Raw genomic sequence first — 144,179 nt, 5'->3', positions numbered from 1 at the left:
CCAGCTCCAGACAATCCAGAGGTTGACCATGAATAGAAGTTAGAATTGAAACTGCTCCCTCCACACCTCAAATATGCTTACCTCGAGGACAAGCAGAAGTTTCCAGTTATCATTGCACGGGACCTCACCTCTCAACAAGAAGAGCAGTTACTTAGTGTGCTGAGGAGGCACAAGAAAGCAATTGGGTGGAGTTTAGCAGACATAGTAGGCATCGACCCTCAAGTTTGTGAGCGCAGAATATTTTTAGAAGAAGGAGCAAGACCCGTTCGTCAACCCTAAAGAAGACTGAACCCCACTATCTTAGAGGTTGTCAAGAAGGAAGTGACCAGACTATTAGAGGTAGATATTATCTACCCAATCTCAGACAGTGAATGGGTGAGCCTAGTCCAAGTGGTACCCAAGAAGTCTGGAGTCACTACAGTGAAGAATGAGCATGGAGAGCTCATAGCAACCAGAGTACAGAATGCCTGGAGGGTCTGCATTGATTACAAGCGTCTCAACCAAGCCACTCGTAAGGATCACTATCCCCTTTCATTGATCGAATGCTGGATCGCCTGTCAGGTAAATCACATTACTGCTTTTTAGATGGTTACACAGGCTATTTCCAGATTCATATAGCTACTGAAGATCAGGAAAAGACTACCTTTACATGTGTGTTTTGGACTTATGCCTATAAGAGAGTGCCCTTTGGCTCGTGCAATGCACCAGCTACTTTCCAAAGGTGCATGACGAGTCCTTTCTCTGACCTTCTCGAGGACTGTATGGAGGTTTTTATGGTTGATTTTAGCGTTTATGGTGATTCCTTTAGCCTTTGCTTGAATAGTCTATCTAGAGTATTAGATAGATGTGTCAGTACAAATCTTGTATTAAATTTTGAAAAATGTCATTTTATGGTTAAACAAGGTATTGTACTAGGACATGTTGTGTCTAATACTGGCATTTCAGTAGATCCAGCAAACGTGGATGTTATTTCTAGTTTGCCTTATCCCTCCTCTGTGAGGGAAGTCTTCTCGTTCTTTGGACATGCAGGTTTTTACCGAAGATTCATTAAGGACTTCAGTAAGGTAGCACTTCCCTTATCCAGACTGCTGCAGAAAGATATTGAGTTCGAGTTCAGTGAGGATTGCAAACAAGCGTTTGATAACCTGAAAACCGCCCTGACTCAAGCTCCAATTGTGAGAGGACCCGACTGGAGCTAGCCATTCAAAATCATGTGCGATGCTTCTAACCATACAGTAGGAGCAGCGCTGGCTCAACGTGAAGGTAAAGATCCTTTTGTAATTGCTTATGCATCTAAGACTTTAGACACTGCTCAATCTAACTACACTACTACTGAAAAAGAGCTTCTTGCTATTATTTTTGCTCTGGATAAATTCCAAGCCTATTTACTTGGTGCTAAAGTAGTAGTGTATTCCGACCACACAGCTCTAAAGTATTCATTAGCTAAAAAGGAATCCAAACCAAGGCTTATACGTTGGATACTGCTACTACAAGAATTTGATTTAGAAATAAAGGATAGGAGTGGTAACCAGAATCTAGTGGCAGACCACTTGAGTCGCCTTGAGCACATTAAAGATGACTCCACTCCTATAGCTGATAATTTTCCACTTGATAACCTACAAGCAGTATCTAAAGTAGTCCATTGGTATGCATCTATCGCTAATTATCTAGTTAGCCGCACTTTTCCTCCAAATTTTACTAAGCACCAAAGAGACAAGCTGAAAAGCAAGTCTAAATATTATATATGGGATGACCCATATTTATGGAGATGTGGCACTGACCAGGTAATTAGAAGGTATGTGCCTCAATCAGAATTCCAGTCCATTTTAGAGGCCTGTCACTTATTTGAGAGTGGAGGACATTTTGGCCCTCAAAGAACAGCTAGAAAAATCTTAAACTGTGGATTCTGGTGGCCCACTCTTTTTAAAGACGCTGCTGAATTTTGTAAATCTTATCCCCCATGCCAAAGGTTTGGTAATATATCCCAGAGGAATGAAATGCCTCAACAAATTATGCTTTTTTGTGAAATTTTTGATGTTTGGGGCATTGACTTCATCGGTCCATTTCCAAATTCTAATGGCCACCTTTATATACTGTTAGCTGTAGATTATGTTTATAAATGGGTGGAAGCGATTCCTACCCGTACTAATGATGCTAACATTTTTGTTTCCTTTGTGAGAAACCACATTATTTGTCGCTTTGGATCACCACGAGTAATTGTGAGCGATCAAGGCACCCATTTTTGTAACAGGAGACTAACAGGATTACTGAAGAAGCATGGGATCATTCATAAAGTAGCAACTGCCTATCATCCTCAGACTAATGGGCAAGCCAAAGTGTCTAATAGAGAGATAAAGCGCATATTGCAGAAGATAGTTAAACCTCATAGAAGAGACTGGAGCACCAGGCTGCAAGATGCACTCTGGGCATATAGAACAACGTACAAGACACCTATTGGGATGAGTTCTTTTCGCTTAGTCTATTGCAAGGCCTGTCATCTTCCAGTTGAAGTGGAGCACAAAGCATTTTGGGCAGTAAAGGAATGCAACATGGGATTTGAGAAGGCCGGAGCTGAAAGGAAGTTGTAATTGCAAGAATTAGAGAGCCTTCACCTAAAAGCTTATGAGAACTCAAGGCTGTACAAGGAGAAAATGAAAGCTATACATGATCAACACATCAAGAGGAAAGAGTTCCAACTTGGGGATTTAGTCCTCCTTTACAACTCCAGACTGAGGCTCATGCCAGGCAAGCTGCGATCAAGGTAGGAAGGTCCATATAGAGTCGAGAAGGCTGAGCCCTACGGAGTTTTTCACCTAAGTCACCCTTTAAGCTCTGAACTCATCAAGGTTAATGGACATCGTTTGAAGCTCTATCATGGTGAGAAGGTGACGAAAAACAAGGAGTTAGATATCTTCCTCTTGGAGGATCCACTCGCAACTGACAACTGAGCTCCTGAAGCGTCCAACTTAAGGACGTTAAAGCAAAGTGCTAGGTGGGAGACAACCCACCACAGTATGATCATTCCCCTTCTTCTCCTTATCTTCCCTCTTCTATAACTCTTCTCTATACTACTGCCTATATCTTGCACCTCATCTGCATACTGCATTTGCATAAAAAAAAGTGAAAAAAAAAAGAGCGAAAAAAAGCACGCGATGCGCCAGCGTCACCGACGCGTCCGTGTCGCATGGGCATTGGAAATAAAAAAGGATTGAACAGAGAGTTGCGCCGGAATGTGGCTGGAGGCATGCCTTAGGCACAATATGATTCACGCGACCACATGGATGACGCAACCGCGTCATTTACAATTTGGCCTCACCACGCATCCGTGTCACCCACGCGAACGCGTGGCCCTGCAATTCGACGTAACAAGGGTGAATGGCCGAAAGTTGTGCCGGAGCTGGGCTGCACTTGTGCTAATTGCACAGGTCCTTTCACACGAACGCATGCACCACGCATCCGCGCTGTTTTCTTAAGATGGCCATCCACGCGATCGCGTCATCCACGCGATCGCGTCATCCACGCGATCGCGTCATCCACGCGATCGCGTCATCCACGCGACCGCGCCACCCAAAATTTTGGCAAAACATAAATTAAATAGAGAGTTGTGCGAGCGTGAAGCTGCCCTCGTGCCACTAGCGAAAATCATGTCACACGTCCGCGTGACCAACGCATCCGCGCCACCTCACTTAAGGGCTTTCCACGCAACCGCGTGCCCCACGCGACCGCGTGCCCCACGCGACCACGTCATTTGCGCCGCCCAGCTCGTTCAAATCTGCCAGACTGTTTATCTTTTCTTTCCCCCCTAATCTTATTTCTCTTCTCCCCTCTTCCATCTTTCCCCCCTTCTTTCTCTCCTTCACCCCCCATCTCCCACCACCGTTATCAAGGTTTTTCTTCTCTCTTCTTTCCCCCTTACTTTTTCATTCTTCTTTTTCTTATCATATTTTTTTTCTTTCTCTTCTACTTCCCCTAACTATGTTTTCTTTCTCTTTTTCCTATTCCTCCTATTGGTACTGGAATTTTATTTGGGTCATTATTTTTATGTGTTGCTTATGGATTGTTTGTGATTTGTTTAAACAATTATATATTATTTTTATTGCATGTTCTAATTAATATTTTCCATACCTTATTTAACATGCATACTATGTGTTTGTGAAAACACCCATATGGCATTTTGCACTATTCTTAGATTTCTTTTAAACCCACTACTCTAAATGCCTACTTTTCACAAAACCCCTTTTCTATTTTATTATTTGAATATAATTGTTTTTACAAACATACTTTTAACTTGAGAAACTTGGTAATCTAATTTGGACATTGAATGCTTGATCTATGCTACTCATACCCTTTGCCGGCATGCCAATAAACACCTTGCATTCAATTTTTCCTCACATGCACTTGCTATATTTCCATTGTTGATTTGCCACACGTAGTCATGACCATGTGTTCACATCATTATCCATACCTGTGCATTGATTACCACCTTTCCTATTCTCTCCTTGCTATAACCCTTGAATGCTAATGAATTTCCTCGTTCCCTTTCAGGATGGCCACCAAGAAAGGCAAAGAGAAAGCTACTCCCAAATCAACAGCAAAGAAAGGAATAAAAAGAACATTAGTGGCAGAACCTTCTTCAACTGCAGTCAAGACCTCAACAAAAAGAATTAAACGGATTATAAAGGTTGATGAAAAGGAAAGAGCCGTCCCAGCGAAGGACACTGCACGATTTCCAAATTGCTACTGTGAGCAGATGTTCCCTATTCTGGTAGCTCAGAATTACAACAATGAACACCTTCTTCTCCTTTGACCTCGTATTGCCGACTTTGTTGAGCCGAAAATTGCACAAAGACATTGGGGATTCCTACAGAGACAGCCATGACAGGTCAATCTTTCTTAGGTAGTTAAGTTCTACTCCAACTTTCACCTGCCAACCCTGCAGTCTGTTTATATACGTCAGAAGCAAGTCCCCATTACAGAAGAAGCCATTCAGTGGGCCTTAGACCTTCCCCCTGCTCCGGAAGGATTGGACGCTTTTCAGAAAGCCGCAATCAAGCGCCAGGCGTACAACTTTGACTGGGACGCTGTTCTCAGAGTTATCGCTCAACCTGGTAGCAAATGGATCTTCGGATACCATCGTTCCCGTCCTAAGGGAATCTCGGCTTCCGCACTTACCTTAGAGGCTCACGTATGGGCACAAATTATGTCCCATTACGTCTTCCCGAGCACTCATGAGCTGTTTTTAATCAAAATATTTATGTTAATTTAAAATTTAACCACTTTGAGCTGTTTTTAATCCCATTCGTTCCATATTGTACCACATTACTAGCCTTAAGTGGAAAACAATTGAAAATCCCAATTGAATCTTTGGTTAGCTTAAGATAGAATTTGTGTGTTAATTGAGTATGGGAAAATTGTGGGAATAAAGGGTAATAGAAAATATATCATAATAGAATAAAGGGAATTTGGGTACCTATTCATGTGAAACTATAAAAGGAAATTACAAATCTATGTGCATTGGTAAGCTATACAAAAAAAATAATAATAAAAAAAATAAATAAAATATATTTTCTTTATTTTAGTGAATAAGGGGACAAAATCACCCCAATGATAAGTCAGAATTTAATAATCAATGCACATATGATAAAATTAAAATAAAGGTTGATACATGAATATGGAATGTCAAAAGGAAATCCTGGGTAGCTAAGATGAATGTTGAAATTATATAAAGTATATGTATGTTAGGTAGGAGCTTAGGTTAATTAAAGATTCAATATAAAAGCTCGCTTAGCCATATGTGTATCCTCACCTTTACCTTTGCCCCATTACAACTATGAAAAGACCTCATGATGTTTGCATTGGCATTTTAAAATTGTCGATTGATTAGGTGAAAAACAAAATCTTTTGAAAGCATGATTAGAGAAGGATAGAGTGATTACCCCATATGCTAGAGATGATTAAAGTGCACATGCACCAACAGTAAGGGTTCAATGCTCAGTCCTGTATCCCCTGCTTTCACAAGCTGTCTTCTTACAAATTTATCTGCTTTAACAATATGCTCTGAATTAGTGAAATCTGCCCCATATTTTGTCTTAGAGAACTTATCTATTTTTAATCATGTAGACCAACTCATATCGTTGCATTCATATGCATATAGGTTGCATTGCAATACATGAGTCTTGCATGCTCCTGTTCATTCATATTTATCTCTTTCAACTTAGCATGAGGACATGCTATTGTTTAAGTGTGGGGAGGTTGATAAACCACTATTTTATGATTCATATTGTGTTTAATTGTGTGGTTTTATCAAGTCTTTGCCCATATATTCATATGATATGCATGTAATTACAATTCCTTCCTAAAAATACTCTATGATTGAAAATATGCTTCTTTGGCTTTTATTTTCTTTTATTTAATCATCTCTTATTACCATTAGATGCTTTGATATGTGTGTTAAGTGATTTCAGGAATTACAGGGCAGGAATGGCTTAAAGAATGGAAAGGAAGCATGCAAAAATGGAAGGAACACAAAGAATTGAGGAGATAACCAGCGAGAAGTCACGCGGTCGCATGGCTGACGCGACCGCGTGAAATGGAAGAAATAACAGTGACGCGCTCGCGTGCATGATGCAACAGCGCGGATTGGAAGCTGCATGAACGACGCGAATGCGTGGACGACGCGCACGCGTGGTACGAGAAACGCTGAGTGACGCGAACGCGTGGACGATGCGACTGCATGACGTGCACGATCTACAGAATTTTAGAAGTCGGTGGCAGAGTTTCTGAGCCAGATTTTAACCCAATTTTCAGCCCAAAAATACAGATTAGAGCCAGGGAACATGCAAAGAGAGAGGAAATTCATTCTGCATAATTTTTAGTTTTTAGATCTGAATTTACTCCTCCCCTAGATTTACTCACTTGAACATTCATAATTAGGATTTTGAAGGTTTTGGCTTTAGCTTTTGAGAAGAGTCTAACTCCGATACCAGTTACTATAGTATGTTATTTACTTTTCATTTATTCTTCCATATTCTTAATTCTCCAAGAGTTGACATTGGATTATTTTCACAAGTTACTAATATAGACTATTTTATTTTCAATTAATCCATTTCATTATTATTTATTATGTCTTCTTTTATTTTCCCCATTGATTCTATGAAGTTTATAATTATGATGAGTGAGTAGTTCCATAACTTGATTGGGAGATGATTGAAAGGAAACCTTGAGTTGAATTACTCAAGAGAGAAATTATAATTGGGTTTATTGTTGGATCACCCTCTAATCATTGACACTAGTCCTTCCCAAGGGAGAGGATTAGGACTTGTGACTAGAAACAACTTTCCAGCTTGCTTGACTTTCCTTTACCTAGTAAGGGATAACTAAGCAGAGTAACTTCCAATTATTAATTAATCTTGAGAGTACTTCAACAAGAGTAGGGCTTCCAACTAATCTACTCCCAATCAATGATTTTATTTAAAATTAATTAAATTCTCTAAATTAATTTCCTGTTTATCAACTCAACCATTTTTGAAAACACCTGATTGATAAAATAGCACATCTTTCTGCAACTCGTAGGGAGACGACCTGGGATTCATACTCCCAGTATTTTAATTTCAATATTGTGACAACCTTTCTAAATTAATAAGCGGATTTTCGGCTGGTTAAGGACTGTACTTGCAACGTATTTCTATTAATAATTTCTTAACTCGCCAATTTCTGCAACGTCATTCCTGGTGCAGAATTTACAACCACAAACTAACTGACAAGTGCACCGGGTCGTACCAAGTAGTACCTCAGGTGAATAAGGGTCGATCCCACGAGGATTGATGGACTAAGAAACAATGGTTGATTAATTTACTTAGTTAGACAAACAAAAAATGGTGTTTGAAAGTTCAAAAGAAGCACTAAATAGGAAACTCAGAATATCAGAAGACAGGCAATAAATAAGTTGGGAATAAAATATGGAGAAAGCAGTTAAGGCTTCAGAGTTATCTATTTTCCAGATTAACTCTTCTTATTAATTTATTTTAATCATGTAAGATTTAGTTCCTAGCAAACTATATATGACTAAACCCTAATTCCTTAGACCTTTTTAGTCTCCTCTAAAATTCATCAACCGCCAATTCCTTGGTCAATTAATTTCAATTAGAGGGTAAAGTTCAAGTCTAGTTATATGCCACAGAAATCCTAATTACCCAAATGTAAGAGAATTATCTGTCATGTATCCTGTTAAATCTAGATAATTAGAAATTTAGGAGAATATGTTTTCAAGATGTTGCTCAAGTAAAGAGCTTTTCCAAGTTATACAAGAACTCAATTAGAAAGAGGGTCATACTTTCATTCCACCCAATTTCATAAAATAAAGAACGAAAATAATTCTTGAAATATAAGGCAGTACATAAATTAAAATAGAAAAAACAAGGAACAAAATCAATCCATACAATAGACAGAGCTCCTAACCTTAACAGTGGAGGTTTAGTTGCTCATGGAAAAGAGTGAAAACTAGGATTCTGGTAAACTGTAAATTTCGAATTAGGTGGAATCGGGCAGAAGAGAAGTTTCTTTTCTCTTTTATATCTAATCCTAATTAATTTAAAATCTATTTTCTAAAGCTAAAATAATATTTTTTCCTATTTTAAAATAAATAAAGTTTAATTCAAAATTAATAGAAGATTTTGCGCAACTTGTTGGAGAGGCGGGGACCACTTGAATTCTTAATGACCTACACTTAACTTGAGGGTGAGTTGCGCTTTACTTGGAGTGATATGTGAAGTGCTGCGCCTAACTCAAGGAATTGTTGTGCCGAACTTGAATGGTTAGGCAAGGGCATTACGCCTAACTTGGAGTCACGGTAATTGTTGCGTTTTGTTGTTGATGTCTTGCACCTAACTTGAGAAATCTCAAGTTAGGCGCAGCCTTGGCCAAATTGGTGAGAAAGAAGTGTAGACTATTATATATCGTTGGAAAGCTCTGAAAGTTAGCTTGCCAACGCCACTAAACTCAAGTCCATTGGACGTCTATAGCTCGAGTTATTTAGGTTTGAGTGTAGAGAGGTCAGGGTTGACAGCATCATTTGCCTTCTTCTCTTTTTCTGCGAAAACTCCATCAAATCCAGCCAAATGCTACATAAACTAAACAGAATTGCACACGACTCAAAGTAACATCTATAGTGGCTAAAAGATAATTAATTCTTTATTAAACTCAACAAATTGAATGCAAATTAACTAGAAAAATATAGGAAAGATGTTCACGCATCACAACACCAAACTTGAATTGTTGCTTGTCCTCAAGCAACCAAAATTAGTACATGATTAAGATGTGAATTTGCATGAGAGGTGAGAGTTCAGTTATGCTCATGTCTCTTCTTAAAGTGGGATTTATCTATTATAATTCTGAACAGTTTTGCCATCTTACTCTTTTTTGAATCAGAGGAATGTCACTATCATTCGGAATTAGAATCCAGATCATATTATGAATTCTCTGCTCTTTGTACTCCAGTTTAATCCTTGAACACATCATACATCCTTTACTTCTTAATGAATTGGTGCTTTGTACCTTGAGTCTAGCCGTGACTTTAAATGTTTTGTCTAAAGCTTCACTTGACACAAAAACATCACAAGCACTTGATTGGGGAACTCTCTTTAAGTTCTGATTTTTCTTTCAATTACTCTCAGACAGTGGTGCTCAAAGCCTTTGGCATACTCTGCTAAATGTATTTGGCCTCGACTCTAGATATTCTGTCTTAAGGATTACTTGACACAAGAACACCACAAGGATATGACTAAGGAAACAACTCTTTGAGCTTTTAATCATGTCTGACTTCCTTAGTCATTGATGCTCAAAGCCTTGGACCTTGCTTTTATTTTTCTTTTGCTATTTCTCTTGCTTCAAGGATTAAACTTTCACTAATTTCAGAGAAGTCATAATGGTTATATAAAGTCTTATTCCTTATACATCAACATCCTTTGATTCAAATTCAAATATGCATTGTTCTTGTCATTCATTCAGAATCACAAATAATACCACCACATTTAAGTAAACAAGACTAATCTTAAATATAAACTCAATTTCTCATGCAATATATCACTTCTTTTTCTTTTGAATTCAAGCTCAGTGAGCAATACATGAGACAATTTATTTTAACTAAAATCAAATAACTGGATTAATCTAAATCTAAGTACTGAAAGTACTAAAGATCATACAGGCAATCAAAGCAAAAGAAAATAAAAGACAACAAAATAAGAACAGAAGAGGAAATAGAATGAAAAGAACTCAACCACCTCAGTTATGCTGGTGGCCATCTCATTCCTAAGGTTGTGCTCCTCCGTGAAGATGATTTGTCTCCCTTTGGTGCCATTAAAATAAACAGCAAAGCCACAAGCGAAATGGCAACACCAAACTTAAAAGTTTGCTTATCCTCAAGCAAAGAAAAATTGTTCCTATTTTATACCCTCTGCATGATCAAAGCACACTTAAAAAGAAGGAAAACTATAAGAAATTAAAACAAACTAAGTAAATTAAAAATAAACAGAAAATCTAAGGACACGGAATATTAGGTTGCCTCCCAGCAAACGCTTCTTTAATGTCACTAGCTTGACACTTGATTGTTGAATTTTATTCCTCTTCTTCCAGTTGATTAAAAGAAATGTCTCCAAGAGGGGAGAGGTGAAAATTAGTGCCCCCTGATATAAATTCCTCCTAACGAGCTTTCTTTTATTGTGATTAGCGTGATTCACCTTGCTTCTTGGCATAAAGGTTGGATTATTTTTTTCTGACCTTCTCTTTTTCATAGATATTTTCTTCTATTTCTTGGTCACAGTCTTCTCTTCAGTGCTTTCCTTGGTTGCCTTCACTTCTTTGATTTCAAAATTTGGGTGTTGTGTGATGGTTAGAGTGTACCCTTCATCCAGAACTTCTTGAATTGGTGGTTCAATAAACTCACCTTCTATGTCACTTTCTGCTTCATTAGGTCCAAGGAAAGCATATTTAAGTGTTGGGGGAGAAGACATCAATTCAAATGTGGGCATTGCATTCAGATTTTTCTTCTCAGGAGCTTGCATGCATAGAATTATAGGGACTTGTATGGCTTCCTCCGGAATTATTGGAATGTGCACGGATGGAGTGTGCATGGCTTCCTCCTTTATTTGTGTATCATCCTCCTTTGTTTGTGCATCTTCCTCTTCTTCCATGTCTGAGGGTGGAAAGTTCTCTAATTCACTGGAGTATGAACTCCTTTGAATGATTCCCTCACTTTCTTCCATAGGATCTTGCATTATATCTCTTGGGAAGGAATTTGCTTGTTTTTCTTCCTGGGGCTTGATAATCAACTGCACATATTTCTCTACATTTTTGACACTCGTCCTTATATCATGTATGAATTCTTTCATGAGAAGCTCAAGAGCTGATGGTTCCTGATATGAATAAGGAGATGGTGGCTCTTGATATGAATAAAAAGAGGAGGATGGTTCTTGGTAAAAATAGGGAGATGGTGATTCTTGATATGAATATGGAGATGGTAGTTCTTGATATGAATATGGAGATGGTGGTTCTTGATGGATAGGATATGGGACATTGAAATCTTTTTGCTCTTGACCTTGCCAACCAAAATCCGGGTAGTTCCTCCATCCCAATAATATGAATCACTCATTAGGTGTGAGTAGTAATCCATGTGATCTCTCTCCCTTATTTTTCTTAGCACAAAATACAAAAAAGAATTAAACGCACCACGTGGTAAACAGGTAAGTAAAGAAGAAAGAACACAAAAAAACAAAAGAAAATATAAAAGAAAACAAAAACAAGAAAATAAAAACAAGAAAATAAATTGAATAATTAAGAAAATAAAATCACTAATAAGCAAAAGGAGTATAAAATTTAAAATCAATATATATAATAACTAGGAAGAATAAAACAATTAAAGGGACACCAAACTTAATTTCAGAAATTAAGAAAAAAATAAATGCTAAAAAATTTAAAAATTAAAAACAAAAATCAAATAAAACTGATAAAATAGAAAAAATAATGAAAATAATAAAAATAAAATAAAAAATTAAAAAGGAGAAACAAAAATAAAATAAAAAACATATTAAATAATTAAGAAACTAATAAAGAATGAAAATAAAAAGGAAAGATAAGAAAAAAAGGAATGAAATAAAGTTTAAGAAAATCAAAATGAAGCTAGGAAAATTAAAAATAAAAAAAAAGAAAATAAAAAGAAGATACGGGGCAGGGGAATGTAAATGAAAAAGAAAAAATAAAAGAAAAAATGGAAAATAAAATTAGAAATCGTTATTACTAAAAAATCTAATTAAAGAAAAAAAATTATCTAATCTAAGCAATCAAATAACGAGTAGTTGTCAATCACAATCAATCCCCAGCAACAGCGCCAAAAACATGGTGCAGAATTTACAACCACAAACTAACTGGCAAGTGCACCGAGTCGTACCAAGTAGTACCTCAGGTGAATGAGGGTCGATCCCATCAGGATTGATGAAGTAAGCAACATGGTTGATTAATTTACTTAGTTAGATAAACAGAAAATAGTGTTTGAGAGTTCAAAAAAAGCATTAAACAGGAAACTCATAATAACAGAAGATAGGCAATAAATAAGCCGGGAATAAAATATGGAGAAAGCAGTTAATGCTTCAGAGTTATCTATTTTTCGGATTGACTCTTCTTAATAATTTATTTTAATCATGCAAGATTTAATTCCTGGCAAACTAGATATGACTAAACCCTAATTCCTTAGACCTTTTTAGTCTTCTCTAAAATTCATCAATCGCCAATTCCTTGGTCAATTAATTCCAATTAGAGGGTAAAGTTCAATTTTATTTATATGCCACAGAAATCCTAATTATCCAAATATAAGAGGATTATATGTCACGTATCCCGTTAAAATCCAGATAATTAGAAATTTAGGAGAATATATTTTCAATCTATTGTTCAAGTAAAGAGCTTTTCCAAGTTATACAAGAACTCAATTAGAAAGAGGGTCATACTTCCGTTCCACCCAATTTCATAAAATAAATAACGAAAACAATTCTTGAAATATAAATTAGTACATAAATTTAAATAAAAAAACAAAGAAAAGAATCAATCCATACAATAGACAGAGCTCCTAACCTTAACAGTGGAGGTTTAGTTACTCATGGAAAAGAGTGAAAACTAGGATTCTGGTAAACTGTAAATTTCGAATCAGGTGGAATCAGGCAGAAGAGAAGTTTCTTTTCTCTTTTATATCTAATCCTAATTAATTTAAAATCTATTTTTTAAAACTAAAATAATATCTTTTTCTATTTTAAAATAAAATAAAGTTTAATTCAGAATTAATAAAAGATTTCGCGCAGCTTGTTGGAGAGGCGGGGACCACTTGAATTCTTAATGACCTACGCTTAACTTGAGGGTGAGCTGCGCTTTACTTGGATTGATACGTGAAGTGTTGTGCCTAGCTCAAGTAATTGTTGTGCCTAACTTGAATGGTTAGGCAAGGGCATTACGCCTAACTTGGAGTCACGGCAATTTGTTGCATTTTGTTGTTGATGTCTTGCGCCTAACTTGAGATGAACTAGTGGGAAAGAAGTGTAGACTATTATATATCGTTGGAAAGATTTTAACGTTAGTTTTTGAACGCCATTAAAATCACGTCTGTAGGACCTCTATAGCTTGAGTTATTCAGGTTTGAGTTCAGAGAGGTCAGGGTTGACAGCATCATTCGCCTTCTTATCTTTTTCTGCGGAAACTCCATCAAATCCTGCCAAATGCTACCTAAAATAAACAAAATTGCACACGACTCAAAGTTACATCCATAGTGGCTGAAAGATAATTAATTCTTGATTAAACTCAACAACAAATTGAATGCAAATTCACTAGGAAAAGATAGGAAAGATGCTCACGCATCAGTTCCTCCAAGAGGAGTTGCAAGTGTCCCCATGGAAGTCATTTGGTCCAGCACCTTGGTTGTGCATATACTGAACTCGTACAGGCTGTTTCTCTTCAAAGCTCTCTTCATTTTTCCCAGACACCGCTGGTGGTTGGTTGGTTGTGCTCACTGCTGCAAGTTGCAGTCCATCCATCCTTTTTTACATCATTTCTATTTGTTGTTGAAGTTACTGATGCATGATCTTGTTTTGAGCTAGTATTATGTCAACACCCTCAAATTCAAACACGCCTCTCTTGGGAGTTGCTTGTCTTTCAGAGGAGTAGAAATACTCATTGTTGGCAACCATGTCTATGAGGTCATGTGCTTCTTGTGCAGTCTTCATCATTTGCAATGATCCTCCAGAAGAGTAGTCTAAGGCTTTCCTTGAACTCATGGATAGACCTTCATAGAAATTTTGGAGCTCAACCCACTTACTAAACATTCCCTCTGGACATCTTCTAATCAATGCTTTATACCTCTCCCGAACTTCATATAATGACTCTCCCTCTAGCTGTCTGAAGGTTTGCACATCAGTTTTCAGTTTAATGACTCTTTAAGGGGGTAGAATTTGGATAGGAATTCGCTAACCAAATCATCTCAGTTGGTGATGCATTCCTTTGGGAAGGTTTCTAGCCAATGGGTAGCTTTGTCCCGCAATGAGAATGGGAATAACAAAAGCTTATAGTTGTCAGGGTGGACTCCATTAGTTTTGACAGTGTCACAAATTCTCAAGAGCATAGAGAGATGTTGGTTTGGATCTTCAGCAGGGCTTCCTCCATATTGGAAATTGTTTTGAACTAGAGTAATTAATTGAGGTTTAAGTTCAAAATTATTAGCATGGACATTGGGGGTTAAGATGCTGCTCCCACAGTTTCTTGGGTTATGGATGGTGTAAGAGGCTAGAACGCTCCTTGGAGGCAGACCATTGTTGTTGGCCACATCCTCTGGTGGATTAGGGAGGTCCCTCCATCTCTTGATCTTCCTCTTCTGATTCTTCTTCTCCAACCACTCCCTTCCTTCTTTCCACTCTTCTCAATCTCAAGAAGGTTCTCTCTGGTTTAGAATCAAAGGAGGTGAATGCACCTCTTCTTCCTCCAAGCATACAACACAAACAAACCAAAACACAAGCAGAGCACTCTATGCTAGAGTGAAGTTACAGTTAGCAGAGACAAAGTCTCAAACATTTAGTGGGCTTAACAAAAACAAATAAAAATGCTTAATCTAAATTATCACCTACATAATCATTGTCAATCTAAATCAATCCTCGGCAACAGTGCCAAAAATTTGATGGCAGAAAATTTAATCCGTACAAACTAACCGGAAAATGTATCAGATTGTATCAAGTAGTAAAACTCACAAAAGTGAGGTCGATCCCACAGGGATTGATGGATCAAGAAATTTTAGTTGGGTGATAAATTTAGTTAAGCTGACAGTTGGTGATTTGAGTGAGAATTAATTAACAGAATGTAAATTGCAAGGAATTGAGAATACTGAATGTAAACTGCTTGAAACTTAAATGACTGGGAAAATAAATTGCTGAAACTTAAAGAACAAGAAACTAAAAGAGCTTAAACTTAAATTGCAAGAAATGTAAATAACTAAATCATAGAGTGCAAGAAAGTAAAATTGCATAATCTAAATCGCAAGGAAACTTAAATTTCATGAATTATAAAGGGAATTGGGTATTGGGAATCAAAATAGCAATGAACAATTGTAGATTAAAGTAAACTCAGCGAGATCTAAATTGAAGAAATTCAAAGGAAATGATTCATCAGGGATTGGAGATATCATAATCCATCATGAATCAAGTGGGTCTCAACTCCTTTCTCAATGACATAAGTAGATCTATGGCGGATTGAAATTGATTGGATCCCAATTCCTTGGCAATCCAATCTCTCTAATCACAATTGATCTTGCCAATTCCTTGATCTAATTGTCATGAGGAGAGTTAGAGCACATTCTCTTATCCATAAGCCACAGATTCTCAAAACCTCAATTCCTCCCGAATGGTGTTGGTTAGGAGAATTGTGAAGGATAGAGCTCCAATTCTAATGCAGGCAATTCCCCTTCCGAGGCTCTCACCCATATTCAGTTGAATTAAACCCCCTTTCGGAGTGAATAATTCACAATCAAAACAGAAGATATCCAACCGCTACACAAATGAATTGAGAAGAAGAAGAATTTCATTGATTCATTATTATTACAATAGAGCTCCTCCCCCTAATGAAGTTGGGGTTCAGTTCATCATTTCTCAAGTAGAAACAGAAAACAGAGAAAGTGCAGAGAAAATGCAGAAGAGGAAAATAAAATTGAAAACAAGTATAGAGTTTCTCAATTAGGGTCTTGATGAGCGGATATTTTATACGCTTTTTAGGGGGTGTTTTCATATAATTTTTAGTAGGATCTAGCTACCTTTTAGTATATTTTTATTAGTTTTTATGCAAAAATCACATTTCTAGACTTTACTATGAGTTTGTGTGTTTTTTTGTGATTTCAGGTATTTTCTGGCTGAAATTAAGGGGCCTGAGCAAAAATCTGATTCAGAGGCTGATAAAGGATTGCTGATGCTATTGGATTCTGACCTCACTGCACTCGAAGTGGAATTTTTGGAGCTACATAAATCTAAATGGTGCACTCTCAATTGCGTTAGAAAGTATTCATCCAGGGCTTTCCAGAAATATATAATAGTTTATACTTTGTCCAAGTTTAGACGACGCAAACTGGCGTTTAACGAACAGCTTTCTGCCCTATTCTGGCGTCAAACACCAGAAACAAGTTACAAACCATAGTTAAATGCCAAAAACAGGTTACAAACTGGCTTTTAACTCCAAGAATAGCCTATGCATGTGAAAGGTTTAATGCTCAGCCCCAGCACACACCAAGTGGGCCCCTGGAGTGGATTTCTGCACTATCTATCTTAGTTTACTCATTTTATGTAAACCTAGGTTACTAGTTGATTATAAAAACTACTTTTAGAAATTTATTTCGTATCTCATGACATTTTACATCTGAAATTGTACCTTTGACAGCATGAATCTCTAAACCCCATGGTTGGGGGTGAGAAGCTCTGCAGCGTCTCGATGAATTAATGCAAGTATTTCTGTTTTCTATTCAATCTCGCTTGTTTCTATTCTAAGATGTTCATTCTCACTTCAACATGATGAATGTGATGATCTGTGACACTCATCAGCATTCATAACCTATGAATGCATGCCTGAAAACCACTTCTGTTCTACCTTAGATTGAATATATGTCTCTTGGGTTTCTGGTTCACGAGTTTGACTGCCTCTCCTGACAACAGAGCGTTCAATCTGTGAGTCCAGAGTCTTTGTGGTATAAGCTAGAACCAATTGGCAGCATTCCTGGGATCCGGTAAGTCTAAACCTTATCTGTGGTATTCCAAGTAGGATCTGGGAGGGGATGTCTGTGATGAGCTTCAAACTCACAAACGTTGTGCATAGTGATAGACGCAAAAGGATCACTGGATCCTATTCCAACATTAGTGAGAATCAACAGATGATTAGCCATGCACATGGACCCTGTTCACTGAGAGAACAGCTGGTAGCCATTGACAACGGTGATCCACCAACATACAGCTTGCCATAGAAGGAGACCTGCGTGCGTGAAGAAGAAGACAGTAGGAAAGCAGAAATTCAAAGGACAGAGCATCTCCAAAACTCTAACCCATTCTCCATTACTGCGTAACAAATATTCCTTTCATTCTCTTTCACTTTTCACAATTAAAACTAAGAATCCTATTGATATCCTGACTAAGAATAATAAGATAACCATAGCTTGCTTTAAGCCGGCAATCTCAGTGGGATCGACCCTTACACACGTAAGGTATTACTTAGACGACCCAGTGCACTTGCTGGTTAGTTGTGCGAAATTACATAGTGTGAGTATAATTTTCGTGCACAAAGTTTTTGGCGCCGTTGCTGGGGATTGTTCGAGTTTGAACAACTGATGGTTTATCTTGTTACTTAGATTAGGAAAAATTTGTCTTTTTGGTTTAGAGTCACTAGGATTGCATCTTTTATTATTCCTTTTAAAAATCTTTCAAAAATATTATTTTTCTTCATTAGTTTTTAATTTTTCTTTGAGTCTTTTGTTTGATTTGAGTTTCATATCTTAAGTTTGGTGTCAATTGCATGTTTTTATTTTCCTTTAAATTTTCGAGTTTGTGTTCATTGTTCTTGGTTGATCTTCAAGTTGTTCTTGCTATTTTTCTTGTTTGATCTTTAGTTTGTCTTGTTTTGTGTCTTTTCTTGTTTTTCTTGTGCATTTTCAAATTTTTAGTTTTCAAAAAAATTTATATATATTAAAAATGCCTTTTTAAAACACGTTAAATTTATAGCTCAGTTGGCTACAGCGTTGTGCTTGTGTTCTTGGTAATTGGGTATCTTCCTTTTAAAGCTTTTTCAAAAATAATTTTTCTTTGATTAAATCTTGTGCCAAATTTTAAGTTTGGTATTCTCTTGTTAATTTTTCTTTAGTTTTCAAAAATTTTATTTTGGTTTTCTAAAAATTTTAAGTTTGGTGTTCTTTCTTTTGTTCTTGTTGTTCTTGTGAGTCTTCAAGGTGTTCTTGAGTCTTCTTTGGGTTTTAATCTTAAAATTTTTAAGTTTCGTGTGCCTTGGTGTTTTCCCTCCAAAATTTTCGAAAACAAGGAGCATTAGATCTAAAAATTTTAAGTCTTGTGTCTTTTGTGTATTTTTCTCTTTCATAATAAAATTCAAAAATAAAAAAATATCTTTTCCTTTAATTTCTCATAATTTTCGAATCCTTTGGGTTGACTTGGTCAAAATTTTTCAAATCATATCCTTTTAAGATTTTTAAAACCATATCTTTCTCAAAAACATCCTAACCACTTTCTCTCTCCTCACTTTTTCGAAAATCTTAATAAAATATTTTCAAATCTTTTTTTATTTTATTTATTTTAGTTTTTTTTATTTTTATCTTATTATTTCGAAGATATATATATATAATAAAATTTTTATCTACATCATCTACGTTACTCCATCATGGACCTAAGTGGAAATGAACAGTCCAGAAGGACTCTGGGGTCATATGCTAACCCCACTACTGCTTCATATGAGAGTAGTATCTGTATTCCCTCCATCGAAGTCAGTAGTTTTGAGTTGAATCCTCAGGTCATTATCATGGTGCAGCAAAATTGCCAGTATTTCGGTCTTCCAGAGGAAGAACCTACTGAATTTCTGGCACAATTCTTACAAATTGCTGACATAGTACATGATAAGGAAGTAGATCAGGATGTCTACAGATTATTACTGTTTTCGTTTGCTGTAAAAGGCCAAGCTAAGAGGTGGTTAAATAACCAACCTAAAGCTAGCATAAGAACATGGAAATAGTTGTCGGACAAATTCCTGAATCAATATTTCCCTCCTAAGAGGATGACACAGCTAAGGCTGGACATCCAAGGCTTTAAACAAGAGGATAATGAATCCTTTTACAATGCCTAGGAGAGGTACAGAGAGATGCTAAGGAAATACCCCTCTGAAATATTTTCAGAATGGGTGCAGTTAGACATCTTCTACTACGGGCTTACAGCAAAAGCTCAGATATCTCTAGACCACTCAGCTGGTGGATCTATACACATGAGAAAAAAATTAAAGGGGCTCAAGAGCTCATTGATACAGTTGCTAGAAATCAGCATCTGTACTTAAGTAGTGAGTCCTCCATAAAAGAATAGGCTAAGGCAATATCCACTGAACTTAGTCCTCTGGAACAAGTTGCTAAAATCAATCAGCATTTATGTTATCTGATAGAATAGTTGGCAGAATTTAAAGAGATGTTACAAGACACTAAGGATGCTAACAGGAACATAGGAGCACAACTTGACCAGACAAGACAGCAGTTATCAAAACAGATAACAGAAGAGTGCCAAACAGTTCAATTAAGGAGTGGAAAAACATTGAATACCTCAGCTCAAAGTAGCAGAAAACCAAGAAAAGAAAAAATAATAGAGGATGAGCAAACTGCTACCCAAAATCCCTCTAAGGACAGTAAGAGCCCAGAGAGGAATGATTCTGGCGTTCAAACACCAGAAAGGGGTGAAAACGTGGCGTTAAATGCCAGTCGATGCCCAGTTCTGGCGTTCAAATGCCAAAAAAGGGAGAAAAAGTGGCGTTAAACGCCCAGACCATGTTCAGTTTTGGTGTTCAAATGCCAGAAAAGGGAGGGAATCTGGCGTTAAACGCCAATCCAACCCTCAATCCTGGCGTTCAAACGCCTATGAGGGGTCAAACACTTGAAAGTGCTGATAATAACTCCCTCAAGAAGGCTTCTCAACCTACCTCTGTAGAAAATAAACCTGCAGCAACCAAGGTTGAAGAATACAAAGCCAAAATACCTTATCCTCAGAAATTTTGCCAAGCAGAACAAGATAAACAATTTGCCCGCTTTGCAGACTATCTCAAGACTCTTGAAATCTGGATTCCGTTTGCAGAGGCACTTGAGCAAATACCCTCTTATGCTAAGTTCATGAAAGAGATCTTAAGTCATAAGAAGGATTGGAAAGAAACTGAAAAAGTTTTTCTCACTGAAGAATGCAGTGCAATCATTTTAAAGAGCTCACTAGAGAAGCTTAAGGATCCTGGAAGCTTTATGATACTGGTGCACGAATTTCCAATCCGTACAACTAACCAGCAAGTGCACTGGGTCGTCCAAGTAATACCTTACGTGAGTAAGGGTCGATCCCACGGAGATTATTGGTTTGAAGCAAGCTATGTTTATTTTATTAATCTTAGTCAGGATGTCAACAAAGTTATTTGGATTTAATTGTAAGAAGTAAAAGTGTTTGGAATAAGTAATTGTTACTTTATTAATGGAGAATATGTTGGGGTTTTGGAGATGCTTTGTCCTCTGAACTTCAACTCTTCCTTGAAATCCTTTTCCACACGCAAGATTCCTTCCATGGCAAGCTATATGCAGGGTGTCAGCATTGTCAGTGGCTACCTCCCATCCTCTCAGTGAAAACGGTCCAGATGCTCTGTCACAGCACAGCTAATCAGCTGTTGGTTCTCGATCATGCTGGAATAGGATCCATTGATCCTTTTGCGTTTGTCATCACGCCCAGCAATCGCGAGTTTGAAGCTCGTCACAGCCATTCAATCCTTGAATCCTACTTGGAATACCACAGACAAGGTTTAGGCTTTTCGGATCCTCAAGAGTGGCCGCCATCAATTCTAGCTTATACCACGAAGATTCTGATTAAGGAATCTAAGAGAAGCTCATTCAATCTGATGTAGAACGGAGGTGGTTATCAGGCACACGTTCATAGATTTGAGGAAGGTGATGAGTGTCACGGATCATCACCTTCTTCATGTTTAAGCGCGAATGAACATCTTAGATAGGAACAAGCGTGTTTGAATGGAAAACAAAAGTAATTGCATTAATTCATCGAGACGCTGCAGAGCTCCTCACCCCCAACAATGGAGTTTAGAGACTCATGCCGTCAAAGTGTATAAAATTCAGATCTAAAAATGTCATGAGGTACAAGATAAGTCTCTAAAAGTTGTTTAAATAGTAAACTAGTAACCTAGGTTTACAGAATATGAGTAAACTATGATAATTGGTGCAGAAATCCACTTCTGGGGCCCACTTGGTGTGTGCTGGGGCTGAGACTAAAGCTTCTCACGTGCTTGGGCTGTTTCTGGAGCTGAACGCCAGGTTGTGACGTGTTTTGGGCGCTGAACTCCAACTTGTAACCTGTTTCTGGCGCTGGACGCCAGACAGCAGCATGAAACTGGCGTTGAACGCCAGTTTATGTCGTCTATCTTCGCGCAAAGTATGGACTATTATATATTTCTGGAAAGCCCTGGATGTCTACTTTCCAACCCAATTGATAGAGCGTCAATTGAACTCATTTAGCTCCAAAAAATCCATTCCGAGTGCAGGGAGGTCAGGATCCAACAGCATCAGTAGTCCTTTTTCAGCCTAACTCAGATTTTTGCTGAGCTCCCTCAATTTCAGCCAGAAAATACCTGAAATCACAGAAAAACACACAAACTCATAGTAAAGTCTAGAAATATGATTTTTGCCTAAAAACTAATAATATTCTACTAAAAACTAATTAAAACATACTAAAATCTACATGAAATTACCCCCAAAAAGCGTATAAAATATCCGCTCATCACAACACCAAACTTAAACTATTGCTTGTCCTCAAGCAACTAGATAAATAAAATAGGATGAAAAGAAATTAAGAAGTAATAATATCTTAGAATTTTAAATGGAGGTCAGATTCTTATTAGATGAGCGGGGCTTGTAGCTTTTTGTTTCTGAATAGTTTTGGCATCTCCCTCTATCCTTTGAAATTCAGAATGATTGGCATCCATAGGAACTCAGAATTCAGATAGTATTATTGATTCTCCTAGTGTAGTATGTTGATTCTTGAACACAGTTACTTTATGAATCTCGGCCGTGGCCCTAAGCACTTTGTTTTCCAGTATTACCACCAGATACATAAATGCCACAGACACATGACTGGGTGAACCTTTTCAGATTGTGACTCAGCTTTGCTAAAGTCCCCAGTTAGAGGTGTCCAGAGCTCTTAAGCACACTCTTTTTGCTTTGGATCACGACTTTAACCACTCAGTCTCAAGTTTTTCACTTGGACCTGCATGCCACAAGCACATGGTTAGGGACAGCTTGATTTAGCCGCTTAGGCCTGGAATTACTTCCTTGGACCCTCCTACCCACTGATGCTCAAAGCCTTGGATCCTTTTCACCCTTGCCTTTTGGTTTTAAGGGCTATTGGCTTTTGTTTCTCTTCTTGATCTAATGATTCCTTGTAACTTTTTTTTTGACTGCTTATTCTTGCTTCAAGAATCAAATTCATGATTTTTCAGATCATCAATAATATTTTCCGTGTTCCTCATTCTTTCAGGAGCCAACATTCTTCAAATTCAGGATAAAATATGCACTGTTCAAGCATTCATTCAGAGAACAAAAAGTATTGCCACCACATGTAATTAATTATAATTTTTATTATTAAGAACTCGAAAAATATAAATTACTTCTTTATTCTAAAAATCTACTACTTTATTCATGTTTGATGATGATGAGAAAGATAAATTATAACTTAATTGGAAATAAGACTATAATAGATATGCTAATTACTACTACTACTATATATCTTCTAAGGTAAATTTCTATAATAATACTATCACAGAGTTAAAGCTAAAGTTAGAACTCAACAACCTGTGTTTTGGAAGTAGATGTTCCTCTGATCTGTGGGGTGCTTGGTCCTTCAAGGATTAATTTTTGGCGCTTCATCTCCCTTAAATCACGCCCTTGCTCTTCTTGTTCCTTAAGCAGTTTGCAAAGCATGCTACTTTGATTGTTCTGTTCTTCCTTTATTTGGTTCATAGCTTCTTGCAATTTGGAAATAGATGCTTCAAGATGTTCCCAATATTCGAATTGAGGAAGTTCTGGGAGGACTTCTTGTGCTCTCCTCTTGATTGGATCATCCTGCAGCTGTTGTCTTTCCATTGATATTTTAGTGATTGGCCTCTCAACTGAAATATATTCTGTTATTCCCATCTTCACTCCGGCATCTCTGCAGAGCATAGAAATTAAGCTTGGATAGGCCAATCTGGCGTCCTTGGAATTCTTGTTTGCTATTTTGTATAGTTCACACGAGATCAGTTGATGGACTTCTACTTCTTTTCCCAACATGATGTAGTGAATCATCACTGCTCTTTTAACAGTAACTTCAGAACGGTTGCTGGTGGGCAATATGGAACGCCCAATGAAATCCAGCCAGCCTCTGGCAGCTAGTTTGAGATCTTCTCTTTTGAGTTGATTTGGGATGCCAGTTGTGCTGGTGGTCCACCTGGCTTCAGGGATGCATATATCCTCTAGAATCTTGTCCAGGCCTTTGTTTACCCTCATCATTCTCCTATTAAAGGAGTCTGGGTCATCCTTCAGTTGAGGAAGCTTAAAGATCTCCCTGATTTTGTCAGGATGGGTGTGAACAATCTTTCCTCTGACTAAGGTCCGATGATCATAGAGGGCAGCTCCAATTATTCTTTGCCTGTCTCTCTGCCATAGATTTGCATAGAACTCCTGAACCATATTCCTTCCCACTTTCGTTTCAGGATTAGCTAGGATTTCCCAGTTCCTGTTTCGAATTTGTTATTGGATCTCCGGATATTCATCTTCTTTCAGATCGAACTTAACTTCCGGGATCACTGATCTTAGACTCATTATTTTGTAGTAATGGTCTGAATGTTCTTTAGTTAAGAACTTCCCTTGATTCCAAAGTGGTTTTGGAATATTCTCTTTCTTACCTCTTAGGTTGGGTTGTTTTCCTTTAGGGGCCATGATCAAAGTGAGTATGTTTTTGTGATCATGGATAAGCACACCAAACTTAGAGGTTTGCTTGTCCTCAAGCAAAAGAAAAGAGAGAAGAGGGATAGAAGGAGAGCAGGTGTGGAATGGTGGATGATGAGAGGGGCGCCGAAAGTGGATTTAAAGGGAGGGGGTGGGTTTTCGAAAATAAGAAAAGATATAAGATAAAAGATATGATTTATAAAAGATAAATATGACAAGAAAAGGGTATAATTTAAAAAGATATGAATGATATTTAAAAATAAATTTGAAATTTATAATTTGAAAAAGATTTTAAAAGATAATTAAGTTTGAAAAGAAACTGGAAAAAGAGTTGGATTGGATTGGAAAAAGGTTTATTTTATGTATGAAGCTCTATTATTTTTGAAAAAGGGATTTTAGAAATTAGGGTTCTTAGAAAACTATTTTGATTTGAAGGATGACATTTTGAAACATGTTTATGCAAGAAATCATGATTTGAAACATAAAAAATTAGAAAATTTGTAAAGGAAAACGAATTTTACCTCCTCCCCACCATCCTGGCGTTAAACGCCCAACTGCTGCATGTTTTGGGCGTTTAACGCCCAATTGATGCTTCTCCTGGGCGTTCAACGCCCAGCTGTTGCTTCTTTCTGGCGTTGAACGCCAGGAAGTCCTTTGTCACTGGGCGTTTTTCTAAACGCCCAGGATGCTGTAGTTCTGGCGTTAAACGCCCAGAAGGTGCTTCTTTCTGGCATTCAACGCCCAGAAGATGCTCCTTTCTGGCGTTTAGCGCCCAGATGGCTACCCTTACTGGCGTTGAACGCCCAGTGGGTGCTTCTTTTGGGCGTTCAACGCCCAAAATGTTTCTTACTGGCTTTTTTTACGCCAGTGAGCTTCCAAATTTCCTTGTAACTCTGTGAATCCAATCAATTGCTATTTTACCTTGAAGATACTTTGACATATACCTGTAAAAATCAATTAATTGATCAAAACGAATAAAATTAAATTTTGTGATTGACTGGGTTGCCTCCCAGCAAGCGCTTCTTTAATGTCGTTAGCTGGACTATTACTTAGCTTTAATTAAGTCTCAGTTTTGAGCATTCTTGCTCAAAATTGCTTTCAAGATAATGTTTAACTCTCTGTCCATTAACAATGAACTTTTTGTTAGAGTCATTATCCTGAAACTCTACGTATCCATATGGTGATACATTGGTAATTACCTATGGACCTCTCCACCGGGATTTTAATTTCCCGGGGAATAATTTGAGCCTAGAATTAAATAGCAAAACTTTCTGCCCCGGCTCAAAGACTCTGGATGACAATTTCTTATCATGCCACCTTTTTGCTTTCTCTTTGAAAATTTTTGCATTCTCAAAAGCATTGAGTCTAAATTCCTTTAGCTCATTTAACTGAAGCAATCATTTTTCTCCAGCTAACTTGGCATCAAGGTTCAGGAATCTGGTTGCCCAGTAGGCCTTATGTTCCAGTTCCACTGGCAAGTGACATGCCTTTCCATACACAAGCTGGTATGGAGAGGTCCCTATAGGGGTCTTGAATGCGGTTCTATATGCCCACAGAGCATCATCCAAGCTTCTTGCCCATTCCCTTCTACGGTTAATTACAGTCCGTTCCAGGATTCTTTTGAGTTCTCTATTGGAGACTTCAGCTTGCCCATTTGTCTGTGGATGATATGGAGTGGCTACCCTGTGGCTAACTCCATAACGAACCAAAGCAGAGTAAAGCTGTTTATTGCAGAAATGAGTGCCCCCATCACTGATTAATACTCTAGGGGTACCAAATCTGCTGAAGATGTGTTTCTGGAGGAATTTTAACACTGTTTTAGTGTCATTAGTAGGTGTTGCAATAGCTTCCACCCATTTGGATACATAATCCACTGCCACCAGAATATAAGTGTTTGAGTATGATGGTAGGAAAGGTCCCATGAAGTCAATGCCTCATACATCAAACAACTCAATCTCCAAGATCCCTTGTTGACGCATGGCATAACTGTGAGGCAGATTGCCAGATCTTTGGCAACTATCACAATTAAGCACAAACGCTCGGGAATCTTTATAGAGAGTAGGCCAGTAGAAGCCACATTGGAGGACTCTTATGGCTGTTCGCTCACTTCCAAAATGTCCTCCATACTGTGATCCATGGCAATGCCATAGGATTCTCTGTGCTTCTTCTTTAGGCACACATCTATGGATTACTCCGTCTGCACATCTCTTGAAGAGATATGGTTCATCCCAAAGATAGTACTTTGCATCTGTGATCAACTTCTTTGATTGCTGCCTACTATACTCTTTGGGTATGAATCTTACTGCCTTGTAGTTTGCAATGTCTGCAAACCATGGCACTTCCTGGATGGCAAAGAGTTGCTCATCCGAGAAGGTCTCAGAGATCTCAGTGAGAGGGAGGGACGCCCCTTCTACTGGTTCTATTCGGGACAGGTGATCTGCTACTTGGTTTTCTGTCCCTTTTCTGTCTCTTATTTCTATATCAAACTCTTGCAGAAGCAACACCCATCTGATGAGTCTGGGTTTTGAATCCTGCTTTGTGAGTAGATATTTAAGAGCAGCATGATCAGTGTACACAATCACTTTTGATCCTACCAAATAGGATTTGAACTTGTCAATGGCATAGACCACTGCAAGCAGCTCTTTTTCTGTGGTTGTATAATTCTTCTGTGCGTCATTTAAAACACGACTGGCATAGTAAATGACGTGCAAAAGCTTGTCATGCCTCTGTCCCAATACTGCACCAATGGCATGGTCACTGGCATCACACATCAATTCAAATGGTAATGTCCAGTCTGGTGTAGAGATGACTGGTGCTGTGACCAGCTTAGCTTTCAGGGTCTCAAATGCCTGCAGACACTCCTTATTAAAGATAAATGGCGTGTTAGCAGCTAGCAGATTGCTCAAAGGTTTGGCGATTTTCGAAAAATCTTTTATAAACCTCCTATAGAATCCTACATGCCCCAGAAAGCTTCTAATTGCCTTAACATTGGCTGGTGGTGGTAATTTTTTAATTACCTCTACCTTAGCTTGATCCACCTCTATTCCCTTGTTCGAGATTTTGTGCCCAAGGACAATTCCTTCAGTCACCATAAAGTGACATTTCTCCCAGTTTAAAACTAGGTTGGTCTCTTGGCATCTCTTTAGTACAAGTGCTAGATGGTCAAGACAGGAGCTGAATGAGTCTCCAAATACTGAAAAGTCATCCATGAAGACTTCCAGAAATTTTTCCACCATATCAGAGAAAATTGAGAGCATGCACCTCTGAAAGGTTGCAGGTGCATTACATAGGCCAAATGGCATCCTTCTGTATGCAAATACTCCAGATGGACATGTGAATGCCGTTTTCTTTTGATCCTGGAGATCTACTGCAATTTGATTATAACCTAAATATCCATCTAGGAAGCAGTAGTATTCATGACCTGCTAGTCTTTCTAGCATTTGGTCTATGAATGGTAAAGGAAAATGATCCTTTCTGGTGGCTGTATTGAGCCTTCAATAATCAATACACATACGCCATCCTGTAACTGTTCTTGTAGGAACCAGTTCATTGTTTTCATTATGAACCACTGTCATGCCTCCCTTCTTAGGGACGACTTGGACAGGGCTTACCCAGGGGCTGTCAGAAATAGGATAAATAATCCCAGCCTCTAGTAATTTAGTGACCTCCTTCTGTACCACTTCCTTCATGGCTGGATTCAGCCGCCTTTGTGGTTGGACCACTGGCTTGGCGTCACCCTTCAATAGGATCTTGTGCATGCATCTGGCTGGACTAATGCCCTTAAGATCACTGATGGACCACCCAAGAGCTGTCTTGTGTGTCCTTAGCACTTGAATTAGTGCTTCCTCTTCCTGTGGCTCTAAAGTAGAGCTTATGATTACAGGAAAGGTATCACCTTCTCCCAGAAATGCATATTTCAGGGATGGTGGTAATGGTTTGAGCTCGGGTTTGGGAGGTTTCTCCTCTTCCTGAGGGATTTTCAGAGGTTCTATTATTCTCTCTGCTTCCTCCAAGTCAGGCTGAACATCTTTAAAGATGTCCTCTAGCTCTGATTTAAAACTCTCAGCCATGTTGACCTCTCTTACCAGAGAGTCAATAATATCAACACTCATGCAGTCATTTGGGGTGTCTGGATGTTGCATAGCTTTGACAACATTCAACTTGAACTCCTCCTCATTGACTCTCAGGGTTACTTCCCCTTTTTGGACGTCAATGAGGGTTCGGCCAGTTGCCAGGAAAGGTCTTCCTAGAATGAGAGTTGCGCTCTTGTGCTCCTCCATTTCCAGCACCACAAAGTCAGTAGGAAAGGCAAATGGCCCAACCTTGACAATCATGTCTTCAATCACGCCTAATGGGTATTTAATGGAGCCATCAGCAAGTTGAAGACTTATCCGGGTTGGTTTGACTTCTTCAGTCAAACCAAGCTTTGTGATAATAGATGCAGGTATTAGGTTGATACTTGCCCCAAGGTCACATAGAGCTTGCTTGGTGCAATTACCCTCTAATGTGCATGGTATCATGAAGCTCCTGGGATCTTTAAGCTTCTCAGGTAAGCTTTTCAGAATGACTACACTGCATTCTTCAGTGAGGTAAAATTTTTCAGTCTCCCTCCAATCCTTCTTATGACTTGAGATCTCCTTCATGAACTTAGCATAAGAAGGTATTTGCTCAATTGCTTCTGCAAACGGAATCTTTATTTCAAGAGTCCTGAGATAGTTTGCAAAGCGGGCAAATTGCTTATCCTGTTCCGCTTGGCAGAGTTTTTGAGGATAAGGCATTTTGGCTTTGTATTCCTCAACCGTAGTTGCTGCAGGTTTATTACCTACAGAAGTGGGTTGGGAAGCCTTTTTAGAAAGTTTGTTATCAGCACTTGTATGTGATTGATCCCCCACTAGCGTTTGCATGCTAGGGGTGGAAGCTGGAGTGGCGTTAGATGCCAACTCCTTATCTGTTACTGGCGTCTGAACGCCAGAACTGTGCTTCCCTTGGGCGTTCAACGCCGGATTCATGCTTGTTTCTGGCGTTGAACGCCAGAAATGAGCATGGTCTGGGCGTTTAGCGCCAGCCTTATTCCTCTCTGGGCTCTGATGGTCCTCAGAGGGATTTTGAGTAGCCATTTGTTCATTTCTTGGCTTCCTGCTGCTTTGAAGTGAGGTATTTAATGTTTTCCCACTTCTTAATTGAATTGCTTGGCATTCTTCTGTTATTTGTTTTGACAGTTGCTTTTCTGTTTGCTTTAACTGTACTTCCATATTCCTGTTAGCCATTCTTGTTTTCTGTAGTATTTCCCTGAATTCGGCTAGCTGCTGAGTTAGAAAGTCTAATTGCTGATTGAATTCATTAGCCGGATCTACAGGACTGAGTTCAGCAATTACTGTTTTAGCTTCTTCTTTCATGGAAGATTCACTGTTTAGGTACAGATGCTGATTTCTGGCGACTGTATCAATGAGTTCTTGGGCTTCTTCAATTGTTTTTCTCATATGTATAGATCCACCAGCTGAGTGATCTAGAGAAATCTGAACTTTTTCTGTAAGCCCATAGTAGAAGATATCTAATTGTACCCACTCTGAAAACATCTCAAAGGGGCATTTTCTTAGCATCTCTCTGTATCTCTCCCATGCATCATAAAGGGATTCATTATCTCCTTGTTTGAAGCCTTGGATGCTTAGCCTTAGCTGTGTCATCCATTTTGGAGGAAAATAGTGATTCAGAAATTTTTCTGACAGCTGTTTCCATGTCTTTATGCTGTTCTTAGGTTGGTTATTTAACCACCTCTTAGCTTGATCTTTTACAGCAAATGAAAACAGTAATAATCTGTAAACATCCTAATCTACTTCCTTATCATGCACTGTGTCAGCAATTTGTAAAAATTGTGCCAGAAACTCTGTAGGTTCTTCATGTGGAAGACCGGAATACTAGCAGCTTTGCTGCACCATGATAATGAGCTGAGGATTCAACTCAAAGCTACTAACTCCAATGGAGGGTATACAGATACTACTCCCATATGAAGCCGTAGTGGGGTTAGCATATGACCCCAGAGTCCTTCTAGACGGTTCATTTCCACTTAATTCCATGATAGAACAAGGGAGATGATATGTATATTGATATTATTTATTTTATAAAAACTTATTTTATAAAATAAAATAAAAACAAAATAAATAAAAGAAATTGAAAATATCTTGAAATTGAAATCTGAATTTTTATATAAAATTTTCGAAAATGTAGTTCAAAATTACTTAGAAAAGATTTTTTTTTTTGAATTTTGAATTTTATGATTAAAGAGAAAAACACACAAAAGACACAAGATTTAAAATTTTTAGATCCAATGCTCCTTATTTTCGAAAATTTTGGAGGGAAAACACCAAGAAACACCAAACTTAAAAATTTTAAGATCAAAACACAAGAAAGATTCAAGAACACCTTGAAGATTCACAAGATCACCAAGAACAAAAGAAAGAACACCAAACTTAAAATTTTTAGAAAACTTTAATAAAATTTTCGAAAATTATATTAAGATTAACAAGAAAACACCAAACTTAAAGTTTGGCGCAAGATTATATCAATAAAAATTATTTTTGAAAAAGATTTTAAAAAGAAGATACCCAATTGCCAAGAACATAAGCCAACGCTCTAACCAACTGAGTTAAAAATGTAATATACTTTAAAGATGTATTATTTTTATAGATAACAATAAATTTTTTTTTGAAAACTAATGTTTTGAAAAAGCACAAGAAAAACAAGAAAAGACACAGAACAAAACAAACCAAAGATCAAACAAGAACAATTTGAAGATCAAGAAAGAACAAGAACATGCAATTCGAAAAATTAAAAGATAAGGAAAAACATGCAATTGACACCAAACTTAGAACAAGACACTAAACTCACGAAAATTAGAAATTGACAAAGAAAAATAATATATTCTTAAAAAAAATTTTTAAAAAAAGGGAATAAAGGACTCAGAATTTAATGACTCTATAACAACAAAAATAAATTATTCCTAATCTAAGAAATAAAATAAACCTTTAGTTGTTCAAACTCGAATAATCCCTGGCAACGGCGCCAAAAACTTGGTGCACGAATTTGCAATCCGTACAACTAACCAGCAAGTGCACTGGGTCGTCCAAGTAATACCTTAGGTGAGTAAGGGTCGATCCCACGGAGATTATTGGTTTGAAGCAAGCTATGTTTATTTTATTAATCTTAGTCAGGATGTTAACAAGGTTATTTGGATTTAATTGTAAGAAGTAAAAGTTTTTAGAATAAGTAATTGTTACTTTATTAATGGAGAATATGTTGGGGTTTTGGAGATGCTTTGTCCTCTGAACTTCAACTCTTCCTTGAAATCCTTTTCCACACGCAAGGCTCCTTCCATGGCAAGCTGTATGTAGGGTGTCACCATTGTCAGTGGCTACCTCCCATCCTCTCAGTGAAAACGGTCCAGATGCTCTGTCACAGCACGGCTAATCAGCTGTTGGTTCTCGATCATGCTGGAATAGGGTCCATTGATCTTTTTGTGTTTGTCATAATGCTTAGCAATCGCGAGTTTGAAGCTCGTCACAGCCATTCAATCCTTGAATCCTACTCGGAATACCACAGACAAGGTTTAGACTTTCCGGATCCTCAAGAGTGGCCGCCATCAATTCTAGATTATACCACAAAGATTCTGATTAAGGAATCTAAGAGAAGCTCATTCAATCTGATGTAGAACGGAGGTGGTTATCAGGCACACGTTCATGGATTTAAGGAAGGTGATGAGTGTCACGAATCATCACCTTCTTTATGTTTAAGCGCAAATGAACATCTTAGATAGGAACAAGCGTGTTTGAATGGAAAACAAAAGTAATTGCATTAATTCATCGAGACGCTACAGAGCTCCTCACCCCCAACAATGGAGTTTAGAGACTCATGCCATCAAAGTGTATAAAATTCAGATCTGAAAATGTCATGAGGTACAAGATAAGTCTCTAAAAGTTGTTTAAATAGTAAACTAGTAACCTAGGTTTACAGAATATGAGTAAACTATGATAATTGGTGCAGAAATCCACTTCTGGGGCCCACTTGGTGTGTGCTGGGGCTGAAACTAAAGCTTCTCACGTGCTTGGGCTATTTCTGGAGTTGAACGCCAGGTTGTGACGTGTTTTGGGCGCTGAACTCTAACTTGTAACCTGTTTCTGGCGCTGGACGCCAGACAGCAGCATGAAACTGGCGTTGAATGCAAGTTTACATCGTCTATATTCGCGCAAAGTATAAATTATTATATATTGCTGGAAAGCCCTGGATGTCTACTTTCCAAGACAATTGAGAGCGCGTCAATTGGACTCTTGTAGCTCCAAAAAATCCATTCCGAGTGCAGGGAGGTCAGGATCCAACAGCATCAGCAGTCCTTTTTCAGCCTAACTCAGATTTTTGCTCAGCTCCCTCAATTTCAGCCAGAAAATACCTGAAATCACAGAAAAACACACAAACTCATAGTAAAGTCCAGAAATATGATTTTTGCCTAAAAACTAATAATATTCTACTAAATGCTAATTAAAACATACTAAAATCTACATGAAATTACCCCAAAAAGCGTATAAAATATCCGCTCATCAGATACCATGCACATTAGAGGGAACCTGTACCAAGACAGCTCTATGTGATCTTGGGGCAAGTATCAATCTAATCCCTGCATCCACTATCAGAAAGCTTGGCTCGACTGAAGAGGTCAAACCAACCAGGATATGTATTCAACTTACTGATGGCTCCATTAAATACCCATCAGGCGTGATTGAAGATATGATTGTCATAGTTGGGCCATTCACCTTTCCCACTGATTTTGTAGTGCTGGAAATAGAGGAGCACAAGAGTGCAACTCTCATTCTAGGAAGACCTTTCCTAGCAACTGGACGAACCCTCATTGACGTCCAAAAAGGGGAAGTAACCCTGAGAGTCAATGAGGATAAGTTTAGGTTGAATGCTATTGAAGCAATGAAGCACCCAGACAGATCAAAAGACTGCATGCGTTTTGATATCATTGATTCCCTGGTACAGGAGATCAATATGGCTGAGAGTCTCGAATCAGAGCTAGAGGATATCTTTAAAGATGTTCAGCCTGATCTGAAGGAACCAGAGGAAATACAAGAACCTCTGAAAATTCCTCAGGAAGAGGAGAAACCTCGTAAACCCAAGCTCAAACCACTACCACCATCCCTAAAATATGCTTTCTGGGAGAAGGTGAAACTTTTCCTGTAATCATAAACTCTACCTTAGAGCCACAGGAAGAGAAAGCACTAATTCAGGTGCTAAGGACACACAAGACAGCTCTTGAGTGGTCCATTAGTGATCTCAAGGGCATTGGCCCAGCCAGATGCATGCACAATATCCTACTAGAGGATATTGCCAAACCAGTGGTTCAACTACAAAGGCGGCTGAATCCAGCCATGAAGGAGGTGGTGCAGAAAGAGGTCACTAAATTACTAGAGGCTAGGATTATTTATCCCATTTCTGATAGCCTCTGGGTGAGCCCTGTCCAAGTTGTACCCAAAAAGAGAGGCATGACAGTGGTTCATAATGAAATAAATGAATTGGTTCCTACAAGAACAGTTACAGGGTGGTGTATGTGTATTGACTACAGAAGACTCAATACAGCCACCAGAAAGGATCTTTTTCCTTTACCCTTCATAGACTAAATGCTAGAAAGGCTAGTAGGTCATGACTATTACTGCTTTCTGGATGGCTACTCAGGCTACAATCAGATTGTAGTAGATCCCCAAGATCAAGAAAAAATAGCATTCACATCTCCATCTGGAGTATTTGCCTACAGAAGGATGCCATTTGGTCTGTGTAATGCACCAGCAACCTTTCAGAGATGCATGCTCTCTATTTTCTCTGATATGGTGGAAAATTTTCTGGAAGTCTTCATAGACAACTTCTCAATATTTGGAGATTCATTCAGCTCTTGTCTTGACCATCTAGCACTTGTTCTGAAAAGGTGCCAAGAGATCAACCTATTTTTAAACTGGGAGAAATGTCACTTTATGGTGACTGAAGGAATTGTCCTTGGGCACAAAATTTTGAACAAAGGCATAGAGGTGGATCAAGCTAAGGTGGAGGTAATCGAAAAATTACCACCACCCACCAATGTTAAGGCAATCAGAAGTTTTCTGGGACATGAAGGATTCTACAGGAAGTTTATAAAGGATTTTTCAAAAAATGCAAAACCTCTGAGTAACCTGCTAGCTGCTTGATGAGCGGATAATTTGTACGCTTTTTGGCATTGTTTTTAGTATGTTTTTGGTATGATCTAGTTAGTTTTTAGTATATTTTTATTAGTTTTTAGTTAAAATTCACTTTTCTGGACTTTACTATGAGTTTGTGTGTTTTTCTGTGATTTCAGGTATTTTCTGGCTGAAATTGAGGGACCTGAGCAAAAATCTGATTCAGAGACTGAAAAGGACTGCAGATGCTGTTGGATTCTGACCTCCCTGCACTCGAAGTGGATTTTCTGGAGCTACAGAAGCCCAATTGGCGCGCTCTCAGCGGCGTTGGAAAGTAGACATTCTGGGCTTTCCAGCAATATATGATAGTCCATACTTTGCTCAAGATTTGATGGCCCTAACCGGCGTTCAAAGTCACCCTCAGAAATCCCAGCGTTAAACGCCGGAACTGGCATCAAAATGGGAGTTAAACGCCCAAACTGGCACTAAAGCTGGCGTTTAACTCCAAGAGGAGTCTCTACACGAAAATGCTTCAATGCTCAGCCCAAGCACACACCAAGTGGGCCCGAAAGTGGATTTTTATGTCATTTACTCATCTCTGTACACCCTAGGCTACTAGTTCTCTATAAGTAGGACCTTTTACTATTGTATTGACATCGGGGTAGTTATCTTTGTTCTGATGCTATCTTAGATCATTGGGAGGCTGGCCATTCGGCCATGCCTAGACCTTGTTCTTATGTATTTTCAACGGTGGAGTTTCTACACACCATAGATTAAGGTGTGGAGCTCTGCTGTACCTCGAGTATTAATGCAATTACTATTGTTCTTCTATTCAATTCCGCTTGTTCTTGTTCTAAGATATCACTTGTTCTTCAACTTGATGAATGTGATGATCTGTGACACTCATCATCATTCTCACCTATGAACGTGTGACTGACAACCACCTCCATTCTACCTTCGATTGGGTGAATATCTCTTGGATTCCTGATACACGATGCATGGTTGATCGCCTGACAACCGAGTGCTCGCCTGACAAACGAGCCATCCATTCCGTGAGATCAGAGTCTTCGTGGTATAGGCTAGAACTGATGGCAGCATTCAAGAGAATCCGGAAGGTCTAACCTTGTCTGTGGTATTCTGAGTAGGATTCAATGATTGAATGACTGTGACGTGCTTCAAACTCCTGAGGGTGGGGCGTTAGTGACAGATGCAAAAGAATCACTGGATTCTATTCCGGCCTGATTGAGAACCGACAGATGGATAGCCATGTCGTGACAGGGTGCGTTGAACATTTCCACTGAGAGGATGGGAGGTAGCCACTGACAACGGTGAAACCCTTGCTTAAGCTTGCCATGGAAAGGAGTAAGAAGGATTGGATGAAGACAGTAGGAAAGCAGAGAGACGGAAGGGAAGGCATCTTCATACGCTTATCTGAAGTTCCTACCAATGAATTACATAAGTATCTCTATCTTTACCTTTATATTTTATGCGTTTATCACCATACCCATTTGAGTTTTCCTGACTAAGATTTACAAGGTGACCATAGCTTGCTTCATACCAACAATCTCTGTGGGATTGACCCTTACTCGCGTAAGGTTTATTACTTGGACGACCCAGTACACTTGCTGGTTAGTTGTGCGAAGTTGTGATTATGCCATGGTATTGAGCACCAAGTTTTTGGGGCCATTACTAGGGATTATTTGAGTTTTGAAAAGTATTGATCACAATTTCGCATACCAAGTTTTTGGCGCCGTTGCCGGGGATTGTTGAGTTTGGACAACTGACGGTTCATCTTGTTGCTTAGATTAGGTATTTTTTTTTTCGGAATTCTTGAAGATGAATTCTAGAGTTTCATGATGATTTGTTGAAATCTGGCTGGCTGTGAAGCCATGTCTAATTCCATTGGACCGAGGTTTCAACTTATCATCACAAGAGCTTGTTGATTTCTATCAATCTTGCTTTTGGAGTAGTGATCGGCTAAGGCTTGGCTGGCCATTGGCCATGTCTAGTGTTTTGGACCAAAGCTTTCTTTGAAAGCTTGGCTGGCTGTGAAGCCATGTCTAATTCCTGGACCGGAGTCTTAGACTAAACATTGCATGATTCCTGGAATTCTCATTAAGAATTTTGATACCTTTTTCCACTTAATTTTCGAAAAACACAGAAAAATTACAAAATCATAAAATCCAAAAATATTTCTTGTTTGAGTCTAGTGTTTCATTTTAAGTTTGGTGTCAGTTGCATGCATTCATTCATGTGTCTTAAGGATCTTCAAGTTGTTCTTGATGATTTCATTACTCTGATCTTTGAATTCTCTTGACATAAGTGTTTATGTGTCTCATATGCATTCTCATTAGTGTCAGTAGTATACAAACTGCTAAGTTTGGTGTCTTGCATGCATTGTTATTTGATTTTAGTTGCATTTTGATTATTCCTCTTTATTAAAAATCCAAAAATATTTTTAATTTGTGTCTTTTCAAGTCAATAATACAGAGAATTGAAGATTCAGAACATACAGCAGAGGAATTATACAGAAAAAGCTAGGCGTTCAAAACGCCCAGTGAAGAAGGACAAACTGGCGTTTAAACGCCAGCCAGGGTACCTGGTTGGGCGTTTAACGCCCAAAAGGGTATAGTTTTGGGCGTTAAACGCCAAAATGTGCACCATTCTGGGCGTTTAACGCCAAGATGGCACAAGAGGGAAGATTCTGTTTTCAATGCAAATTTTTTTTCATGTTTTCAAAATTTTTCAAAATCAAATCTTTTTCAAGTCATATCTTTTCAATCAAATCTTTTTCAAATTCAATTTCTTTCCATTTTTAAGGATACTTGCCATCAATTAATGATTTGATTCAACACTTCAAGTATGTTGCCTTTTTTGTTGAGAAAGGTTTAATGTTTGAATCATATCTTTTCTTGTTAGGCAAGTTACTAATTTTCAAAATTAAATCTTTTTTAAAAAAAATGTTTTTCAAATCATATCTTCTCAATCACATCTTTTTTTTAAAAAATCAATCATATCTTCTTAACCACATCTTTTTCAAAATAGTTTTCAATCAAATCTTTTTAATTTCTAATTTCAAAATCTTTTTCAAAAATCACTTGATTTCTTTTCCACTTTCATTTTCGAAAATCAATTAGTGTTTTTCAAAATGTTTTCAAAATTTCTTACTTAATTTTCGAAAACCACTTCCCTTCTTCTCACAGCCTTCTATTTATAGACTAACACTATTCCTTAATGCAAAATTCGAACTCCATCTTTCTTTGATAAGTTCGAATTTTCTACTTCTGTCTTCTATTTTTCTTTTCCTCTGACACTTCAAGGAATCTCTGTACTGTGACATAGAGGATTCCATATTTCCTTGTTCTCTTCTTTTTCTTATGAGCAGGAGCAAGGACAAAAGCATTCTTGTTGAGGCTGATCCTAAACCTGAAAGGACCTTGAAGCGAAAATTAAGAGAAGCTAAGGCACAATTCTCTATAGAGGACCTAACAGAAATCTTCAAAGAAGAAGAACACATGGCAGCCGAAAACAACAACAATGCCAACAATGCAAGGAAGGTGCTGGGTGACTTTACTGCACCTACTCCCGACTTCTATGGGAGAAGCATCTCTATCCCTGCCATTGGAGCAAACAACTTTGAGCTTAAGCCTCAATTAGTTTCTCTAATGCAACAGAATTGCAAGTTCCATGGACTTCCATTGGAAGATCCTCATCAGTTTTAGCTGAGTTCTTGCAAATCTGTGACACTGTCAAGACTAATGGGGTTGACCCTGAGGTCTACAGACTGATGCTATTCCCTTTTGCTGTAAGAGACAGAGCTAGGACATGGTTGGACTCACAACCTAAAGAAAGCCTGGACTCTTGGGAAAAGCTAGTCAATGCCTTCTTGGCAAAGTTCTTTCCACCTCAAAAATTGGGTAAGCTTAGAGTGGAAGTCCAAACCTTCAGACAGAAGGAAGGAGAATCCCTCTATGAAGCTTGGGAAAGATACAAACAATTAATCAGAAAGTGTCCTTCTGATATGCTTTCTGAATGGAGCATCATAGGTATTTTCTATGATGGTCTCTCTGAACTGTCCAAGATGTCTTTGGATAGCTCTGCTGGAGGATCTCTTCATCTGAAGAAGACGCCTACAGAAGCTCAAGAGCTGATTGAAATGGTTGCAAATAACCAATTCATGTACACTTCTGAAAGAAATCCTGTGAACAATGGGACTAGTCAGAAGAAAGGAGTTCTTGAGATTGACACTCTGAATGCCATACTGGCTCAGAACAAAATATTGACTCAACAAGTCAATATGATTTCTCAAAGTCTGTCTGGAATGCAAAATGCACCAAGCAGTACTAAGGAAGCTTCATCTGAGGAAGAAGCTTATGATCCTGAGAACCCTTCAATGGAAGAGGTGAATTACATGGGAGAACCCTATGGAAACACCTATAATCCTTCATGGAGAAATCATCCAAATTTCTCATGGAAGGATCAACAGAGACCTCAACAAGGTTTCAACAATAATAATGGTGGAAGAAACAGGTTTAGCAATAGCAACCCTTTTCCATCATCTTCTCAGCAACAGACAGAGAGTTCTAAGCAAAATACCTCTGACTTAGCAACCATGGTCTCTGATCTGATCAAAACCACTCAGAGTTTCATGACTGAAACAAGGTCCTCCATTAGAAATTTGGAGGCACAAGTGGGACAGCTGAGCAAGAAAATTACTGAACTCCCTCCTAGTACTCTCCCAAGCAATACAGAAGAAAATCCAAAAGGAGAATGCAAGGCCATCAATATGGCCGAATTTTGGGAGGAAGAAGAGGCAGTGAACGCCACTGAAGAAGACCTCAATGGACGTCCACTGACCTCCAATGAGTTCCCCAATGAGGAACCATGGGAATCTGAGGCTCAAAATGAGACCATAGAGATTCCATTGGACTTACTTCTGCCATTCATGAGCTCTGATGAGTATTCTTCCTCTGAAGAGGATGAGTATGTCACTGAAGAGCAAGTTGCTAAATACCTTGGAGCAATCATGAAGTTGAATGACAAGTTATTTGGAAATGAGACTTGGGAGGATGAACCCCCTTTGCTCACCAAAGAACTGGATGACTTGTCTAGGCAGAAACTGCCTCAAAAGAGACAGGATCCTGGGAAGTTTTCAATACCTTGTACCATAGGCACCATGACCTTCAAGAAGGCCTTGTGTGACTTAGGGTCAAGTGTAAACCTCATGCCTCTCTCTGTAATGGAGAAGTTAGGAATCTTTGAGGTGCAAGCTGCAAAAATCTCACTAGAGATGGCAGACAACTCAAGAAAACAAGCCTATGGACTTGTAGAGGATGTTTTAGTAAAAGTTGAAGACCATTACATCCCTACTGATTTCATAGTCCTAGAGACTGGGAAGAGCATGGATGAATCCATCATCCTTGGCAGACCCTTCCTAGCCACAGCAAAGGCTGTGATTGATGTTGATAGAGGAGAGTTGATCATTCAAGTGAATGAAGAATCCTTGGTGTTTAAGGCTCAAGGATATCCTTCTGTCATCATGGAGAGGAAGCATGAAGAGCTTCTCTCAAAACAGAGCCAAACAGAGCCCCACAGTCAAACTCTAAGTTTGGTGTTGGGAGGTTCCAACATAGCTCTGAGCATTTCTGAGGCTCCATGAGAGCCCTTTGTTAAGCTAATGACATTAAAGAAGCGCTTATTGGGAGGCAACCCAATGTTTTATAATTAACTATTTTCTTTTGTTATTTTATGTTTTTTGTAGGTTGATGATCATGAGAAGTCACAAAATCAATGAAAAAAGCAAAAACAGAATGAAAAACAGAAAGAAAAATAGCACACCCTGGAGGAAGAACCCACTGGCGTTTAAACGCCAGTGAGGCTAGCTGTTGGGCGTTTAACGCCCAGTCTGGCACCATTCTGGGCGTTTAACGCCAGAAAGGGGCACCAGACTGGCATTAAACGCCAGAAAAGGGCAAGAAGCTGGCGTTAAACACCAGAAATGGGCACCAGCCCGGCGTTTAACGCCAGAATTGGCACAAAACGAGATTTTGCTTGCCATTTGGTGCAGGGATGACTTTTCCTTGACACCTCAGGATCTGTGGACCCCACAGGATCCCCACTTACCCCACCACTCTCTCTCTTCTTCACCCATTCACCAATCACCTCAACACCTCTTCCCCAAAAACCCTTCACCTATCCAATCCCATCTTTCTCTTCACCACTCACATCCATCCTTCACAAAACCCCACCTACCTCACCATTCAAATTCAAACCACTTTCCCTCCCAAACCCACCCTCAAATAGCCGAACCATCACCACCCCCACTCCTATATAAACCCCTCTTCACTCCTTCATTTTCACACAACCTAAACACCACTTCTACCCCCTTTGGCCGAACACAAAGCCATTCCCTTCTTCCTCATTTCTTCTTCTTCTACTCTCTTCTTTCTTCTTTTGCTCGAGGACGAGCAAACATTTTAAGTTTGGTGTGGTAAAAGCATTGCTTTTTGTTTTTCCATAACCATTTATGGTATCCAAGGCCGGAGAAACCTCTAGAAAGAGGAAAGGGAAGGCAAAAGCTTCCACCTCCGAGTCATGGGAGATGGAGAGATTCATCTCAAGGGTGCATTAAGACCACTTCTATGAAGTTGTGGCCTTGAAGAAGGTGATCCCCGAGGTCCCTTTTTCACTCAAAAAGAGTGAATATCCGGAGATCCGACATGAGATCCGAAGAAGAGGTTGGGAAGTCCTTACCAACCCCATTCAACAAGTCGGAATCTTGATGGTTCAAGAGTTCTATGCCAATGCATGGATCACCAAGAACCATGATCAACGTGTGAACCCGGATCCAAAGAATTATCTTACTATGGTTCGGGGGAAATACTTGGATTTTAGTCCGGAAAGTGTAAGGTTGGCATTCAATTTGCCCATGATGCAAGGAGATGAACATCCTTACACTAGAAGGGTCAACTTTGATCAAAGGTTGGACCAAGTCCTCACAGTCATATGTGAAGAGGGCGCCCAATGGAAGAGAGATTCAAGAGGGAAGCCGGTTCAATTGAGAAGGCATGACCTCAAACCCGTAGCTAGAGGATGGTTAGAGTTTATCCAACGCTCAATCATTCCCACTAGCAACCGGTCCGAAGTTACCATAGACCGGGCTATCATGATTCATAGCATCATGATTGGAGAAGGAATAGAAGTTCATGAGGTTATAGCCCAAGAGCTTTATAAGGTGGCGGACAAGTATTTCACCTTGGCAAGGTTAGCCTTTCCTCATCTCATTTGTCACCTCTGTTATTCAGTTGGAGTTGACATAGAGGGAGACACCCCTATTGATGAGGACAAGCCCATCACTAAGAAGAGGATGGAGCACAGAAGAGACCCCACTCATCATGAGATCCCTGAGATGTCTCAAGGGATGCACTTTCCTCCACAAAACTATTGGGAGCAACTAAACACCTCCCTAGGAGAATTGAGTTCCAACATGGGACAACTAAGGGTGGAGCATCAAGAACACTCCATCATCCTCCATGAAATTAGAGAAGATCAAAGAATCATGAGAGAGGAGCAACAAAGACAAAGAAGAGATATTGAGGAGCTCAAGCACTCCATAGGATCTTCAAGAGGAAGAAAGAGCCGCCATCACTAAGGTGGACCCGTTCCTTAATTTCCTTGTTCTTTATTTTCCTGTTTTTTGAATTTTAGTGCTTATGTTTGTCCATGTTTGTGTCTTGTGATCATTAGTGTCTTAGTGTCTATGCCTTAAAGTTATGAATGTCCTATGAATCCATCACCTTTCTTAAATAAAATATTTTCTTAATTGAAAAAGAGAAGAATTGCATGAATTTTGAATTTTATAACAGTTTGATTATTTTGATGTGGTGGCAATACTTTTGTTTTCTGAATGTATGCTTAAACAGTGCATATGTCTTTTGAATTTGTGGTTCATGAATGTTGGCTCTTGAAAGAATGATGAAAAAGGAGACATGTTACTGAGGATCTGAAAAATCATAAAAATGATTCTTGAAGCAAGAAAAAGCAAAAAAAAAAAAAGAAAAGAAAAATTCGAAAAAAAAAGAGAAAAACAAAAAAAAGAGAGAAAAAGAAAAAGAAAAGAGATAAAGTTGTGATCCAAGGAAAAAAGAGTGTGCTTAAGAACCCTGGACACCTCTAGTTAGGGACTCTAGCAAAGCTGAGTCACAATCTGAAAAGGTTCACCCAATTATGTGTCTGTGGCATGTATGTATCCGGTGGTAATACTAGAAGACAGAGTGCTTTGGGCCATGGCCAAGATTCAATAAGTAGCTTTGTTCAAGAATCATCATACTTAACTAGGAGAATCAATAACACTATCTGGATTCTGAGTTCCTAAAGAAGCCAATCATTCTGAATTTCAAAGGATAGAGTGAGATGCCAAAACTGTTCAGAGGCAAAAAGCTAAAAGCCCCGCTCATCTAATTAATACTGATCTTCATAGATATTTTTGTAATTCATTGCATATTCTCTTCTTTTTATCTTACTTGATTTTCAGTTGCTTGAGGACAAGCAACAATTTAAGTTTGGTGTTGTGATGAGCGGATAATTTGTACGCTTTTTGGCATTGTTTTTAGTATGTTTTTGGTATGATCTAGTTAGTTTTTAGTATATTTTTATTAGTTTTAAGTTAAAATTTACTTTTCTGGACTTTACTATGAGTTTGTGTGTTTTTCTGTGATTTTAGGTATTTTCTGGCTGAAATTGAGGGACCTGAGCAAAAATCTGATTCAGAGACTGAAAAGGACTGCAGATGCTGTTGGATTCTGACCTCCCTGCACTCGAAGTGGATTTTATGGAGCTACAGAAGCCCAATTGGCGCGCTCTCAACGGCGTTGGAAAGTAGACATCCTGGGCTTTCCAGCAATATATGATAGTTCATACTTTGCCCAAGATTTGATGGCCCAAACCGGCGTTCAAAGTCACCCTCAGAAATCCCAGCGTTAAACGCCGGAACTGGCACCAAAATGGGAGTAAAACGCCCAAACTGGCACTAAAGCTGGCGTTTAACTCCAAGAGGAGTCTCTACACGAAAATGCTTCAATGCTCAGCCCAAGCACACACCAAGTGGGCCCGGAAGTGGATTTTTATGTCATTTACTCATCTCTGTACACCCTAGGCTACTAGTTCTCTATAAGTAGGACCTTTTACTATTGTATTGACATCGGGGTAGTTATCTTTGTTCTGATGCTATCTTAGATCATTGGGAGGCTGGCCATTCGGCCATGCCTAGACCTTGTTCTTATGTATTTTCAACGGTGGAGTTTCTACACACCATAGATTAAGGTGTGGAGCTCTGCTGTACCTCGAGTATTAATGCAATTACTATTGTTCTTCTATTCAATTCCGCTTGTTCTTGTTCTAAGATATCACTTGTTCTTCAACTTGATGAATGTGATGATCCGTGACACTCATCATCATTCTCACCTATTAATGTGTGACTGACAACCACCTCCATTCTACCTTCGATTGGGTGAATATCTCTTGGATTCCTGATACACGATGCATGGTTGATCGCCTGACAACCGAGTGCTCGCCTGACAAACGAGCCAGCCATTCCGTGAGATCAGAGTCTTCGTGGTATAGGCTAGAACTGATGGCGGCATTCAAGAGAATCCGGAAGGTCTAACCTTGTCTGTGGTATTCTGAGTAGGATTCAATGATTGAATGACTGTGACGTGCTTCAAACTCCTGAGGGCGGGGCGTTAGTGACAGACGCAAAAGAATCACTGGATTCTATTCCGGCCTGATTGAGAACCGACAGATGGATAGCCGTGCCGTGACAGGGTGCGTTGAACATTTCCACTGAGAGGATAGGAGGTAGCCACTGACAACGGTGAAACCCTTGCTTAAGCTTGCCATGGAAAGGAGTAAGAAGGATTGGATGAAAACAGTAGGAAAGCAGAGAGACGGAAGGGAAGGCATCTTCATACGCTTATCTGAAGTTCCTACCAATGAATTACATAAGTATCTCTATCTTTACCTTTATATTTTATGCGTTTATCACCATACCCATTTGAGTTTGCCTGACTAAGATTTACAAGGTGACCATAGCTTGCTTCATACCAACAATCTCTGTGGGATCGACCCTTACTCGCGTAAGGTTTATTACTTGGACGACCCAGTACACTTTCTGGTTAGTTGTGCGAAGTTGTGTTTATGCCATGGTATTGAGCACCAAGTTTTTGGGGCCATTACTAGGGATTATTTGAGTTTTGAAAAGTATTGATCACAATTTCGCATACCACTGCTAATACACCATTTGTCTTTGACACAGAGTGTTTGCAAGCCTTTAAGTATCTGAAGGCTAAGCTGGTCATAGCACCTGTCATTTCTGCACCGGACTGGACATTACCATTTAAACTAATGTGTGATTCCAGTGACCATGCTATTGGTGCAGTCTAGGGACAGAGGCATGACAAGCTTCTGCACGTCATTTACTATGCTAGTCGTGTTCTAAATGACGCGCAAAAAAATTACACAACCACAGAAAAAGAATTGCTTGCAGTGGTTTATGCCATTGACAAGTTCAGATACTATTTGGTAGGATCAAAAGTGATTGTGTACACTGACCATGCTGCTCTTAAATATCTACTTACAAAGCAGGATTCAAAACCCAGGCTCATAAGATGGGTGTTACTTCTGCAAGAGTTTGATATAGAAATAAGAGACAGAAAATGGACAGAGAATCAAGTAGTAGATCACCTGTCCCGGATAGAACCAGTAGAAGGGATGTCTCTCCCCCTCACTGAGATCTCTGAAACCTTTCCAGATGAGCAACTCTTTGCCATTCAGGAAGTGCCATGGTTTGCAGACATTGCAAACTATAAAGCTGCAAGATTCATTCCCAAGGAGTTCAGCAGGCAGCTAAAGAAAAAACTGCTTTCTGATGCGAAGTACTACTTGTGGGATGAACCATATCTCTTCAAGATATGTGCAGACAGACTAATCTGTAGGTGCGTGCCTAGAGAAGGGGTGCAGAAGATCCTATGGCATTGCCATAGATCACAATATGGAGGACATTTCGGAGGTGAGCGAACAGCCACCAAAGTCCTCCAATGTGGCTTCTACTGGCCTACAATCTATAGAGACCCCCGAGAGTTTGTACGTAACTATGATAGTTGCCAGAGAGCTGGTAATTTGCCTCATGGTTATGCCATGCCTCAACAAAGGATCCTAGAGATTGAGTTGTTTGATGTATGGGGTATTGACTCCATGGGTCCTTTCCCACCATCATACTCAAACACTTACATTCTAGTGGCAGTAGACTATGTATCTAAATAAGTGGAGGCAATTGTGACACACACTAACGATACTAAGACAGTACTGAAATTCCTCCAGAAACATATCTTTAGCAGATTTGGTGTCCCTAGAGCACTGATCAGTGATGGAGGCACTCATTTCTGCAATAAACAGCTTTATACTGCCATGGTCCGATATTGAATTAGCCACAATGTGGCAACTCCATATCATCCACAGACCAATGGGCAAGCTGAAGTCTCTAATAGAGAACTAAAAAGAATCCTGGAATGCACTGTAATTGCCCGTAGAAAGGATTGGGCAATGCGCTTGGATGATGCTTTATGGGCATACAGAACAGCATTCAAGACTCCTATAGGAACCTCTACATACCAGCTTGTGTGTGGGAAGGCCTGTCACCTGCCCGTGGAATTGGAGCATAAAGCCTACTGGGCAACCAGATTCCTAAACCTTGATGCCAAAATAGCTGGAAAGAAAAGATTGCTCCAACTGAATGAGCTAGAGAAATTCAGACTCAATGCTTTTGAAAATGCCAAAATTTACAAGGAGAAAGCAAAGAGATGGCACGATAAGAACCTGTCATCCAAAGTCTTTGAGCCAGGACAAAAGGTTCTCTGTTTAACTCTAGGTTTAAGCTATTCCCTGGGAAACTAAATTCCCAGAGGAGAGGACTATATGTGATTATAGGCGTGTCACCATATGGATATGTAGAGCTTCAGGATATTGATTCCGACAAAAAGTTCATTGTTAATGGACAAAGAGTCAAACATTATCTTGAAAGCAATTGTGAGCAAGAGTGCTCAAAACTGAGACTAGATTAAAGCTTAGTAAGGTCCAGCTAAAGACAATAAAGAAGCGCTTACTGGGAGGCAACCCAGGCATTACTATAGTTTACTTATCACTTAAATAATAATTATAGGAGTTAAATAAATTATCATAAAGAACTAATTCTCATTTACAAGAGTTCACAGAGTTACAGAAGGATTCAGAGCGGAAAGCAGAGAAAAGAATCTCACTGGTACAAAAACGCCAGTAAGAGGCACTTTCTGGCGTTTAACGCCAGCCAGGGTACCTGGCTGGGCGTTAAACGCCCAAAACAAGCAACTTCTGGGTGTTAAACGCCAAAATGGGTGCCATTTTGGGCGTTTAACGCCAGAACTACAACATCCTAGGTGTTTAGAAAAATGCCTAATAATAAAGACTTTTCTGGCGTTTAACGCCAGGCAGGGTACCTGGCTGGGCGTTAAACGCCCAAAACAAGCAGCAAATGGGCGTTAAACGCCCAAAACAAGCAGCGTTTGGGCGTTTAACGCCAGGAATGTGGAGGGGAGGTAATTTTGTTTTCCAACCCAATTTTTTTTTAATTTTCATGTTTTCATCCATAATTTATTGCATAAACACATTTCAAATCCTCATCTTTTCAATTTCAAATTTCAAAAAAAATTATTATAACTCTTAATCCTAAAATTCTTTTCTTCTTTTCAAATCTTTTTCAAAATTTTTATATCTTGTTAATATCTTTTCAAATTTAGATTTATCTTTTTCAAAACTCTCTTCTATCTTTTCAATTTTAAAATTACATCTTTTGCATATCATAATTATCTTTTTACAAATCATATCTTCTATCATATCTTTTTCAAAAATTTTCGAACCCACCCCCTCCCTTTTAAATTGACATTCGGCCACCCCCTCTCCCTCACAATTCGAATTTGGCTCTCCTTCTTCTCCTCTCCTTTCCTTTCTCTTGCTTGAGGACAAGCAAACCTCTAAGTTTGGTGTGTTTTACGTGATCACTGAGCTAAGACTCACTAAGATCATGGTTCCTAAGGGAAAACAAACCGCTTCAAGAGGCAAGAAAGAGAATAATCCAAGACCACTTTGGAATCAAGAGAGGTTCTTAACCAAGGAACATTCGGACCATTACCATAAAATAATGGGTCTAAGGTCAGTGATCCCGGAAGTAAAATTTGATCTGAAAGAAGATGAATATCTGGAGATCCAAGAGCAAATTCGAAACAGAGGCTGGGAAATTCTAGCTAATTGATACGTAAAAATGAGAATTTCACGTACAACCGGCAAGTATACCGGGTCGTATCAAGTAGTAAGACTCACTAAGAGTGAGGTCGATCCCACGAGGATTGGTAGATTAAGCAACTTTAGTTAAATGGTAGATTTAGTCAAGCAAACATAGTTTTGATTTCATGAGCATTTTGATTTTTAAACATAATTGCAAGAATTTAAATGGCAAAGAATGTAAAGAACTAGAATAAAGAAATGAAGTGCACGTAAATGACGGAAACTTAAATTGCAAGAAACTTAAATAACATCAAAGGTAAATGGCAAGAAATTAAAGGGTGCAGAAATTTAAAGAGCATAAAAGTAAATGGCAAGAAGTAGATGAACAGAATGTAAATAACAAGAGTAGTAAATAGACAGAATGTAGAAAGGGATTGGGAATTGGGTAATCAAATAGCTAGAGCAAGAGAAATGAGAGTTAATGATAAAGAGGATCATTAGGGATTAGAGATGTTAGTTTTCATGAATTGATGTTAGTCAAATCCTTCTCAATCATGGATATAGATCCATGGCAAATGGGTGATTGAATCCCAATCTCTTGGTGATTCAATCTCTCTCAACATAGCCAATTGCCACTCTCGTGATCTAATTGTTCATGAGAAGAGATGAAGATCAATTTTAATCCAGCCACACAATTTCCAAAATCTCAACCAAGGAGAGTTACATCTCACATACTAACCAAGGTATGTTGATTGAGGAAATCATGAGAGGATGAACTCTAAACTGAATTATGTGGCTCATTCATCAAATTCACCACATAATTCATATAGATTAACCCCTCTCTCGATGGTGGTTGAATCTTTGAAGAACAAGAGTTCCCTCTTTAGATCAACCACTAAAATTGAGAAAGAGAAGATGGGTTCACCAATTCATTCCAACCAACAGAGCTCTTCCCCCTAATGAAAGGGGTTTAGTGAATCATAGCTCCAATTTCAACAACAATTGCCATCAATCAAAGTTAAACTAAATTGCAAAGAAAGATGAAGAAGAAGAGGTAAATGCTTGAAGATTAAGAAAATGAAGAAGAGAAGTTCCAAGATGAACCAAGAGTAGCTCTCTGGGTCTCCTCTCGGAAGTACCAAAAGAGTTTTCAAATACAAGTGCTAAAAAGTGTAAAAATGACTAAGTGTAAAAAAGTAGAGTAAAAGTGTAAAAGTCCCCTAAAAGTACAAACTCAATCTCTATTTATACTAGTCCTAAAGATCTTCAAGTGGGTTAGCAAGATGGGCTTCCTCTTTGTTGAATTCTTGGCTCAATTGATGAAGTTTCTGGCCTTTGTGAGAAATAGGGGAAGTAGAGCAAGTTGGCACCAATTCTGGCCCATTGAGGGCGTTATTGGCACTAACTCCAGGCCAAATGCACGTTGGCAACGTGCAGGACAATTTCCTGGGCATGAAGTATGAGACTTGGGCGTTGCTAGCCCAAGTTGTTGCCAACAACTTGCTTTTCCTCTTCTTGGCCTTACTTTCATGCTAAATGTAGCCCAGAATTTGAGTGTCAACCTTCTGCTTCAATATGGACTACTATACATCATTGGAAAGCTCTTGATGTCTATTTTCTAATGCCACTGGAATCACCTCAATTGGACTTTCCTAGCTCAAGTTATGGTTCCTCAAAGAAAGTAAGGTCAAGCTGCCAAGTTGTTGCCAAGTTGTTGCCAAAAACGCACCCATTTTGCCAAGTTAGCAACGTGCCCGTGCCTAGCCTCCCAAAAGCAGGGAAATGAGGCTGGCGTTGTTGCCAAAAACGCACCCTTGCTAGCACGTTGGCAACGTGCTCGTGCCCCCCCCCTCCAGGGCTCATCTCTAGCCTTCTTGACTTTCAACTTCATATTCTTGTTTTTAGGGCCTAAATATGACTCTGGTTTGGCTTCAATTTTGTGCTCCACCATAGACTATTATATATGGTTGGAAAGCTCTGAATGTTATCTTTCCAACGCAACTGGAATCACTCAATTTGGATCTCGGTAGCTCAAGTTATGCTCCATTGAAAGAGACATGGTCAGGCTGCCAAAATCGCACACGTTTTTGGTGAAAACGCCCTTGTTTCCAGCGTTGGTAACGCCAGCTTTTGAAGCTTCAAAATGAATGACAACCCCATACTATGATATATGGTTGGAAAGCTCTGGATGTCTACTTTCAAATGCCGTTGGAATCACCTCATTTGGAGTTTTGTAGCTCAAGATATACTCCATTGAAGGAGGTAAGGTCAGGCTGCCTTGTTGGAGTTGTTGTGGATAACGCCCCTATATTCCAAGTTAGCAACGTGCATCACAATTTCCTGGCGTTGTTGATGAACACTCCTTCTCTTCAGCACGTTGGCAACGTGCTCGAGCCTTTCTCAAGGCTCCATGTTTGCTTCCTGGCGTTGGCAACGTGCATGGCAAGGCTTGTGGGCGTTGGCAACTTGGTTGGTGCCATGTCTTGGCGTTAGCAACTTGGATGGTGCCATGTCTTGGCGTTAGCAACTTGGATGGTGCCATGTCTTGGCGTTGGCAACTTGGATGGTGCCAAAGTTGCTTGGCGTTGCCTTGAATAACGCCCATACTCCCCACGTTGGCAACGCCCTCGAAGCTCCTTCATGGCCCAAGTTTGCTTGTGTGCGTTGCCTTCAATAACGCACCTTATTCTTCAAGTTGGCAACGCCAACTTTGCTTCTCCAGGGCTGCCTGGCATTGCCATGAACAACGCCCACTATCTCCAAGTTGGCAACGCCAACTTCTTCTTGCAAGGTTACCTGGCGTTGCCATGAACAACGCCCATTATCTCCAAGTTGGCAACGCCAACCTCTTCCTGCCCAGCTTGCATCATTCTTGCTTCCATGCTTTCTTGTTTCATCACCTATCATCAACAAGGGGAATAGCTTCAAAGTCTTACCAATTCATGCAATAAATTTCATGAGATTCATTCATACTCATTCATATATGCATTCCTTAAATCATTTGCATGAATTTGGCTAGAATCACATGTTCATTGGTATTCTCATGCATGGAGATAAAACTCATAAAAGGACTTGTTTATTTAAAGAAAGTGAATGAAATTAAGCTAAAACTACTTAAACTAACTAGCTAATATAGCAAAGATGCAAATGCATCACTAATCCTGACATAAAGGTAGGTAGAAATATGGTTCAGGAATTCTACTCAAATATGTGGCAAACAGAGAGGCAGAGAATGACTAGAATCGCTTTCTATACCTTTCGAACCATGGTCAGAGGGAAGATGATTTACTTCCACCTTGACAAAATAAAGAGGTCTTCAAGCTACCTCAACTACAAGATGATCCAGAATCCTTTAATAGGAGAATGGTGTGTGATGATAAACGCTTGGACCAAATTCTAGAGGACATATGCATCCCTACAACCAAGGGGAAAACCCGCAAAAAAGGTGTTCCAAACCAACTCAAGAGAGGGGATCTCAAACCAATTGCTAGGGGCTGGCTGGATTTCATTGGGCGTTCCATACTGCCTACCAGCAACCGCTCCAAAGTCACTATCAAGAGAGCAGTGAGGATCCATTGTTTTATGCAAGGAAACGAAGTGGAGGTTCATCAACTGATTTCTTGTGAGCTCTACACAATTGCAAATAAGAACTCCAAGGACGCCAAATTGGCTTACCCAAACTTGATTTCTCTGCTATCTAAAGAGGCTGGGATGAAGATAGGAGTAGATGAGTTCATCCTAGTCGAACATCCAATCACCAAGAAGTCAATGGAGGGACAACAAGTACAAGAAAATTCCATCAAAAGGAGGGCACAGGAGTTCCTCCCATAAATCCTTCAGATTGACTACTCGACCCGCCTAGAAGCATCTGTCACCAAGCTGCAAGAAACTATGGATCAACTCAAGGAAGAACAGCAGAATCAAAATTTTATGATCTGCAAACTGCTTAAGGAACAGAAGAAGCAAGGGCATGAACTACAGGAGCTGAAGCACCAGAAGCTTTCTTGAAGGTCCAGACAACCCACAAATTGAAGGAGCATCCATCTCCCAAAATAAAGGTTGTTGAGTCCTAATCTTAATTCTATTATAACTTCTACCATTAGAAATATATCTTAGGAGTCATATGAGTAGTAGTGATTAGTATTTTTATTTTTATTTTTATCATCTCCAAGTAAGCTATAATTTATTTTTCTCATCATCCTTAAACATGAATAAAATAGCAGATATTTTTAGAATAAGGAGGCGATTTTTTTTGAGTTCTTAATAAGAAAAATTCAAATTATTTATATGTGGTGGAAACACTTTTTGTCTTCTGAATGAATGCTTAAACAGTGCATATTTTTTATCTCGTTGTTTATGAATGTTAAAACTGTTGGCTCTTGAAAGAATGATGAAAAAAGAGAAATGTTATTGATAATCTGAAAAATCATAAAAATTGATTCTTGAAGCAAGAAAAAGCAATGAAAAAAAAGAGAGAGAAAAAGAAAAAGAAAAACCAATAGCCCTTAAAATCAAAAAGCAAGGGTAAAAAGGATCCAAGGCTTTGAGCATCAATGGATAGGAGGGCCTAAAGAAATAAAATCCTGGCCTAAGCGGCTGAACCCAACTGTCCCTAACCATGTGCTTGTGGCATGCAGGTCCAAGTGAAAAGCTTGAGACGGAGTGGTTAAAGTCATGGACAACTATAATTGGGGACTTTAGCAACGCTAAGTCACAATCTGAAAAGGTTCACCCAGTTATGTGTCTGTGGCATTTATGTATCCGGTGGTAATACTGGAAGATAAAGTGCTTAGGGCCACGGCCAAGACTCATAAAGCAGCTGTGTTCAAGAATCAACATACTAAACTAGGAGAATCAATAACACTATCTGAATTTTGAGTTCCTATGGATGCCAATCATTCTAAACTTCAAGGGATGAAGTGAGATGCCAAAACTGTTTAGAAGCAAAAAGCTACTAGTCCCGCTCATCTAATTAGAATTGAGCTTCATGAAAAAACTCTGAGATTGCCTCTTGATCCTCCAACTATCCTATTTAATTTATCTAGTTGCTTGGGGACAAGCAACAGTTTAAGTTTGGTGTTGTGATGAGCGGATATTTTATACGCTTTTTGGGGGTATTTTCATATAATTTTTAGTAGGATCTAGCTACTTTTTAGTATATTTTTATTAGTTTTTATGCAAAAATCACATTTCTAGACTTTACTATGAGTTTTTGTATTTTTCTGTGATTTCAGGTATTTTCTGGCTGAAATTGAGGGACCTGAGCAAAAATCTGATTCAGAGGCTGATAAAGGACTGCTAATATTGTTGGATTCTGACCTCCATGCACTCAAAGTGGAATTTTTGGAGCTACAGAAATTCAAATAGCTCACTCTCATATGAGTTGGAAAGTAGACATCCAGGGCTTTCTAGCAATATATAATAGTCCATACTTTGTCCAAGTTTAGACGACACAAACTGGCGTTTAACACCAGCTTTCTGCCCTATTCTGGCATCAAACGCCAGAAACAAGTTACAAACCAGAGTTAAACGCCAAAAACAAGTTACAAACTGGCGTTTAACTCCAAGAACAGCATATGCACGTGAAAGCTTCAATGCTCAGCCCCATCACACACCAAGTGGGCCCCAGGAGTTGATTTATGCACTATCTATCTTAGTTTACTCATTTTCTGTAAACCTAGGTTACTAGTTGAGTATAAAAACTACTGTTAGAGATTTATTTCGTATCTCATGAAATTTTAAATCTAAAATTGTACCTTTGACGGCATGAGTCTCTAAACCCCATGGTTGGGGGTGAGGAGCTCTGCAGCATCTCGATGAATTAATGCAAGTATTTCTGTTTTCTATTCAATCTCGCTTGTTTCTATTCTAAGATGTTCATTCGCACTTCAACATGATGAATGTGATGATCCATGACACTCATCACCATTCTCAACCTATGAACGCGTGCCTGACAACCACTTCCATTCTACCTTAGATTGAATGTATATCTCTTGGGTTTTTTGTTCACGAGTTTGACTGCCTCTCCTGACAACAGAGTGTTCAATCCGTGAGTCCAGAGTCTTCGTGGTATAAGCTAGAACCAATTGGCAGTATTCTTGAGATCCGAAAAGTATAAACCTTATCTGTGGTATTCCGAGTAGGATCTGGGAGGGGATGTCTGTGATGAGCTTCAAACTCACAAACGTTGTGCGTAGTGATAGACGCAAAAGGATCACTGGATCCTATTCCAACATTAGTGAGAATCAACAGATGATTAGCCATGTACATGGACCCTTTTCACTGAGAGAACGGCTGGTAGCCATTGACAACGGTGATCCACCAACATACAGCTTGCCATAGAAGGAGACCTGCGTGCGTGAAGAAGAAGACAGTAGGAAAGCATAAATTCAAAGGACAGAGCATCTCCAAAACTCCAACCCATTCTCCATTACTGCGTAACAAATATTCCTTTCATACTCTTTCACTTTTCACAATTTAAACTAAGAACCCTATTGATATCCTGACTAAGAATAATAAGAGAACCATAGCTTGCTTCAAGCCGGCAATCTCCGTGGGATCGACCCTTACTCACTTAAGGTATTACTTGGACGACCCAGTGCACTTGCTGGTTAGTTGTGCAGAATTACATAGTGTGAGTGTAATTTTCATGCACCAGGTCTCTGACTCCTCAGCCTTCCAGATCCCCTTTCTAAATCAAATTCTCCTCTATTTATACACTTTCCAATTCAGTCCTCAAGTCCTTGGATTGGGCTTTTTGGCCTTTGTTGAAGTAGGCTCGAATGGGTTTTGGTTGGTACTTGAATTCTTCTCCAGGAGAACATAGCGTTCTTAAAGAAAGCGTAGCGCTCATACACCCATGCGTACGCGTCTCCCGTGTGTGCGCGTCGTTCAGCATTTTGGCGAATCCACGGGTACGTGCATCCACGCGTGCGCGTCGCCTTCAGCGCTCTTAAAGAGAGCGTAGCGTTTGCCCCAAGAGCGCCCTCCCACCCGTACGCGTCGCTCACGCATATACGTGCCTCTCAATTTTCCCTTCCACGCTGTAACTTCATCCATGCGTGCGTGTGCTTCTTCGCAAATGCCACATCCATGCGTACGCGTCGATAGCCAATCTTTGAATCCAACTTCGAAGGCATCGCAGGTGCTCTTTGTGGAAAACATAGCACTCTTGGTTTGAAGAACGCTACTCTTTCCCACGCGTATGCGTCGTCCACGCGTACGCGTGCCCTTTCGAAAATGCTACTTCCATGCATACGCGTCACCCACGCGTACGCGTCGCTATTCAAGTTTTCTTGGGTGAAGAACGTAGCACAGTGTAGCACTATGCTGCTCTTCTCTGTTGCTTCCTTTTTCACCTAATATCAATCAAACAATTCCATCAAAGTTTGCTATAATTACAAGGTTTTAGCATCATTCATATCATCAAGTAAAATTTGCCTAAAATCTTATGAATAAGCACATAAATAACCATGTTTAATTGAATCAGGGGTGCCTAAAATTCCACTCCAATTACTTACTTATTACCTAAGAAATGCATGAAAACTAAGTAAAAATGAATGAAAAAGGCTTGTGAAACTAGCCTAAGATGACTTGTCATCACGTACGCACACTGGCCAATTTTTCTCTTGTGCGTACGCGCACTAGCCAAATCTTCCAGCCCCAACTTTGTGTAATGATCGAAGCCATTAGTGTGCTAACGTTGGCACCTTCCTCCTTGTGTAGTAGCGTTGGTGAGCTAACTTTGGTCACTAACTTTTCCTTCTTCATTGGCCAACATTGGCACTGGCGTTAGTGGGCTAACTTAGCCACTAACGCCAGCTTCTTCTTCTTCTTCTTCGAGCACGTTAGCACTAGTGTTAGTGGCTAACTTGGCCACTAACGCCAGCTTCTTCCTTGTAGACCATATTAGCACTGGCGTTAGTGGGCTAACTTGGCCACTAACGCCAACACTTCTTCATTGAACCAGCGTTAACCATGGCGTTCGTGTGCTAACTTGTCCACTAATGCCACAGCCTCTCTTCTTCTTCTCTGCTTCTCCTTTGCTTCTCCTTGCCTATCATCAATCAAACAAGTGCATCAAAACTTTGCCATAATCATAAGATAATGCATCATTCAATACATCAAGTAGTTCTTGCATAAATCTAATGAAAATGATTATAATTCAATTATGTTTGATGAATCAAGACATGCATACATAACTCATCCAAATGCTTGCTTATTGATGAAGATAATGCGTGAAACCAAGTAAAAACTATAGAAAATGGCTTGTGGAACTAGCCAAAGATTCCTAGGCATCAAAGGTCAAAATTGGCCTAAAAAGCTCAAGTGAGTTGCTATCCCTAACTATACGCTTGTGGTGTGAAGGTGTCAAGAAAATCTTGAGATTTAATATTTAAAGTCGTGATCCAATGCAATAAAGAGTACGCTTAAGAACTCTGAGCACCACTGTCTAGGAATTTTTAGCAAAGCTAAATTCGAATCCAAAGGGTTCTCCTGGTTAAGTGCTTGTAGCGTTTATGTATCAGGTCGTAATACTTGAAAACCAAACGCTTAGAGTCACGACTAGACTTAAAGGTGCAAAGCACAAAAAAGAAGCCGTATTCAAGAATCAAGAAAAACTAAAAGAGGAGAATCAATAATATCATCCGGATTCTAGTTCTAAGGGATGCCAATATTTCTGAGACTCAAAGGAAAGTGAGGTGCCAAAGCTATTCAGAAATAAAGAACTAATAACCCCATTCAGTAATGGGAACTGAGCTTCATTGACAACTCTAAAACCTGATATATTTTTCCCTTCTATTTAGTCCAATCTTGTTTTTGGTTGTTTGAGGACAAGCAACAGTTTAAGTTTGGTGTTGTGATAAGTGAATATCTTATACCCTTTTTCATAGCATTTTCATAGTGTTTTTAGTTATATTTTATTAAGTTTTAGTATGTTTTAGTGCAAAATTCATCTTTTGGATGCTACTTTGAATTTTTGTGTTTTTCCTACGATTTTAGGCAAATTTTGGGCAAGTTTGGCAGACTCTTGATCAGGGACGAAGAAAGGATAGCAGATGCTGTCAATCCTGACCTCCATGCATTCCAAAGAATATATCGTGAGCTACAGAGATTTAATTAGTGCGGTCTCAACAACATTGAAAGCTAACTTTCAGAGCTTTCCAGCAATATATGATAGTCTATACTTCATTTCCAGAATCATGCCCAAAACTGGCGTTGAACGTCCACATCTGAAGTTCAGCGCCCAAGAAGGACCAGCCCCTAGCGTTGAATGCCCAAAACTGGCATTCAACGCCAGGTAGGGAGCAGAGAGCAGCGAGTTCAACCCCTAATGGGTGTTCAACACCCATTCTTCAAGTTGAACGCTAAGTCTTGACTGAAGTAATCACCAATGTGGGCCCAAAGTGGATTTTGGCACTCCTTAGCTTATCTAGTCTTATCTTTGTACTTTTTAAATTAAAATTAACATCTTTTAGAGTTAGCATCTCCTATTTAAAGAGGATACCACTTATGTTTATTATCATTGGATCACTGAACATTATTTTCATTTTCTTTGTAAAGCATGAGTAACTAAACCTCTTAGGTTAAGGTTAGGAGCTCTGCTTATTCCCATGGATTAATATTATTACTTTTCTATTTTAATATATGTTTGACTCTATTTTATGATGTATTATCGTTCTTCATCTAAATGAATTTGGGGTGGAACGGAAGTATGACCCCTTATTCTACATGAGTTCTTACGATTCCTGGCCCGAATAGTATTGAGCTATAGCTTGAGAATACATCACCTGAATCAATAACTTATCTGGGCTAATTGGGATATGTGACATAAAATCTTGTTAGTTATGGGTAATAAGGTTCCTGTGGGCTAAGGCTAGAATATTGAGTTTCATTCTCTTATCCAAAAGATCTGACCTTGTTTGTGGCACTTTAAGTAGGATCAAGTGAGAGTGAATTGTGTGAGCTTCATCCTCGTTCATATTAAAACACCATTGACAACGGCATTTGATATGGATTAGGAGAGATTAATTGACCACAACCAATGGCAATAATCACTTACAGCTTTGCCATAAAATGAGTCATTCATTGTTAAAGTGGTTGGTAAGAAGTATTAATCTGGAAAGATAAAGCATCTCCAAAGCCTTAACTGATTTCTCATTATTGTTTCCACGTGAATTATTTACTGTTTCTTTACTATTTTATTTTATGAGCCTACAACAACAAACACTATCTTTTTATTCACCTGACTAAGATTTGTAGGATAACCACTGCTTGCTCAATCCAACAATCCTCGTGGGATCAACCCTCACTCTCCTGAGGTATTACTTAGAAGACCCGGTACATTTGCCGGTGAAGTTGTGCGAGTTCAATCTCGCGCACCAATATGCATAAAAGATGGCTCTCCAGATAGATGTTGTCCCCCTAGTTCATTTGCAGCATTAGCCACATCTCCCTCAATCATTATATCATCTTCCTCCACATCTTTAGCTGGACCAAACAATTTCATAATTACTTTCAAACTCTTCGTTGCTTTCAGTATTATAACCCATACAGTCTATGTTGCGTTTCAGAAAATCAACATCATCAATTTTCTTGAACTTAACATGCAACTCGATAAATGAGGCATGTGCTCTAGTTTGATGGTAGGTCAAAAACATTCCTTGCATACTAGCTTCATCAGTCACATACATTATTTGAAATTGAACGAAACTACCAAATACTAGCACATGTTGTTTGTACAAAATATTTGTTACTCTCTTTAGTATTTGATCTATACTTTGAGAAAGGACACTCATAAGTCCTTCATATGTTATTGAAAGAGGAACAATAATAACACATGGATTTTCACATAAAAAGCTCACGTCTTCATGTGTATGAGGCAAAATCTGATCATTATAGTATATTTTTAAACTAACATAACCTTCCATTTTATATACTCGTCACACTCACTCACAAATTTTTTCACTAATTTGCAGAACACTCTCAATATGCAAAACAAAACTCTCACTTCATTTCTGCATTTCAGCACAATACAACACTCCTTTATAGTTGATTATATATATATTTTTTTATTCTTACTAGCACAAAACACCATCTATATTTTCACTTTTTTGCAGTACGCCAGTGATATTTTTTACCAGATAATATTTTAAAAATGTCCCATGTAACATAACGTTAATGATGTTTTTAATTATCTTAATTTTAAAAAAATAAAAATTTAGCAAAATGTCAATGACGTTTTTCATTTTGTAAATTAATAAAAAATAAAAAATAAAAACAGTAGTGTTGTTTTATGCATGAAAAACTTTTAACAAGTATTTTTAATCAAAATGTTGTCACCATTTTGTATTTAAATAATTAAAAAATTATTGTTCACACTTTTGTGACTTTCAAAAAGTTAAAAACTATCCCATAATAGTGTAAAACTCATACCAAAATATCAAAACATATCACACAATTGTCTACAGAAGCTTTCTTCGGTGGAAAAAGAATAATCTGGACCTTGAAGGACCAGGTTGTAAACTCGAATAATAAAAAATACATGAGTTGGTTCACAAATAAAGCAGAGTAACAGTTGGGAGGAATTTGGAAAAAATTTTGAATTTATTATTACAAAAAAGAACCAAAATCCATTAACAGGTAGGGTTAAATTGGGTTGGGGTCACTCACAAGCTTCGTTTGGAACCCATAGAAGGAGACGGCGCTTACGGTGGAGGAGATTGAGTGATTGAACTCCAATACCCTAATCAAAATTTTTTGATTCCAATTGAGGAGAAATACCACGATGCTGCATCTCAAACTCCTTCTACCACCACTGACTCACCCGCATTTGAGCCTACATCAACATGCCACCGTGCCGGAGCTCTAAAGCGTAAGGCCAGCTCCCTCTCACTATGGCGCGTCAAATCTGCGCAGTGTCATTGCTACATCGTCTTTCTCGGCATGTTCTGCCATTTGTTCTGCTTTTGCTCTGGTGGATGTGAAGCACTCGGGGTACAGTTTGGGTGTAACACCCTAATTATCCTAAGTCTTACCTCTAGCCGTAAAGCAAAGATTAATCAAAGGTTACGACAATTCTAAGGCTTATACATATTTCCATAGAAGGAAATAATATATTCTAGAAGCCCGATGAAGAATTAAGCACAAAAATAGAATTATAAAAGCGTGAAATGTTCACACGAAGCTAACGCACAAAACACAAAGTATAGATACAAGGGAATAAAACATATATAGATATAAGAGTATAATAATCATTGGGAACTAGCCGCAGCTTGCAGAGTTTAAGCCGACTAGTTTCAAACAAAATAAATACAAAGTTTCAGAGTTAAAACAGCTTATACAACTTATCTCTCAAGAAAGCCTCTAAGGCGATAAGTCTAAAACAAAAAGTGTGAGAGAAAGTACTACAACAAAATAGAACAGAAATAAACCAGGAAGAAACCATACTCCACTCTGCCACCATGTCTGCAATTTCACCGAGGTGAATTACGACCTGCATCTGAAAAACAACAACAAAGTATGGAATGAGAACTGAAGGTTCTCAGTATGGTAACAGTGCCCAATAATGTACGATATAAGGTTCCGGGATGCCGAAGGCAATCCTAGAACTTCACATCGATACAGAATATTCAAGCCTTTACAAAACAAAATAAATAACTTAAATCATAAACCATAAACAGGGTTACCTAAACTTAGGGGATTTCTAACTAATACTAAACCACACCGCTATATCCCACAGCCTTCACCAACCTACCTTCCATGCGTCCCCATCGCCACCGCCTTCCTATCCTCCCTAGCACCAGACAATCACAGATAATGTAAGCAAGTAAAACATAGATAGTATTCATATATAACAAGTAATTCAAGAAGCAAGTAGGCACATTATACAATTAGACAAACTCAAGTAATCAAAGCAAACAAACATATAAGAGATGCATATGATGAATGCCTATCCTATTAGCTCGTGATATCACTTGTCGGTCTATAAATGCCAATCCGATACATCCTTTCAGATGTAGCTTTTCTGCCATGCCCACGGATATAGTACCCGGCACACTCTATTGACCCACGGATATAGTGCCGGACACACTCTATTCATCCACGGATATAGTGCTGGGCACACTCGCATGCACAACCCAAGGATATAGTGCCTGGCACACTCTCAACATTCATCAAGATCATCACTCCTCTTTGAGTTACCACCACACTTAACCCAAGGATATAGTGCCTAGCACACTCTCAACATTCATCAAGATCATCATCCCTTTTGAGTTCTCAACTCATCACAACCATCAACGATTCATAATTTTCATTCTGGACTCATTAGTTCATCAGCTTCTAAATTCGTTGTCAGTAATCACCAAGTTCACTACTCTTCCTTCTCTCTCAACCAAACTCATCCTCACTACACTAGAAACCTAAACCTCCGTTCTCTAACTTTTCAAGGTAATACCCAGATAATTCCACCCAAGACCTTCTCTATGTTTAACATTCAAAAATAAGCCAAAAAGTCTTAAATAGGTGTCACAGAAGTTTACAAGCTTGTTGGAAAGGTGAAATAGTTAAAAACAAGATTTCGGTTTAAAAACAGGGTACGTGCGTACGCACAAGGGTGTGCATGCACACGCCCAGAAAAGGTTTTCAAAATGTGTGTGTACGCGTAGAGGTGTGCGTACGCACAGGTAGTAAAATTTCAACTCTGTTCATCCGCACAAGGCGTGCGAACGCCCTCAACAGAGTGCACCTTCCAACGTGTGCGTGCACACAGTTGCAAAATTTCATTGGTTGTGTGTGCGCACAGGTCGTGCTAGCACTCTCAACAGCAAGCCTTCCCCTGTTTGTGCGTGTGCAAAGGTTCAAAAACTCACAGGGGTGTGAGTACACAAAAGGCTGTGCGTGCACAAGGCTGTGCGTGCGCACACAAACGAGAAATAACAAATTCGGTAGCATTCACAGAATTCAAAATTTTAACACCAAACTTTGATTGATCATAACTTTCCTTACAAAAATCCATTATCTACAAACTTTATATCAATTTAAAGCTCCCAAAGCCATCTTTAATTTAAAATAAGTTTCATGCAATTTTAAGCTTTGAGGCTCAAGTTATGATCCGTCAAAGCTCACCAAAAATTCATTTTTACCAAAAATCCCTAAACCTCAATTTTAACCAACCCTCAACTCAAAACCAAATCAAAACCTACTCAATCATCATAAAACACCACCACACATAACATCTTACCAATTCATATCATTCTCCTAAATTTCACAACTAAACCACTCAACCATTACACCATATATCACTAACAATCTAAAATTTCCAATTCAATCATAAATCCACACTCGTAATCATCATCAACAAACAACAACATCAACAACCACTACAAATCATCATCAATTCTAACAATCATCACCAAACAATATCTAACATTAACCAAATCCATCAAAATCTTTATTCCTCAAATTATCCTCAAAAAACTCACATCCTTCACCAATTGTCATCAACATCAATATTCATACTCCTCATCAATTAATCTCAACATTAGCAATCATTATCAACATTCATATTTCCACAATCAACATACACACTCATCAACATCAACCAACGTCATAATATATCATTAGCACCAATAATTTCTCAACAATCACCATCACCCACAAAAATCAATAACCACTAGCAATTAACATCAATCCATCATCATATTAGAATCCACCACAATCATACCCCAACATATATATTTTTCTCAATCTCCATCATCATGCATATACCACAAACAACCACATATCCAATCCAATCTTATCATATAGTTCACTAGCCGAAGTGTCCAAAAACATTACATATTACATAAAGGAAACTGAAATCATACCTTGGCCGATTCCCAATATGCGCAAAACACCAAAAGCTTAATTCTAACAAGATCAACAAGCCTCAAGCACCAACACCACTTCTAAGACTCACCAACTATCAAGTCATACACATATAATATACCAACATCAAGCTTAGGATTCACAAAAATAACTAAACACAAGGGTTTAGTAAAACCTTACATTACCCAATGAGATTAGGAGTAAAATCCAACAATACTCCAATACTAGATCACCCCTAAACAAACAAAATCACAAAATCTACTCAAAAACCAAACCCAAAAATGCAGAAAAGTTAGGGCAGGAAATTGGAGTGTGAGCTTTGAGCGCTTATTAGATTTTCTTAGATAGAAATGAAGAGCCTGACAAGAACTTCGCGTGGCCGTAAACGGCTTGTCAATCAGAGTTCCGTAGCACAAGTTATGGCTCCCAGAAGGTGACGATGAATAGTAAAATCACCTTGATAAATCACAATTTTATGGTTTATCTTGTGCTCAATTAAGTGATTTTTATCAATTCTTTACACACTTATTCATATAATTTACATGAGTTTACATTTTTCCTTCCTGATTTTGTGCTATGATTAAAACCATGCTTTTTTGGCCTTATATTTGCTAATATTAATCATCTCTTATTACTATTCGATGTCATGATATGTGCGTTAAGTGATTTCAGAGATTACAGGGCAGGAATGACTTAGAGGAGGGAAAGGAAGCATCCAAAAGTGAAAGGAATAAAAGAAATTGAAGAAACTGCAAAGCTGTCAGCCCTGACCTCTTCGCACTCAAACGGTCATAACTTGAGCTATAGAGGTCCAAATGATGTGGTTCTAGTTGCATTGGAAAGCTAACGTCCGGGGCTTCAAAATAATATATAATTTGCTATAGTGCCCATACAGATAAGCGACGCGAACCTGTGCTCCACGCGGACGCGTCGCAGTGACGAAAATCAGCGTGATAGAATTCGCAATCAGCAATTTCTGGGCTGTTTCTGACCCAATTTTCGGCCCAAAAAATACATATGAGAGGCTATAAAGTGGGAGAATCCATTCATTCATCATCATTCATTCATACGAATTCACAATTTTAGTTTTTAGATGTAGTTTCTAGAGAGAGAGGCTCTCTCCTCTCTCTTAGGTTTTAGGATTTAGGATTCCTCTTAAAGGATTTAGGATTTCTTCTTCTCAATTTCAAGGTTCAATGTTGCTTTTATTTATTTTCCCAAATTAATTTATGAACTTTTCCATGTTACATTTGAAATCTTTATTAATTCATTTTGAGGTATTTCAGATTTATGGTTTTAATTTAGCTTTTTACACGCTTAGCTTTGGTTGAGTAATTAGTAACACTTGAGTTATCAAACTCAGCTGTTGATTGAAATTGGATTTCTTTGCTGATTAATTTGTACTCCAATAACTCTAGTCTTTCCATAGGAGTTGACTAGGACCTGAGGATCAAATTAATTAGTCCGCTTGACTTTCCTTTATTTAGTAAGGGCTAACTAAATTGGGAGCAGAGTCCAATTCTCATCATACCTGATAAGGATAACTAGGATAGGACTTCAATTTCTCATACCTTTCCAAGAGCTTTATTAGTTATTAATTTAATTTCTTGCAATTTACTTTTCTTGTTCAACCTATTTAAAAACCCCAAAAAGATACTTTTTCCACAACCAATAATAAGAACACCTCCCTGCAATTCCTTGAGAAGATGACCCGAGGTTTGAATACTTCGGTTATCAATTTTATTAGAGGTTTGTTACTTGTGACGACCAAAACTTTTGCACGAAAAGATTTTCTGTTGGTTTAGGAACTATACTTACAACGCGATTATATTTGTGAATTTCTTTACCGATAGAAAAACTGATCGTCAAAATGGCGCCGTTGCCAGGAAATTGCAAACGTGTGCCTTATTATTGGTTATTGTGAATATTTTTCTTGTTTGTTTTCTTTGCTTTGATCTAAAAATTCTAAGTTGGTGTTATTTTATTGTTTTTCTCTTTCCTCATTAATTTCAAAAATATCTTTTCTCTTTATTTTAATTAATTTTTTTCGAAAATTACAAAAAAAAATCATATTTTTATTTTAAAATTTTTATCTTATCTTATCTTAGTTTTAAATTTCAAAATTCAAATCTTTTTCAAAAATCATATCTTTTTCAAAATCTTATCTTATTTCAAAATCAAATTTCAAATTTCAGTATTTAAATTTCCAAAATTCAAAATTTAAATTTCAAAATTTAAATTTCAAATTTTAAAAATCAAAGCTTTTCAAAATTTAAACCTTTTTCAAATCTTTATCTTATATTGTTGTTAGTATTTCTAGTTTTAGGAGTTTATTTTCATTAATTTTTATTAGTTTTTATTTCCTTTAGCTACCATGAACTCTCACAACTTTAGCTATGAGTCTGGTTACAATTATGTTGCAGGGAGAGGAAATTATAATGAGAACATGCATCAAGGATGGGAGAATCAAAGGTGGGAGGAGCCACAGGGATTTGATCAACCCTCTTGGCAACAACCACCTCCAATGGACTATCAACAACCATTCTGTGATGCATATCAAGGCAATGGCTATAGTGAGCACTCTTTTGATTATCAACAACCACCACCATACGCCTATGAACCCCCTCCTCAACATAGCTTTGAATCACCATACTTACAAGCCCCTTACCACCAAACACCCCCATATGATCCTAATCCATATCCACCATACCAACCACACTATGAGCCGAACGAACTATACATAGAACCACCCCAATTCCAAAACAATTACTCTTATGAACCATAACCTCCATATTCATCATCTTCATACCCTTACCAAGAAGAACCACCTTCCTATTATGAACCCTTTCTCCAAAATAATGATCCCTCCTATCCACCCCAACCTCCACTGGATAACAACACTCTTAGTGTTATGTACCAAAGACAAAAGACCATAGAAAACACACTTACCGACCTGACCTCTGCTATACAAGCTCTCTTCTCCCAGATTGGGTCATCGAATATCTCCAATATTCAACCCTCAAGCTCTAGTGCGCTTCCTTTTCAACCACATAATGATCTTTCCATTCCATCACCATCCTCCATAGAAGAGCACCTACATCCATCAATCCAAGAGCAAGATGATCCCAGTTATGCTATTGACATAGAACAAGAGAGTAGGGATCATCTTCGCGAATTCATACTTCATAAGTAGCTAGAGAAGGCCCTAAAGGTGAAGGTAGTAGAGACCCTTGAAGTCGAAGGAGTGGTTGAAGAATTAGTGAAGGAAGACATCAAGGAAGAGTTTGATTTTGTCTTAGAGCAAGAGGAGGCCCAAAAGGTGGAGATAGGAGAGACCCTTAAAGATGAAAGAATAGTTGAAAGGAGTTGTCATGGAAAGAAAATCATCAAGGATGAGTACGATTTTATATTAAAACAACTGGACAAAGCAGTAATTATTGAAGAGGAAGAAGTGGTTGAAGACTTGGGAGATGATGAACTTCCATGGGAAAATCAAGTCATAGAGCCTCCTTCCAAGATGGTTGCATTTGATGTTGAACAACCTCCAAGGCATGTCATGGTTAAAGACTTGGAAGAGGTTGATCAAGAGATGGATATTCAAGAAGAAGAAGCACAACCTCCCATGCCCTTGGAAAGTAGTGAAGAGGAGATTGAATTGGAAGAAAGCTACCAAGAGGAAGAGGTTGAAATTGAAGAAGCTTACAAGAAGGTGGAAGTTATCAAAGAAGAGCACAAGGGAGTGGAGCTTGCAAGATCATTAGAAACACCTCTCCCAAAGCCATTACCATCCAATACAACAACATTCAAGTGAGTAAAATTCTTATCCTTAACCTTTACTTTCCCACTTGAATATAGGCTTCTAGAGACGGATGGTCAACTTAGAGCTCTTTGTGGCATTAAGAGCAAGAGGAAAATGGTTAGTGGTTGGAGTTGTCAAGCAAGGTTCAACATGGTTGTATGCTCCAAGTTGAAATGCAAGGTTTGGTGTAAAGCTCAATTGAATGGGTCTAGGAAGCTGTTTGGATGCCTTAGTGAGAATTTCAATTGCATGCCACCCGGATGGAATCATGATAATCAACAAGAAGACGGGTGCAAAAGCAAGATTTGGGACCCCAGAATTCATTCTAGCAAAGAACACTCTTGGGGCCTTGTCACTTACTTTAGATTGCTTGATGGCTGTGTGCGCCGAATCTAGGACCCCGGAGGTTACTGGAAGTACAAACATTTGTGGAGATTCCAGGATGAGTTCAAGCACAAGCCACCATAACAAGGGACTCACCAAATGTCCAACTTAAGGACTTTAACTAAAAGTGTTAGGTGGGAGACAACCCACCATGGTATAATCGTTCTTTCTCAGTCTTAGTTTTATTTTACTTTGTTTTCTTCTCAGTTTTATTTTATCCTATTTTTATTAGTGTTCATTCATCATGTCAGCATCTGCATTAGCATTCTGCATTTTGCATATAAAAAAAAATGCACGCGACGCGTAAGCGTCGCTGACGTGTCCGCGTCACAAGTGCATTAGGAAGAAAAGAAAAGTGAACAGAAAGTCACGCAAAAGCATGGCTGGAGGCGTGCCTCAGGCACAAATACGCCCACGCGACCACATCACTAACGCGTTCGCGTCGTTTGCGAAATAGCCTCCCCACGCATCCGCGTCACCCACGCGAACGCGTGGTCTTGTAAAATCGACGTAAATGGGTGCATGGCAGAGAGTTATGATGGAGTAGGGCTGGACTCGTGCTAGAAGCGCAAGCCTTACCATGCGTACGCGTGCCTCACGCGTCCGCATCATTTTTCAAAAATGGCCATTCACGCGATCGCGTCACCCATGCGAACGCGTCACCCAAATTTTTGGCAAAATGAGTTTGAAATAGAGAGTTGCGCGAATGCAAGGCTGCACTCGCGCCAAGCGCACAAATCAGGCCACGCGATCGCGTGACCCACGCGACTGCGTCACCTGACCTTATCGTACACCACGCGACCGCGTCACTCACGCGTCCGCGTCGCCTGCGCCGCACAACTTATCCAGATCAGCGCCAATTATCTTATCTTTTCTTTTCTAATCCTAATTTCTTCTATCTTTTCTTATTTCTTCTTTCTTTCTTACTTTATCTCTTTAACTTCTAATCCCTCTTCACTTCAATTCTATTTTACTTAATTTATTTGCATATTTTATTCATTGCATTTTAATTTTGTGCATATTTTTCTTTTCTTTTCAAAATTTATTATTTTTCCATTGGTGTTACTTGTTCATATTCAACTGTTGCGTCTTTTCTGGTATTATTTTGGTGCTCTGTGACTTGTTTTACGCTGTTGGGTAATATTATTTAAGTCAATGCTAATATTTTATGATACTTGTATTAATTTTGCATTGACATGAATTTATATTGTCTTTCATTACCCACACTCCTCCCTTTTGTTGCAATTCTTGCACTATTGATATGCCATTTGCTCCTACTGTCTTCTCATGTACATGTTGAAGCTTCCATATAATTGAGACCCTCATTATTTGGCATTAACCCACCCAGACTTTATTTATTTTCTTATCTTTATTTCTGGGTTACTTTTTCTTCTTTTTCCTCTTCTTTCATGCTGGCCACCGAGAAAGGGAAACAGAAACTTCTATATGGAATAACAGACAAGTCCATCTGTACAATCTCTAGAGAAAAGCATCAGTTGTAGCAGCTCGTCCACCTGCACATCTCAGCATGCACCGAGGACAGTGCAATCTTTAAGTGTGGGGAGGTCGATACCGATCTCTATGGGTTAGTTATTTTCTTCTCAACACAAATATTTTATTTTATTTAGTATATTATTGCATTTGCATGTTGCATTGCATGTTTGTTTGATTTTATACATTTAGCTACTGCTTGGTTAAAGTAATGAGTTTCTTTCTAAGACCCTATTTTCGAAAAAAAAATTCACTAATTTAAATCAAAACTTTTATGTTAAATTTGTTTGGAAGTTGTATTTGGAACATAGTTTAAAGTGCTAAGAACACACAACCCGTAAGATTTTGAGCCTAATTTCATAGTTACACTATTTAAACCATGAATTTTATTCTTGTGTATTTTCTTCCCTATGATTGCAATCTTTGCTTTGTTCTATTCTATATGTCCACTATTTAGCGTATTTACATGCTTGCATATGATTGAGGCCATTACTTGTTTTAGCTCACTTATCCCAAATAACCCTACCCTTTTATGTCACCCTTGTTAGTCACTTTGAGCCTTTTAATCCCCTTCTGTTCTATAACCACATCACTAGCCTTAAGCAAAAAAAAAAACAAATTAAATACCCCAAAATAAATTTTTGGTTAGCTTAAGTTAGAGATTATGTATAAATTAAGTGTGGGGAACTGTGGGAACATGGGTTAATAAGGAAATGTGTTATGTTTTTACTTTGATAAAATATTGGAAATTTGGGTACCTACTCATGTGAGACTAGAAAAAAATTAAAAATCCATGTGCATTGATAAGTTATGTTTATTTTTCTATTTAAAAAAAATAAAAAATAAAAAATAAAAAATAAAAAATAAAAATAAAAAAAAGAGAAAAAAATCCAAAAAAATATTCAATAAATATTCAATAAATAAGGGGACAAAATTACCCCAATGCTAAGTTAAGTTAAGAAAAAGATCAATGCATATGTTATCAAATTAAAATAAAGGTTGATGCATGAGTATGTAATGCAAAAGTGGGAATTTTGGGTAGCTAGGCATGAATTTAAAAGTATATAGAGTGTGTGTATAGGTGAGAGCTTAGGTTAGTCAAAGATTCATATTATAGCTCACTTGGCCATACATATACCCTCACCCTTACCTTAGCCCCATTACAACCCTAAAAAGACCTCATGATGTTTGCATTGGTATACTAAATATTTGTTGATTGGTTAGATGAAGAACAAAGTTTAGAAAGCATGATTAGAGAAGAGTAGAGTGAATTACCCTATATACTTGAGACACTAGAGTGATATATACTACCAGTGAGGGTTCAATGCTTGATTCTATATTCCCTGCTTTCATGAGCTATCTTCTTACAAGTTTACTTGTTTTTACTGTATGCTTTGAATTAGTGGAATTTGATTTTTGTTTGTCTTAGAGAACTTATTTATTTTTAACCAAGTAGGTAGAAGCACATTTAGTTGCATTCATATAGATAGGTTGCATTTCATACATTTTACCATTCCTCTTCACTCCTTTATAGCTTCTCTTGGGCTTAGCATGAGGACATGCTAATGTTTAAGTGTGGAAAGATTGATAAACTACTATTTTATGGTTTATCTTGTGCTCAATTGAGTGATTTTTATCAATTCTTTACACACTTATTCATATAATTTGCGTGAGTTTACATTTTTCCTTCCTGATTTTGTGCTATGATTGAACCATGTTTCTTTGGCCTTATATTTGCTAATATTAATCCTCTCTTATTACTATTCGATGCTGTGATATGTGCGTTAAATGATTTCAAAGATCACAGGGCAGGAATGGCTTAGAGAAGGGAAAGGAAGCATGCAAAAGTGTAAGGAATAAAAGAAATTGAAGGAATTGCAAAGTTGTCAGCTCTGACCTCTTCACACTCAAACGGTTATAACTTGAGCTACAGAGGTTCAAATGATGAAGTTTCAGTTGCGTTGGAAAGCTAACGTACGGAGCTTCGAAATGATATATAATTTGCTATAGTGCCCGTACAGATAGGTGATGCGAACGCGTGCTCCAAGCGGACGCATCGCAGTGACGAAAATCAGCGTGACAGAATTCTCAATCAACGATTTCTGGGCTGTTTTTGCCCCAGTTTTCGGCCCAGAAAATACATATTAGAGGCTATAAAGTGGGAGAATCCATTCATTCATCATCATTCATTCATACAAATTCACAATTTTAGTTTTTAGGTGTAGTTTCTAGAGAGAGAGGCTCTCTCCTCTCTCTTAGGTTTTAGGATTTAGGATTCCTCTTAAAGGATTTAGGATTTCTTCTTCTCAATTTCCAGGTTAAATGTTCCTTTTATTTATTTTTCCAAATTAATTTATAAACTTTTTCCTGTTACATTTGATATCTATATTAATTCAATTTGAAGTATTTTAGATTTATGATTTTAATTTAGCTTTTTACACTCTTAGCTTTGGTTGAGTAATTAGTAACACTTGAGTTATCAAACTTAGCTGTTGATTGAAATTGGAATTCTTTGCTAATTAATTTGTACTCCAATAACTCTAGTCTTTCCATGGGAGTTGACTAGGACTTGGGGATCAAATTAATTAGTCCGCTTGACTTTTCTTTATTTAGTAAGGGCTAACTAAAGTGGGAGTAGAGTCCAATTCTCATCACACCTGATAAGGATAACTAAGATAGGACTTCAATTTCTCATACCTTGCCAAGAGTTTTATTAGCTATTAATTTAATTTCTTGCAATTTACTTTTCTTGTTCAACCTATTTAAAAACCCCAAAAGATACTTTTTCCATAACAAATAATAAGAACACCTCCTTGCAATTCCTTGAGAAGACGACCCGAGGTTTGAATACTTCGGTTATCAATTTTATTAGGGGTTTGTTACTTGTGACAACCAAAACTTTTACACGAAAGAATTTTCTGTTGGTTTAGAAACTATACTTACAACACGATTATATTTGTGAATTTCTTTACCAATAGAAAAACTGATCGTCACACCTCTTCTCCTCTCTTCTCTCAAACCATCCATCTTTCTTATTTTGAGGTGAAAATGAGCTGAAATACTCATTTAATGAGCATATATATGTTTGACCTTAGGCCCAGTCCAACCAGTTAACATTTTTGGTCTGTTTGGTCCACTTTGAGCCAAAACCTTTAAGATTAGCGCCTGGTCTTCGATTCTAAATTATTTTTATCCTTTCAAAACAATAAACCAACTTTCAAAATCTTATTTTCCAAAATACGCGGTACTGGAAAGAGTAGAGCCGGTATTGCCAGCTTAAGCGCCAGTACGCATTTTTACAAAAATCTTTCGAAAGAAAATACATTTTCCAATTCAGAAGAATTCAATGAAATCAAATTTCACCTTTAAATTTATAAATTAAAACTTCTAAATTTTGAATCTACTCCGGGCACTTAAAAATTATTATTTTATTAAAACGGTTACGCCGGTTCTTACATTGAGCGTGGACTCAGTGCCGCTGGCTGAGGAGATCTGAGAGAAGAGCAAAACAGAAAGATTCAGAAAGGAGAAAGAGCTCGCCTCACCGCCGTCGTTGTTGCCATTGCTACCACAGTTCATCGCCTCTCCAAATCTGGTCGCAACACCCAAGCCTCTAAGGATGTTCCATTATGACCTCCTCGACGAGAAACAGAACAAGCTCGATTACATCCTCTTTCTCACTGTCGAGAACTTCCTCGAGCATCGCCTCCATATTCTCGTCTTCAAATCCGGCATGGCCAAGTCCATCCATCAGTGCATATTAGGTCTTTTTACATATTTTTCTATTTTTCCTCAATTTAGGGTTTTTAAATTCCTAATTTCTATCACTCATGTTTCTTTGTTTTTTTGCGCTTACTGTAAAGTTTAAAATCTAATTTCTTAAACATTCAGGTAGCTCAAAATTATAGTATGATCTCTTCATTGGTTTCTAGGCTTTTGATAATTTATTTAATTATGTATCTTATTGCAGCTTGGTTCAAATTATTGTAGATGAAGGATGATTTCAAGAAGTGACACAAATTTTACTGTGAGCAACATTTTCACAGGCCATAGAGGAGGTTCATTGAGCTGGAGGCTTTGGAGAAAATCATACAGGAAAGAATAGGTTTGTTACTTGCTTTGTTCATCTAAATTAAAGCAATATAGTTCTATTAAAGATACTGAATTAGACATGTTTTAGACATCTCACATGTTTATTCAGATTGAGAATTGCTATGAAAATGAAATCAGTAAACCTTGTCCCCAACCTGATTTATATTTCCTCAACAAGGTGTTCTAAAGCCAAAAGAGGACTAAAATTTGGATACATAATAATGATTCAATATGAACCTCATTTTTGAGTACACCGGATTCTTAACATATCTCTTGAAAGTTTCAAAATCATAGACGACATGATCAAATCAAAGTTGCTGTTGTATACATTTTGCTTTCTCAATTTAACATTGCAAATCCCACCACTGGATGCCAAAGGAAGCTCGAGATTGATGATTATCAGAAGCTGTAATCTCTTCACTACTTTGTGCTTTGGTCATATGGATTGTTTTTGTGGCACATTGTTATGTTATGAGTTATGACATTATACTTTGTATTTTAGGCGAGCATTTTGGAACAAGAAAATCTCACAAGAGGTTCTTGGTGATGCTTTGCGTGAGGTGTGCTAAAATTTTAGTAAGCAATTTTGAGATTGTCCTAATCATCTTAATTGTTGTTCTACCAACAAGAATTCAAATACCACGTCTACAAAATCACTGGTGGTTGTGACAAACAGAAATTTCCAATGAAGCAGGGAGTATTGACCACTGGTTGCGTTCGCCACTTGCTCCATAGAGGTAATACACCACACTATTATATGTCTCTTAATTTTCTTTGAGATTAAGATTATAATGACAATTAGTATAGATTGCACAATGTATAGAGCATTCATTCAAGTCTTGTTTTCTATATTTTAATTCTTCCATATTCAATAACCTCTCTGATTTGAACTTGGTAATTGTGAAAAGGGATGACAATGATTTATCAGGCCTGATAGACATTGAAAAAACAAGAATGAAGGGTCCAACGAGAACCTCCAAAAGAGAGAAGCAAATGAGGAAATTGGGTTGGACCCTAAATTTGTCAATGTTGTTACTGTTCTTGAACCATTCTTGTCTAAGGTGTGCTATTTTATTTGGTACTTGGATAATTTGATAGACAAATTCTTGGCTTTTTTGTGTTTTTAAAGCAAAACTGTGTATTCTCCAGTTGTGTGATTAGGATTTTAGCTGTAGAATTCGGACACTTTTAAGAAAATGTTAATTTTTGGTTTTCACAGGTCACTGATTGATGAAATTCACGATTTTTTTTATTTATTTTGATTGTGCAACTGGATGGTTTTGAGTAAAATAGTAATTGTTTATTAATGTTATTGTGATTATTGTCATATATAATAATTGCTTCATAAGATACTGATGTCTGTGTAACTCTAATTAGTGGTCAATGAGTTGATAATGAGATACATCCCCGTTGTTATGATTGAGGAGTTATGATTTAGTTCTAGTTTAGTCGTTATTTCTGGAAATAGAAATCTATAAATGATATGCTAGAGGGTCCTCATTTCTATGCATATTTCATTTCACTAGTTAGTATAGTCATTAGTTGTTATTTAATCTGTAACTTCACTGGTAAGAGGCATACACTTATCCTTGCACAGGACCACATTGAGGTGGAAGCCACTTACACCAGATTTAGTGGCAGATGAGACGGTATCTTCGGGGTCATTTCTAGAGGCTGGACAGACTTTGCTAGCCTGTGCAAATTCAAACCTGGAGGTGTTGGGGTGTTCGAGGTCATCTCAATGGAGCCCGTCACAATACTGCAGGTCCGATGTCGCAATGAAGCTAGAAGCTGATCAATCTTACTATCCTTTTCTTTATTAATCAGACTAGTATTTTGTGGATTATGTTGGTATATAACTTTTTTAGGAATTCTGTTACCTTATGTACTCATTCTGCTCAACCAAAACACTATGGTTTTTTTACACTATTACTATTAAGGGTGTGTTTGGCAAACACGTTGAAAAGGATAAAAATGTGTTTAAGTTCTTTGAACAATGTTCTTTGATGTTTGATAACTTTTTTCGTGAACGTAGACGTGATTTTGTATCCTAAAAACGTGTTCACTTGAAGGAAGAAATTGTAGCTTCTGCGTTCACTTAACGTGCGTTGAGGTTTGTTGCTGGTCATTATTGGTTTTAATAATTTTCTCCATAATTTTTTTATTATTTTTAATACTTTCTTTTATATTTTAATTTTTTATTTTTTAATTAAATTTTTTATTGTACTTTTGTTATAATACGAATTATTGATTTTATTAAAAATGATAAAATAAATAAAAAGTAAAGTATCGTTTTTGTCCCCAACGTTTGGGGTAAGTCTCAAAGTTATCCCCTAACGTTTAAATCGTCCTATTTAAGTCCCCAACGTTTCAAAATTGACTCAATGTTGTCCTGCCGTTAGGGATCTGTTAATAGAATTGACAGCGGGACAAAATTGAAACAATTTTAAAACGTTAGAGACTTAAATAGGACGAAAACGTTGGAGAACAAAAACAATACATACAAATAAATTTTAATTTTGTCCTTTAATAATATCTATTTTTACGATACAAAATTATTTTTTAATTACATCTAAGTAAATTATACTTAATCACATTGCTTTTGTTCTAAATAAATTTATTTTTTTATAATTTTACTCTTAAAAATTTTTACTCATTATAAAATATTTGTAGTGATGAATAAAAATTTTTAAGACTAAAGTTATAAACAAAATAAATTTATTTAGAATCAAAGTAATGTAATTAAGTGTAATTTATTTAGATGTGATTAAAAAATAATTGAATAACTATGTACGATAAAAGATTGATATTGGTGAAGGATAAAATTAAAATTTATTTCTATGTATAGTTTTTGTCCCCAATGTTTTCGTCCTATTTAAGTTTATAACGTTTCAAAATCGTCTCAATTTTGTCCCGCCGTCAATTCCATTAACAGATCCCTAATGGCAGGACAATATTGAGTCAATTTTGAAACGTTAAGGACTTAAATAGGACGATTTAAATATTAGGGACAACTTTGAGACTTACCCAAACGTTGGGGACAAAAGCCATACTTTACTCTAAATAAAAAAACTGATCATACGTAACGATAAAGTCATAAGTAATAAAATGTTATCATCCAAAATAATACTAAATAAAAAAATACTGACAATATTAAACCAATTATAGAATATTTTTTTGTTTTATATTGTAAAATTTATCATTGTAATTTTTGTGCACAGTTAATTATTCTAATTTTTTATAATATATATTATTGTTCCTATTAGAAATGATAAATTAAATAAAAAATTAATTATAAATAATAATAAAAATATAACTAGTAAAAAGTTAAAACCTAAAATAATAATAAAAATAATATTACTGAGAGTATTTAAAAAGACTAAAATATGTTATTTTTAATTTAATAATAAATATTAATTTTTATTATAAAAAATACTTAAAAATTGTCATTTTTTATATGTTATTTTTAATTTTATAAATAAATATTAATTTTTTATAATAATAAAAAATTATAACATATTAAAATAGAGTACTATAAAAAATATTATATAAAAAATACTAAAAGAAGTATAAAAAGGATTAAATATATTTAAAAAATATTATAATTTAATATTATATTTTTTTAATAATTAATTAATTATCTTTCAAAAAGTGATTTTAACTAATATTATCCAAACAATATTTATTTTATCAAAATTAATTTTAGTATAAAATTGTCAAACATAAATCATGTAGGTATAAACCCACTTCTACCCAAAATTAATTCTACAAAATCACTTTCATTCAAACTCCAGCTTAACAAGCATCAATCCAAACAAACACTAAATCACCTATGTGGTGCTTTGTTTACTAACAATATTAATGGCTTTTACTACGGCCTGAATCGCATTCCACCTTTCCTACTCATACTCAATTCCATCTTCAACATTCTTCTTTGATTACACTAATTAATATTTGTTTACTTTAATAGTGTTCTCCATTATTTATTTTCTGTAAAGCCATCTCTTTTAAATTTGGTGTAAATTCAAATTACAATAACTTAAAAAAGTCCTACAAATATAAATTCAAATTACAATAACTTCAAAAAAAACTACAAATATTTTATATACACCCAGCCCCAAATTATTATAATTCTTGAAATCACTTGGGATTTATTATAAATTCTTTTTCATTTTCTTCAAGTTTTTCCAGTAAAAAAATTATATGTCAATATAAAAGACGTAGTGTTTGGTCATTAAAATATGGAGTAATTTTTGTGGGTAGTAGTAATTTAAGCTATTTTTTGGAAGTACGGGTTTGTATTACAGTATTTTTGGGTGGGATGTGGGTGTGGCCCATGTTACAAAATCCAAAATAAAATCAATTCGTCCAAAAAAATAGGTCATTAAATAGTTAATCCAACCAAATCAACCTAGACAAATCTGCAAATGTATTAAACTTTGGATCAAAACTAGCATTTTCAACAATTGTTGTACCAATGTCATTCCAGCCCTTCATTTGACATCTTGTTCCATGGTCCTTCAAAGTCATAAAAATACTTTTTTCACTAAAGACATTTTCTTATCTACAATATAAAAAAAAATTTTGAGCCAACTTTCATATATTGTTTTGATAATTTATCCTAAAATTTGAAATGTAAAAGAAATCATCAATTTTCATGAACATGAACTAGCATAAGAGACCCTTCGTTAATTAATTAGCATTGTAGATAATATTTATTCATTCCTTACAACATGCATCTCACACCACCCTTCCTTAATACACCATACACAAACAACATAAATTCAGGCGTACATAGACAACACAAACAAACTATGTAAAAGGACACTAAATATACATTATGGTATTTTTCATATTCAGATCCTCCTGCCTCCATAAATCTCCTCAGCAGTCCTGCTATTAATGATCGGTGCATTTCCATAATCTCTTCTGTTATAATCAACCTCTCTGCCAATGAATGTGGAATGTTTTGGTGGTGTCTTTGGCCTTGATGAGATGTTCAAGTTTGCAAATTGGTTAATAGGGTTCCTCTTGTCAACAGAAGGAGCAGTCACAATAGACTTCAGCTTCTCAGCTTCCTTCACCAGTTCCATACTCTTGTCGAATTTGCTTTTTGGCGCTTTACCAAGCGCAGCAGCCCAGCTGTTTGAGGGGGCTGATTTATCTGCACCACCATGTCTGAGCTGGTAATCATCACGATTTTCATATGGCAAAGCAGTTGGACTAGCAGCTTTGTGCCCTCCTTTGTTGCTAAGGTCATTAGATGACACCCTCGCCGCTTCCTTCAACAATTCAAGAGCTTTGTCCATATTATTTGTTGGTTCACTCAGTTGAGTCCCTTTTCTTGGTGGATGAGTCCAAGATACACTAATTGGCTTGTGTTGATCTTTGTTGGTGTAATCGCCGGCATAGTCACCATAGCCATTTCCACCATAGTTGACACTCTTTGGGCTACTTCCAAATGGCCTTTGCTCTTGTCTATTGTTGTAGTTACCATAACCATTATTAGGAGCACCATAACCCTCATTACCCCTTATCGGTTTAAGCTCTTCTTTGTTGTGGTTGCCATAATCACCATAGGCATTTCCACCATTGTAGCCCCCATACTTGGGGCTTTTGATCGACCTATGCCCTTCGTTGTTGTCATAGTCACCATAACCAGAGTATTTGTCGTTTCGATTAGGACTGCTACTTGGCCTATGGCCTTCTTTGTTGTTATGATTACCATATCCACCATAGCCATTAGGACCAGAATAACCATCATCCCGAATGGTGCTTGCAATTGGTTTGCGCACATCTTTGTTGCCAACGTAATCACTACCATTGGCGTTGGCATAGGAAAAGGCAGGACCATTATAAGATGTTGCCTGAGGGGAATGACGCCAATCATTTGTAGGAAGACTATTCCACTGCGGGCGGCTAGCTTCATTTTGCACCTTGGTGAGGAAGTCATCTACTTTTCGCTGGGCGACATGATCAGGGCTTCTCTGCCTATGATTCCATTCACCGGATGTTGGGGAGCTACGCTTCTTGTAATCATCATCATAATCATCATAAGGTAGTCTACTAGCAACTGAAACTATTTTCTTTTTGGTGGCATAGCCATCAGAGTTAGTACTGGGATCATAATTGGAATTGGGGACAAAGGGAACAAATGGTTTTATAGCAGGTCCTCTAGACTCTTCTCTAATAGTATTGTAGGAGGAGGCACTCGTATACATGTAACCATACTGTGCCATGGCTAATAGTTCTCAAAAAGACACACTACCTAGAGATCTATCTCTTGCGTGATTTGGTTCCATGAACTCTTGGAACTTCTTAAATAGAGAGAAAAAAGATGATCAGATATTAGAACTTAGAAGACTCCAAGTCCCTCCAATGAAAAAGGCTAAAAGATTCAAACTTAGCGTGAAGATTGGAATCAAATGCTACTTTATTTGAAATCAACATGGATAGGATTGGGATTATATTCAAGTTCTTAAATTGACACTATGTGGTATTGTTGTCTAGGAAAGTGCGGAATCATATTCCATTAATTCGTGGATGAAAGGGGAAAAAATGAATTATGGTGCTTTTGGTGTGACATTCGATTCCGTTCTTCAACATTATGTAAACGGAAACGGTTCATTGACGTAGCTAAACAACATTAACAAAACAAAGCAAACCCTTTTTCAGTAAAGTTAGAATCTAAAGAAATCTACAGTACAAAGGAGTATCTACATTATAAAAAAGAAGTCTGAAAGAAGCTTGACATTAAAAATGGAGAATTTCTGTGATAAACTACTGAGTAAACCTACACTGGTCATACATGTTTAATACTTAAACAGGATACTACTTTCATTAATAAATACTAACTTCAATACTAACTTCATCATAATCTGATCACAAATAGTAACGAATTCAATATTCTCTAACTTGACATAAAACAATACAAAATAATCACTTCATAAACCACGAAAGGAATATCAAGAATTAGAATATATGATGAAATTGAAAAATACAATAAAAATTATCCCCAAAAAAAAAAACCTAAAGAAAAGGCAGTTCTTAGAACATGAATTATGTGCCATAACTTTATCATGAGCTGTAATATTCTAGTTAATCACAGATAGTGATATCCATTTTTTCCATTACCACTGGAATATCAGATTCCATTCAAAATTTCCAACCATGTTCTTGATAAACCATTATTTGATGATTTATCTTGTGTTAAATAGAGTAATTTTTATCAATCTTTTATACACTTATTTATATGAAGTGCATGGTTTTACATTTTCCTTTCCAAATTGATGCTACGATTGAAAACATGCTTATTTGGCCTTTAATTCGTTATTTTTAATCCTCTCTTATTTCTATTCGATGCCGTGACATGTGTGTTAAGTGTTCTCAGAGATTACAGGACAGGAATGGTTTGGAGGATGGAAAAGAAGCATGCAAAAGAGGAAGGAACACGAGGAATTAAAGATCTCAAGGGCAAACAACGATGCGCACGTGCAAAAGCACGCATACGCGTGGTTAGGAGACAGAGCAGAGACGCGCCCGCGTGTAGTACGCGTACGCGTGATTAGAGGAATGCACATCGACGCGCACGCGTGGATGACGCGTACGCGTGGAAGGCCGTCACGTGCTGCATATCAGAATTCGCTGAGGGCGATTTCTGGGCCTCTGTTTGACCCAGTTTCAAACTCGAAAGTCCAGAAAAGATGGTAGCTGAAACTTGACACACTTTCATACACTTATAGTTTTAGTTTTAGTTTTTAGAGAATTCTAGAGAATACACTTGCTCTCATAGTGTTCTCAGTTTAATCATAATTTTTCTTAGTTTTGCTGGGATTGGATCTTGAGAGAGAGAGAGTTGCTACTATCTTCGTGGAAGTCTTCCTCATTATAGTTTACTTTTCTCTTACCTTACTCTTGTGTTTTTCCATTCAATTGTTGGGATTCATGTTATGATTTTCTTAATTTTATATTTATTAATATAATTAGCCAATTTAAGTTTTAATTCCATTTCTGTCCGAATTCATTCGATTAATTATTAGCTTTAAAATTTTCTTTAGTTAATTTATTTTATTTATCATGTCTCTCATTTCCTCTTATTCCATGTTATATGAAAATAGCATTCATGTTATGACTTAAAACTCTCAACTTGGCTTGGGAGTTGATTAATTAGAACTCCTTGAGTCGGAAAACTCTAGTGTTAATTTAAATTTTGAAATTGTTGTCTAACTCTATTTCCACTAACTCTAGTCCTTCCCTAGGAAGGGGCTAGGACTTGTGAATTAGAGTTAGTGTACCCAATTGACCTTTCTTTGCATCTGTAAGAGGATAACTAATTGGAACAACAACTTTCACTATTACACTTGAGAAATTCAACGAGGATAGAACCTCCAATTAATTTTCTCCTAGCCAAGGCTTTTTAAATTGAATACACAACATCTCTTGTTAATTGCTACTTGCATAATTTTCAATTATTTATTTTTTCATTTTTCAACTCTAAAAATCTCTCAAAAAAATTCATGATCAATAATTCGCACCTTGTTTCAACTCGTTGGGGAACGACTTGAAAATTATACTCCCAGTATTTTATTCTTAATTGTGACAAACCCCTTTTAAATTGATAAGCGAAATTTAGTCAATTAAGAACTGTATTTACAACATTATTTTATTAGAAATTCTTAACTGGCAATTTTCCGCTCGTCAATTTTTGGCGCCGTTGCCGAGGAGTTGCAACAGTGTGCTAAATTATTGATTGATGTAAATATTTATTTTATTTACATAATTACATTTTCCCTTTCATATTTTATTACCATGAGCTATATGTTTCTTTCATTGAATGACACGTTCACTACTGGATCCGAGCTTAACTGTGTTTGATCCTGAGATCGAAAAAAAATTATTTCACATATTAGGAAAGCTCGGCGTCGGTTAGCCTCTGAGGGTGGTAAAGGGGTTTCTACTAATTTACTAGTCTTATATGAGGTTGAGTCTGAAGTGTCATTTGAGGAAGAAACAAGCTCCTCTTCTAGTGATTCTGTTGATTCACGTGCAGATACTATGGCGGAGCCTAGAAGGATTACTCTCCAGGAAGTGGTGCGGTGTTTTTACAACCATAGACTAATCGGCAAGTGCACCGGGTCGTACCAAGTAATACCTTACGTGAGTAAGGGTCGATCCCACGAGGATTGATGGACTAAGCAATAATGGTTAAGTGATTGACTTAGTTAGACAAACAGAAAAGAGTGTTTTCTTATTCAAAGAGCATTAAACAGTAAATTAAGAATTTCAGAAAGCAAGCAGCAATAAGTTGGGAATAAAATATGTAGAAGATAGTTAAGGCTTCAGAGTTATCTATTTTTCTAAATTAATTTTTCTTACTAACTATTTTAATCATGCAAGATTTAATTCATGGCAAACTATAGGTGACTAGATCCTAATTCCTTAGACCTTCCTAGTCTCCTCTAAAATTCATTAACTGCCAATTCCTTGGTCAATTAATTCCAATTAAAAGGTGATGATCAAATTCTAGTTTATATGCCACAAGAATCCTAATTATCTAAAAATAAGGGGATTATATGTCACATATCCCGTTAAATACAAACAATTAGAAATCCAGGATAATATGTTTTCAAGCTGTTGTTCAAGTAAAGTGTTTTTCCAAGTTTTACAATAACTCAATTAGAACATGGGTCATACTTCCGTTCCACCCAAATTCATAAAATAAAGAACGAAAACAATTATTGAAATATAAATCAAAACATGAATTAAATTAGAAAGAGCAAACGAATCAATCCATACAAATAGACAGAGCTCCTAACCTTAACAATGAATGATTAGTTGCTCATGGTTCAGAGAAGAAAACTAGGACTGTAAATTGGAATGGAATAATGCTGTGTTGGAATCACCATGTTGGCATTCCTTTTATATCTAATCCTACTTAATTTAAAATCTATCAAAAACTAAAACTAATATCTTTTCCTAAAAATCAGATTTGAACTTAAATTTGAATTAATCAACAAGTCTTCAGCTGATGGGTGGAGACCACTTGTTTTGTCCATTCTGCAGCTTCTAATCTGTGTTTTCTGGGCTAGAAACTGGGTCAAAACAGCCCAGAAATCGCCCCCCAGCGTTTTTCTACATTTTCTGCACATGGTGCATGTCACGCATACGCGTCGATGGTCTTTTTCACAAGTCACACGGACGCGTCGGTCACGCGGACGCCTCGCTGAGCAAATCTTCAAATCACGCGTACGCGTCGGTCACGCGCACGTGTCGCCATTGATACCTCCAAATCACGTGCACGCGTCAGTCACTTTTGATTCTTGTGCTGCAGAAACTCCATCAAATTTCGCCGAATGCTACCTAAAATAAACAAAATTGCAAAAGACTCAAAGTAGCATCCATATTGGCTAAAAGATAATTAATTCTTTATTAAACTTAACAAATTATATGCAAATTCACTAGGAAAAGATAAGAAATATGCTCACGCATCACAACACCAAAATTAAACTGTTGCTTGTCCTCAAGCAACCAAAACTAATATAAGCTTAGGATGTGAATTTGCATGAGAATGAGAGTTCAATTAAGCTCATCTCTCTTCTTATAATGGGGTTTACAACTGCAATCCTGAATAGTTTTGGCATTTCACTTTATCCTTTGAAGTTCAGAATGATTGAAATCCATAGGAACTCAAAATTCAGATAGTGTTATTGATTCTCCTAGTTCAATATGTTGATTCTTGAACCCAACTACTTTATGAGTCTTGGCCATGACCCTAAGCATTTTGTTTTCCAGAATTACCACCGGATACATAAATGCCATAGACACATAACTGGGTGAACCTTTTCAGATTGTGACTCAGCTTTGCTAGAGTCCCCAGTTAGAGGTGCCCAGAGTTCTTAAGCACACTCTTTTTCCATTGGATCATGACTTTAACCGCTTAGTCTCAAGCTTTTCACTTGACACATTCACACCACAAGCACATGGTTAATGACAGCTTAATTTAGCCACTTAGGCCAAGGTTTTATTCCTTCGGGCCCTCCTATCTATTAATGCTCAAAGCCTTAGATCCTTTTTACCTTTTGCCTTTTAGTTTAAAGGGTTCTTGGCTTTTTCTGCTTGCTTTTTCTTTTTTTTTCTTCTTTTTTTCGCAAGCCGTGTTTTTCACTGCTTTTTCTTACTTCAAGAATCAATTTTATGATTTTTTCATATTATCAATAACATTTCTCTTTTTTCATCATTCCTTCAAGAGCCAAAAATTTTAACATTCATAAACTTCACTATCAAAAATATGCACTGTTCATGTCATGCATTCAGAATCACAGAAAATACCACCACAATTAAGTAAATAAAACTATTCTTCAATATAGACCCACTTTCTCATGCAATATATCACTCCTGTATTTTTTTATTTATTTGAATTCAAGCTCAGTGGGTAATACATGAGACATCTTTTCAGAATTAAAGCAATAGGGAGAACTAAACTAGTCCTAGGATTCTAACTAATAAAGGATCATGCAGCAAACAAAGCAAAATAGCAGAAAGCCGGAACATAACATAGAAAAAGAGGGGAGGAATAAAAAAAATGAAAGGAACTCAACCACCATAGTTATCCTAGCGGTCACTTTATTCTTTAGGTTGTACTTCTTAGTGAAGATGATTCGCCTCCCTTTTGGTGCCATAGGAATAAGCAGAAAACCCTTAAGCAGAGCGTCAACACCAAACTTAAAAGTTTGCTTGTTCTCAAGCAAAAAAAAAGAACTGAAAATAGAAAGGGAAAAATATTATGATGAAAGAAAAAGAAAAGGATAAAAGAACAAGAGAGAATTAGGATTGGGAGAGGGAGAAAGAAAAAATAAAAAAAATACCTGGGCGGCGAACTAGTGGAGTTGTGCGGCGCAGGCGACGCGTACGCGTGCAGCACGCGTACGCGTGGGTCATAGAATTTTCTAAATGACGCGTAAGCGACAGGCACGCGTCCGCGTGCCCTGGATTTTGTGCGATTTGCGCGAAGATAGCCGCGCGCACGCACAACTCTCTGTTCAAATACATATTTACGCCGTTTTCCAGGTCACACATACGCGTGGTGTGCCAAAATCACCAATGACACGCACGTGTCATGGACGCGTACGCGTGAAGATATTTGTGCGTAAGTTGTGCACGAAATTATGATCTCTAACAATGGCGCTCAACTTGGTATGCGCGTTTATAACTCAACACTTTCTTCACAACTTCACACAACTAACCAGCAAGTGCACTGGGTCGTCCAAGTAATAAACCTTATGTTAGTAAGGGTCGATCCCACGGAGATTGTTGGTATGAAGCAAGCTATGGTCATCTTGTAAATCTCAGTTAGGCGGATAATAAATGATTATGGAGTTTTCGAACAATAATAAATAAACAGAAAATAAAGATAGAAATACTTATGTAAATCATTGGTGGGAATTTCAGATAGGCGTATGAAGATGCTGTGCTCCTTTTGAATCTCTGCTTTCCTACTGTCTTCATCCAATCCTTCTTACTCCTTTTGAAGCTCGTCACAGTCATTCAATCCTTGAATCCTACTCAGAATACCACAGACAAGGTTTAGACTTTTCGGATTCTCATGAATGCCGCCATCAATTCTAGCTTATACCACGAAGATTCTGATTAAGGAATCCAAGAGATATGCGCTCGGTCTAAGGTAGAACGGAAGTGCTTGTCAGTCATGCATTCATAGGTGAGAATGATCATGAGTGTCACGGATCATCACATTCATCATGTTGAAGTGCAACGAATATCTTAGAATAGGAATAAACTGAATTGGATAGAAAATAGTAGTAATTGCATTAAAACTCGAGGTACAGCAGAGCTCCACTCCCTTAATCTATGGTGTGTAGAAACTCCACCGTTGAAAATACATAAGTGATGGTGGTCCAGCATCCATGGTCTAAGAACTAAACGTCCCAAGATGTCTAATACAATAATAAAATGTCCTATTTATACTAGACTAGCTACTAGGATTTACAGAAGTAAGTAATTGATGCAGAAATCCACATCCGAGGTCCACTTGGTGTGTGCTTGGGCTGAGCTTGAGCTTTACACGTGCAGAGACTTCTCTTAGAGTTAAATGCCACGTTGTAACATGTTTTTGGCGTTCAACTCTAGTTCGTGACGTGTTTCTGGCGCTTGACTCCAGAATGCAGCATGGAACTGGCGTTGAGCGCCAGTTTACGTCGTCTAATCTCGAATAAAGTATAGAGTATTATATATTGCTGGAAAGCTCTGGATGCCTACTTTCCAACGTCGTTGAGATCGCTCCATTTGAAGTTCTGTAGCTCCAGAAAATCTATTTTGAGTGCAAGGAGGTCAGAATCCAACAGCATCAGCAGTCCTTTGTCAGCCTTTTATCAGAGTTTTGCTCAGGTCCCTCAATTCCAGCCAAAAAATACCTGAAATCACAGAAAAACACACAAACTCATAGTAAAGTCCAGAAATGTGAATTTAGCATAAAAACTAATGAAAACATCCCTAAAAGTAGCTCGATCCTACTAAAAACTACCTAAAATAATGCCAAAAAGCATATAAATTATCCACTCATCAGTAAGGCATCATTCCTGTGCCACTCCCGCACAACTCTCTGTTCACTCTTTATTTTTCACACACACACCTATGACGTGTACGCGTTAGCGACGCTTGCGCGTCGTGTGCTCTTTTTTTTTTTAGTTCCTGTTCCAAAATAGCTGCATGATCATAAAATTAGTAATAACTCAATAGAAATCAAATAAGTAAGAAAGCTACTACGAAAAATAACTAAAAATGAAAAGGAATGATCATACCACGGTGGGTTGTCTCTCACCAAGCACTTTTAGTTAAAGTCCTTAAGTTGGACATGTGGTGAGCTCCTTGTCATGGTGGTTTGTACTTGTACTGATCCAGGAATATCCACCAATGTTTGTAATTCCAATGGCGACTAGGATCCCAAACTAGGCGCCTAACGCCTTCGAGCAAGTTGAAGCAAGTGACAAGGCCCAAAGAGTGTTGATTGTGGAAATGAATTCCAAGGTCTCAAACCTTGCTTTTACACCCGTCTTCTTGTAGATCACCATTGTTCCCACCGGGTGGCAAACAATCTGAATTCTCACAGAGACATCCAAACAACCTTCTAGACCCATTTAATTGAGCTCTACACCAATCCTTGCATTTCAATTTAGAGCATCCAACCATATTGAACGTTGCTTGACAACTCTTGCCACTAACCATCTTCCTCTTACTCTTAATGCCACAAAGAGCTCTAAGCTGACCATCCGTCTCTAGTAGCCCATATTCAAGTGGGAAAGTAAAGGTTAAGGATAAGAATTTTACCTACTTGAGTGTTGTATTGGATGGTGATGGCTTTGGAAGAGGTCTTGCAAGCTCCACTCCCTTGTGTTCTTCTTTCAATTCTTCTACCTCTTTGCAAGCTTCCTCAATTTCAACCTCTTCCTCTTGGTAGCTTTCTTCTAATTCAATCTCTTCTTCATTACTTACTAAAGGCATGGGAGATTGTGCATCTTCCTCTTCTTCCATATGTGAGGGTGAAAACTTCTCTAATTCACTAGAGTATAAACTCCTTTGATTGATTTCCTCACTTTCTCCCCTAGGATCTTGCATTGTATCTTTTAGGAAAGATGATGAGCGGATATTTTATACGCTTTTTGGGGGTAATTTCATGTAGGTTTTAGTATGTTTTAGTTAGTTTTTAATAGATTTTTATTAGTTTTTAGGCAAAAATCATATTTCTGGACTTTACTATGAGTTTGTGTGTTTTTTTGTGATTTCAGGTATTTTCTGGCTGAAATTGAGGGAGCTGAGCAAAAATTTGATTCAGGTTGAAAAAGGACTGCTGATGCTGTTGGATTCTGACCTCCCTACACTCGGAATGGATTTTTTGGAGCTACAGGAGTCCAATTGGCGCGCTCTCAATTGGGTTGGAAAGTAGACATCCAGGGCTTTCCAGAAATATATAATAGTCCATCCTTTGCGTGAAGATAGACGACGTAAACTGGCGTTCAACGCCAGTTCCATGTTGCATTCTGGGTTAAACGCCAGAAACAGGTTACAACCTGACGTTTAACTCTAGAAACAGCCCAGGCACGTGAGAAGCATAAGTCTCAGCCCCAGCACACACCAAGTGGGCCCCAGAAGTGGATTTCTGCACTATCCATCTCAGTTTACTCATTTTCTGTAAACCTAGGTTACTAGTTTAGTATTTAAACAACTTTTAGAGACTTATTTTGTATCTGATGACATTTTAGATCTGACTTATATACCTTTTGACGGCATGAGTCTTTAAACTCCATTGTTGGGGGTGAGGAGCTCTGCAGCGTCTCTATGAATTAATGCAATTATTTCTGTGTTCCATTCAAACACGCTTGTTCCTATCTTGCGCTTCACTATGAAGAAGGTGATGATCCGTGACACTCATCACCTTCCTCAATCCATGAACGTGAGCCTGACAACCACCTCTGTTCTACATTATATTGAATGAGTATCTCTTAGATTCCTTAATTAGAATCTTCGTGGTATAAGCTAGAATCTATTGGAAGCATCCTTGAGAATCCGGAAGGTCTAAACCTTGTCTGTGGTATTTCGAGTAGGATTCAAGGATTGGATAACTGTGACGAGCTTCAAACTCGCGAGTGTTGGGCGTAGTGACAGACGCAAAAGGATCAATGGATCCTATTCCGACATGATCGAGAATTGATAGATGATTAGCCGTGCTGTGACATAGCATTTGGACCATTTTCACTGAGAGGATGGGAAGTAGCCATTAACAACAGTGATGCCCTACATACAGCTTGCCATGGAAGGAGCCTTGCATGTATGAAAGTGAGAAAGCATTATGTTGCAGGAATTTAGAGGACAAAGCATCTCCAAAACTCCAACATATTCTCTATTATTGCGTAACAATTATTTATTTTATGCCCTTTAATTCTTTTTACAATTGATATTAAAGAACCCTATTGGTATCCTGACTAAGAATAATAAGATAACCATAGCTTGCTTCAAGCCAACAATCTCTGTGGGATTCGACCCTTACTCACGTAAGGTATTACTTGGACGACCCAATGCACTTGCTGGTTAGTTGTGCGGAATTACATAGTGTGAAGAAATTTTCGTGGACCAAGTTTTTGGCGCCGTTTTCGGGGATTGTTTGAGTTTGAACAACTGACGGTAAATCTTGTTGCTTAGATTAGGAAAAATTTATCATTTTGGTTTAAAGTCACTAGAATTGCATTTTCTATTATTCCTTTTTAAAAAAAATTTGTTCAAAAATATTATTTTTCTTTATTAATTGTTAGTTTTTCGTTGAGTTTAGTGGCATGTTTTGAGTTTGGTGTCAATTGCATGCTTTTCTTTGTCTTTCAATTTTCGAATTGCATGTTCTTTGTTTTTCTTTGATCTCCAAATTGTTCGTTAATTTTTCTTGTTTGATCTTTGGTTTTTCCTATTCTGTGTGTTTTCGTGTTTTCCTTGTGCATTTTCAAAGTATTAGTTTTCAAAAAAAATTATTTTTATTTATTAAAAATACTTCTTTAAAACACGTTACATTTATAGCTCAAATGGCTAGAGCATTGGTTTGTATTCTTGGTAATTGGGTATCTTCTTTTCAAAAAAATTTCAAAACTAATTTTTCTTTGATTAAATCTTGTGCCAAACTTTAAGTTTGGTATTTTCTTGTTAATTTTTTTTAATTTTCGAAAACTTATTTTTGGTTTTCTAAAAATTTTAAGTTTGGTGTTCTATCGTTTGTTCTTATTGTTCTTGTGAGTCTTCAAGGTGTTCTTAAGTCTTCTTTGTGTTTTGATCTTAAAATTTTTAAGTTTGGTGTTCCTTGGTGTTTTTCCTCCAAAATTTTCAAAAACAGGGAGCATTAGATCTAAAAAAAATTTAAGTCTTGTGTCTTTTGTGTATTTTTCCCTTTCCTCATAAAATTAAAAAATAAAAAAATATATCTTTTCTAACTAATTTTAAGCAAATATTTCGAAATTCTTCAAAAAAAATTCAGATTTCAATTTCAAAAATTTTCAAAATCTTATCCTTTTTAGATTTTTTTAAATCACATGTTTTTCAAAAATATCCTAACCACTTTCTCTCTCCTCACTTTTTTGAAATTTTTCAAAAAAAATATTTTCAAATTTCTTATTTTTATTTTTATTTTAGTTTTTATTTTGTTTTATTTTATTATTTCAAAAATTATTTTTCTTGTATAATAAAATAAATAAAATAAATCTACATCATCTCCATTTCTCCATCATGGACCTAAGTGGAAATGAACAGTCCAGAAGGACTCTGGGGTCATATGCTAACCCCACTACTGCTTCATATGGCAGTAGTATATGTATACCCTCCATCGGAGTCAGTAGCTTTGAGTTGAATCCTCAGCTCATTATCATGGTGCAGCAAAGTTGCCAGTATTCTGGTCTTCTACAGGAAGAACCTACAGAGTTTCTGGTACAATTTCTACAAATTGCTGACACAGTACATGATAAGGAAGTAGATCAGGATGTCTATAGATTGTTACTGTTTCCATTTGCTGTAAAGAACCAAGCTAAGAGGTGGTTAATAACCAACATAAGGCCAGCATAAAGACATGGAAACAGCTGTCAGAAAAATTCTTGAATCACTATTTTCCTCCAAAACGGATGACACAGCTAAGGCTGAGCATCCAAGGCTTCAAACAAGGAGATAATGAATCCCTTTATGATGCTTGGGAGAGATACAGAGAGATGCTAAGAAAATGCCCCTCTAAAATGTTTTCAGAGTGGATGCAGCTAGACATCTTCTATTATGGGCTTACAGAGAAAGCTCAGATTTCTCTAGACCACTCAGCTGGTGGATCTATACACATGAGAAAGACAATTGAAGAAGCTCAAGAGCTCATTGATACAGTTGCCAGAAATCAGCATCTGTACCTAAGCAGTGAACCTTCCATGAAAGAAGAGGCTAAAACAGTAACTGCTGAACTCAGTCCTATAGAGCAAGTTACTAAATTCAATCAGCAATTAAATTTTCTAACAAAACAGCTAGCCGAATTCAAGGAGATATTGCAAGACACAAGTCTGGCTAATATAAATATGGAGTTGCAATTGAAGCAAATAGAACAGCAATTATCAAAATAAATAACAGAAGAGTGCCAAGCAGTTCAATTAAGAATTGGAAAAACATTAAATACCTCACTTCAAGGCAGCAGGAAGCCAAGAAATGAACAAACTGCTACCCAAAATCCCTCTGAGGACAGTCAGAGCCTAGAGAGGAATAATTCTGGCACACAAATGCCAAAAAAGTGGTGGAAAGCTGGCGTTGAACGCCCAAGCCATGCTCAGTCCTGGCGTTCAACGCCAGAAACAAGCAAGGAATTGGCGTTAAACGCCCAAAGAAAGCACAATTCTGGCGTTTAGACGCCAGAAACAGGTAAGGAGTTGGCGTCTAACGCCACTCCAGCCTCCACCCCTGGCATTCAAATGCCAGTGGGAGATCAGACACATACAAGTACTGATAGCAACCCCTCTAAAAAAGCTTTTCAACCCACATCTGTAGGCAATAAACCTACAGCAACTAAGGTTGAGGAATACAAAGCCAAAATGCCTTATCCTTAGAAACTCCGCCAAGCAAAACAGGATAAGCAATTTGCCCGCTTTGCAGACTATCTCAGGACTCTTGAAATAAAGATTCTGTTTGTAGAGGCACTTGAGCAAATACCCTCTTATGCTAAGTTCATGAAAGAGATCTTAAGTCATAAGAAGGATTGGAGGGAAACTGAAAAAGTTTACCTCACTGAAGAATGCAGTGCAGTCATTCTGAAAAGCTTACCTGAGAAGCTTAAAGATCCCGGAAGCTTTATGATACCATGCACATTAGAGGGTACTTGTACCAAGCAAGCTTTATGTAATCTTGGGGCAAGTATCAACCTAATACTTGCATTTACTATCAGAAAGCTTGGTTTGACTGAAGAAATCAAACCAACCCCAATATGTCTTCAACTTGCTGATGGCACCATTAAATACCCATCAGGCGTGATTGAAGACATGATTGTCAAGGTTGGACCATTTGCCTTTCCCACTGACTTTGTGGTGCTGGAAATGGAATAGCACAAGAGTGCAACTCTCATTCTAGGAAGACCTTTCCTAACAACTGGACGAACCCTCATTGACATCCAAAAAAGGGAAGTGACCCTGAGAGTCAATGAAGACGAGTTTAAGTTGAATGTTGTCAAAGCTATGCAGCATCCAGACACTCCAAATGACTGCATGAGCATTGATATTATTGACTCTCTCGTAAAAGAAGTCAATATGACTAAGAGTCTCGAATCAGAGCTAGAGAATATCTTTAAAGATGCTCAGCCTGATCTAGAGGAATCAGAGAGAATAATAGAACCTCTGAAAATCCCTCAAGAAGAGGAGAAACCTCCCAAACCCGAGCTCAAACCATTACCACCATCCCTGAAATATGCATTTTTGTGAGAAGGTGATACCTTTCATGTAATCATAAGCTCTACCTTAAAGCCACAGGAAGAGAAAGCACTAATTCAAGTGCTAAGGACACACAAGACAGCTCTTGGGTGGTCCATCAGTGATCTTAAGGGCATTTGCCCAGCCAGATGCATACACAAGATCCTTTTGGAGGGTGACGCTAAGCCAGTGATTCAACCACAAAGGCGGCTGAATCCAGCCATGAAGGAGGTGGTGCAGAATGAGGTCACTAAATTACTAGAGGCTGGGATTATTTATCCTATTTCTGATAGCCCCTAGGTAATCCCTGTCCAAGTCGTCCCTAAGAAGGGTGGCATGACAGTGGTTCATAATGAAAAAAATGAACTGGTTCCTACAAGAATAGTTACAGGGTGGCGTATGTGTATTGATTACAGAAGGCTCAATACAACTGCCAGAAAGGATCATTTTCCTTTACCATTCATAGACCAAATGCTAGAAAGACTAGCAGGTCATGAATACTACTACTTCCTGGATGGATATTCAGGTTATAATCAAATTGTAGTAGATCCCCAAGATCAAGAGAAAACAGCATTCACATGTCCATCCGGCGTATTTGCATATAGAAGGATGCCATTTGGCCTGTGCAATGCACCTGTAACCTTTCAAAGGTGCATGCTCTCTATTTTCTCTGATATAGTGGAAAAATTTTTGGAAGTCTTCATGGATGACTTTTCAGTATTTGGAGACTCATTCAGCTCCTGTCTTGACCATCTAGCACTTGTTCTAAAGAGGTGCCAAGAGACTAACCAGGTTTTAAGCTGGGAAAAATATCACTTTATGGTGACTGAAGGAATTGTCCTTGGGCACAAATTTTCAAACAAGGGAATAGAGGTGGATTAAGCTAAGGTAAAGGTAGTTGAAAAATTACCACCACTTGCCAATGTTAAGGCAATCTAAAGCTTTCTGGGGCATGCAGTATTCTATAGGAGGTTTATAAAAGATTTTTCAAAAATCGTCAAACCTCTGAGTAATCTGCTAGCTGCTGATACGCATTTATCTTTTATAAGGAGTGTCTGCAGACATTTGAGACTCTAAAAGCTAAGTTGGTCACAGCGCCAGTCATCTCTGCACCAGACTGGACATTACCATTTGAACTGATGTGTGATGCCAGTGACCATGCCATTGGTGCAGTGTTGGGACAAAGGCATGACAAGCTTCTACACGTTATTTACTATGTCAGTCATATTTTAAATGACGCACAGAAGAACTACACAACCACAGAAAAAGAGTTACTTGTAGTGGTTTACGCCATTGACAATTTTAGATCTTATTTAGTAGGATCAAAAGTGATTGTGTACACTGACCATGCTGTTCTTAAATATCTACTCACAAAGCAGGATTCAAAACCCAGACTCATCAGATGGGTGTTGCTTCTGCAAGAGTTTGATATAGAAATAAGGGACAGAAAAGGGATAGAGAACCAAGTAGCAGATCACCTATCCCGAATATAACCAGTAGAAGGGGCGTCCCTCCCTTTGATTGACATCTCTGAAAACTTTTCGGATGAGCAACTCTTTGCTATCTAGGAAGTGTCATGGTTTGCAGACATTGCAAACTACAAGGCAGTGAGATTCATACCCAAAGAGTACAGTAGGGAGAAATCAAAAAAATTGATCACTGATGCAAAGTACTAACTTTGGGATGAACCATATCTCTTCAAGAGATGTGTAGACGGAGTAATCCGTAGATGTGTGCCTAAGGAAGAAGCACAAAAGATCCTCTGGCACAACCATGGATCACAGTATGGAGGACATTTTGGAAGTGAGCGAACAGCCACAAGAGTCCTCTAATGTGGCTTCTACTGGCCTACTCTCTATAAAGACTCCCAAGTGTTTGTACTTAATTGTGACAGTTGCCAAAGATCTGGCAATCTACCTAACAGTTATGCCATGCCTCAACAAAAGATCTTGGAGATTGAGTTGTTTGATGTATGGGGTATTGACTTCATGGGACCTTTCCCACCATCATACTCAAACATTTATATTCTGGTGGCAGTGGATTATGTATCCAAATGGGTGGAAGCTATTGCAACACCCACTAATGATACTAAGACAGTGCTGAAATTCCTCTAGAAATACATCTTCAGCAGATTTGGTATCCCTAGAGTACTAATCAGTGATGGGGGCCCTCATTTTTGCAATAAACAGCTTTACCCTGCTTTGGTCCGATATGGAGTTAGCCACAGGGTGGCCACTCCATATCATCCACAGACAAAGGGACAAGCTGAAGTCTCTAATAGAGAACTTAAAAGAATCCTGGAATGGACTGCGATTAACCGTAGAAGGGATTGGGCAAGAAGCTTGGATGATGCTCTGTGGGCATACAGAACAACACTCAAGACTTCTATAGGAACTTCTCCATACCAGCTTGTGTATGGAAAAGCCTGTCATTTGCCAGTGGAACTGGAGCATAAGGCCTACTGGACAACTAGATTCCTAAACCTTGATACTAAGTTAGCTGGAGAAAAACGATTGCTCCAGTTAAATGAGCTAGAGGAATTTAGACTCAATGCTTTCGAAAATGCAAAAATTTACAAAGAGAAAGCAAAAATATGGCATGATAAGAAGTTGTCATCCAGAGTCTTTGAGCCAGGGCAGAAAGTTCTACTGTTTAATTCTAGGCTCAGATTATTCCCTGGAAAATTGAAATCCCGGTGGAGAGGACCATATGTGATTACAAGTGTGTCACCATATGGATACATAGAGCTTCAGGATAATGATTCTAACAAAAAGTTCATTGTTAATGGAAAGAGAGACAAACATTATCTTGAAAGCAATTTTGAGCAAGAATGCTCAAGACTAAGACTTGATTAAAGCTCAATAATAGTCCAGCTAAAGACAATAAAGAAGCGCTTGCTGGGAGGCAATCCAGCCATTAACAAAGCTTATTTTTCCATTAATTGATTTTTATAGGTTCATATTAATTTTCTTCAAGGTAAAATGGCAATTGCATGATTTCACAGAGTTACAGAAGGATTCAGAAGATAAAACAGCAAAAAGAAGCTTACTGGTGCGAAAAAGCCAGTAAGAGTTGTTTTGGGCGTTGAACGCCCAAAAGAAGCATCTAATGGGCGTTCAACGCCAGTAGAGATAGCCATCTAGGCGTTAAACGCCAGAAAGAAGCACCTTCTGGGCGTTTAACGCCAGATTTACAGCGTCCTAGGCGTTCAGAAAAACGCCCAGTGACAAAGGAGTTCCTGGCATTTAACGCCAACCAGAAGCAACAGCTGGGTGTTAAATGCCCAGGAGAAGCTACAAATGGGCGTTAAATGCCCAAAACATGCAGTGTTTGGGCGTTTAACGCCAAGAATGTGGGGAGAAGGTAATTTTGTTTTCACTTCAAATATTTTTCATTTTTCATGCTTCAATTTATGATTTCTTGCATAAACATATTACAAATTCTCATCTTTCAACTTCAAAATGAAAAAAAATTCTTAATCCTAAAAATATTTCTTCATTCTTCTTCAATCTCTTTTCAAATCTTTTTCAACACTCATCTATCTTTTTGAATTCTTGTCAAATCTTTTTAATTTCTTCTCAAATCTTCTTCAAAGTCATCGTATTATCTTTTTAAATTCAAAGTATCTTTTTCAAAATCTCACCATATCTTTCGAATTTTCGAAATTGCCTCTCCTTCTATTCCTCTCCTTTCCTTTCTTTTGCTTGAGGACAAGCAAACCTCTAAGTTTGGTGTGTTTTTCCGTGATCACTGAGCTAAAACTCATCAAGATCGTGGCACCTAAGTGAAAACAAACCACTTTAAGAGGCAAGAAAGAGAATTTTCCAAAACCACTTTGGAATCAAGAGAAGTTCTTAACCAAAGAACATGCAGACCAGTACCACAAAATAACGGGTCTGAGATCAGTGATCCCAAAAGTTAAATTCGATCTGAAAGAAGACGAATATCTGGAGATACAGGAGTTGAAGCGCCAGAAGCTGTCTCTTGAAGGACCAAGCACCCCACAGATTAAAGGAGCATCCACCTCCCAAAATAAAGGTTGTTGAGTCCTAATCCTAGCCTTAACTCTGTGATAGTTGTTCTTATAGGAATTTACCTTAGAAGTTATATATGAGTAGTAGTAATTAGTATATCTATTTTGATTTTATCTCCAATTAAGCTATAATTTATTTTTCTCATCATCATCAAACATGAATAAAATTGTAGATTTTTAGAATAAAGAGGCAATATTTTTTTCGAGTTCTTAATAAGGAAAATTCTAATTATTTATATGTGGTGGCAATACTTTTTGTCTTCTGAATGAATGCCTAAATAGTGCATATTTTTTATATTGAATTTTATGAATGTTAAAATTGTTGGCTCTTGAAAGAATGATGAACAAGAGAAATATTATTGAGGATCTGAAAAATCATGAAATTGATTCTTGAAGCAAGAAAAAGCAGTGAAAAAAATAAATCATTGGATAAAGAAAAAGAAAAAGCCAATAACCCTTAAAACCAAAAGGCAAGGGTGAAAAGGATCCAAGGCTTTGAGCATCAATAGATAGGAGGGCCCAAGGAAATAAATCTAGGCCTAAGCGTCTAAATCAAGCTGTCCCTAACCCTGTGCTTGTGGCATGCAGGTCCAAGTGAAAAGCTTGAGACTGAGTGGTTAAAGTCGTGATCCAAAGCAAAAGAGTGTGCTTAAGAACTCTGGACACCTCTAATTGGGGACTCTAGCAAAGCTAAGTCACAATCTGAAAAGGTTCACCCAGTTATGTGTCTGTGGCATTTATGTATCCGGTGGTAATACTGGAAAACAAAGTGCTTAGGGCCACGGCCAAGACTCATAAAGTAACTGTGTTCAAGAATCAACATACTAAACTAGGAGAATCAATAATACTATCTGAACTCTGAGTTTCTATGGATGCTAATCATTCTGAATTTCAAAAGATAAAGTGAGATGCCAAAACTGTTCAGAAGCAAAAAAGCTACTAGTCCCGCTCATCTAATTAGAATCTGAGCTTCACTTAAAACTCTGAGATATTATTGCTTTTTGATTTCTTTTTATCCTATTTTATTTATCTAGTTGCTTGGGGACAAGCAACAGTTTAAATTTGGTGTTGTGATGAGCGGATATTTTAAACGCTTTTTGGGGGTAATTTCATGTAGGTTTTAGTATGTTTTAGTTAGTTTTTAATAGATTTTTATTAGTTTTTAGGCAAAAATCATATTTCTGAACTTTACTATGAGTTTGTGTACTTTTCTGTGATTTCAGGTATTTTCTGGCTAAAATTGAGGGAGCTGAGCAAAAATCTGATTCAGGCTGAAAAAGGATTGCTGATGCTGTTGGATTCTGACCTCCCTGCACTCGGAATGGATTTTTTGGAGCTACAGAAGTCCAATTGGGACGCTCTTAATTGGGTTGGAAATTAGCCATCCAGGGCTTTTCAGCAATATATAATAGTCCATACTTTGCGCGAGGATAGACAACGTAAACTGGCGTTCAACGCGAGTTCCATGTTGCATTCTGGAGTTAAATGCCAGAAATAGGTTACAACCTGATGTTTAACTCCAGAAATAGCCCAGGCACGTGAGAAGCATAAGTCTCATCTCCAGCACACTCCAAGTGGGCCCCAAAATTAGATTTCTACACTATCCATCTTAGTTTACTCATTTTCTATAAACCTATGTTACTAGTTTAGTATTTAAACAACTTTTAGAGACTTATTTTGTATCTGATGACATTTTAGATCTGAATTATATACCTTTTGACAGCATGAGTCTCTAAACTCCATTGTTGGGGGTGAGGAGCTCTGCAGCGTCTCGATGAATTAATGCAAGTATTTCTGTTTTCCATTCAAACACGCTTGTTCCTATCTAACATGTTCATTCGCGCTTCACTATGAAGAAGGTGATGATCCGTGACACTCATCACCTTCCTCAATCCATGAACATATGCCTGACAACCACCTCCGTTCTACATTAGATTGAATGGGTATCTCTTAGATTCCTTAATCAGAATCTTCGTGGTATAAGTTATAATCTATTGGCAGCATCCTTGAGAACCCAGAAGGTCTAAACCTTGTCTGTGGTATTTCGAGTAGGATTCAAGGATTGGATGACTGTGATGAGCTTCAAACTCATGAGTGTTGGCGTAGTGACAGAAGCAAAAGGATCAATGGATCCTATTCCGACATGATCGAGAATTGATAGATGATTAGCCGTGCTGTGACAGAGCATTTGGACCATTTTTACTGAGACGATGGGAAGTAGCCATTGACAATGGTAATGCCCTACATACAGCTTGCCATGGAAGGAGCCTTGCATATATGAAAGTGAGAAAGCATTATGTTGCAGGAATTCAGAGGACAAAGCATCTCCAAAACTCCAACATATTCTCCATTATTATGTAATAATTATTTATTTTATGCCCTTTAATTCTTTTTACAATTGAAATTAAAGAACCCTATTGGTATCCTGACTAAGAATAATAAGATAACCATAGCTTGCTTCAAGCCAACAATCTCCGTGGGATTCGACCCTTACTCACGTAAGGTATTACTTGGACGACCCAGTGCACTTGCTGGTTAGTTGTGCGAAATTACATAGTGTGAAGAAATTTTGTGCACCAAAGGAATTTTCTTATTCCTCTTCCTGGTTCTTGATAATTGACTGCATATGTCCCTCTACATTTTTGACACTCGTCTTTATATCATGTAAGAATTCTTTCATGAGAAGCTCAAGATCTGATGGTATTTGAGGTGAATAAGGAGATGATGGTTCTTGATAAGTGTAAAAAGAGGATGGCTCTTGGTATTAATAGGGAGATGGTGGCTCTTGATATGGGTAGAAAGATTATAGTTCTTGATATGGATAGAGAGATGGTGGTTCTTGGTATGGATATGGAGATGGTGGTTCTTGATAGTTGGAACATGGAGCACTGAAGTTTCTTTGGTTTTGACTTTGCCAACCAAAATTTGGGTAGTTCCCCCATCCACAATAATATGAATCACTACTCGAGTGTGAGTAATAACCTATATGATCTCTCTGCATTATTTTTCCTTAGCACAAAACACCAAACAGAATTAAACGCACCATGTGGTAAACAGGAAAGCAAAGAAGACAGAATAGAATTCTAAAAATTAAAATAAGAAAAATTAAAATAAAACTAACTAGGAAACACCAAACTTAATTTCAGAAATTAAGAAAAATATTAGTGCTATTTATTTATTTAAAAAAATATTTTTTTCGAATTTTTTTAAAAAATATATTTTAATAAAATTAAAAATAAAACGCCTAATCTAAGCAATCAAACAACTAATAGTTGTTAATCACAGTCAATCCCCGGCAACGGCGCCAAAAACTTGTTGCGGTGTTTATACAACCATAGACTAACCGGCAAGTGCACCGGGTCGTACCAAGTAATACCTTACGTGAGTAAGGGTCGATCCCACGAGGATTGATGGACTAAGCAATAATGGTTAAGTGATTGGCTTAGTTAGACAAACAGAAAAGAGTGTTGTGGTATTCAAAGAGCATTAAATAGTAAATTAAGGATTTCAGAAAGCAAGCAGCAATGAGTTGGGAATAAAATATGTAGAAGATAGTTAAGGCTTCAGAGTTATCTATGTTTTTGGATTAATTTTTCTTACTAACTATTTTAATCATGCAAGATTTAATTCATGGCAAACTATAGGTAACTAGACCCTAATTCCTTAGACCTTCCTAGTCTCCTCTAAAATTCATTAACTGCCAATTCCTTGGTCAATTAATTCCAATTAGAAGGTGATGATCAAATTCCAGTTTATATGCCACAAGAATCCTAATTATCCAAAAATAAGGGGATTATATGTCATGTATCCCGTTAAATACAAACAATTAGAAATCCAGGATAATATGTTTTCAAGCTGTTGTTCAAGTAAAGAGCTTTTCCAAGTTTTACAATAACTCAATTAGAATATGGGTCAGACTTCCGTTCCACCCAAATTCATAAAATAAAGAACGAAAACAATTATTGAAATATAAATCAAAACATGAATTAAATTAGAAAGAGCAAACGAATCAATCCATATAAATAAACAGAGCTCCTAACCTTAACAATGAAGGATTAGTTGCTCATGGTTCAGAGAAAAAAACTAGGATTGTAAATTGGAATGGAATAATGTTGTGTTCGAATCACCCTGTTGCCATTCCTTTTATATCTAATCCTACTTAATTTAAAATCTATCTAAAACTAAAACTAATATCTTTTCCTAAAAATCATATTTGAATTTAAATTTGAATTAATCAACAAGTCTTCAGCTGATGGGTGGGGACCACTTGTTTTGTTCATTCTACAGCTTCTAATCTGTGTTTTCTAGGCTGGAAACTGGGTCAAAACAACCCAGAAATCGCCCCTAGCATTTTTCTGCATTTTCTGCACGTAGCGCATGACACGCATACGCGTCAGTCACGCATACGCGTCAGTCACGCGTATGCGTCGATGGTATTTTTTGCAAGTCATGCGAACGCGTCGGTCAGGCGGACGCGTCGGTCACGCGGACGCGTCACTGAGCAAATCTTCAGATTACGCGTTCGCGTCGGTCACGCGCACGCATCGCCATGGATACCTCCAAATCACGCGCACGTGTCAGTCACTTTTGATTCTTGTGCTGCAGAAACTTCATCAAATTCCGCCGAATACTACCTAAAATAAACAAAATTGCAAAAGACTCAAATTAGCATACATATTGGCTAAAAGATAATTAATTCTTTATTAAACTCAACAAATTAGATGCAAATTCACAAGGAAAAAATAGGAAAGATGCTCACGCATTAGGAAGCAGGAGCTTCAGACTTTACGCTGCAACCATATCAAGCGCGTCATCCAAATCTAGTAGCGAATTTTGAACTAAAGACCGCTCTGATCAATGTACTGCCCAAGTTTCATGGCTTACCTGCTGAAGAGCCTATCAAGCACCTCAGAGATTTTCAGACAGCCTCCTCAACTACTAGGCGGCATGGTGCAGATGAGATTACTATATGGTTTTACGCCTTCCCGTTTTTTCTTGAGGGAAAGGCAAGAGAGTGGTTCTACACTCAACCTGAAGCAGTTGTTACAAACTGGGATTTGCTCAGAAGGGAATTCCTGGAAAAGTTCTTTCCAGTAGAGGTTACAGATAGACTGTGGAAAGAAATTTCCTGTACTATCCAAGGTGAATCAGAGACTCTGTACGAGTATTGAGAACGCTTCAGTAATCTCCTAGACTCATGTCCCCACCACAAGATTGACCAGTTGGTGTTGATTAGCTATTTCACACAAGGCATGAAGCCTCAAGACAAGACGACGTTAGATGTTGCGAGTAATGGCTCTCTGAAGAAGTACAAGACGGCGACAGAAGCGTGGCAACTAATCACCGATCTGGCTGAGTCTTCCCAAAATGCAAGGCAGAGGAATAATCATCCCAAGGCTATTGCGAAAGTTTCCTCTAGTAGTGAGACAGTTGCACTCGCCAAGACTATAGGAGAGGTGACCAATATACTGAAGAAGCTCCAGCTTAATCAACAACAACCTCCGCCTCCTCCATAGCAACATTGTCAACAGTTAGTCTCTCAGAGAGTGTGTGGAATATGCGCTTGCTATTCTCACTATACTGACGAATGTCCTCAACTCCAACATGAAGACAATACCTTGGCGGCTACTCATAATTTCTATGACCGTCCAAACCAAGGATACTATCAGCAAGGCAGTAATTTTAGCCAAGGAGGCAACTACAATCAAGGTTGGCAGGACAACTACAACAAAGGTTGGAGAAACAATTCCAACCAAGGATGGAGGGACAATTACAACCAAGGAGGCAGAGACAACGGTGGAAGTCAAAGATGGAATAACAACAACAACTATCAGCAGAACCAGAATCAGCAGAATCCTCCATACAGAGCACCTCACCAAAGGCAAGCCCAAGCACCTCAATTCAACCAACAGCAAGCCCCTCAAATTACCTACCCCTCTTCCTCTTCCAATGATGAGATGCTTCACTCTATTGCGCAAGGACAAAAAGACATTCAGAATACACTTAACTCTACCATAAATGGTCTTAACTCCACTTTACAAGCTCTCATTTCCCGGTTGGAACCACCTTCTACCCCCAACAATCAGCCTTCAAGCTCAAGTGCACTTCCTTCTCAACATTTATCCAACCCCAAAGGTGGAATCAATGCCATCACTTTGAGGTCTGGCACTACACTGCAAGAGAGGAGTCTCGAGGAGCCAAGCTCAAAAGAAGATATTCAAGTTAAAGACATTGTTGAGGTAGAAGATGTAGAAGAAGAGGATGAGGTACAAGGTACAGTTGCAAAAGAAGTAACTCAACCAAGGAATGGAGTACCTAAGGAAGATGATTCTGTGAGAGAAGCCATCCTCATTCCTTTTCCACACCTTGCTAGGAGGACAAAGAAACAAATGGAGCTAGACCCCAAAATGGTAGAAATTTTCAAAAAGGTTGAGGTAACTATTCCCCTTTTTGACGCCATTCAACAAGTACCTAAATATGCTAAGTTTCTAAAAGATTTATGCATGCATAAAGATAAGATAAATGACTTAGAAACTATTCCTTTAGGTAGCTCTATTTCTGCTTTAATGGGTGCTATACCGGAAAAATGTAGCGATCCCGGTCCATGCATGGTTACTTGCACTATAGGGGGTGTAGAATTTACTGACTGCATGTGTGATTTAGGTGCATGTGTTAGTATTATGCCATTATCTACATATGATTCCTTGAGGCTTCCACCCTTAAAAAGGTCGGCAGCACGTTTTGTTTTGGCAGATAAAAACATAATCTCAGTGGTTGGCATCGCGGAGGACGTCCTGGTGAGCATCAAAAGGCTGGCATTTCCTATAGACTTCTACATTTTAGAGATGCCCCCTAGTGACTCCGACAGACCTTCGTCCATCTTTCTTGGAAGGCCATTTCTGAAGACTTCAAGGTTCAAGCTGGATGCCTTCTCAGGAGCCTATTCTTTTGAGATAGATGGCAGAGCAGTAAGCTTCAACCTTGATGAAACCATGAAGCACCCACTGGAGGATCACTCCATCTTCCAGTGCAACATTATTGATGAGATTGTAGCTAAATTTTACCAAGGGACAGTAGACGAGACGACCATGGAGTAAGGTGCAAGTGTGGAGAAGTCCTCTGAATACACTGAAGACACCTTACCACCTGTAGCAGTCCTAAATGATCAAGCACCAAGCAATGAGCTAAAAATGGAGTTGAAGCCCCTTCCACCCCACTTCAAGTATGCCTATCTTGAGTACAATCAGAAGCTCCCAATTATTATTTCAAAGGAACTCACTTCCCAACAAGAAGAGCAGCTGCTTAGTGTGCTGAGAAGACACGAGAAAGTAATTGGGTGGAGCTTGGCGGATATAGTAGGTATTAGCCCTCAGGTTTGTGAGCACCAGATATTTCTAGAGGAAGGAGCAAGGCCTATCCGTCAACCTCAAAGGCGGCTGAATCCCACCATCTTGAAAGTTGTGAAGAAGGAAGTAACCAGACTGCTAGAAGCTAACATCATCTATCCAATCTCGGATAGTGAATGGGTCAGCCCAGTACAGGTAGTTCCAAAGAAGTCTGGTGTCACAAAAGTGGAGAATGATCAGGGAGAACTCATAGCCACCAGTGTGCAGAATTCCTAGAGGGTGTGCATTGACTATAGGCGTCTGAACCAAGCCACTCGTAAGGATCACTATCCGCTGCCTTTCATCGATCAAATGCTTGAACGCTTGTCAGGTAAATCACGCAATTGTTTTCTAGATTGTTACACAGGATATTTTCAAATTCATATAGCTCCTGAAGATTAGGAGAAAACTACTTTTACATGCCTTTTGGAATGTATGCATATAAGAGGATGCCTTTTGGCTTATGTACTTCACCGGCTATGTTTCAAAGATGCATGATGAGTATTTTCTCAGATTTTCACGAAAATTGTATGGAAGTTTTTATGGATGACTTTAGTGTCTATCGTGATTCATTTGACCTTTGCTTGGATAGTTTAGCTAGAGTATTAGACAGGTGTGGTCGTTCAAACCTTGTATTGAATTTTGAAAAATGCCATTTCATGGTAAAACAAGGTATTGTTCTAGGACATATTATTTCTAATACTGGCAAATCTATTGACCTAGCAAAGGTAGATATTGTTTCTAGTTTACCTTACCCCTCCTCGGTGAGGGAAGTCCATTCGTTTCTTGGTCATGCAGGTTTCTACCGGCGATTTATCAAGGATTTCAGTAAGGAAATATTGCCTTTATCCCGGTTGCTACAGAAGGATGTAGCGTACACGTTCAGTGGAGATTGCATGGAGGCGTTTGATAAGTTAAAGGTTGCCTTGACCCAAGCTCATATTGCGAGAGGGCTTGACTGGAGTAGGCCGTTCGAGATCATGTGCGACGCATCAAATTATGCGGTAGGAGCAGCGCTGGCTCAGCACGAAGGTAAGGATCCTTATATTATTGCATATGCCTCTAAGACTTTAGACAGTGCTCAGTCTAATTATACTACCACCGAAAATGAGCTATTAGCTATTATTTTTGCTCTAGACAAATTCAGAGCTTATTTACTAGGAACTAAGGTGGTAGTGTATTTAGACTATGCAGGCTTAAAGTATTTGTTAGCTAAGAAAGAGTCCAAACCACGGTTAATCTGTTGGATATTGCTGCTGCAAGAATTTGATTTAAAAATCAGAGATAGGAGTGGTTCTCAAAACTTAGTGGCGGACCATTTGAGTCGCCTTGAACATATTAAAAATGACTCCACTCCTATTAATGATGTCTTCCCACTTGATAGCTTGCAGGCAATATCTGAAGTGGTACCTTGGTATGCACCTGTAGCTAATTATTTGTTAATCGTACCTTTCCTCCTAATTTTACTAAGCATTAAAGGGACAAGCTGAAAAGCGAGTCCAAATATTATATATGGGATGACCCATATTTATGGAGATGTGATGCTGACCAGATAATTAGAAGGTGTGTACCACAATCAGAATTCCAGTCAATTTTAGAGGCCTGCCACTCTTCTGAGAGTGGTGGACACTTTGGTCCTCAAAGAACTGCTAGAAAAATTTTAGACTGTGGATTCTGGTGGCCCACACTTTTTAAGGATGCTAGCATATATTGTGCCTCTTGCCCCCAATGCCAAAGGTTTGGGAATATATCCAAGTGGGATGAGATGCCCCAACAACATATGTTGTTCTGTAAAATTTTTTATTTGTGGGGTATTGACTTTATGGGTCCATTTCCAAATTCTAATGGTTTCTTATACATTTTGTTAGCTGTCGATTATGTTTCTAAATGGGTGGAAGTAATTCCTACCCATACTGATGATGCTAACACCGTTGTCTCCTTTGTTTGAAATAATATTATCTGTCGCTTTGGATCACCGCGAGCAATTGTGAGTGATCAAGGCACTCAATTTTGTAACAGGAGAATGACAAGTCTGTTGAAAAAGCAAGGCATCATTCACAAGGTGGCGACAGCTTACCATCCCCAGACCAATGGGCAAGCCGAGGTGTCAAACAGAGAGATCAAGCACATATTAGAGAAGATTGTGAAGCCTCACAGGAAGGACTGGAGTGCTCGACTGGCAGATGCGGTTTGGGCTTATAGGACTGCATACAAGACACCCATCGGAATGAGTCCATTCCACCTCGTCTGCGGGAAGGCTTGTCATCTTCCAGTGGAGGTGGAGCACAAGGCATACTGGGCAGTGAAGGAATGCAACTTTGGATTGGGAAGAGCTGGCACTGAAAGGAAGCTGCAAATACAGGAATTAGAGTGCCTTCGACTAAAAGCGTATGAGAACTCACGGCTCTACAAGGAAAAGGTGAAGGCGGTGCATGACAATAATATCAAGAGAAGAGAGTTTAGAGTTGGGGATCTGGTCCTTCTCTATAACTCGAGGCTGAGACTCATGCCAGAAAAGTTAAGATCAAGGTGGAAAGGACCCTACAGGGTGGAGAAAGTTGAGCCTTATGGCGTCTTCCATCTGAGTCATCCATCAAGCCCCAACTTCTTCAAGGTGAATGGCCACCGCTTAAAGCTATATCATGGTGAGAAGTTAGAAAGGAACAAGGAGTTAGAGATCTTTCTCTTGAAGGATCTAGCACAAGAAGAAGACTAAGCTCATAGACCGTCCAACTTAAGGACATTAAAGAAAAGTGCTAGGTGGGAGTCAACCCACCATGGTATGATCTTTCCTTTAAACGCAGTGCGCCGCCTATTCTGTTTGCTTTTAATTTTCTTTTCTTTTCAAATCCTAATTTTTCTTTTCTTCTTCTCTTACTTACTTTCTTCTTCATTCATCTTCTTCCCTCTTTCTTAATTTCTTCTTCCTCCATTCTTATTACTCTTCTCTTACTCTCACATTCTCAATTACTTCCCTATTTTCATCATCTTCTTCTTAAGGTTATTCCTCTTTCCCTCTTCTACTCCCTATTTTTGCATTCTTATGTTGGTGTTAGAGATTTATTTGGGTGATTATTTTGCTATATCATTGCTTGTGGATATTATGTGGAGTGATTTGACAATTGACATTTTATTCTAGATCTCATACATGCTTGGATTAATTATTTTACTTTCACCTTTTAAAAAAGCATACCAAGTGTTTGTGAAAAAGCCCTCATGGCATTTTGTGCTTTCTTCTATTTTATTCTTACACTTTAATGCCTCTTTCTCACAACCCTTGAATTCCGTGTAAGTTAAGTATATTATTCATTAATTGTCAACATTCAAGTGCTCATTATTTTGTTACATGTGATAATTATTTATGCTATTGATGCTTGACCTATGCTTCTCATGCTTTTACTTGCATGCTTTTAATCCTCTTGCATCTAGTTGTTATGATATGCCTTCATGATGTTGCTTGATGTCCTATTTGCATGTTGTCGCGACCATGTATTTAAGACACTATCTTCTCCTTTGGCATTGATTATCACTTGGATTTTCCCCTTCCGGTACTAGCTATTTGATTTTGATATTCCTTTTCTTTCTTCCTTTTTCAGGATGGCCACCAAAAAGGAAAAAGAGAAAGCTTCTAACAAGACAACAGCGAAGAAAGGAACTAAAAGAGCACCGGCTAAGGAACAACCCTCCACAACAGTCAAGCCACCTACTAAGAGGGTGAAGAAGATTATCTGAGTGGATGAGATAGAAAAAGCATTTCCTGCATGGTTCACCAACCGTTACTGTAAGCGGATGTTTCCCCTTCTAGCAGAAAGGAACTACAACAACGAGCACCTTCTCATCCTTCCGACACATTTTGTTGACTTTGTGGAGCCCCACATTGAAAGGAGACAGTGAGAATTCTTGAGGAGACAGCCGCGGGAGGCCAATCTGTCATGGGTAGTTGAATTCTACTCCAACTTACACTCGCCTACCTTGCAGTCTGTCTATGTTCGCTAAAAGCAAGTCCCTATTTCCGAAGATGCCATTCAGAGGGTATTGCATCTTTCACCTAGCCCAGAGGGATTAGATGCTTATCAAGCAGCCCAGATGGAATGCCAAGCATACACCTTTGACTGGAAGAGCATCTTAGGCGTCATCGCTCTCCCTGGGAGTAATTGGATCTATGGATAACACTGGGCTAAACCAAAGGGTATCTCCGCCTCTGCACTTACCTTCGAGGCTCGCGTGTGGGCTCAAATTCTATCTCATTATGTCCTTCCGAGCACACACGAATCAACCTTCACTACGGACATGGCGGTCCTCATATGGTGCATTTTGACAGAGAAACCACTGAACTTGCTCGCTTCATCTGGCATGCCATGGAGCATGTGCAAATAGCGGGCAACCTACCCTTCCCTGCATTAGTTACAGATTTGGTCTCTGCAGCAGAAGTTCCCTATCGGGCTGGAGACACCAAGGCCATTGTTCCGAGAGATTATTAGTATGTCCCAAATGGGAAGTATATCAGGCCTCCAGCACCTACTGCCAACCAGACTGACAGCTCGACCCCCACCGTTCCTTCTCCCTCTACTCCACCATCATCTACACCACAGGCACCTTCAACTAATCAGTTGCTCCTTCAAATCCTTGAGAGGTTGGACCGGCAAAAACGACGGGCCAAGCGAATGGAGCGCCGTAACAAGCGCCGATATCACTACCTGAAGGAGCTGATTGTTGGCACTTACTGACCTAGAGAAGAGACAGACACCCCGGATTCCACATCACCTCGTAGCATGGAGAACCATGATGAGCCAAAAGATGTCAGCAATGCTCCCAACACCCCTCTTTTCATCGCTGACGGCTCGGAGGACCGTGCAAACCCTTTAGTGTGGGGGAAGTCAGAATGACTTCCGGAGGTAACATCTCTCTCTCTTCCAACACCAATATGTTATTTTTCTTTTGTTACATAGAATAACTTGCATGATTAGTAGTAGTTGTTTGCATTTAGATACTACTTGATTGACTGATATATTCATTTTCAAGACACTATTCTATAGCATTTCCTTAATTCAAATAAAAAATCTTGTTAAACTTGTTTGAAGATTTTAATTTGGAACTTAGTCTAGAGCTAAAGAACACACAACCTGTGAGATTTTGAGCTTAATTATATGGTTACATTATTTAACCATAATTTTTCTTCTTTTATGTTTTCTTCTCTATGATTACAATCTTTGGTTTGTTCCATTATATATGTCCATTTTTAGTGTATATTCATGCATACATGTGATTGAAGCCATTATTTGATACTAGCTCACTTATCACAAATAGCTTACCATTTTATTTACCTTTGGTTGCCACTTTGAGCCTTTTAAACCCCATTTGTTCTTTATATTACCACATCACTAGTCTTAAGCGAAAAAACAATTAATTACCCTATTTGAATCTTTAGTTAACTTAAGATAGAGATTGTATGTCAACTAAGTGTGCGGAAATGTAGGAACTATGGTTGATGACAATGTGTCCTTGCTCTTATTGACAAATATTGGGAATTTGGGTGCTCACTCGTGTAAAATTAGAAACATCATATGCATTGATAAATTATGCTTTTACCTTTAAATAAATAAATAAATAAATAAAGGGATAGGGGACAAAATTACCCCAATGTAAGTTCAATAAAGAGATCAATGCATATGTGATGGAATTAAAACTGATACATGAGTGTGTAAAATTTTGCAAAAATGAGAATTTGGGTAGCTAAGCATGATTTGAGAATTATATAGGGTGTGTGTGTTAGGTGAGAACTTAGGTTAGTCAAAGATCCAAATCACAGCTCACTTAGCCATACAATATATCCTCACCCTTACCTTAACCCTATTACAATCGTAAAAAGTCCTCATGATGTCTGCATTAGTACACTAAATTTTTGTTGATTGGTAAGATAAAGAACAAAGTTTTAAAAAGCATGACTAGAGGAGACTACAGTGGAATAACCCTAGACACCTGAGCGATTAGAGTGCATATACACTTCCAGTTAGGGTTCAATGCTCCACTCTATGTTCCCAGCTTTCATGAGCTTTCTCCTCACAAGTTTACTACTATCTTATTGTGCAATTTGAATTAGGGGTATCTATTTATGTTTGTCATGGAGAGTTTTTTTGTTTTTAACCAAGTAGGTAGAAACATTTTGGCATGTAGTCGCATTCATATAGATAGGTTGCATTGTACAAGTCTCACCCTTTATCGCTTACTCTTTCGATTTCCTTGAGCTTAGCATGAGGACATGCTAGTGTTTAAATGTGGGGAGATTGATAAACCATTATTTGATGGTTTATCTTGTACTAAATAGAATGGTTTTTATCAATATTTTGTACACTTATTCATATGAAATGCATGGTTTTACATTTTCCTTCCCAAATTGATGCTACGATTGAAAACATGCTTATTTGGCCTTTAATTCGTTATTTTTAATCCTCTCTTATTTCCATTCGATGCCGTGATATGTGTGGTAAGTGTTCTCAGAGATTACAGGGCAGGAATAGCTTGGATGATGGAAAAGAAGCATGCAAAAGAGAAAGGAACACAAGGAATTAAAGATCTCAAGGGAGAGCAACGACGCACATGCGCAAAGCACGCGTACGCGTGGTTAGGAGACAAAGCAATGACGCGCCCGCGCGTAGTACGCGTACGCGTGATTAGAGGAATGCACATCGACGCGCACACGTGGATGACGCGTACGCGTGGAAGGCCGTCACGTGCTACATATCAGAATTCGCCGGGGGCAATTTTTGGGCCTCTGGTTGACCCATTTTCAGGCCCGAAAGTCTAGAATAGATGCAAGGGTGTAGTTGAGACTTGACACACTCTCATACACTCATAGTTTTAGTTTTAGTTTTTAGAGAATTCTAGAGAAAACACTTGCTCTCATAGGGTTCTCAGTTTAATCATAATTTTTCTTAGTTTTGCTTGGATTGGATCTTGAGAAAGAGTTGCTACTATCTTCAGTAGAAGTCTTCGTCATTATAGTTTACTTTTCTCTTACCTTACTCTTGTGTTTTTCCATTCAATTGTTAGGATTCATGTTATGATTTTCTTAATTTTAATTTATTAATATAATTAGCCAATTTCAGTTTTAATTCCATTTCTTGTCCGAATTCATTCGATTAATTATTAGCTTTAAAATTTTTATTAGTTAATTTATTTTATTTATCATGTCTCTCATTTTCTCTTACTCCATGTTATATGAAAATAGCATTCATGTTATGACTTAAAACTCTCAACTTGTCTTGGGAGTTGATTAATTGGAACTTCTTGAGTTGGAAAACTCAAGTGTTAATTTAAATTTTGAAATTGTTGTCTAACTCTATTTCCACTAACTCTAGTCCTTTCCTAGGAAGGGGCTAGGACTTGTGAATTAGAGTTAGTGTACCCAATTGACCTTTCTTTGTAACTGCAAGAGGATCACTAATTGGAACAACAACTTTCACTATTACACTTGAGAAATTCAACGAGGATAGAACCTCCAATTAATTTTCTCCTAGCCAAGACTTTTTAAATTGAATACACAACATCTCTTGTTAATTGCTACTTGCATAGTTTTCAATTATTTATTTTTCCATTTTTCAACTCAAAATCTATCAGAAAAATTCCTAATCAATAATTCGCACCTTGTTTCAACTCGTTGAAAAATGACCTGAAAATTCTACTCCCAGTATTTTATTCTTAATTGTGACAAACCCCTTTTAAATTGATAAGCGGAATTTAGTCAGTTAAGAACTGTATTTACAACGTTATTTTATTAGAAATTCTTAACTAACAATTTTCCGCCCGTCAGTTCTCTGCCGGATGATTGATTGGCTACATAGCAAAAGTAGTATTATTTAGGGTTAAGTACTTTTTTCGTCCTAAGGTCTGAGGCCAAAATCAAAATCGTCCCCAACATTTTTTTGTTATTAAAATCACCCTCATCGTTACAAAACGTTATAAAATCGTTCTTTTCTACTTTAATTTTATTTTTTTACCAAATTATCCTTAATAATTAATATAAATAATAAAAATAATATTAAAAATAAAAATAAAACCCTCCCCCCACACCTACACCCCCACCTTTATATTTCAGTCAGTTTTATGATAGCTTATCTTTAGTAAATCCAAAGGCAAGTGTGCAGAAATTGATGCTATTCTCCAAGAGAAGGGAATATACTAGCTCATCAATTGGCAGATTTGGCAATTACCATTCGAAGAGAGGCCAGGCTACAGAGAATTCGCCACATCAAGAGAATAGAGTAGAGCCAATCCGGGGGAGTTGAACCAAGGAAGTACATGGCAGCACTGAATCGAATGAGAAGGGAATGTACTCCAACAAGGGCAAGAAATAGAAATGAAGCGTTGAACATGAGCAGTGTTCATCGAGTCATTAGTAGTGGAGCGGAGAAAGCAAGCGGTCGCTGCTATGAAGAGGGAACAGATTAATGACGTGTCAAACAACACGTCGGATCTCGTCGGTGGAAAGTGCTTTCTGAATCAGCCTCATCGCCACCATCCAAAGAAGAGGAGAGAGGGGCCGATTCAATGCCAGGAGGGGCTGGGCTCACCAGAGTGAGCAACGGTGCATCACTGCCCGAGGTAGTGTCAAGTATGTGCGCTGCCCGAGTGCTGAGGGGAGATGGGGGTGCCAGGAGGAGGGGGGTATGACTCTATGAGGAAAGGAATGGGGAGAGAAGAAAGGGAAGAGATACGAAAGTGGGAGTGTAGGTGGTGAGAGAAGGGTTTTGTTCTTATTTTTTTAATATTATTTTTATTATTTATATTAATTATTAAGAGTAATTTGGTAAAAAATAAAATAAAATTAAAATAGAAAATGATAATTTTATAACGTTTTGTAATGTTGAAAATAATTTTAATAACAAAAAAGTTGAGAACGATTTTGATTTTGACCTCACACCTTAAGTACTAAAAAAGTACTTAGCCCTATTATTTACTATTATTTACTAAAACTAGTGTACCTGATGACTTGGTAGCTCAGTTACCAAGTCTCACACAACCCTATTTCACAACTTACCAAAACAAGAATACACAAAAAGAAAACACTTCATTTCCTTCTATATTACACCTTATTTACTAGTTTATTATTTACTAGTTTACTTTATTGCAGATTCAGCTGAAGTGGGTGGCCTAGTCACAACATGAGTAGTGGTAAAAACAAATATATTTTAAATTAAAAAGAAAAACCTAAATTATAATAAATACTCTCGCAAACATCAGTGGAATGCAATAACCTTAACATTTAAAAAAAAAAAGTCCCGTGTTATTCCAGTTTCCAGTTACACATTTCTACACTGAGAAAACACGAGTACACTTTCAGAGTGAAAATTCAAATGTATAAACCACAAAGGAACATGGCACGAGATTAAATCCCATGAAAGAACTGAGGATAGCTGAGAAGAGAAGCCTAGCATTAGCAGTAAACATCAAATGACTAAACTGAACAATTAAATGTAATAATAAAAATTAGAAAAATTGACAAAATTTCAAAACCAAAGAAAGCAGAACAAGTGAAGATGTGAAGATACACCTTGAGAACAGAATTTCTATGGCTATGTATTAAGCACAAGTCAAATGTACAATGCTTTCGTTGTCATATCTAAACCTTCTACCTACTTGAATATATGCCAGCTCGAGCATGATCCCCTCTAAATCCTCAACAGAGTCCATTAGAAAATATCTTGCAAGGATCAAAACTTCCATGACTCCATCATCTCCATTGAAAGAAAGCACACCAGCTGGATATATAACTTTTCCATTCAAAATTTATAGTAACAGCTCTCTAATAAAGTAGAATCTATCCAAGCAGGTTTGAAGAATACCACTAAAAAATTGATGATCAGTCAGTGTTTGGGATTTGCAAATCTTCCATGAAGCCACAGATCAAAGGGGCCTCCCAAGAAGAATCAATGCTCAGAAGTAGTTTACACAATAGCAAGAAAAGCTGCAAGTATTAATAACAATAGTCTGTAAATCATGACGAGAAAGAAGACCTGCAAATGATATAGAGTCGGTATAATTTAAATTTATACACAACTCATCCTACTAAGCCTACATTAATGATCAACACTCTGCCAAAATTACTTCTCTTTCAAAAGCCTAAGTTCTTTTATGACCCCAGATTATTTAACTTGGGAACAAGAGTTGCATTAGTTATTAAAAAAAAAAAATCGTTTAGCTACTATGTGCCTTTGGGCAGTGTTTGGTTAGTTTCCAATTTTCCATGCCCATGAGAAACATAGACACGGTGACACATGCTACTATTTGTCTGCTAAGACACAGATTTTTTATGAACATAGTAGCGCACAAATGCACACAAAATACATATCTTCACTGTCTGCCTTTCAAGCTGAGACACTAAGACACAATTTATAAGACATGAATTTTGACACTTTTATCCCTAATTATTTTTCAAATTGCCAATTTTATCCTACCCCCCCGCCCTTCTGTTTTTTACCACTCTCTGCTCTTCCCTCCTCGTTCCTCTACCACTGCGCTTCTATCACTCTTCGTCCCACTCATTCTCCTTTGGCTCTCTGTCTTTGTCTGTGCCAACTCCTCGCTCTGCTCTCACCCAGATCTGCTGCCTCTACTCCTCCCCCCCCCCCCCCTCACTCTTTGCCGCTCCTCCTTCTCACCCTCTCATTGTTCAAAGTCTGTCATCCTTCCTCCCTCCCTCTCACTATTCGCTGCCTCCCTTCTTCCTATCTTCCCTCTTTCTCTATGCAGATGTGTTGCGCTGCGCCTCTGCCTCTGCCTCGGCCCCTGCCCCTGCCCCTGCTCCCTTCTCCCGCTGCCTCCCTCATTTCCCTGCTTGTCTTTCGATTTTTCTGATTTTGGTTGATTATTATGGTGATTTTTCTGGGCTATGATTTCTTGTTAATTATAGATGATGAAGAATCATCTGATGGTGGTAGTTGTGGTGATCAGGGTAAATTTGATATTTTGATGAGTGTAACTTCTGTGTTTTGTCGTGTGTTTTGTTACCAAACAAAATCTAAAACTTTTGTATTTTTATGTCTATGTACTATTGTGTCTCTATATCTATGTCCACTTCTAGACAACAAACAAACAGAGCCTTTGTGCACATGTTAACTTTCCTACTAATAAAAATTTTTAAATTTTTTACTTTATTGAAAACATAATAAATGCATTGAACACTTAAGAGTAAAGTATATTTTTTGTCACCAATATTATTTTTTTCAAAAATACCTCTAACGTTTAATTTCATTCAATTTTGTCCCTATCCTTTACAATTCATTCAATTTTGTCTCTAACGTTTTCAATTTATGTCAAAATTACCTCCTGAATGTTTCAATTTTGTCCCTCACATTTTAGATGAAGTTAACATTCAGGGTAATTTTGACATAAATTGAAAACGTTAAAGACAAAATTGAATGAAATTAAATGTTAGGGGTATTTTTGAAAAAAAAAACCACAAACATTAGGAACAAAAAAATTACTTTACCCAAAACTTATATATTGTATAATTTTTATTAAAGAAATTAATTTATAACCTTAATATGTACCTTTAGGACATATGTCAGCTAGACTCAAAACAATATAGATTACAGAATACCATCATACCAAATCTTCCACTTCCACCTAACAGCAAAATTTATAACAATGAATAAACGTAGCCATAAAAGCAATAATATCAGATTTAGCTGAGAAAAGCTAAGCAAGGCTCAAAGAGCTATCCAACCTCTGAAATGTGCAATTTGCTGTCACCTTCCTTGAACCACTCTGTAATTTAGGACTAGGTCATCTTGTCTTTTCCATATGTAAGTTTTTACTGTAGCTAAGCTCATTTCGGGAGGCAATATCTGGAAATAACAAATAACAGTTCACTAACCATACTTCAATGAAAAATTGATATGATAACATCAAATAAATTAATTAGTCAATAACGCCATCGATCACTAAACTCTCTCTAGTTTATTTGGGAGAATCAATATAAAAAAGTAATCGGTACGGCAATCATTTGGGAAAAGGTGGGAACTAATTAACATGACTAAAACATATGCAGTAAAAACAGTCAGTATGAACAAAGCTAAAACTAGTACCTACATATGAAATACAATTACTCGGATCAATTTTAAGGCTTCAATTTAAGTGTTCTATGGTTTCAGTTAGACAAATCTAGTATACTGGGAAAAAATAAGGCCATTGTGGTACATAAAACTTTTTCGGGGCAAAAAATGCTCTTTCAAGTCTCATTTAGCTGGCCCTCTCATCACAAGTGAAAATAAGATCAATAAAGTATTACCTAAAAAAAGTATTATTTTTTACTAGGACTAGGAGCATATTTTGTTTTGCAAAGAACTGAATAGGAACTGACTTTTGCAATAAGAAGGCCAACCACATCAAAGCTATTGATCATCCATCATCGAAGTTTATAATCCAAAACATTGGAGAAAGTGCAAAATTCTAAGGGTATGTGCTAAGTATCTAAGCATAACTAACCCTACCTAGTGAGATAAGGCTTTGTTGTTGTTGTGTTAAGTATCTAAGCAAAGTGGTGAACTGGACTTTAAAAACTAGATGTTATGGGGAAGAATCATTCTTCTTAAATATCAAGCATCCCATACTATCCTATGTGGGACTTTGGGAACCCCATAATACCCAAGTCTCTAACAATACACCGCCTCTACAGAGCCAACGTTCACAGCGGCTTCACTCTATCGACAATTCGACATTGACCAAATGGTAGTCAATTGACTGTTGGCTATCAATATTCGGTATTCACCTTAATCCAGCCTATAGGTATCCCTTTCTGTGGTGCCGAAAACCAAAACTTTGATACTATTGTTAAGTATCTAAGGAAAGTAGGGAGCCCACCTTAGAAGCTAGCAATTATGGGAGAAGAACCACTTTCCTTAAATATGCATCAAGTATCTCATACTATTGGATGAAGGATTTTGGAGACTCCATAATACCCGAGTCCCTAACAATGTAACAGTTGGTAACAAGACAAAGGAAATAGGATGGGGTAGTGCAGAAAGGCTGAGGGTGATAACATTTCTTCTCGGTTTTTGGAATTATATTGAAATGCAAAAAATAATAGAAAGAAAAGAGTGCTGGTAATATTTGTGACACTGCCCCTCTCCTATTCTTCAATTCTTTTCTTCTGGATTTGCTACCTCAATTTTCCACTCCTACATATAACAAACTCTCAAATGAGGGAACTGCCAAAAAAGGTAAAGATGTCATGGCATCCTTGTAAGTCTTAAATGCCTCTTGAGCTTCTATCCCCCATCGAAAATTGTCTTTCTTGAGCAACTGAGTCAATGAACATGCAGTCTTTCCATAACCCTTCGCAAACCTTCCATAATAACCAGTCAATCCCAAGAATCCTCCTGGACTCTTGAGGTTGTTTGAGACAGGCCAATCTTGCATATCCCGAGTTTTCTTTGGATCAACAGCAACTCCCTTGGCTGGTGCAAAGCAACTCTTCTTGATATTCACAAATAATTGCTGCTGCTGCAATATCTCAAAAACAGTCCGCAAATGCAACATGTGAGTGGGAGTCAGGGCTGTATATGAGAATATCATCAAAGAAAACCAGTAAAAATTTCCTCAAATATGGCCTTAAAACCTTGTTCGTGAGGGCTTGGAAGGTGAAGGAGAACTAGTAAGCCCATAGGGCATTACCAAAAATTCATAATGCCCTTCATGAGTACAAAATATTCTTTTGCGAATATCATCCTCATTCAACTGAATTTGGTGGTACCTGGACTTCAAATGCAATTTGGAAAAAATCTGCATCCCTCCACTCTCATCTAGTAATTCAACAATTATCGAAATCAGAAATTTATTGGGGACGATTATCTTGAGGGCTTTTTAATCTAAGCACAACCTCCAAACTTCTTCTTTCTTCACTACAATAACAAGACTTGAAAAAATACTAGTACTTGGCTTTATCACACCTGATTGCAACAATTCATCAACAATAATCTCTATTTCATTTTTCTGACAAAGGGGATACCTGTAGGGACATACGTGTGGGTTTTTAGCACCACCCTCCTTCAGTACAATCATGTGATCTTGTTCTCTTCTTCCTCAAAGGTAGATACAATTTTCGCACTACTTTAGTAGAAATGAAATTGACTTCAGCTCCTGAACCTACTAACACCACCAGTCCACCACTATGTTATGCTCCCTCTAACTCGTCAATAACATGGCTAAAGCCTTCTTCCTCGGCAACACCATTTTCTCCCTCATCTCCCATTAATAGAGTAAGCAGAAGAGAAGTTCTAGAAGGGTCCAAGTTTAGATGGATCCGAATCTGTTAGACCTGTCAGAGACTCTAACTAAAGAGTGGAATGCACTTCTGCTCCATATGTTCTAACCAAGTATATACTGAGCTGAGCATTAATTTGGTAAAAATATAACAGAATATCCATTCTCTATTCTCTCTCTCTTCACTTTATCTCTGATTCTCAAACTCTATCACCCATCAATAGAATCTGATATTGTTTGTGTTGACAAATATGTTCAAGATTCCATTTTCCTCCAAATTTGAAACAAAACCCCTTACATTGTCCTTCATTGGAAAAGTGTGCCACCTTTCCCTTGTTTGGGTTATAATTGCTGATGCTAGCCCCAACAGACTGGGTCTTCCCTGGGCTAGACCCACTACTGCAACCCCAGGTCAGGTCGAGGCGAGAATCGAATTCGACCTACTCCTTCCAATCACGTCATTGTTTCCCCTCGTCTCCCTCGTGTAAACACACCCGTATCGCACCAAGTCAAATTACGATTGTCAATTGCATGGGCTCGATTCATCAGCTCTTACCTTTGGTTTCAATCCATTCATGAAAATATACATGAGGGTCTCGTTTCCCAGGTTTCATTGAGTTCGAGCTACTAACTCAGTCTCAGCGGTATTGCATCATTGACCCCACCTGTCGGATCTCCAACAATGGTTCCAATGGGTTCACTAGTGCTCCTGGGGGCTGGTTGGAACTCCTTTAGAACAGTCCTGCTTGTGTTTGTTCCTCCCACTACTCAAAGCAAGAACCTATCTGTTCAGAGAAATCACTACATTGAGCTTCTAACTCTGAGAAACCCAAAAAAAAAAATCCCTCTACTCAGACAAGCCATCCACATGCATCCTCTTCGTCAAACAATGGAATCCCCACCTTCACAGTATCTGCACGAATAGGAGCCAAAATCTCTGTTCTCTCGTCATTCTAATCTTCATTCATGTTTGGGTTCCTTCAGTCCGTGTGGTGCCGATACCCTTCCTGAGTTCACCTTCACTAGTTGCTTAGATCCTAGAGCTGCTTCATTATCAGCTACACGTTTCAATTTGTTCTAGAATCTGGCTCTCCAACGAATCCATCCTAACCTTCACTGCAGCTAGAGCACAGTTTAGAGACCATCCAAGAAGCTCTCCCTAAATTGATAGCATTGATGCCAGTTGTAACAACTGGTACCGAGAAATAAAGGAAATAGGACCAAGTGATAAATAAAGGCTTATATAGAGAGTGAATCAGAGTGATAACAATTTGTAGATTTTGGAATTATATTTAAATGCAAGAAATAATAGAAAGAAAATGGTGATGGTAGCATTCGAGAGACTACCCTTCTAGTATTCTTCTATTTTTTTTCTTCTAGATACCCTAACTCATTTCCATTCCTATATATAACCAACTCTCCTATCTTTCCTAAGACAGAATTACCCTAGGATCACACACCCATCCCACTACCTCTACCATCTGGCAGGATTTGTTGCATATCTGGTGGTCCCTCATCATTTGCTTTTCTTTTTTCTTATTCTTTCTGTTGTAAGAAAAAGGAAGAGATGGAATTCTCCGTGAATAAGGCTTGGACCCTGGTGCTACCTCTATTGCTTCCTCATTTGAACCTTCTTTCCCACTTTCATCATTACTAGGGTACGTAATAGTATGATATGCCTTTTATAATGTGTATGGCACATCACAATTGGCAACAAATTGCAATCACGATAGCCAATGGATTCTAAAGAACATATCAATGGATGGATGTGTAGGCTAATAATATTAAAATAGATCACAAACTTCCCAAGTAAAACCCCTAGAAAACTCTATTGTTTACCAAAAACGCTATTTTACAAAAAAATCAGCGATCACATATTTGTATTCTTTTAGACACTTTTAATGTGTATTTTGCGTTCCTAACATATATTCTATATGGGTGGCTGATTTGGAATCTGAGTTTTTGAGTGCACATAGCACGGTTGATTATTTACATTGTCATTAGACTGCATTTATGAGAACAAATAACTTGCCTGATTGTTACACAAAATTTCAATAGAAGGCCTAATCTTTTGCCAGGACTTGGATCCAGATCGAGTAGGTCCCTCCCGAACTGCTTGGTGCTGTATCTGTGACCCAGCAAGTCCAGGGGCAACATTTCCATCAGCATTCCCATTATCAAGTGGTTTGTCAAGCACCAGCTTTTCTAAAACATAAGTAACAACCTAGGGAAAAAAGGTAAAAGAAGAAAGAATAGTTCAATTGAATGCTCCGAAAAAAAAAATTGTCTAGGTGAAATATGCTCACAAAATGCATTTAGAAACAAAGCAATAAATCTTTTGAAAAAAGGATCATAGTCAACTACGCATCCATGTAATGTGCAAGATTCTAACAGCTATAACTTTTAGTATCGTTTTTTAGCCTTCCTATACTTCTAATATTGGGCTATTCTCGAATTGATCTAAACTTCTTAATGGGGCTTCTACAAATCTTCTCATGTGACCAAATTATTTGAGGCAAGATTCTACGGTATTTTCCACAACCCAACTTTCTTTACAATCCATCAAGTCAGTTAAATGATAAAATAACAATAGAAATGAGAGGGAAACAATTTCCATTTGCCAAATATTATGAAATATTAAAGCTTACTTTATGAACTCTTAATATTCGTGGAGCACTTAGCTTCCCTTGAGTGAGGATCTGAGCAATTGAACCATCACATGGATGCAAAAAGAAACTGCATCTGCAGATGTTATCAAAAAAGATAAAAGAATTCACATTAAAGAGAATATTATACAACTGGTCCAAGACCAATGATAATCACTTAGATTTCCAGACATAATTGCTACCATGGTCAGAAACTCAAATCCACAAAGTTATGCAGAGGTCTATAAAAGTAAGACCAAACAAAATAAAAGCAATCCTTTACTGGAAAGGACAAAAGTTAAAGATGTTCAAAAATGCAATGAGCAACATGGAAAAGCAATCATCAGACACCATTGGATTGAGAAAGCAGATTTTTACAGCTCAAATGTGCAAACTATTTTCTCTTAAGAGTGGCATGGTAAGTACAATTGTGTTTTGTTAGTGTATCTAGTTGTCATTCAGAAAATAGAAACTTAAAATCATCAACGCAAACCTAAGATATGTCTTTTGAGCTCTTATAATAAAATTAATATTGAATCTGGGAAAATATCAATCACACTGCGTTAACAAAATGTGGAAATTGGCGGCCTGTGAGCAAGATTTCTTCCTTGCTACTACAAGCATGAGTTACCTGCAGCATCTTTTTACAAAAAGGAAAGGAACCGGAAGGTAAAAAGTTACTTAGTATTTTCTCTAGGAGGTAGTCGGTTATTCAATAAACAATCCAAACACCACAGAGGCAAGTCTTTCTCATCCTCAGTTCCATCTAAGTCGGTCATTTTCTTTCTCCATGGAACTCCATGAGTTCCCTCCGTAACAATGGAAGGAGGGGAAATAACTGAGAATTCAAACGGAGGATAAACCATAGCATCATTCTCAGAACTACCATCAACCTCAACTCCTGAATGAGCATGACATTTAGTAGCAATATCCTTCAAATCTCCGTTAGCAGAAGCTGGGCTTCCTGTTCTTTTCTTTTGTTCTATCAACCACTGAGCAAAGAGACCTTTGAGGGTTTCACGAGCCAAGTTGACCTGTAGAGTAACAGGAACAATCATTAATTGCTGTGATATATTTAAAGCAGGTACCAATTTCGAAAGTTGGTAGACTGTTGGCATTCTCAATGAGTCCACAACCCTCCTACATCTGATAACCATAGAAGCACATAATAGAAAACCTCCACAGAAATATAACTTTTAAATAAATACTACATTCATGATATTAGAACATGGCAAGGATAATTCTGGCAGACAGGAGAAAGCATAGTTATCAGACACGGACCAGCAATTGATCCGGTCAAGACACTGGAGTTACTCAATGGTTCAACCAGTGGGTCACTAGTTGAACCATTTAAATAAAACTAATTAATACAATATTTAAAAATATAATTTAATATCAGTTGTGTAATATATAACTATCAACAACAACTAAACCTTATCCCAATAGGTGGGGTCAACTACATGGATCAAACGACGTCATTATGTCCCATCATCTATTAGTTATGTAACATATTTCTTATTTATAATAATAATAATAATAATAAATAAATAAAAAATAAAAACTGTATAACAAGGAACAGCTTAGTAAGTGGTTGTCAAGTTGTTACACATCCTCAAGGTCCCTTGCTTGAACCCAGGGGAGCCACTTTTTTATAATTGGCGCGCACACACTGACATCAACATGATGTCATGTGCGCATGTCCCAACTGCTGACCCATCTAGTTAACATGTGCAGTTCTGACCAGCTTTACTGGTCTGATTGGTGATTGGTTTATTTAATTGCATGAGTGCTCAAAACATCAAACCAGGGGTCCAGTTCACTGGTGTTCCTGCCAAATCAGCCAGTCCGGTTTGACAACTATGGAACAAAGAATAAAATTGGGAAGATCTTTGTCTACCCAAATAAATACATAAGGAAAACCATTATGTTTTACTGACTGTAATCGATGACACAAGAATGTAGATGAACGATGTCAACAACGGTATAAACTCAACATTATTATTATTATTAATTACATAGGCTGCAAATTGATTGTCACAGTTATATATGTAAAGAAATATTAAAAGAAGGAGAGGTACATGACTAATAATTCATCCATTTACCTTATCCTCTTCAGGCTTGCCTAAAATATTAAGGTCAGCGGAATACATCTCTGCAGAAAAGCATTGGGGAGTGTCCAAATGCACAGACAAACTTCCAAGCCTGGTATCCACTGTGAACCATGCAGGAATGCTAACCTGAAGCAGCGCAGAATTATTTTTTTTATATAAAAAAAAAGAAGCCAGAATAAATTAAACTAAAAACCAAATAAAGAACATGATCATGTATAAATTATCAGTAAGCATATCATCATACCATCTCAAACAGCTCTTCCTTTTTCTCCTCCAACGAAACCTAAATGTTCACATGTGAAGCATGAAATATTTTGAAAATCACAAATGAGGTCCATCAGCTAGAACTTTGCAAATAATGAAAACTATAGCTAAGCGTATTCCTACAAACAAGACTAATGTGTAGGTTATCCATCAAAAGTAACACCAATTCTTACCTTCCCAAAATCTTCAATAACAACACCTTTAGTAATTTCGCACAATTTCACTGAACCCGAGGAATCCTATAAAGAAAGCCATTTATCAGCAGTGTGCATAACACAGAAAGATTATGAAACTAACAGTAGAATAATATTAATTATTAATGGGTAATGGTATTATTACCTTTGTCAGGACATGCCTCTTATTATTTAAAACTTCATGCTGTATTATAGCAGGGATACCAGGAATAGTCAAGGTTGGTTCTTTATATGCAGGAACCTAACGATATTTATAATGGCAGCAACAAGATGCAAAAGTATTAGCTCCCCAAAACCAAAAGAACATCTAAATTTGAAAAGAAACTTCTTTGGAAGATAGATCTGTGTATACCAAAAAGGAAGAACTACAAAGGAATGCCAAATATGCTTCATCTTTAGAAGCCCATATTCAGAGTTGTACAGCACTAGTAGACAAAATAATAAAATTGGAAAATTGAAATTGAGAGATAAATGTAACATACAGGAGTAGATCCTTCTAGTGACACCCTCGCTCTCGAAAAGGACAAATTTCCAGCTAAGAAAGAATTGCCACTTTCGAAAATCTTTTGAGGGTTGCGCCCTTCAGCAGGCCATCTATGAACAGAAGAATCAGTTGATGCAACCCATATGCTATCATCATGCAAAGCTAACTGAAGTATGGGGTGTTTGCCTGTACAAAGCAAAACACTTTCCCTCATTTGCAAGTCTGTAATGTATAACTGGAGGTAGAAAAGAATTAGCGATTAGAACATGTGCTCATGATTTCAATAGAAGACGTCACATCAAGGCATCATTACTTAAAGGTTATTTTTAAAGGAAAACTGCACTCACTGATAAGTCTCTACCACCACTATAAACATGACTAAATGAAGGAGTGCTGGCAAGAGCCCAGACAGAATCTGTATGAACTGCATAAGAGTGGATACAACGCTGCTGACCAAGATCCCAAAGCCTATATGGCAAAATGGCGAGATGGGTCAACCAGATATAATAAACAAAAATACTTATAACAATGTATACACACACTACCTTATCATAGAGTCTGAAGATCCTGATATACAAAACCTGCCATGATGAATGCTAAAAGAATCTTTAGCTGTTGTATGACAAAAGTACTTTGCTATTCAATCTAACAAAATTTAGAAAATGAAAGGTGCCTAGTCATATGCAATACAAAATACACCAAACAACATACCATTCAGTATACCATCAACCATAGCAATATGTAGCGAAAATGCCAATGAAAATACTGTTGCTTACTTGCATAGTTGCAAGAAGTTGTGGCAATATATAGAAATACCATGTGAGGACAATCATAACAGGAAGAGATAGAATCTAAAATTAATAAATAAAAAGGACAAGGCACAAGAGTAAGATCATAACCCAAATCCCAGTAAACAACTGTTGGTATGAAAGGGGCAGTGATGGAGAAATTGGTCAAATATTTTGTGAAAATTTATATAGTCACTCAACAAACCTCCCAGTAGGATCCAGAAGAAGAGCCCTGATGTTATCTGTATGTCCTTTTAGCTTCAAAGTTTTTGATCCGGATCTTGCGTCCCACAGACGGACAACCTAGATGAAAATAAAGTAGAAATAAATAAGCCATGCTCTTCATAGTAGAGACAACATCACACAAGATATATTATAAGATTCAATAAAATATAATTCAACTAAACGCCGTTTAAATTCCAAAGTAAAAAGCAGCAGCCTCAATAGAACGTAACATTCTACCTTTTCTGTGCCACCAGAGACAAGAAGGGTTCCAACTTCATTCATTGCCAAAGCATAAACAGACTCCTTGTGGCCTTTTGCAGCAATTGGAATGTATCCTTCAGTTTGAGTACTGTGCAAGGATATACTGTTACTTGAGCTGCTGCTTCGTAAGGCTATAGTAGATTTTGAGTTGCAAGAACCGTTGATAACATTTGAAGTTTCATCATCCATAATATCATTGCACTTTGAAGCAAGTGCAGCTTCAAGATCCCATATAAATACCTCCCCGCCAAGGCCACCAGAGGCAATGATATTGCTCTAAAATTCATTAGACTATTAAAGGATTAGAAAATGGATTTTATAAGATACAAACTTTAAAGTCAACTAAACTATCTATTAGATTTAACTCAAGCACAGAGCAAACCAGAACATGAACCATTAGCTGGTTCTGCTAGTAAAAACAATGTGAAAGTTTGAAATGCTTACATTTTTTTCAGCCGCTGCAAGGCAAGTAACATAATCTGAGTGTTGGCAGTGTGTCCTATTACAAACTCCATTGGACAAGGCATTCCATGTCTGGCACAAACATACAGCAATCCGATTAAATGGAGAAAAGAGTTAAATCAACTGGGAATACTAGGAGAAGAGAGTGAATAGACTAGACAAAATAACAGCAAGCAATCAACAGACCTTAAGGGTAGTATCTGATGAACAAGAAACAAGTGTACCATCTCCCACAAGAACTACATCATTAACCTGAAAAATTAAGAATAAATGCTAAAATTATACTTCAATTCTTTTACGAACTGTGTCAGTATCATGTTTTGTTGGCACGGGGAGTTCATTATTTCCATATCAACTGATTTAGCGTGTAATTGTGAACATTCAAGGGCCTTTAATTGAAAAGATCTGAAGAAACTAGCAACTGGAATCACTTGTGAGGTATATTTACCCAAACAAAAGACATTGACAAGGAAAGAGTATGAAACGACACATGATGAAATAACAGTTAAGAGAAGTTCAGGAACTCACAGACTAGAAATTTTCTCTTTCAGTATTCAAACAGATTTCAATTGTGAGTTTAGAATCATTTCTGTATACAACAGAGACCAAGGGGCTTTTATTACATTACCATCTCAGATTTGACTTTTCTACTATAATAAGACTACTGACATCGTAATATCATAAGGGGAAGAAAAAGAAGAGAAAAGAAATTACTAAAGGCAATTAAAAAGTACATTAACTATAGGTATGATTGATGAAGCACTCTACAAAATGAAACAAAAATGCTATATCAAGATTCAACCATTACAAACTTACAGATTAAGTACAAGAAAAATATATACATTTCAATCAGATATCATAAACAGGTCAATCCAAGACATCCTATGAATGAGGAATAGAGGTATACTGCATAGTAAGCAGCTACCTCATGCTCCATTATATACAACTTCAACAGGACCACAGAGATTGGGTATTCAAGCAAGACAATGCATGCATAATTAACATTTATACTCATAAATTCCATCCTATGAAAATGTTAAATAATCCTATGAAAATGTTAAATAATTAGAGGAGTAACCATAGGTTGAAAAAAATAAACATCTTCTGAAGGTTAATTAATAAATCGAGTGTCACTAATAAATGAAAAAGAAGAAAATTAAAATGAATAAATATAAGAATTACCCAATCAACATGAGATTCAAAAGTAGCAGAGCACGTCGCGGCATCATCACCTAGTGACCATCGTTTTAGCTTGCCATCACGGCTCCCAGTGAAGAGATAATCGGACACATCAGAGACTGCAGACTTGAGTACAACCAAACAATTTATGCCTGCACAATGCTGCAGAAAGGAACCAGCATTCAAGTGAGTAAGATAAATAACAAAGAAATTTTTCAAATTTTAATAAGTTACAAACTAGAATGTACAAGAATGCATGATTAATGCAGAGCAAGCATCCATTATATAACACCACTCTCAGTATAATTTTAAGTACCTAGCTAAGATTAGGTACCCAAGTGAAGCATACATAATGCTGTCAACTCTTAAGAAGGAAATAATCAATCGCATCTAGCTGACAGGTTTATAGGCAAATGTAAAAGAAAATATTCCTGGAGATAAAGATAGAAATTACAAGAAACAAATGGAAACAGAACAAAAAGATAATAAGTTCACCTTTGTATCATCAGCATCATTCAAAATATAAGTTAATCTTTTCTCCTTTCTAGGGCGAGTTGAGTTGTTTGCTGTGTTACCAGAACTACCCACACGGTGCATTGCAAAATCTATGACAATATCTAGGAGTAAATAAAGAAAATACAAATGGTATTATACTAAATTAAATAATTTACTTCAACCATGTACAACTCACATGGCATAACAAAAAAATAATATTCGTAAGTAATTAGCAATATGAGAAACTGATAATTTCCAAAAGTTGAATACTTTGTTGCATCTCATGGTTTTATAAAAACTTAGGTCCACCACCTTGACCTTATAAAAAGCTATGTTGATGAAATCCAGCTAGTGCAGTTGCACATACGTGGTACCACAATATTCTAAATTGAGATTCCAGTAGAGAAGATAACTAGAATGTTAAAAAGTTACAATAGAAATAATAAATAAATAAATGATAAGATGAATACCATTGTCATAGTGATCTGATACCAAGTTTTCACTTGAACATCGCATTATACATTACGGTAACAGCAAATGCTTAAAATGGTGGTATTGGCATAAGTCAATACTTGATGTTTTCCATGAACCAATATAATACTAGACTGATATTGGCTTATTATAATGCTTGACCAAGAAATACCATAAAGACACAAACACATGTATGGAGTACATCAAAGTGTACCAAAGTACTGGTACCAGAATACGTAGCCAGTATCCATATGTAAACTGAGAAACTCTTCAAACAACTTTTGAAAATAAATTAAACACAATTCCGATATGTTATCAGATCCTGTCTTACGGCTATTTATAAGCGATCCACGGATATCCAATCCTGCAAACTTTATACTCAAAATGTCCGGTGCAATATGTCAACAGGGAGGGGGATTTGTTCGAGTCTCATATTGCCTATACATAAGGTGTAGATGGCCTTCGTAAATGATTGTGGCACCCCTCCACCCAAGAACAAACCTTTGAAATTGGATTAGATCCACTTAATTCTAATTGAGACCATGCATCTCTTCAAGGATATTTGTTTAAAAAAGAAAAAGTGTACCCATGCATCTTAGGTTAAAAGTCACCTTGTTGGATCAAGGATTTCCACACTTTGAACTTTAAGGTAATGCCTCAAACAGACTCATTAGAAAGGTAACCTTGGAGCAATGGTTAAGTTGTCTTCATGTGGCCTCAAGCTCATGGGTTCAAGCTATGCAAATGCCTCTGTCAAGTCAGATTGCCTACATTACACTCTTCGGGTGTAATCTTTCCCCAAACCCTGTGTAATGTGGGAGTTTCTGCACCAGTCTGCCTCAAACGAACTCGTTACACCAGACCCAATAACAAGGTACCAAAATTGTTGGTTTTTTAAAAAAAATAAATAAATAATGTCTCTGCCAATTTGGGAGCTCCAAATTTATCCCCATCACCATCAGCAATAACAAATCTACATTCCACCTTTACTAAAGCCACCAACATAACAAAGAATTTACTAGTGTTCATCAATCCTTACAATCAAGAACAAAAAGTAAAATTAAAAATTAACGTTTAGGGGTGGTGGTAATGGGTGGTGGTAAGGGGTGGGGGTTGGGGTGGGGTGGGGTTGGAGTTAGTGATCTGGATTTAGGTTAGGATTATGATTGGGGACTCACTAGGAGCAAATTTGTCTAAAAATTAACATTTCTTAATGGAAGGTCACTTTGAAAGTTTATTGCAACATTAGGGACATTTGGAAAATAAAACAATTTTGGAAACAATTTTGATTTTTGACAAAAATCTTGAAGACCAAATCAGTACTTTACATTTTATCTTATAAAGAAGGTTTGAAGAACAAAAGTACAAAACAACTCTAAAATCTCAAGGGCACCATCGCTGAGATGTGCAAACACTTCCAGGAAAGTCCCCTGCCTGCCATAGCAACACACTAAGCTAAGCCATGGATTTTATGATTAAATGAATCAAGCACATCCAATAACCTACCAAGACAGCAATGCTCCAATGATATCCAAAACCCGAATGGAAAAAATAAAAAAATAATAAAGGAAAGCAAATACTTTTCTTGTACTGAGCCAAACTATAGCACATATACTAAATACATTCCCAAGAACAATTCCCGTCTTCCAATCACTTCTCAACTTGTGCACAAAACAATTCTTTTTTCTACCATTGAATGAGTTTAACCTTAGCCCTTGGTCTTTGCAAACTAAAGGCGTCCATCAGACACAAGCTTTTCACTCAATCCAAGCTCCAAACTCCACACACATCTGACATTGAATTCACAGAGCTCTTAAATGTGAATCCATATCCAAATACGTAGTTGCATAATCAATCACCAAACACAAACCTGGCTTAACCTCTCTCAAACACCCGAAATCATTCCCCAAAAAACTTCCAGAAAAAACAATATATATCAACCAAACTAAATTAATTTAGAAAACGAAACAAACTAGAACCGTTAACCAGCTAACAAAATTATTAGATAAGACATTTCGACGCCGCATAACTAACTTATTGCGAGATGCATAAGATTTCTCTCTACAATTGAAGGAATCGAAACTAAGCTAAACTAAAAGATCAAACAAAGACCAAACAAAAAGAAAAAAAATGTAATAGCAGAAGCGGCAAAAATAAAAAGATAATGAGAAAGCTCCAACCTCAATCAGTGGCGACGAATGAATGTGTAGCACCTTTTTAGCTGCTAATATTGTTTCCACTGGGGGAGCTTGAGAAAGGTTGTTAGAGAGAGAGAGATGAGTGAAACAGCGTGGCTGTAAAAGGCCAAGCGAATTTTGTGTGGCACCTGATTTGACTCGGTGTAAAACCTTTTAACTGAGGATAAAATTGCCTTTTCGTGTTTAGAAGAAAATTAGAAATTTGATTCTTAAGAAAGATTTTCTTTTTGTATTTCATCGAGTAATAATTTTTCTTAAAAAACAAAACATTCATACTGCACATCCATATAAAATGTATATTTAAGTTATTCAAGTTGGCCCAAACCCAAATTCACTCAGGCTCATTAATAAAATGTGACTCCACGTACCAAAGAGACAGAAACCTCCGTTGCTTTATTTACGTTTCATTATAAAAAAACGTTACTTTTTCTTCAACACGAAACTACTCGTTCTCTTCGAATCTCTCTCAAAATCACTCAAACTTCACTCATGCTCTTTGCGGAAACCACTACTGAAAAAGAATCGCGAGAAAATTCTACAAGGAAGAAGCAAAAACAAACCACCACAGCAACAAAGATTGACGAAAGTATGAGGAAAATTACTATTAATTTTAAATATTGCAATCTCGCGTTTCTCCTAGTTGCATTTTAGGTTTACTGGATAGAGTTGCTTCGTTTAGTATATCGACATATTCTGATTCCATTTTTATAGCATAACTAGGGTTTGAAATGAAATGTGTTCTTATTTTTATTCAGTTCAGTAGAGTTGCTATTTTTATTCAATTGATTGTTAGTATGTTCACTTGACTTCTTTTGCATGCAAAAATACTATTCCTGATGAATGAATATATATAACATTTTACTCAGCACATGCATGTTGCTCAGTTCAGTGGAGTTACTCATTTTCATTCACTTGATTGTTAGTGTGTTTAGTTGAGTACTTTTGTATGCAGAAATGATTTTGTTGCTAATTCAATGTTTATTAGGTTTTATTCAACACATGAATGGCATTCGGTTCAGTGGGGTGGGTCATATTCATTCACTTGATTGTTAATGTCTGCAGTTTGGTCCTTTTGCATGCATAAATGATTTTCTTGATGATTAAATGTTTATCACTTTTCAGTGAAGTTGTTAATTTTTTATTCCAGGTAGCTTCTTTTGCATGCAAAAATGCTTTTCTATGTGTTTCATAATTTATCACATTTTATTTAGTGCGTCAAGTGAGTTCGATTCCGTGGGTTAGGACATTTTCATTCACTTGATTAAGATATGCATGCTTGTGCTTGTCGGTGTATTGAGTGAGTATTGACCAATTTTTTTTGTCCTTACAGCAAAAATGAAGAAGACAATAGTGACAAAGAAGGACAAGCCGCGCTATAACGTAAGCACATTAAATATATTTATCCGCTTTGATTCGAATAAAATTTATTTTGTATTATAAATATATCATGATATTCTGTTTTGAAACCTTGCAAAAACTCACGATTGCAGATGCCAAACAAAGGCAATAGCAACAGTGTTCAAGAATTTGAGTTAGGAAAAGAAAGATATAGTTGAAGAAATTCGGTGTCCTAGCACATGTCCCGAAAATGAACGTCTCTCACGCCTTCTTGAGAGAATTGGTTGATTGCTATAATGAATACCATGGATACCTGAAAACTCTCCATGGCAAAACATACGTAACACCTGGCAAGATAGCAGATGTGTTGGGAATACACCACGGCGGTAATACACTTTCCACTTTCTGCTTATTTTTTGTTTATTGATTCTTTTGATTTCGATTCATTTGGGAACAGAAAATTAAACTGAGCCTTTTTAGGTGATTTGTTTCTATTAAAATATTGTAGGGAATCGTTTTCCTGACAAGGTTGAGTATGGCAAACTAAATGAGGCAGACAAGCAAATATTTGACAGCCTCAAATGTGTTACGTTGGCAACTTTGACAAAGTCTGTCCTGGATATGAGTGTTGAAGGGGAAGAGAACCGGCAACGATTTCGGAGGACTTTTGGCGTCTACATATCGAAGTGCTTCTTGTTGCCGGCGACGGTAAGCATGGCCTCCCCGATCCATAAGCCGCCTATCTTTTGTGTTGACAACATCTGACAGTGGGATTGGACAAATCATGTGCTCAGCTTCTTGAGAAAGGGAATCGAGAACAAAAGAAAGGGAAAGAAAAGTCTGTTAACGACTGTGTTTTGTTTTGATGCTTATTTATTTCCATGAAACGAAATTCCTTGAATGGACTTGATGCTCCTCCACCACCGTGGGTGGCCTACTGGACAAAGAAGATGATGCTTGAGCGGATTTCACAGGAAGCAACAGACACAATGGTAAATTAAACAAAAATTTCCCCCTAAAATTTCTCCTAGTTGCATTTTAAGGTTATTGGATTGAGTTGCTTTATTTACTAGATCAACTTATTCTGAAATATGATCTTCATTTAGTGTGTTCATTTGAATCCTTGTGCATGCAGAAATGTTTTTTTAATGATTAAATGTTTATCACTTTTATTCACCACATGAATGTTATTGGGTTCAGTGGGTTTGAAATTTTGATTCACCTGATTCTAAGTGTGTTCAGTTAAGTCCTGGTGCATACAAAAAAAAATTTTCTTGATGAATGAATATTTATCACGTATTATTCATCACATGATTGGTGTTCGGTTCACTGTTTTAGCTCATTTTATTTCACCTGATTGTTACCGTATTTGCTCATTTCAAATGCTTCTAAAATACTCTGCTAACTAAATAAGTTTGTGTTTTAGGGACTTATGTATAGAAAGCAAAAAAATAAGGAAAAAACAAAAAGAAAGAAAGTGGAGAAGAAACCAAATTTTTTGAAGGGGAAAGAGAAAGGAAAAGGGAAGAAAGAAAAAAAGAAAAATGTTGATCTGGATTCTTCTTCGGAAGAAGACACTTTTTCCAAATCTGAATCCAAATCCAATTCCGACAAAACACCGCCAACTAAGAAAACAAGTCAACAGAGGCTGGTTAAAAAACAAAAAATTATTGAGATGGATTTAGAATCAACAAGAGAAATGGATTTAGAAAGCAAAAGTGAATCCGAAAACTAGTAAGTTTGATGTTCATATCGGTTTCGTTTTACTTGTATTTGGTTAAAATTGTTCTTATGCTCTTGTTCTTATGTATTGTAGAGAAGAAAAAATTGAAAAAACTGCAACAAAGAAAAGAAAACAACCACAGAAGGTGGTTACAAAAGAAAGCAAAAAAAGAAAGCATGTGCTGACGGATTCAAAGAGCACAAGCCAATCTAAAAGCCAGTAAGTATCGGGTGATGTTGATTAATGTGATTGTATGATATTGAACTGGTTTAGTTTTGCTTTTCTTTGCTGAATGTTGTTTAATTCAGCTCATGAATTGTGTTCGGTTCAATGAGCTTTGTAATTCTCTTTGACTTGATTGTTAGTGTCTTCACTTGTCCTTTTGTATGTAGAAATATTTTTCTTGATGCTTGAATGTGTATCACATTTTATTCAATAAATGAATTGTGTTCGGTTCAACGGTGTTGTCTCATTTTCATTCACTTGATTGTTAGTGTCGTTAGTTGGGTCCTTTTGCATTAGAAATGATTTTCTTACTGATATTTGTCTTCGATATAAGTTCAATGTGTTTGTCTATGTTGCAGAGAAAAAGAAATTGAAAAAACACCCATAGTAAAAAGAAAACAATCAAGGAGGGTGGCCAAAAAATAAACCAAATTAGCAAAGCTTGTTTTCACAGATTCAGAGAGCAAAACTGAATCTGACAAGGAGTAACTTTCTCGAATCATATTTTCAGTTATTCATGCTTTCGTTTTAGGTTCATTGATACTTATTTTATGAATTTTCAGAACTGAACAAAAGAAGGACAGCGTTGCAGAAAGAAGAAGAAAGGCGTTGGAGATGTTAAGAGAAAAGAGATCAAAGAGAAGAAATGATAGAGCTTAGACAACAAATGTTGATCCAAATAGGTTTGACTCCATAGAGGCACAAAATGATTTCTCTGAGACGTTTGCTTCAGATAGGTTTGACTCCACAGAGGCACGAAATGATTTCTCTGAGATGTAAGATTCGGTTTCTTATATTGAGTTATTTTTCTTTGTTTGCTAACATTTGATAGAACCTCTTATAATTCCTCTGCATTCACTGAGTAATATTTATTTATCTTCCTTAGACTGCCGACTGTAAATCTGGGTAGCGAACCTATCTTACAGACTCAAGCGAGTTCCACACCGTCTGTGAATGCCCCGGACATTACCAGGTAAATTTTCTCAATGTGGGCTTTACTTTCGGTTCAGTGGGGTCCAGAAATGAATTTCATGTGTTTCTAGACATCTGCTTTTAATCTTGGTTGCTGATTTTAATTTAGTATCTTTTTTATTAGGAAAAATACCCCAAAAACCCCGTTAAAAGTTTTTTAAAGAAAGAAAATCCATCAAAAAAAAAGTTTTAGAACTCCACCAGTGTAAGTTAAAAATAGGTTTAATTACTCTGTTGGTCCCTATAGTTTCGCGAAATTTTTAATTAGGTCCCTATACTTTTTTTCCTTTTAATTGAGTCCTTGCGCCAATTTTTTTTTAATTGGGTCCCTACACTTTTTTTTCCTTTTATTTAGGTCCCTATACCAATTCTTTCTTTTTTAGTTGGGTCCCTATAAAATTAAACCAATTACTACTAGGAGGGACTTAATTGAAAAAAAATTAATGTAGGGACCCAATTAAAAAGAAAAAAAGTATAGGGATCTAATTGAAAATTTTACGAAACTATAGGGACCAATAGAATAATTAAACCTTAAACATATTTATGTTGCTCTTTTAGATTTAGGTAATAAATTTTGTTTAATTAATAACACGAAAATCATGTTTAAATGTCAGTAACACTACACCTATTTCCGACCTACAAATAATTGAGGTTCGAGAAAAAACTCGTTCCCAACCTTTGGAAATGTGAGTTTTTCAATGTGCAAATTTCAATTTCTCAAAACTTATTCTAATTATTCAACATTAACTTCTTCCTTCTTTACATTCCCTAGAGATCCTATTGCGGTATCTCTTCCGAGTTCTCTTAAGGAAGAGTTACTGAAAGATTACTGTATCTATATTCCTTCTGATAAGGAGTAAGTGGCATATAAAATTCTTTTTTTTAATATTAATGGTATAGGATAATAATTTGGGGTTATTCTTGAACTGTTTTCTGTGTAATGCAACAGCGCTCCGGAAACGCAACAGCAGCCCTACGAAGAAACACCAGCACGGCAATCGGAACAAGAAGCACCTATTGATGTGTAAGTTTTACTACTTGTACAAATGTTGATAATTTCAGTTCACTACATGGTTTAGTTGCATCCAAAAATAAATCCAATGTGTTCTTATTTTTTGACTCTCTTCTGTTTCTTCCAGTTGCCCTGGGGAACCCGAAAAACAGGCCGCGGAGCAATCTTCCCCAAGGAAGGCGGAGTCAGAACCTCCATTGAATGTGTAAGTTTTAATTAATATCATTTTTTATAATCTTATGTGTTATATATTGCTATTTCATTGTTTCTTTATGTTGTAATTAGAATTCTTTTTATTAGTTTTAATGTTATAGGATAATAATTCTGGGTCGTTAATGAACTCTTTTCTTTTTAATGCAGCAGCCCTCTCGAAGAACAACAGCAACCATGCCAACAAGCTCCGGTGGCACAGTAATTGGAAGAAGAAGCACAGCCTAATTTGTAAGTTTTCTGCTTGTTTAAATCTGCATAATTTTGGTTCACTGGTTTGTTTAGTTTCGGTTCACCAATTTGTTTAGTCCAAAAATCAATTACTCTCTCTGTCGTCTGTAGTACTGCTCATCCTAGACAATGGGAAGATGATGTGCCTTCCTTCAGCCTTGGGATAAGTCCCCCAACATCTCAACCAACTCTCCCGTCTCAAGTGACAGTGACTCAAACAACTCAGCCCTCTGAGCCGATAGTGTCAGAGCTTGAAGTCCTGGCAGACGTAGTGGTAGATGCTGGGGTAATGGCGGCATTGAAATTTGATGAAGCAACGAGTGCCGAGCCGAGCTTCACAGCTGCTGAACTTTACAAAACTCCGGAGAAAAAGAAAGAAATCACGGAGGAGTTGATAGAAAAGTGTTATTATTGGATGACACATGTGAAATAGACCAAAGATAGTAGCAACGAATATGATTCCATATTCGTCTTGAAACACAGTAAATTCTTTGCCAATTGCGTTAACATTAATGATTTTTCTAAAGACTCTTATACATTATATCTCATAAATTTTCTTCCTATAGGTGGTCACTATACATAGCATGATTCTTAACCCAATAAAAGGTCACCGGTTTCAAGAACAAATATACATTGTGCCGCTGCATATTATGATAAGATAAATTTCTTATTCCCTGCTGATTGATGTTTATTGCATTTTATTCAAAACATGTGAATCGAGTTACGTTCAGTAGAGTTGTTCATGTTGATTCATTTGACTGTCAAGTGTTCAGTTGAGTCCTTTTGCATGCAAAAAATATTTTTCTTGATGAATGAATATTAATCATGTTTTATTTAGCGCATGATTGGTGTTCGGTCCAGTGGTGATGTTCATATTGATTCACCTGATTGTTATGTGTTCTGTTAAGTTCTTTTGCATAAAGAAAAGTTTTCTCTTAATGATTGAATGTTTATCACGTTTTATTCAGCATATGAATTGTGTTCGGTTCAGTGGTATTGGCCAATTAGATTCATGATGAGCGAATGTTTGGTGGTATAGAATTTCAAAAATGAAATCTCGTTGCAAGTATAGTCTCTAACCCAACAAATAATCCTTTCATACAAACATTCAGTTGTCACAAGTAACAAATCCCAAAAAAATTACCGAAGTATTCAAACCTCGGGTCGTCTCTCAAAGGAATTGCAGGGAAGTGTTCTTGTTATTGAATCGACATGCATTAGGATGGGAATTATACATATAAGTATCCGGAGGTTATTGCCACGAAGAGTGATCACGTCCTTGAGGCTCCTCCCATCTTTGGTGGTTCCATCCTTGACACATGCTGTCACTAATAGTCATATTTTCTACAACATAGTTTGAACCAAACTCATAACCAAAAGGATGAGAATTCATAGTGAAAATAGAAAATAAAAACAAAAACTAAAAAGAAACAAGAAAATCAAATCCTAGAACTAGCAAGAGCTAAAAAAGAAACAAAAGGTCAACATATTCACAATATTCACATATATACAATAACCAATAACAATCACACATTTGCAATTCCCCGGCAACGGCGCCATTTTGATGAGTGAATTTTAGGTGGTATAGAATTTCACAAATGAAATCTCGTTGCAAGTATAGTCTCTAAACCAACAAATAATCCTTTCATACAAACATTTGGTTGTCACAAGTAACAAACCCCAATAAAAATAACCGAAGTATTCAAACCTCGGATCGTCTCTCAAAGGAATTGTAGGGAAGTGTTCTCGTTATTGGTTATGAGATGTATATTTTGGGGTTTTGGATACAGAACAAGAAAAGTAATGGCGAAAGAAATAAACTAATGGTTAAGAAAGCTCTTAACAAGGAATGAGAATCAGAAGTCCTATCCTCATTATCATCATCAATTGTGATGAGAATTGTCCATTGCTCTCACTTAGTCAACCTCTAACTATGAAGGAAAGTCAAGTGGATAAATCAATTTGATTCCTCAAGTCCTAGTCAACTCTTAGGGAAAGACTAGATTTAGTGGAATTCAAATCAATTAGCAACTTCTAATTATCAGTCAACAAGAAACTTTGACAACTCAAGAGTCACCAATTACTCAACCTAAGCCAAAAGGAGAAAATTCTACTCTAGCTTCCTTCCAAGCATTTTGTCAAACACTTGGAAGGCATAAAAGGAAAGCATAGTAAAATCCTAGTCAACTCCTAGGAAAAGACTAGCTTTAGTGGAATTCAAATCAATTAGCAACTTCTAATTATCAATCAACAAGAAACTTTGACAACTCAAGAGTCACCAATTACTCAACCTAAGCCAAAAGGAGAAAATTCTACTCTAACTTCCTTCCAAGCATTTTGTCAAACACTTGGAAGGCATAAAAGGAAAACATAGTAAAATGACAACAAGAATGAAATCTAACAACAACTAATTGCAAAGAATTAACAACAACAATCAACGAAGGCACAATTAACATGAATTACCTCAAATTATATTAAAAGAAAATAAAAGGAACAAGAGTGCATCAACAACAAAGTGAACAAAATAAAGGAAATTACAACAAAAGAATAGAAGAACAAGAGGTGGCAACAAGAAATTGAGAATGAGAAGTAAAGGAGAAGAAGAATTAACCCTAGATCTAGAGAAGAAATTAACATAATCCTAATTCTAATTCTAGAGAAAAGAGAGAGCTTCTCTTTCTAGAAACTAAATAAAACATGATCCCCCAAACTAAACTATGACTACTTGGTAACCACCCCCCCTCCTCCTTCAATTCTTGGGTTTAATAGCATCAGAAGTGAGTTGGATTTGGGCCTGGGAAGCCCAGAAATCACCCCCAGCGGATTCATTTTAAGTGGGTCACGTGCGACCACCGACACGTACGCGTGGGTCACGCGTACGCGTCGCTTGGCATTTTTGCTATCTGCGCGTATGCGTGCGCGTCGATGAATGCATCCCAAATCCTTGGTTTTCCATGATTTCTCCACTTTGCATGCTTTTCTCTTTACTCTTTTGATCCATTCCTAGCATTTTCATCCTGAAATCACTAACAAACATATCAAGGCATCTAGTGGAATCAAAGTTGAATCAAAATTAACAATTTAAGGGCCTAAAAAGCATGTTTTTACACTTGAGCACAATTTAGGAGAAAATTATGAAACCATGCTATTTTCTTGAATAAATATGAGAAAAGTGGATAAAATCCGCCTAAATTAAGCACAAAATGTACCACGAAATAGTGGTGCATCAAATCTCCCCACACTTATACTAAGCATGTCCTCATGCTTATCCAAGAAGAAGACGAAGGGTATCAACATTTTTGCAATGCAACTAAACTATATGCAATCTACTTACATGCAATTATCCAAATGCAAGTGCCTAAATGGATGCAAGTACTTGGTCAAAATAAATCAATTCCCAAGGGTATTAACAACCAAGCCAAGTCACAATTGAATTGAGTTATTAAAGATTAAACAAACTTTCAAGAGAAGGGATGAACATGGTGAAAACATGTAATTGAGCAATCGAACCCTCACCGGATGTGTATTTGCTCTATTCGCTCAAGTGTTTAGAGTTGATTCACTCAATTCTCCCCTAATCATGCTCTCCAAGATTTGTTCTTCATCTAACAATCAACAATTATTCAATGCATGCATACATATATCATGAGGTCTTTTTCTTAGGTTGTAATGGGGTTAGGGTCAAGGTAGGATGCATATGGTCAAGTGAGCTTGAGATTTGAATCTTTGATCAACTTAAACTTCCCACCTAACCTATATGACAACCTATACAATTTCAAAGCTAACCTAACTACCCATTCTTCACTTTTTCACACACTCATGCATTCTCTTTTTTATTACAACTCATATGCATTGATTATTTTTGGACTTCGCTTTGGGGCATTTTGTCCTCTTTTTATTTCTTTTTCTTTTTCTTTCTTTTTCTATATTTTTTTCTTTTTCATATACATATTTTTTTCTTTTTACTTTCTCATTTTTTTCTTTTTGCAATAAAGGAAGTATCAATGCATATGGTCTTACATTTAATTAACACATGAGTATGTACCCAATTCCCAATATTTTCAATAAAATTACAACACACACCTTTTTCCAACCAATATCCCAAGTTTTCCCACACTTGAATGATGCACACACTCACTAGCCTATGCTAATCAAAGATCCAATTAAAGGACAATTATTGTTTTTCTCTTTAAGGCTTGTAATGTGCTAATATTGAGAATAAAGGGGATTAAAATAAGCTCAAAATTGGCTAATAATGGTTGATGAAGGGTGGGCTATTTGGGTAAGTGAGCTAAATGAACAATGGCCTCAATCATTTAAATGTATGTATACAAGGAATAATAGACATATAGATTCAAACAAATCCAAGATCACAATCATAGAAAGAGAATAATGCACACAAGAAGAAAAATACGTGGTTATAGGATGTAACCACATCATTAGGTTCAAAACTCACAAGCTTGTGTTCTTAGCTCAAAACATGTTCCACAAGATATAAATTAAGCAAGTTTAATGAAAAATTTTTACTCAAATCAATTGGGCTCTATAAGTAAATTTCTTGAAAAATCTCAATATTTTGACAAAGCTTATTTTCTAAATGCAATGTTGTGATTGAGAAAAGTAAAAATTCTTAGTTTGGTTCTTTTTTCAATCAAACCAAATCTCATAAGCAAAAGGAGTAAACTAAGCTTAATAATCCATGTTTTTCCAATCACAACTGATAGACTAAAATACTATATATATATGCTATCAACTAAAAATGTAAATCAAACTAAAAATCTCAAAATATACACAACCAAACAAAAGTATCCAACATACCAATACAATAATCCAAAATAGAAGTGCAAGTACTAAAATAAGACAAAATAAAGTAACTAAGCTGGAGTCTGAAAATTTTTACCCAAAATGTAAATTCCGTCAACAACATCGACCTCCCCACACTTAGAATGAAGCATTGTCTCCTATCCTAAAAGTGAGCCTAGGTGGAAGGGTCGACATCTGCATCTGGCTGGGGCTCTGGCTGTGGCTGCGGTTGTGGCTGTGGAGAAGTCTAAGTCTCTGGAGGTGCCTCTGCCTGCCTAGCCTCCTACTCATGATCCGCCTCCTCCTCAGAATGATTGGAAGTGTCAGAATCAGGGGGTATGACGGCTCTCAGCGATGCCAACATCTGAGTCACACGCCGAAAGTGTCGCTCGATGCGACGATCACTCTGATCCATGCGCGCTGATCAGATGCTGAACTAGTCTGTAGGTCGGCTGAGGTGCTGATGAGGATGGTGGTAATGGCTGACTGGCCGATGCGGATGGTGCCGAGGGTCTGCCTACTGCTGTAGAAGATGATTGTCCAGACGCTGCTGCTACTGAAAAAGGTGGTGGCCTAGATGCTGCTACTGTTGAGCGGGCTCTGGATCTGTACGGGGCTGGTCTCTCGTCCACCTAAGTCCCCCACGGAATCACTTTCTCCTTTTTGTGGATCGGGGGTGGCGACTCATCATTCTGGTGCCAGGGTACACCAGCCCGCTGATAAGCCCCGTTTTGACGGTTTATCTTGTATTGATTTTAAGAGATTTTATCACCTTTTACCCACATTTATTCAATGAAATAGCATGGTTTTGTGATTGTCTCCTTATTTGTGCTTAGATGTGAAAACATGCTTTTTAGGCCTTTAACTTGATGATTTTGATTCACCTTTGATTCCACTAGATGCCTTGATGTGTTTGTTAGTGATTTCAGATTGAAAAGGCTAGGAATGGATCAAAGGAGTGAAGAGGAAAGCATGCAAAGTAGAGAAATCATGAAAAAGCAAAGAAGTTGAACTCGCCCATGGACGCGCGCGCGCACCTGGCGCTTGTGTGCACCTTGCGAATCACCCCATGGACGCGTACACGTGCTGTGCACATACGCGTCGGTGCTGGTTTATGATTTTTTAATGAAAACATGACTAACGAACTCTCAAGGGTTGTGGGGCCCAATCCCAACCAAATTTGGCGCCTAAACTGCTATTTAAAGCCAAGGATTGAAGAGCAAGAAAGAATACACATTAGTTCATTCCCACTCATTAGGATTAGTTTAGAAGTAGTTTCTAGAGAGAGAAGTGATCACTTCTCTCTAGGATTAGGATTAGGATTAGGTTTAGTTCTTAGATCTAGGTTTTAATCTTTGCTTTCTTCCACTTCTATCTCTCAATTCTTTGTTGCTACATTCATCTTCTTCTATTCTTTTGTTGTAATTTCCTTTATGTTGTTCTTATATTTTGTTGTAGATCTAGTATTGTTCCTTCTACTTTCTTCCAATTCAATAAAAGGTAATTCATAATAAATGTGTTTCTTTTAATTGTTGTTGTTAATTCATTGCAATAAATGTTGTTAGATTCTATTCTTGTTGTCAATTTGCTTTGCTTTTCTTTTGTGCCTTCCAAGTGTTTGATGAAATGCTTGGTTGAATTTTAGTATAGATTTTGTTCCTCTTGGCCTAGGTAGAGTAATTAGTGACTCTTGAGTTATCTAATTCCTTTGTTGATTGATAATTAGAAGTTGCTAATTGATTTGAATGCCTCTAAAGCTAGTCTTTCCTTTAGGAGTTGATTAGGACTTGAGGAATCAAATTGATTCATCCACTTGACTTTCCTCCATGGTTAGAGGTTAACTAAGTGGGAGTAATGGACAATTTGTTATCACAATTGAGGAGGATAACTAGGATAGGACTTCTAGTTCTCATATCTTGCCAAGAGCTTTGTTAGTTGTTAGTTTATTTTCTTTGCCATTTCTATTTCTTGTCTAAAATCTAAAAAAAAAAAAACCCAAAATAACTCAACCAATAACAAGACACTTTATTGTAATTCATAGGGAGAACAACCCGAGGTTCAATACTTCGGTTTATAAATTTTAGGGGTTTGTACTAGTGACAAACAATTTTTTGTATGAAAGGATTATTGATTGGTTTAGAAACTATTCTTGCAACGAGAATTCATTTGTGAAATTCTATACCATCAAAAATCCAATCATCACCCGTTGAGCAATCTTAGTGACCAAGGCAGGGAATGGGAGTGTGCCACGGACATGTGCTCACCACATAAACTTCCGGATCAGGTGGGGAAAATACAGTTGTTGTCCCTCCATAATGCACCTGATCAGAATGAGCATGTCCACTGGGATCTCTGAGAAGTGCATGGTAGGCATCACATAATAAGTAAAGATCTGCTACCATGTCCTTGCCTCCCGAGTCAAATAATCGAACATCATCCCCTTGGGTTTCATTTTGTTGGCATCCATTTTCCAAAGGGCATCCGGGGTGGCAACTATGCTCCTCAGCGCATCATAATCATATGTCATACAGTGCATCTCCACCTCAGTCTGCGTAAAAGCATCTGTGTCATCGGTCTTGGGCTGACAGCAGAGTGCATCCTTAATATCAATTTCTGTAATCAGGATCCGTCCACCTCTCAGATGAATCGAGTCAAGGGTCAGTGTATAGAAGTTGCAATAAAACTCACGCACCCATGACTCATTCACCCTAGTCAGCTCCCTATCCATGAAGGACAGGCCCAACCCATCAAGTCAAAGCTCAATGGACTGCCTCAGTTCTGAAGGAATGGCAAGCTTCTTCTCTAGGTTGAGCTTTCGCCCCTGAAAAATTGGGAAGCGGAGCTCACGGTATAGGTTCGGAAACTTCTCTCCGTTGGTAGGGGGCAATAACTGATATGCTTTTTTCTTGTCTAAAAGAGGGTTCTTAGCATAACTGGAGAAGGGAGAAGCAGCGGAAGATTGAGATTTCTTCCTTTTTCGAGAGGTAATATTGGCTTTTCCCCTGGCAGACATCCTAGAGAAAATAAAAATCACAGGATATAAACAATTAAGCCAAGTAGAGGGGGTATAAAGCAAGGAATTATACAATAGACTGAAAGCAGACAAGAGGATTGACATATTCGTGAAGCGAGTTAAAGGAGGAAATTCCTGGAATGCGAGCAAACATAATTCAGATAACAATCAAAACATAATCCAAGAAACATGTAATAATAACAAAATGCTTGTTTGTTAAGCAACAATAATCATCATGCCTCAAAGAATGTAAAAGAGTTAATGTGAAAACTGAAAAGAAGAATTAGAGAGTTAACAAAGGTCAAAAGTTAGAAAACTAGGTTAGATATTAGTGGCATGACAAATATGGAACTTAACCAAGAGAAGCTCAAAAGGTATAGAGAACAAGCATACTCACATTCATGAGAATGATGCAAGACATTAATGATGAAATATGGAATGCATAAAAGCATAGAAGATGAAAAATAAGTCATCATCAATAGGTTGGTCACTAAGTTAGTAAAAATTGGTGTTACAAGCTCAAGAGTGGACTCATGTAGCCTAAAGCAAGTTGGACAATGAGAATAGCTACTTGAGTAAAATTACACCAATAATCACAACTCAACATAACCTCATTCAAAAAGAGCAAGACTAAGCCGCTTGAAAGTTTAGAAAGCACTTCAATGGTCAATTAGAAAAGTACAATTGAAAACGACCATCAAGGACAAAAATTGGATCTAACTTGTATGATTGAAGATATTCAAGAGGTTCAAAAAAATGATTTGGTAATCAAGGTCCTAATTGTCACAAAGTTCCAACAATTAGTCCCGTGATTCCATTAATGAACAAGAAAAGGGGAACCAAGATACAATACAGGAATGCTGGCCAAATCAACTTAAGAATTGAACTTGGTATTAGCCAAATGAGTCTTAGTTCAAAGAATGCCAAGTTCAATTCCTAAGCTGCAATTACGAATAGTAAAGTTTCCAAAAATGTTGGCAGCATTTCGGCAGTAAATAAGATGTTCCCGGATAGCAAACAGCAACAAAAACAATGCCATATGAATCCAAAATATATTAAACACGTCTACAAGCAAGGATTGCATATGATTCAAGCAGCATTAATCAAGCAAGGCAGCAATTAAGCAAACTAAAACAGCTTAAATCACATGACAGTGCCAAACAGCAATATAGAGAAGCACAAAACACCAACATCATCACCATTCAGCAAGCAAGTAACATGCAGAATATAAACAAAAATGGAGCACTTATCAGGCCTAGAATCCTCTAACCACAACCTAGCTACCTAACCGCATGCAATTCTAGCTATTCTAAT

At 37.6% G+C, this 144,179-nt stretch overlaps 2 protein-coding genes and 1 non-coding gene across 21 annotated transcripts; 1 reads left to right on the top strand and 2 right to left on the bottom strand.

Annotated features, from left to right (window-relative positions):
* Nucleotides 1-38,386: 38,386 nt before the first annotated feature.
* On the bottom strand, nt 38,387-38,494 carry LOC112713962 (small nucleolar RNA R71). Its single transcript, XR_003158922.1, has one exon. It is a non-coding gene; the product is annotated as a small nucleolar RNA R71 (small nucleolar RNA).
* A 67,032-nt stretch (nt 38,495-105,526) lies between these two features.
* LOC112709125 (uncharacterized) lies at nt 105,527-106,015 on the top strand. The gene has a single exon (XM_025761021.1). The coding sequence runs from the start codon at nt 105,527-105,529 to the stop codon at nt 106,013-106,015; it is 489 nt and encodes a 162-aa protein (XP_025616806.1).
* Nucleotides 106,016-112,732: 6,717 nt separating this feature from the next.
* Nucleotides 112,733-129,612, bottom strand: LOC112710902 (uncharacterized). 19 transcript variants are annotated; one of them, XR_011865700.1, is made up of 21 exons: nt 129,321-129,612; nt 126,670-126,779; nt 126,178-126,336; nt 125,182-125,247; nt 124,978-125,067; nt 124,510-124,809; nt 124,253-124,350; nt 123,805-123,840; nt 123,607-123,727; nt 123,258-123,494; nt 122,921-123,016; nt 122,755-122,820; nt 122,562-122,600; nt 122,309-122,443; nt 120,888-121,240; nt 120,210-120,303; nt 119,594-119,785; nt 115,025-115,145; nt 114,849-114,924; nt 113,142-113,263; nt 112,733-113,069 (listed from the first exon to the last, which is right to left on the bottom strand). XR_011865700.1 is itself a non-coding variant. In XM_072202939.1 (19 exons), the coding sequence occupies exons 2-18, from the start codon at nt 126,769-126,771 to the stop codon at nt 115,047-115,049; spliced, it is 2,283 nt and encodes a 760-aa protein (XP_072059040.1). In that variant the 5' UTR covers nt 126,772-126,779; nt 129,321-129,612; the 3' UTR covers nt 112,733-113,263; nt 115,025-115,046. The 19 variants fall into 19 exon arrangements, 3 of the variants coding, with proteins under 3 accessions (XP_072059040.1, XP_025619149.1, XP_072059038.1); XR_011865699.1 differs by having other exon boundaries at nt 112,733-113,057; XR_011865689.1 differs by having other exon boundaries at nt 123,805-123,855; nt 126,670-126,791; nt 129,321-129,467.
* Between the last annotated feature and the right edge of the window lie 14,567 nt (nt 129,613-144,179).

The sequence above is a fragment of the Arachis hypogaea genome, chromosome 9, assembly GCF_003086295.3.
Source record: "Arachis hypogaea cultivar Tifrunner chromosome 9, arahy.Tifrunner.gnm2.J5K5, whole genome shotgun sequence".
NCBI classification, from domain to species: domain Eukaryota; kingdom Viridiplantae; phylum Streptophyta; class Magnoliopsida; order Fabales; family Fabaceae; genus Arachis; species Arachis hypogaea.
This window is presented reverse-complemented; position numbering and strand designations above follow the sequence as displayed.

What these genes read in the sequence shown, in the direction of transcription:
- LOC112709125 (XM_025761021.1), top strand. Translation starts at nt 105,527, where the DNA reads ATGAGTCCATTCCACCTCGTCTGCGGGAAGGCTTGTCATCTTCCAGTG.
- LOC112710902 (XM_025763364.3), bottom strand. Translation starts at nt 126,771, where the DNA reads ATGCACCGTGTGGGTAGTTCTGGTAACACAGCAAACAACTCAACTCGC. An exon ending in CATCAGATACTACCCTTAAG is followed by an intron (nt 125,068 to 125,181) that starts GTCTGTTGATTG and finishes TGTTTGTGCCAG; the next exon opens with ACATGGAATGCCTTGTCCAA. An exon ending in AAATTTTGTGTAACAATCAG is followed by an intron (nt 115,146 to 119,593) that starts GCAAGTTATTTG and finishes TGTTATTTCCAG; the next exon opens with ATATTGCCTCCCGAAATGAG.